The sequence below is a fragment of the Canis lupus genome, chromosome 7 (assembly GCF_048164855.1).
Source record: "Canis lupus baileyi chromosome 7, mCanLup2.hap1, whole genome shotgun sequence".
Taxonomy (NCBI): domain Eukaryota; kingdom Metazoa; phylum Chordata; class Mammalia; order Carnivora; family Canidae; genus Canis; species Canis lupus.
This window is the reverse complement of record NC_132844.1, coordinates 24,158,459-24,302,637: the sequence shown is the minus strand read 5'-3', so window position 1 is coordinate 24,302,637 and position 144,179 is coordinate 24,158,459. Positions and strand designations below refer to the sequence as shown.

General features: G+C 40.4%; 4 protein-coding genes, 2 long non-coding RNA genes and 1 pseudogene across 15 annotated transcripts in view; 3 read left to right on the top strand and 4 right to left on the bottom strand.

Moving 5' to 3' along the window:
• The window catches only part of RNGTT (RNA guanylyltransferase and 5'-phosphatase), a 362,293-nt gene extending 335,779 nt beyond the window's left edge, over positions 1-26,514 (bottom strand). The window contains exon 1 of the mRNA XM_072832087.1: positions 26,313-26,514. The gene's annotated coding sequence lies outside the window, so the exon portion shown is untranslated. The remainder of the gene's footprint in view (positions 1-26,312) is intronic.
• Positions 26,515-44,907: 18,393 nt separating this feature from the next.
• LOC140636654 (phosphatidylethanolamine-binding protein 1 pseudogene) lies at positions 44,908-45,622 on the bottom strand (annotated as a pseudogene).
• Positions 45,623-52,459: 6,837 nt separating this feature from the next.
• LOC140636663 (uncharacterized) lies at positions 52,460-60,690 on the bottom strand. Its single transcript, XR_012033887.1, has 3 exons — positions 60,191-60,690; positions 54,635-54,715; positions 52,460-52,689 (listed from the first exon to the last, which is right to left on the bottom strand). It is a non-coding gene; the product is annotated as an uncharacterized lncRNA (long non-coding RNA).
• PNRC1 (proline rich nuclear receptor coactivator 1) lies at positions 59,386-72,977 on the top strand. 4 transcript variants are annotated; one of them, XR_012033883.1, is made up of 3 exons: positions 61,044-61,285; positions 61,845-62,027; positions 62,821-62,972. XR_012033883.1 is itself a non-coding variant. In XM_072832091.1 (2 exons), the coding sequence occupies exons 1-2, from the start codon at positions 59,962-59,964 to the stop codon at positions 63,262-63,264; spliced, it is 984 nt and encodes a 327-aa protein (XP_072688192.1). In that variant the 5' UTR covers positions 59,386-59,961; the 3' UTR covers positions 63,265-72,977. The 4 variants fall into 4 exon arrangements, 1 of the variants encoding a protein (XP_072688192.1); XM_072832091.1 differs by lacking the exons at positions 61,044-61,285; positions 61,845-62,027 and adding an exon at positions 59,386-60,501 and having other exon boundaries at positions 62,821-72,977; XR_012033882.1 differs by lacking the exon at positions 61,845-62,027.
• Positions 72,978-78,075: 5,098 nt separating this feature from the next.
• Positions 78,076-94,291, bottom strand: SRSF12 (serine and arginine rich splicing factor 12). Of its 7 annotated transcripts, none has more exons than XM_072832093.1 (5): positions 94,131-94,291; positions 84,902-85,006; positions 83,491-83,594; positions 83,198-83,339; positions 78,076-78,530 (listed from the first exon to the last, which is right to left on the bottom strand). In XM_072832093.1, exons 1-5 carry the CDS (start codon positions 94,193-94,195, stop codon positions 78,161-78,163), a joined length of 786 nt encoding a protein of 261 aa, XP_072688194.1. In that variant the 5' UTR covers positions 94,196-94,291; the 3' UTR covers positions 78,076-78,160. The 7 variants fall into 7 exon arrangements, with proteins under 7 accessions (XP_072688194.1, XP_072688196.1, XP_072688199.1 ...); XM_072832095.1 differs by lacking the exon at positions 84,902-85,006 and adding an exon at positions 84,430-84,776 and having other exon boundaries at positions 83,491-83,614; positions 94,131-94,269; XM_072832098.1 differs by lacking the exon at positions 84,902-85,006 and adding an exon at positions 84,430-84,776 and having other exon boundaries at positions 83,491-83,602; positions 94,131-94,269.
• LOC140636664 (uncharacterized) lies at positions 93,144-121,184 on the top strand. The gene is made up of 3 exons (XR_012033888.1): positions 93,144-93,698; positions 120,810-120,867; positions 120,978-121,184. It is a non-coding gene; the product is annotated as an uncharacterized lncRNA (long non-coding RNA).
• Positions 121,185-123,811: 2,627 nt separating this feature from the next.
• On the top strand, positions 123,812-137,343 carry PM20D2 (peptidase M20 domain containing 2). The gene is made up of 8 exons (XM_072832090.1): positions 123,812-124,362; positions 126,655-126,803; positions 130,830-130,972; positions 132,057-132,211; positions 134,355-134,490; positions 135,739-135,846; positions 136,068-136,333; positions 136,549-137,343. Exons 1-7 carry the CDS (start codon positions 123,907-123,909, stop codon positions 136,220-136,222), a joined length of 1,302 nt encoding a protein of 433 aa, XP_072688191.1. The 5' UTR covers positions 123,812-123,906; the 3' UTR covers positions 136,223-136,333; positions 136,549-137,343.
• The last annotated feature ends 6,836 nt before the right edge of the window (positions 137,344-144,179 follow it).

Sequence of the window (144,179 nt, the reverse complement as noted above, 5' to 3'; positions counted from 1 at the left end):
GAGTTAGATATTTCTTCAGGTGGCAAGCATTAATTCAAGTATCTGCCATAGTCCTCACTGCCCAAGGGTTTACTGTTCCTTTTTTTAATTTTTTTAATTTATTTATGATAGTCACACAGAGAGAGAGAGAGAGAGAGAGGCAGAGACATAGGCAGAGAGAGAAGCAGGCTCCATGCACTGGGAGCCCGACGTGGGATTCGATCCCAGGTCTCCAGGATCGCGCCCTGGGCCAAAGGCAGGGGCCAAACTGCTGCACCACCCAATGATCCCTTTTTTTTTTAATTTTTTTTTATTTATTTATGATAGGGGTTTACTGTTCCTGTTGCTGAGGTGAACCACATCTGCAGAAAATGCCCTTAGACCCAAAGGTTCATCTTCCATCAGAGGAAGGCCTCCTCCACTGACAAAAGGCCACAGACTGGGCTTAAAACAACGGAAAAGTATTCTCTCACATTTCTGAAGGCTAGAAGTTCAAAATCAAACATAACAGAGCCACGCTTTTTCCAAAGCCTCCAAAAGATTCTCCTTGCTTCTTCCAGCCACTGGTAGTCCCAGTCATTCCTTGGTCCCAGCCTCTGCCTGTATCTTCACATGGTCCACATCCCCCCATGTCTGTGTCTTCATATGACATTCTCCTGTCTCTATGTGGCTATGTCCTACTTTCCCTCTTCATATGACCCCAGTCATATTGTATTAGGGCTTACCCTATTCTAGTATAACCTCCTTTAAGCTTGATTCTGTCTGCAAAGACCCTATTTCCAGATAAGGTCATGTTCACAAGTACCAGACTTTAGAAGTTCAACGTATCTTTTGAGACTGTTCAACCCCTAACATCCACCCTGACTTCTGTCTGGAAGCATGTCCAGGCTTGCAGAAACAAGCTTTTCTGAGCCCAGGAATTTGGCTGCCATATGTTACAGGGGCCAAGAGCAGGCCACTCCAACATGGGCCACTTTGGCATGAAATTATTCTGAGCTGAAGGCAATTGAGACCCTGCAGACTCTGGAGAAGCGTTTGTCTCTCCCTTAACTGCATGGAAGAACCTAAACTGGGGGGCAGGGGAGTTCCCAGAGCAGGGCAAACATCTAATTGCCTATCATCTGCTCTTCTTCTTATCACCCAAGGAATTGCATTCCTTTCCTCTGAAGTCCCAGGTCCCTACCCCTTTCTCCTTAGTTCAGGATGACATATAGACCCCATTTTGCCTGACAGTCTTTGGAGTTTCCATGTCCCTGTAGATTCCCCACATGTACGCTATTAAATTTTATTTTCTCATTTATCTGTCTCGTGTCAATTTGATTCTTAGTCCAGCTAGAAGGACCTTGAAGGGGACAGGAGTTCTTGCTCCCTAACAATGTCTTCCTCTCTCAGAGGATCATGCAGTTTTTTTTTAGAAAGTCAGAAACTGAGACAGAGGCCTTAAAAATCACCTTCGTGTCCCTCCCTTGTTTTGTATACTGCTAGTAACTGCAGAAAATGAAATATATGAGCAAACCCAAAACTACCCTCTCTTCCAGCTTTCTACCAACAGCACGGAGCCTGCTTGAAGAGTTTCAGGTCTTTAGTGGCATGCTTTCACACCTGTTCTTCTCGGAGGCTCCAGCTAGTCTTGAAACTTCTAAATGTCCAAATTCATGGCTGCACCTTGTTAAAAGATAATCTGAGACATATTAAAAATGTTAAAAGTTTATTTGAGGAAAAACTGTTTTGAATTGGGGCTTACCAAACTGGAAACGGTTTGGAGCACTATGGAGACAAGAGCCAAGGGAAAGACTTTTTCTACAGAGCAGTATAGAAGCAAAGAAAATAAATTATTTGACTGGCTGTAGTTTAAAGCCTAGTTGGCTGTGATTAGTGGTCCTTAGCATTTTGATTTCATGACCCGGAGGCATTTACAGGCTTAGATTTTGGTTTGCTCATGTAGTCCACCATGGGATTAGAGCCACCTCAGTCTAACGGCCTCCTTGTTTAATTCACATAACATCAATTCCCCAACAAGGACTTAACAGGAAATAACTCCAGTTCCGGGGGAACAAATATATACCCAACACTAAACAGGCTCCTACATAGATCTGATTCCCTGGCCACAGACCTGTGTGCAAGGATATTACATCTTTATCTCCTCTAGACCAACTTAATCTTATTCTGAATTCCTTCCTGCTAAATAGGTAGTGTAGGGGTGGAAAAATAATGTTTCCTCTACTCTTCTGAGTTTTGGGATACTATCTCCCATAATAAGAGACAGATTAACAAAAGGGGAAATTGATTAACATGCGTGCCTCAGGTGTAGATGGGGGACACTCAGGGAAACCGAGGGTAACTCCTCCCCCCAGAAATCCCAAGCCACCACCTTAAATACCGTCTTCAGGTAAAGACAAAAGAAAGATGTTGGGGGTTGGATGATGTGCAGTTATGCGGGGGGACCATGGAAAGCAGAGTAAAAGGTAAGCTTTGTTATGCAGATTTAAATGGCTGTCTTCTCTGTTAATGTCTCTTGTGATTTTAGACTTATCTTTCTCTTCCTGATACCAAGAAGGAGTCTGCTCTTCAATGGGGATTTCCTTTCCTCTATGAGTGGTAAATTTCCCTTGCAGAATGGTAACTTCTACTCTGTTTTCAGAATTTCTCCTGTGTCTGCAGTTTCTCAAAAATAACCTGTTCAAAATAATCCTCTGACAAAGAGCTACTCTTCAGTAGGAGATTTTAGCTCTGTCATTCTTGGGGCTTCCCCCACTGCTATACCTAGAATTGTGTCTTGGTTCCAGGAGCTCAGACAACACATCTCCAGGCCAGGATGGCCTTTTGTCACAGACCACCTGACATAGCTTCTTCAGCTCTCTACTGATCATTGGCCACACTGTAGGGAAAGGGCTTTGCTTTTGTGTGGCTGGAAACCCTATTGCTCAGAACTTTTCTCTCTGGGTCCACCTATAGCCATTTTTCTCCCAGGTACTACAAGGGAGCAAAATCTAGAGTCTGAAGGAATACCCAATACCTTCCTTCACTAAGCATACAGTCCAGTCCCACAGGAAGGTTTAAATAAGCACATATGGCTGGATAATGTTTTGAGGAATTAAATGTTTAGGGTTTGATGACAGAATGGACATATCTCATGAGGGAAGCATCAAAGATGACTCCAGTCTTCCTGTTTTAATTACAAAGGTCTCCAACTTTCTGACCAGCTCCAAGAATCCTAAGCCTATTATTTCAAATAAAGAGCATTACAAGTGTGTATATTGGATCATTTCTTCTGAATGATGAGAAGTTGGATGTATTTGAATTATAAACATGAACTACAATTCCCAAGGATTTCTCTACACCTCAAAATTGAGCTGCATCCTGGCCACTAGATGGAGCCAAAAACTAAGTAATCCAGCCTTCTATTTGTTCTGTTGACCCAGAAAGTAGGTCAGTGAGTCAGGTTCTTCAATTACGTATGTGTGGGCCTGTTCCAAGGGCTGAATTTGGCCGTGGTTCACCAAATTCATAATAACAGAGGTCAGTCTAACCTACAAGATGATTAAATAACAGTGACTAGGACAGTGTCTCTGTTGTGCAGTTTATATAACTTCCTTCAATGGAAAATACAAGAGATTAAGAGGAAAAATAAGAAAATGCTTTCTAAACATTACTGCCAAGTCATGATGGTTTTCAGAGATACAAATAGCTATCTGCTTCTGCGTGCCATAAAAAACTTACCCCTGCTTTAAATTATGCTGAACATTGTCTGTGTTTGCATTTGAGAATAATAAAATAAAACTGTGAATTGTGCTTTACCTGGCACAAAGTGTTCAGAGGTTTTCCAATTTGAGTTCATCCTCACCTTTCTGGAAGTAGACATTGCTATCATCTCCATTTTATAGATGAGGGAACAGACTCAGGGAAGTTCAGTAACTTGCCCAAAGCCTCACAGCCAACAAGTCCAGAAACCAGGCTATGAGGTGATGTGCGTGCGATGCTGGAACCTGCCAGCAGTCAGGAAATCATTTTTCATCCAAGCTCTACCTTGAGGAGGGGAAATCACCCTTCAAGACCTGATTTTTTGTTTTTCCATTTGAAAAATGATTAAGTGGTCCTTAAGGCAGAGTGCATTACATTTAAATGCACCCAATCCCTGGGATCTTGTTAAATGCAGATTCTAATTCACTAGGTTTGCGGTAGGGCTGAGATTCTGCATTTCTAACATGCTCCCTGCTCCCCAGTTGATGCTCATGCTGCCCGTTCTGCCGATTGGAGAGCCACACTGTAGAGCCTTTCTATTGTGGAAAGCTAATAACTCTAACATCTGCAAGGGAAAACTAAGAAATGGGCAAACCATATGTCCACAACAGTGCTTGCTGTTTAAAATATTCACTGGTAGCTATCAATTTGAAAGGAACTCAGTTGTTTGGTATTCATCTATATTTCATGCTTTATATTTTAGATTAATTGAAGCCTAGCAGATTTTATGGAGGGATGAAACTTTGTTATTCCAGCCATCAGCTGCTAATATATTGGCTCGTTTCCTTCTTAAGTCAATTGTTTTTAATTCTTGATTAACAGCACACCGTGCATCTCAGACGGAAGTCACCCCAGACTTCCAGCATAGCATCTAGTATGAAGCTGTTCCAATGCAAAATTAATCTTTACCTAATTCCATGCTGAGAAACAGGTACAGCATCCTGTTCCCAAATACATAACTTCTAGATTTCTATACCCTCTCCATACAGGAACACTTTAATCTCTTTGCAGTTTCCTTGCTAGGGAGCTATTAAACTATAGCATGTACTTAAGATCAATTGAGAAATTTTGCTTTTACGTGGTGCAATGCTTTACGATTTACAAGAGCGTTTTCATCTGTGTTAACTCATCTGAGCCTACAAAAACTTGGTGAATTAGATAGGGAAGATATTTTCCCTCATCGCAGATAAAGAGACAAAGTCTCCAGAAAGGTTATGACAGACAGGAACATAGCCAGTGTCTCTTGACTCTAACTGGCAAGCACTTTTCACCTCACCACACTGCCTTCTTACCCTACTTCATGGCTCAATGTGTATATGAATCTGTAAGCAAGAAGTGTGTCTATGCTGTAGATAAAAGAAGAGGAAAGGGGAATCCCTGGGTGGCGCAGCGGTTTGGCGCCTGCCTTTGACCCAGGGCGCGATCCTGGAGACCCGGGATCGAATCCCACGTCGGGCTCCTGGTGCATGGAACCTGCTTCTCTCTCTGCCTGTGTCCCTGCCTCTCTCTCTCTCTCTCTCTCTCTCTCTGATGACTATCATAAATAAATAAAATTAAAAAAAAAAAAAAAAAGAAGAGGAAAGAAGGAAGCGGGATAAGCTTGGGATCACTGTAGTACATTGAGGCAGGTTGATGGTTAGGGAACATCTGAAGTTCCTGGTGACATATTTCAAAACTCCAGATTTGGATTCTACAGAAAGCTAACTTCAGAGGTCATTGACTCACTTCTAGAATGGTTATCTTAAATTGGGCCTTAGGGTATGCTCAGAAAAAGTGCTCTTTAAGTCTACTCCATTCTATTCACATTTCTATTGATTGCTGACTGTGTGTGAGGAAATCCAGAGATTATAAAGATGAAGACACATTGTTGAACCATTAAAAGCTTATTATTTATTAGGAACGACTTTATTACTTTATTATTTATTACTCATGTATTGATTCTTTTTTTTTTTTTTTTTTTTAGCCCCAGTGTGGAGCTTGAACTCACAACCTGAGATCAAGACCTAAGCTGACACCAAGAGTCAGACACTTGGGGCCCCTGGGTGGCTTAGTTCTCAGCAGAGGGTCTGCTTCTCCCTCTCCTTTTGCCCACCCCTCTTGCTCATGTGCTCTCTCTCTCTCAATAAATACAATCTTAAAAAAAAAAAAAAGGTCAGACACTTAACCAACTGAGCCACCCAGGACCCCCCACCTTGATTTATTTAAAAATATGATTTAGCACCTTGCTATGTGCCAAATACCATCCAAGGAGGAGAACAGTAGTAATGAACATGACAATGCCCTGACCTCAATGACTTTACTTGGCCAGTTTAGGATACATAAAAAAAAATCAGTGTAAACACCACAGTGCAGGAGCTGCCCACCCTTCCACAGAATCTGAATCTTGAAAAGTCAGGGGGGCAAGCTTCCAAGAGAAAGGCACATTTAAGCTGAGCCAAGTTAGGGGTGGGTTGGGGGCATAATGGGGGCTGTATGTCCAAAGGCCTAAATGCAATGGTGTAATTTTAATGGAGACAGAAGTCTGATTACAGTATTCTGCAGCGTGAATTAGAAGGGAAGAGGTGGACAGAGTGGAGACTGAGTGCAGCTAATACTTGTACCTGCCTGTGAAGCAAAAGGAGTAAGAGTTAAGGCAGTAATTGTTGGATAACTTGAAGCCAAAGGGTTTGATTCAGGGATTTTTTTTAATATGAAAAGAAAAAAAGATTACATTTCCATGAATACCTCAAAGGGCCAGTAGAGACAGAGAAGAGGGGACAACTGAGGGGAGCGTGCCCTCTGAGGGCAGGGAAGGACGGGTTCCCAAGTTCAGATGACCTATTATAAGGTAGAGTAATAAAAATACCATGAGGGGATGCCTGGGTGCCTCAGTGGTTGGGCAGCTGCCTTAGGCTCAGGTCGCAATCCCGGAATCTGGGATTGAGCCCTTCATCAAGCTCCTGTAAAGAGCCTGCTTCTCACTCTGTCTATGTCTCTCTCTCTCTCTCTCTGTCTCTTGAATAAATAAATAAATCTTTAAAGAAAAAAATACCATGAGATTAAACATTTTATTCATGCTAAAAAAAAATCCAAAGTAACACTTTGAGGGCAAGACCCTTGTCAGTTCTGCTCAGTGCTGTATCCCCAGCACCTAGAACAATGCCTGGAACATGGTAGGTGCTCATCAAGTATTTGCTGAGTGAATTAATTCATGAATGTAAAAAAGTAACCATTAATTAGACACAATTTGTGCCAGGAGGGATCCCTGGGTGGCGCAGCGGTTTGGCGCCTGCCTTTGGCCCAGGGCGCGATCCTGGAGACCCGGGATCGATTCCCACGTCGGGCTCCCGGTGCATGGAGCCTGCTTCTCCCTCTGCCTGTGTCTCTGCCTCTCTGTCTCTCTCTGTGACTATCATAAAATCAATAAAAATTAAAAAAAAAAAAAAATTTGTGCCAGGACTGTGAAAATTATTTTCTTGCATATTCTCTTTAATTCTTACAATTCTTTTTTTTTTCTTAAGATTATTTATTTATTTATTTATTTATTTATTTATTTATTTATTTGAGAGAGACTGAGAGAGAGAGAGCGCACAAGAGAGCAAGTGAGCATGAGCAGGGGGTGGGGGGATGGATCCCAGGACCCTGGGATCATGACCTGAGCCAAAGGCAGACACTTAACGAACTGAGCCACCCAGGTGCCCCTACAACAACGATTCTAAAAGGTAAATAATTATTTCCATTTTACAGATGAGAAAAGAGAAGCGCAGGTTTAGAAATGAAGGCGTTCAGGACATGCCAGCCAAATTATACTGCTTGGGCTATTGATTATTTTGAGCTGAAAGCATTTGAGAAATAGCAGATAAAGGAAGAGCTTCCTGATCTCCCCTTTACTACCTAAAAACCACAAAACCACAAAATTTCCCATAGAAAAAGTACCCTCCCTGTACCAGGAAGAGAGGAACATTCTTATCACCAGAAGACTAGGAGTCAGCTCAGAAACGGGTGTGTACAAACAAAATTAAATAACCCTTATCTTTCACTGGTTTCCTCCCCTTGTATCTCCTAGCCACGTGCTCACAACTCTCGGCCCCCTCACCAAACCCTTTAGTCATGTCACTTCTCCACAAATGTGTGGTATTTATGGCCAAAAAGGTATAAAAACTTCCTGTTCTGGTCACTTCTTCAAGTCTGCATTTTCTTGCAAAAGCTCTCTCGTACATGTGAAGATTTAATAAAATCTGTTTGCTCTTCTCCTGTGAGCCAGTCTTATGTCATTTTAAGTCTTAAGCACAACTGTAGACCCTAATAGGGCAAAGGAGAATTTTTCTTCCCACACAAAAACTTAACCCATAACCCATAACCACACAGCTAATGAGTAGCAGACATGGGATTTAATCCAAGTCAATCTGATTCAAACTATGCTTTTAACAGTGACTATGATTTTAAGTATCTGGATTTTAAATATTCTATAACTTTGCCAGATTACCATACTAGCTAAGTACTGGTGCCTTAACCCACTCCAGACCAATTGAGTCAGAATCCCTGAAAGAGGGACCCAGGTGTCATATTTTAAAACCCCTCTAGGTTACGAAAAATAAAAATAAAAATAAAAATAAATAAAGCCCCTCTAGGTGATTCTACAGTTCAGAGAAGGTTGGTAACTACTTCACTGTATCACTTTCTAATTTGAGGCTATAAACATTTATGTACCTGTCATTTTATTTTGAGGCAAAATCAATGCAAGTACACCAAACCAAAGATTTCATTTTATTTTCCCTGGGTACCAGGCACAGAGTATCTTGTCATTGGAAAGTGTTGGCAAGGGGCAGCCCCAGTGGCTCAGCAGTTTAGTGCCACCTTCAGCCCAGGGCCTGATCCTGGAGACCTGAGATGGAGTCCTATGTCAGGCTCCCTGCATGGAGCCTGCTTCTCCCTCTGCCTGTGTCTCTGCCTCTCTCTCTCTCTGTGCCTCTCATGAATAAATAAATAAAATCCTTTAAAAAAAAAAAAAAAAAGTGTTGGCAATAATACTTATCCAAAGCCTTGTAGAAAAATATTAAATATTTGAAGTAAAAATTTAAAATATTTGAATAAAGAAAAACTTTTGATGCAGCATCTGGGTGGCTCAGTTGGGTAAGTATCTGCCTTTGGCTCAGGTCAAGATCCTGGGGTCCTGGGATCTACTGAGTCCAGCCCTCTGCTCAGCAGGGCATCTGCTTCTCCCTCTCCTTCCCCTTCTGCCCCTCCCTCCCCATTTGTTCTCTCTCTCCCTCTCTGTCTCTCAAATGAATAAATAAAATCTTAGAAAAGAAAAAAAGAAAAAAACCTTTGATTACCTGCATCAGCAGAGTAAGTAGAAATGAGGTGATTATGGAGAAACAGAATGGCATCACAGTTAAGCATACAATCTATAGAGCCACAAATCCCAGCCCCAAGGTTACTAACTGCATGACCTTCACCAAGTCACTGAACTCTGTTCACTGCTTTCTTCCCCTAGGAAATAGAGATGATGATAGTACCTACTTCACAGGATTGCTACCAGAGTGAAATGAGTTAATATGTGTAAACACAGAGAGCCCAGAAGCATTCTGTGCCATCCAGCGTTGTTATTACTTATCTTTCCCTACTAGAGAAAGATTTTGTCTGTTTTCTTCCTAATCATATCTCAAGGCCTAAAACAGAGCCTAGAGCCACAACGTGGCCTCTCCGTAAATGCTGATTATTGTTGTTATTTTTGAAATGAGATAAGCATGTAAAATGAATATTGTGTGTGCACGCCACTTAAAAATATTCATTGAGGGCAGCCCAGGTGGCTCAGCGGTTTAGCGCTGCCTTCAACCCAGGGCGTGACCCTGGAGACCCAGAATCGAGTCCCACATCAGGCTCCCTGAGAGGAGACTGCTTCTCCCTCTGCTTGTGTCTCTGCCTCTCTTTCTCTCTGTGTCTCTCATGAATAAATAAATAAAATCTTTAAATATATATATTCATTGATTCTGAAGATAAAAACATAACATTTGCTCATAAATCATGTTACATCATCATACTTTCAAAGGAACTTGGTAAGCCAGTAAGAATAAAGAAACTGGGGGATCCCTGGGTGGCGCAGCGGTTTGGCGCCTGCCTTTGGCCCAGGGCGCGATCCTGGAGACCCGGGATCGAATCCCACATCGGGCTCCCGGTGCATGGAGCCTGCTTCTCCCTCTGCCTGTGTCTCTGCGCCTCTCTCTCTCTCTGTGACTATCATAAATAAATAAACAAAATTAAAAAAAAAATTAAAAAAAAAAAAAAAAGAATAAAGAAACTGAGAGCACCATTTTAAAAATATGGTGAGACCTAACTGTAGAGAGCAAACTGATGGTTACCAGCAGGGAGGCGAAGGGGTGGGCTAAAGGGGAAGATGGGGATGAAGGAGGGCACCTGTTGTGATGAGCACCAGGTATTGTATGGAAGGGTTAAGTCACTATATTGTACACCTGAAACTAGTATTACACTGTATGTTAACTAACTGGAATTTAAATAAAAACGTAAAAAATATATGGTTAGACAGTTAAACCTTAAATTTTACATACATACATAATCATCCAAATAATATTGACTTTAGGTTAGAATAAAAATATGCAAAAATGAAAATAGTTAAATATTAAGATCATGGCATTATAGTGATTTTTTTTTTTTTACCTTCTCCCTTGGATTTCTTTCACTATTATTGCATCATTTCTTACTCTATCTGTTTTTCCTCCTGATAGTAAACTGAGAGCAGCTTCATCCACTCTTGAGAAAGAGAAGGAAAAGGCAGGAAATAGTCCAACAGTTAAACTGCACTGAATAGTTTAAAGTTGCCCTTTTAACAGCTGGAAATTTCTCATGGAATGGCTCCAGCCACTCAACTTACAAAAAAAATCCTTTAGGAAGCTTCTGCCTTATAAGCAATTCATAACCCTTAGCAAAGTTGGATCAAAAAAATGTACAACATGCCTATGAGTCATCCTTAAAATACTGGTATTTTCTTCAATGAGCCTCTGTAATGGGGAAAAAATTATCATTCCACACAAGCTTCTGAGACCTGTTATCACTTTGCAGATTGAATAACCCTTGGAGACAAGGCAATCTACTGGCTAGACAGCCTGGAAACGGATTCCAGGCCAATCAGCTGCCTAGAATCAGTCTTTGGCCCAATCACCCACCTAGAAACAGTACCTGAACCAATCACTGTCTTCTAAGAACTGTTTTTCCTAAAATCTGCCACTGCTGCCTTGCAAACCAAAATCAGAGAAAGAAAATATACCTGAATTATTTCTACACTGACCTCATGTGTTCCAGCCCATCTGTGGCCTATTTGACAAGTGCTTTGAACTCCATGCCCCTCAGTGGAATTCATTCTGTATCGAGTAATTTTTTAGCCACGTCATACCCTTTGTGGAAAGAGGTAAGGAATAAATACATTTCAGAATATATCATTTTGTACACTGTAGTGGTTTTGATGGGTTTTTTATCTATTTTTCATTAAAACTAGGTGGTTCTCAACCTAGGCTGCACATTAGAATTGCCTGGGGAGTTTTAAAAATTCTGATGCCCAGGCCTCACCCTGGACTGATTAAATCAGAATTTCTGTCCTCGGTGTTTATTAAAGTCCTGCAGATTATTCTAGTGTGTGTCAGGGAGCAAGAACGTCCTGTCCCCTTCAAGGTCCTTCTAGCTGGGCTAAGAATCAAATTGACATGAGACAGATTGACAGATCAAATGTAATAGCATATGTTGGGAATTGCCCATGGCAATTCCAAAGACAGGCAAAAATGAAGTACGTAATGTCATTTTGAATTAAGGAGAAGGGAGTAAAGGGTCTGGGACTTCAAAAGGAAAAAACACAATTCACAGAAAATGAAAAGGAGTAAATGTTTGGTAAACAAATGTGCACTGGGCTGCTCAGAAACAATGGGACACAGAGGACTTTGATCAAATAAGCCTTGTTAGGTTCCTCCCTGTCTAACACCCCTAGTTCATAGTGTAATGTAGTTCTTTATGGTGATAGCTTTCTTCTTGAGCAGTTCCTCTATCTAAATGCTTTCTGGAGAGTTGAAGGGGAAGGTAAAGAGCTTTTCCTAAATCGGTTGGGGTTTATTACTTTTTAACTTAAAATAATCTTCTTGCAGCGGCCAGCCCTTGGCCCCTATATGTGCATCTTAAGTTGATAATACCTGCCTAACTAGATCTTAAGAATTGGCCAAAGGCAAGGCAATGTCTTACAATTTGCATTGTCTTGCCCGGTCCTGCCTAGACCAGGCAAGCAGTTGATAGGAAACACACAGGGAGTTTCAGCAAAGTGCCTAGGATCTGGAGTAAGATCAGGAGTATGTCACCCTTTGAGCTCAGTAAGGGAATATGGAGTAGTTTTAAGAGCTTGTTATTGTGGACTCAGATCTCTGTTTGAGGTCCATCTCTATCATCGCCTAACTCTCTGTCCTGAAGTAAGTTAATTGTAAAAGGAGGAAGTAAACAGATCTGTTCGAGAGGATGTCATAAAGATCACATTAGATAGTATAAGTAAAGCACTTAGCCTAACCCTTAGTACATGCTCCATAAATAGCCAACTAAGAATAAACACAAAATGGTTGAGATGACCCACTTGCAAAAGTAATCCTTCCTAAGAGATGATTTGTAACATTAGCAAGGGCTTAGAAAGTAACCTGCAGTGACTGTTCAAAGTGTATCCTGTTATTTAACTGAACAGAAATGTAATCTAATCAATCCTCTTGTAACTTGAACATTTGAAATGACATGGTAGTAATGGAAGTGTGGTCGCGGAAGTGTCATCACTAACAGTCAATTTAAAAAAAGAAAACACTATAGAGATAAACAGAAAAATACATTGATTTATTATCATTTTTTTAATAAATTTAATTTAAAAAGAGGTACAGAGAGACTGTGATGTGTCTCTAGCACTGTATGGAAGAGAGAAGCTGTCCTCTGTCATGGGAGCATTTTTGTTCCAGGTTTTGGGAGACTTTCCTGGATTATTGATTATGTGATAAGAAAGAAACTGTACTACTACTCCAGCTGCAACTTGACTCTCTAGAATCAATAGGCCCTTTGGGGGCCTCCAGGAACTCCCTGGAGAATATCAGGCCTTACCTAATTACCAAGCTTCCTGAGTCTGGGAGTTAGGACTATACATACAGCAGCAGTCTGATTTTTTGTCCTAGAGAAACCCCTCTCAAAACTCAGGATGTAGGGATCCCTGGGTGGCGCAGCGGTTTGGCGCCTGCCTTTGGCCCAGGGCACGATCCTGGAGACCCGGGATCGAATCCCACATCGGACTCCCGGTGCATGGGAGCCTGCTTCTCCCTCTGCCTATGTCTCTGCCTCTCTCTCTTTCTCTGTGACTATCATAAATAAATTTTAAAAAAATTAAAAAAAGAAAAACTCAGAATGTAGTATGAAAAACTTTTCAAAATCTAATTACATTTATGTTTCAGTTTGTTAGGGCAGGAATTTCTCGTTTTGATTAACCTCTGCTAGTCTCCATCTACGTGAAGGACACAGTGAACCTGATTCTTTCAGTATCTAATTGATGTCTTAGAGAGGCGCCTGGGGGGCTCGGCCGGTTAAGCATCTCACTTTTGATCTTGACTCAGGTCATGATCTCGGGGTCATGAGATGGAGCCTGTGTCCGGCTTCGCTCTGGGCATGGAGCCTGCTTAAGATTCTCTCTGCTGCTCCCTCTGCCTCTCCCCATCTCTAAAAAAATAAATAAATAAAATAAAAGAAGCCTTAGAACTAAATCGATAGTAGACCTATTAATTCTTTCAAGCTATACAGCTTTTGGGTCATGGGATTTCACTTTTGCAAGGTTGTAGCAGCTGCCCCTCCATCACCATCTGGGAGTCACAATGTATTACCACTGGTCATAAATGAATAGAAATTTCTCCTGCTTTGGATACAGAGGAAGGGACTAAATCCACTATAAAAATAGAAGGTCAAAAAAAAAAAATAGAAGGTCATTCTTATATTTCCCAGAAAATAAAATATTATTTAATGATCCAAACTATTTTCTAAATGATACCTTTGTGTCCTCAATGCAATTGCAGTCCTTTAATAAGCTTTACTTAATAAATATGACTCCTGAGGTTTCAGAGAGCTCGTATAGTGGTTGCCTGCATAATTTATTTCCCAGGGTATGGATAACATAGATTTAAAATTGTAACTTGTCATAAATACTACTAGTGTCATAAATACTACAAATATAATATTCAACGATAATTTTTTCATATAGATACCTAGTTGTTTCAGTCACATTTATTTATTTTTTTTTAAGATTTTATTCATTTATTCATGAGAGACAGAGAGACAGAGAGAGAGAGGCAGAGACATAGGCAGAGGGAAAAGCAGGCTCCATGCAAGGAGCCCGACATGGGACTCGATCCTGGGACTCAATCCTGGGACTCCAGGATCATGCCCTGGGCTGAAGGCAGGCGCCAAACCGCTGAGCCACCCAGGGACCCCCTCCAGTCACATTTATTGATATGACTGTCATTTTCCCCATTGAATTTCCCTGGCACCTTTGTTGAAAATCAATTAATTGTAAATGTGTAAGTCTGTCTCTGGATTCTGTTGTGTTCCATTGATCTATTTACACCAATATTACACTGTCTTGATGACTGTGGAGCCTCTTGTAATTCCTGAAATCAAGCAGTGAAGTCCTCCAACATTGTCCTTTTTTCAAGACCATTTTGGCCATTCTTCATCCTTTGCAATTTCACATAAACTTTACAACCAGCTTGTAAATTCTTTTAAAATAATCCTACTGGAATTTTTTTTTTTTTTTTTTTTTTTATTTATGATAGTCACAGAGAGAGAGAGAGAGAGGCAGAGACACAGGCAGAGGGAGAAGCAGGCTCCATGCACCGGGAGCCCGATGTGGGATTCGATCCCGGGTCTCCAGGATCGCGCCCTGGGCCAAAGGCAGGCGCTAAACCGCTGCGCCACCCAGGGATCCCTCCTACTGGAATTTTGACTGGATGGCTGTGGCTCTAGAAATCGGTTTATAAAAGGTAGACATAATAATAATATGGAGGCTTCCAATCTATGAACAATTTATAATCCATTTATTTAGGTATTTAATTTCTTTCTATAATGTTTTGTAGGTTTTTTTTTTTAAGCATTTCCCACACCCTTTCTTTTCTTTTCTTTTCTTTAAGATTTTATTTATTTATTCATGAGAGACACAGAGAGAGAGAGAGAGAGAGGCAGAGGCAGAGACTCAGGTAGAGGGAGAAGCTGGCTCCATGCAGTGAACCTGACACGGGACTCGATCCTGGGTGTCCAGGATCAGGCCCTAGGCTGAAGGCGGCGCTAAACCTCTGAGCCACCTGGGCTGCCCTTGTAGTCTTCATTGTTCAGGTTTTACACACTTTTTGTTAATTCTATTTATTCCTAAGTATTTTGCATTGTTATTTTCTTGTAAATGGTATTATTTCTAAGTTTTATGTATGGCCCAGTAACATAAGATGTATATTGGTGAATGTTCTATGTACATTTGTAAAGAATGTGTACTCTACAATTATTGGATCATCTAAATATGTCAGGCCAAGTTGGTGAGAATGTCACATAAATCTTCCTATCCTTATTGATATTTTGTCATTTATTCTATCACATACTGGCAAAGGGGTACTAAAATCTGATTTTAGTGATTGTGGATGTGTTTTTCTTTTCTTTTTTTTTTTTTTTTTTAAGATTTTATTTATTCATGAGAGACACACAGAGAGAGGCAGAGACACAGGTAGAGGGAGAAGCAGGCTCCATGCAGGGAACCCGATGTGGGACTTGATCCTGGGATTCCAGGATCACTCCCTGGGCTGAAGGCGGGCGCTAAACCACTGAGCCACCCAGGGATCCCTGGATGTGTTTTTCTTGTAGATTTTTGCTTACTTACTTTGAAGCTCTGTTACTAGGTACACACGCACTTAGGAATTTTACATCTTCTTGATCAAATACCCTTTTTTTATCATCACAATATCATTCTCTATCCCCAGAAATACTCATTTTCTTCAAATCTACTTTCTCTGATACATAGAAATACTAGCTTTCTGATGCTTAAGTTTGCATGGTATAGACTTTTTTACTCTGTAATTTTCAGACTGTGCTTTCATATTTAAATGCATCTCTTGGAAACAGTATACAGTTGGGTCTTCCTTTTTATCCATGCTGGCAATTGCTGTCTTTTCATTAGACTGTTCATTCTGCTTGTATTTGGTATAACTGTGTTATAGGTGGATTGAAGTCTACCTCCATGCTATTTGTTTTTTATTCGTCCTCTCTCTTCTTTGTTCCTCCTTTTTGGTCTTGTTTTGGATTGAGTAATTTTTGTATTCCAGCCTATCTCCTACTGGCTTTTTTCTAATATTTTAAAGGGATTGCTAAAGATTACAATATGTATCCTTAATTCATCACAATCTACCTTGAATTGATATTACACCATATCATGTATAATGTAAGAGCCTTGCAACAGTATATGATGATAATTTTTATATGTTATATCTTATTAGAAACTTCAAATTTATATGTAAATATATATATCAAAACTCATCATATAGAACACTTAAGATGTTTGCATTTCACTGTACCATTTAACACACACACACACACACAAACAAAAGAAAACCTAAACAAACCTTAAGTTCCAGTTAACGATATGCATACTAATGTATCCAGGGATGAAGTTTGCTGTACACATCAGAAGATAAGAGGAATTGATGAATGCCAAGAAGAATGGCTAGATAGGTAAATATGTGACAAAACAAATATAATAGAACATTAATTGTAGAAGATAGGGCAATTCTTTCAATTTCTCTTTCTTTGAAAATGTTCTTAATAAAATGTAGGATAAAAAACCACTCTTCAAAAAAAAAAAAAAAAAAAAAAAAAACACTCTTCTGGGCAGCCCCCGTGGCTCAGCGGTTTAGCGCTGCCTTCGGCCTAGGGCCTGATCCTGGAGATCGAGTCCCACGTCGGGCTCCCTGCATGGAGCCTGCTTCTCCCTCTGCCTGTGTCTCTGCCTCTCTCTCTCTCTCTCTGTGTGTGTGTGTGTCTGTCATGAATAAATAAATAAAATCTTTCTCTTTTTTTTTAATTTTTATTTATTTATGATAGTCAGAGAGAGAGCGAGAGAGAGAGAGAGAGACACAGGCAGAGGGAGAAGCAGGCTCCACGCAGGGAGCCCGACGTGGGATTCGATCCCGGGTCTCCAGGATCGCGCCCCGGGCCAAAGGCAGGCGCTAAACCGCTGTGCCACCCAGGGATCCCATAAATAAATAAAATCTTTAAAAAAAAAAAAAAAAAAACACTCTTCTAATTTGACATGAAAATTAAAATTTAATTTATTTTGTAATGTCAGTTAATTGTATAATGACACTTAAGGACAGAAAAAAATTATGCACATAAATGTTGTTGGGGTGATGACTTAAAAGCTCTAGCTTAGTAATGCCTTGATCTTCTGAACTCCAGACCTGGCCTGAATCCTAAATTCACAACACCGTCTGCAAGGCTGCGCAAAATCTCACCCTTGCACACATTTTCAGTCTCCTTGAGCAAGCTTCTTCCCTTTGCTCTCTGCACACCAACCATATGAGACTTTCCCTGAATACCCAGGGTTGCTGGTGCTCGGTGAAGTCCCTGACACCTCTATGTACACAGTCTTCTTGCCTGGAATACTGCCCTCTGGCACCCTCTCCTTTCTTTTCTAAAAGTCATGCTCATCATTTAGGTTTCAACAGAGATATCATTTCCCCAGTGAAACAGTCCCTCATCTCCCAAAGTAGGTCAGGTTCCTATCCTGGAGGAACCATGGGAAAACACCTCACAGGGTGTGAACTGCTCTGAAGCCAGCACAGAACCACGGAATTTCCTTCTTAAAAAAAGCAGATGTCGCTAACAGCCTGTGTGTGACCTTCGTAAATTATCCTTAAGTAAGGCACTTCCCTTCTCAAAAAGAAGGAGTATGTGTTTAGATTTTAACATCTAAAAATCCCTGACTAAAAACCCGTTTTGGTTTAGAAAGAATGCTGGCTTGCTTTTTATGTTATATAATAAGAAGAGCAATGCTTCCCTTCCATGCCCTAAATGAAGTAAGAGAGCTGTGACTATTAGCCATGAACCATAGCTTCTGCCCTAAGGAAGCAATGCAACAGAGTCAGAACAAGCTAGGAGGAAGCTGAGGCTAAAGTCAGGAAAGCCACTTATGAGGCCACTGCAAAAGCTCAAAGGCCTGAATTAGAGCAATGAAAATGGAAAAAGAGAGAAAGTGACAGGTTGGAGAAGAAGAATATTCTGGTCTTGCCACTGGATATGTGGAGGGTGGGTGAGGAACACCTGAGTGAAAGGATGGATTTGGGGACTCATTTATCCCCAGGCACCACAGCTTTGGGATGTCAGTAATGTTAAGTCCTAAACTGCATAACATTTAGGTCTTCACTTCCATCTCCCCACAAGTACCACAACCCCAAATTCCCAATCTGGCAAATGTTTATGATCTATAATAATAAGCACTGAAAATAACACAGAATGAATTCATTAAAAGTTCTGTTTTTGTGGAAATATCCTCTGCAATAAATCTCCCCTGTCAATTTTTTTTTAAATAAGACTGGGAACAATTTCTCAGAAAGCATCATTTTATATTATAGCAGAAATCTATTCTTTTGATAATGTTAGTTGAAGTAGCCACCGAGAAACAATCAATTTTGAAAAGAACATAGAGTACTTCTACAAAGATTTATTACCGATACAGATTTCTTTTTTTAACTTAATGACTCACCAGCAAAATCCTTTAGAATTGGAAGGCTCTGTACTTTGCAAGATTGCCAAATTGTCACTGATTTATTCCCCTAAATGTAATTTGAAAGAACCTGCTGTGTAAATCTGAATACTGGAAACCTGTAAACCAAGAATCTTTTCAAATCTACTTTTCCTATTAATGGTACCTAATGCCTAAGAATAGAATCACAAATTGGGAAGAATGTGGGGCTTTAGGGTGCTAAACTTCTGTGGGAAAACAAACAACAACAACAAAAGAACAAAAAGAAAGGGAAAAGAAAAAAGAAAAGGAGAGAGAATTTATTAGTTCCCGTTCCTGAGTTCCTGAAAAGGCCGGGGCACAGTTCACTTTAAATATGGCTATACCCAGGGCTTCAAATGATAGCACCAGGAATTTGTCTACCTCCACCTCTTAACTCTGCCTTCCTTTTGGTTGGGTTTACTTTCAGACAGCTTCTGAAGCTCTAGGCTTACCTCTTCCCGGATTAAAGTCTTATAGAAAAGAGAGTTCCTTTCTCTCTGAGCACATCACTGAACTATTTACAAAGGTGTAGGAGAGGTGTAAAGACCCTGCAAGGACCCAGAACCAATAATGGCAGAGGTCACAAAGGACAAGTGGAAAGAGATTGCCAGAATCCAGAAGGAGAGGGGTTACCAGTGACCTTTAGTTAAAGAACATAAACAGTCTGAGGGGTATCATAGAAGGAGCTGGAAGATAAATATCGTGACCACTTTCTGCACCAAACTGAGTGACATTGTTTTAGAGAATCTGGAAAGAAAGGGCTAAAATGACATAATCAATTGTTAATTGATATTATGAGGATGTGGAGTATTTAGCTTCCAATTTGCCTAATGCTAGAAAGTCCAGGGCTAGCTTTGGGAAATCCCATGCTTTCCTTGCTGGAAACTCCTGTGGGCAGACAGTTCAGAGAGCTAGTTTCACTCTCCTCACATGGACTTCCTGTATCCACTGGTTTCAGATTCACTTCTACAGACAAGCCTAAGAATTGCTCTTGATATGGGACTTTAGTATATGAAAAAAAGGGTGTTTCAAAACAGCGCAGAAAAGATGGAGTATTCAATAAATACCACTGGGACAATTGTCTAGTCATTTGGAAAATATAACAGTATTAGTTCCTTATCTGGTACCAAGATCATATATTTATGATCTTGGCAGGACAGAAAGCCTTCAAGTACAATACAAAAAGCAAAAACCATAAAGTAATGACTAGGTAAGATATATCTGCATATGTAGATAGATATGGATATAGATAAGTACATAGGTATTTATCATACAGAATGCATATAAAGAACTACTAAAGATAGAAATTAAAAAGGCTGGAGTGCCCACCTGGCTCAGTTGGTAGAGTATGGGACAATTAATCTCAGGGTTGTGAGTTCAAGTCCCACTTTGGATATGGAACCTACTGAAAATAAAATTAAACAAACAAACAAATAAATAAAATAAAAAGGCAAATACTCCAGTAGAAAAAAGTGGGAAAGAATATGAAACGGCAATCCTAAGTCTAGATTTTCAGTTTCATTAGTAATTATGGAAGTAAGAATCCACTTAACACTGATTTGCTTGGCAAAGCTTAAACATTTGTTTTATCAAGCATTTTATCAAATTTACACATACATATATATATGTCAAGGCATAGGAAAATTCTCATGTCTCATTCACTGCCAGAAGGAGTATAAACTGTTATGGCCACCTCAGCCAATGTGACAGTACTTTTGAAATTAAAATGTGTATTATGGGATCCCTGGGTGGCGCAGTGGTTTGGCGCCTGCCTTTGGCCCAGGGCGCGATCCTGGAGACCCGGGATCGAATCCCACGTCGGGCTGCCGGTGCATGGAGCCTGCTTCTCCCTCTGCCTATGTCTCTGCCTCTCTCTCTCTCTCTCTGTGACTATCATAAATAAATAAAAATTTAAAAAATAAAAATAAAAAAAAAAATAAAATGTGTATTATATCTTGGGAAACCTGACTGGCTCAGTCACTAGAGCACGGGACACTTGACTTCAGGGTCATGAGTTCAAGTGGAGCATAGAGCTTACTTTAAAAAGTAATTTAAAAAAATAAATAAATTGTGCAATTCAGTTTTTAGCATATTTATGGAAGTGTGCAACCATCAGCATTATGTAATTTTAGGACATTTTCATCATCCCAAAAAGAAATATCCATCACCCACCCTCCCCCAACATGTCTACTTTCTCTATATAAATTTCCTTTTCCTGGACCCTTCATATAGTATCATACAATATATTTTTTGGTATGTGTGACTGACTTCATTCACTTAGCATAAAATTTTTAAAATATTTTATTTATTTATTCACGAAAGACATAGAGAGAGAGGCAGAGGGAGAAGCAGGCTCCACACAGGGAGCCTGATGTGGGACTTGATCCTGAACTCCCAGGATCATGCCTTGAGCCAAAGGCAGACCTTCAACCATTGAGCCACCCAGGCATCCCTTTAGCATAATGTTTTTAAGGTTCATTTATGTTGTAACGTATATCAGCACTCCTTCCTTTTTATATAATATTTTATTATATGGATATACCACTTTTTAAAAAATTCATTCACAAGTTAATAGACCTTTAGATTATTTCTACCTTTGAACTACTATAAGTAATGCTGCTGTGAATATTTGTGTACAAGTTTTGGTGTGCCTATATGTTTTTGTTTCCCTTGGGCATATACCTAGGAATGAAATTGCTGGGTCATGTGATAACCCTATGTTTAACATTGTGAGAAAGTGACATAATGTTTTTCAAAACAAGTGCACCGTTTTACACTTCCATCACATGATATGTCTTTTGAAAATCGTGCCACAGGATAGGTTATGAGAGGCAATGGTTGTTTCCCTTTATGTAAACTACCTCAAAAAAAGTTTGTGTGTGTTAAAAGCAAAAATGAGTGAGTGAGTGAGTGAGTGAGTGAGTGAGTGAATGAATGAATAAATAGCAAAATCTCAGTTCAGTATCAGGTTGGAAAGTACCCCTGGCTAAGGGTGGGAAGGCAGAGTAACAGCTAGAACCTGGCCGAGCCATTGGCTCGCGCAGTCTGAAAGGGAAAGGGGGGATGACTCAAGACAATCAAGCTTAACACAGGTCCAGCAAGGAGACAAGTTGAAGCCAGGAATCCTATTTCTCTGATTTGGTTGGAACTCTACACGGTATTGAATCGAGACACCCGGAAGCATAAGGAAGATTATTACAAGTTGGGTCGTTTCAGGGCAAAGGGCCTGCTGAGGATTTGAACCAGGTGCGAGGGTTAGTGGAGCAGTTTTGAGAGCCTATCAGTCACAGCTCAAGGCTAGGCTTTAGACTCTGTATTCTGAGCTACAAATACTGAGCAAAGGAGATGTGTCTCTGTGGTAAGCCAGGCATGATGGGAGCTGGGTGGCTCTCAGATACCAGGCATGCTAGTGCTAGAGACCATTTCCTGACTGCCTTGTGGGGAGGGTGACTGTGACCAGGCCACAGCTTTCCTGGGACCTGGACAATATAGCAATATCAGAATTAGCACACATAGGGTAGGAGGGCTACAGCAGGGGGAGGCTGATAGTATACAGCATAGCAGTGACAAGTTCCAAAGAACTTTCTTCACACACTCTAGCTCATTTGTTCCCAACCTGGTGGGCTGGTTTGCCCAAGGACTGTAATTATCCCAAAATATCTCGACACATTGCTAAATTGCCATTTATAACTTCTAAGTTTTTACAACTCTTTCTTAAACGTACAGTTAAAACATAATTGAGAAAGCTCCCCAAAATGGGAGCCCCTCACAATAATATTCTCTAAATAATTGTTTAACATTTCTAAGTGTAAAGTGTTTTAAATGATATTTTATCAGTAAAACTATTTACTTAAGACTGATTTGCTCTTTGAGTTCCACCAACCAATGTAAAGTTAAACGTCCTGGGAAAAATCTGCACAATAATTCCTACTTTTCTGGGTTTCTTGTTTCCTCCGTACTTTCCTTTTGTGATTTTTTTTTTGGGGGGGACCAATAACTTGCTAAGGTATATTAAAGAGATTAAAATCCAGATAAGAAAATAAATCACTTGCTTCTAGTAAATAGCACTAAGGCCTTACATTCTATTCAACCCAGGCGTTTAGTAGATAAGGCCACTTGTCTGCAATTCAAAAGCACAGTTTCAAAGGAGATTAATCTGAATTGAGGGGAGATTTTTGGTTTTCTTCTCTTTAAATTCTGCTCAAGGGCGCTGTGTATTTTAATAGACCAAGAAATTTTTACAGATGTAAAATCGTAAGAAGCTTTCTCTGGAAAACCTGAGTTAACAGACACCACATTCTAACATATTCAGCAATGATTTGTGCCTCTTAGAGGCACCTTGGGCAGCTGGCTTGACCCTTAATCCAGCTCTGCCTGCAGTATTTACATTTTCGGTTGACACAGCCTCTTGGAGTAATAGATCCTGTATTTTAATGCGTGCTATATAAAGAGCTACTTTCTTTTATTTTTGTTGGGAAGACTGTTAGGCTTCAGGAATGTTACCTATTTCCATTTTTTCAGGATTTGAGAAAATAATCCATGATTATTCATCATAAATTTAAGACTTTCACTTTTTTTGGCAAATGGAATCTTTTTCATTTTTACCGCCATACATAATTCTCTCTGCCCTTGATCATTTTTAGTGTCCTCCACTGGATCTTTTCTAGCGCTATTATATCTTTGAAAAGCAGAGACCAGAACCCCATGAAATATTCATCATATAAAGTATTCCAGGGCCGGGTGCTCCTTCAATTACAGTCACCTCTCTTCTCTGCAAAAATCCCCAAACCTATTCTCAATCATTCCCCCTGACACATCTCCCAGACCTGTGCTTGCCAGAGACTGAAGTAATCCATGACTGGTCCCTCCATCTTGACACAAGCTAAATGCAACCAAAACAAAAAAAAAAAACACCCTTGAGACCATAAACTTCCCTTCATTGAATATTTATTGGAGTTTGAGGATGTGCCAGGCACTGTGCAACGTATGTAGAGGCAGTGATAGGAGGTGGTTTCGAATATTAATAAGAAGCAGGAGTACTTAGGAAACATGCAGTCTACTGGAGGAGGCATATGAATTAAAAATTATATATCTCGGGGCACCTGGCTGGCTCAGTTGGTAGACCCTGGGACTCCTAATCTAGGGGTCACAGAGCCCCTCACTGGGCTTTGAGCTTACTTTTAAAAAAATTATGTATCTATATGTAAATGCTGTGGGTCTCAAGCCATCTCTAGGAAGTTGTGCTCCTTTCCTGTTACTGCTAAAACAAATTACCACATACTTAGTGGCTTAATTCAACACAAGGGTATTCTCTTACTGTTTGCGAGATCTGAAGTCAGAAATGAGTCCTAAGGGATAAAATTAAGGTGTTATTTAAGAAACAAAACAGATGAACATATGGAAAGGGGAAAAATGAGAGAGAGAGAGAGAAATCATGAGACTCTTAACAGAGAACAAACTGAGGGTTGATGTAGGGTGGGGATGGGCTGGATGGATGGGTGATGGATATCAAGGAGGGCACTTGTGATGAGCACTGGGTATTGTATGTAAGTGATTAATCACTAAATTCTACTCCTGAAATCCATATTATCCTATATGTTAACCAACTAGAATTTTTTTTTTTTAATGGAAAAACAAAATAAGGTATCGACAAGGTTAGTTCTTCCTCCTGGAGATTCTGGAGGTAATTCCTTATCTCTTCCAGCTTTCAGAGGCTGCTAGCATTCTTTGGCTTGTGGCTGCATCACTCCAATCTCTGCTTCCATTAGCACATTACCCTCTCCTCCTTTCTCTGACTGTCCCACCTTCTTTGTGTAAGGAATCTTGTGATCACACCAGACTCACTTGGATAATCCAGGATACTCCCCCATCTCACGTCACTTAATTTCATCTGCAAAGTCCCTTTACCATGTGAAATCACATATTCATAGGTTCCAGGGATTAGGATGTAGACATCTTTGGGGGGCCACCGTTCAACCTACCACTGAAGGCAAGAGAGCAATGATTGAAAATGACACACTTCAATATTGAGTACTAGTAATAGGTCACTTTTATTTGGCCTTTGTTCTGTGCCAGGCACCTTCCGAAGCACTACTCATGTACTTTTCTCCTTCAGTCATCACACCAGCCCTTGGAGGCAGCGTCTACTCTTTTCCCCACTTTACAGATGAGGCACCTGAAGCTCCAGAATAACTTGCCCTGGACTCCCGCCCCTCCCCCCCCCCCCCCCCCCCCCCCCCGCCGCCAGCAAGCATAGGAGTCAGCATTCAGATGCAGCTGTCTGCCCTACAGTCTTTGCTCCAAAGCACTAATAAAAAGAGAAATGAAGAAGAAGGACATTCCAGGACAAGAATATAGTGTATTGGGCAGCCCGGGTGGCTCAGCGGTTTAGCACTGCCTTCAGCCTGTGAGGGTCTGATCCTGGAGACCCGGGATCGAGTCCCACGTCGGGCTCCCTGCATAGAGCCTGCTTCTCCCTCTGCCTGTGTCTCTGCCTCTCTCTCTGTGTCTCTCATGAATAAATAAATAAAATATTTTTTAAAAAATAGTATATTAAGAGGCCCAGAGCCTGCATCTTATAACTGGAATGAGGATATACAGGGAGGAATGATGGAAGACAGATGGGAAAGGAATAGGGATTGGACAGTGATGGACTCCATTGCGGGGCAGGCCCTCTCACTAATGATCAATTGTTGAAGGATTTTTTTTCCCCCAACCCACATGAAATGATTTTAGAAAGGAGAATAACCTGATCAGATGGTTGTTTGAGAAAGGTAACTATGGCTGCATTTGGGGAGTAAATGATGGAGGTGTGAATCTCACAACAGAGAGACCTGCTATGAAGTTTTTATAAAGATCCAGATAAGAGATGGTGGTAGCCTGAACCAGAACCTGGGGAGTGGGATTGGAAAGGAAGGTCAGAAGAGTCATAGAAGAGTCATAGAAAGGGCAGAATGGACTGGGTCTTGCTGACTACATCAGTGATTGTGAGGGAGGTAAAGAGGGCAGAGTTAAGGATGTCTCAATTCCTGTCATGGGAAACCGGGTGTCAGTAATCGGGATGAGTAATAGAACTTGCACATACTAAGATTGCACAAAAAATTCTCTGCTTAGATTAATATATTTAATTGAGGGCTTCCCACCGTCAGAGACACTGAACATTAATGACACAAGGTACTCGGGTCCAGTAGCCCACAGTGTCCCTAAATCCCAGCCACCTGGTCTGATCCTGTTACCACAACCTAATGGAACTGAAAAAGGTGATGTAACAAACCAAACTGCCCACCACCCATAACATAGTTAAAACTTGGGTAATCTCACTCTGTCACCAAGCACACATTCTAAGAGGACTTCAAAAAAGAATAAAGCATTTTTCTCCCTCCCCAGAGTAGGTTTGGGCAAACTGAGGACAAAAGACAAACATCACATGAAATAATGAGCAAAAGTACAAAAGACTTTATAATCAGGTGCTAAATTATGAAGTACATTCCGTTTAGAGGAAAGCAATGTTGGTTTTTACCCTCCTAGAATAGCCAAGAAAGATACGAATTTTAGTTGAGCATCTACTGCCAAACCACCACCCTAAAATGTATTGTGTCTCCCAGAGAAGGTAAAGGAAGTTCCCTTAGTCACATGGGTGCTTGCGGGCAGAGCCAGGGCATGACCTCGGGAGAGATCATCTCAGAGCTGGCGCTCCCCGGAAGGCACAGCAGAAGCTAAGGCTGTAGGGCCTGTGGGGTCGGCTCTGGACAGGCCCATGGGCGAGGCAGAGAGCAGCGACACTCACGTGAGGAAGAGCACGAAGGCAGGACTTGGCCCAAGCTGTTAATTATTCCAGAGAGGAGACATTCTCACTGGAGACTTTCAGGTCGCCCACCACTGCTGGGTGCTTTAAGCATTTCAGTTTGGCAGTAAACATAAGTAAAAAAAGTTTAGCAGTAAAAAAAAATTTAGTTACAGAGGCGTAAGCCTGGAATACTCAGTGCCGGCTCACGGCCTTGAATAATTGTGACAAAACAACAGCTGATCTGATGGTGAGGCAGCAGGCCCCACCCACCTCAGTACCCATGGGTCCCACCTAAGGGCTTTCCAAAGTCCATGGAAACAACACCAGCTAAGTAGTCAAGTTGCCACTCCCATCACACCAGATATGTATTTTATTGGTGAGAACGATGACTAACTAGTAGGCTGATTTATATGCCAGTTCCCACTTGGCCTTTTGCCTGACAGCAAAATTTACTACTGTCAACTAACACTCTTCCTATTTCAGTATTAAAAATTGTTACACTCTCAGCAGTAAAGCACATCCAGCCAAGTGACAAGCAAAGAACTGTTAGGGAGAAGTACACAGACAATATGGGCTGGACTTTGCCAGGAAGAACAAGAGCACATACGGGCCAAGAAGTGTTGCAAGGAAGGAATTTTCTAGAGTGTTATGCAAACCCCAGTTATTATCCCGGGCAATGTTGCAATTTCACTTCTGGTTTATATTAACTAGTACTAGAAACACAGAAGGGGTGACCTAATTCTTTTCCTGCGGATTTTCCTTTTATTAGAGCTGTACTCTGGTAGGCTGCTTAACTTACTAATTTTTTTCTTTTTTTTTTTATTTATTTATGATAGTCACAGAGAGAGAGAGAGAGAGGTAAAGACACAGGCAGAGGGAAAAGCAGGCTCCATGCACCGGGAGCCCGATGTGGGATTCGATCCCGGGTCTCCAGGATCGCGCCCTGGGCCAAAGGCAGGCGCTAAACCGCTGCGCCACCCAGGGATCCCTTAACTTACTAATTTTTAAAAAATCAACATTACTGACTTAAATTTTCAAATATATCATTACAGTATCTAATAAATGTAAATTCCTTTCTAAAAGTTTTTTGAGGTGTAATTTTACATTCCATGAAATTCACCCATTTTTAGTGTACAATTTAATAGCTTTCAGTATATTGACAGAGTTGTGCAAATACCACCACCATAAGAATTCATTTTTGAGCTTTTTGTTTGTTTGAATTTTTCAATAGATAATTTTCAAGAGTATATAATAAAGGCAACTGGGTGGCTCCATTGGTAGAGCATGCAACTCTTGATCTCAGGATTGTGAGTTCAAGGCCCATGTTGAGTGTAGAGATGATTTTAAAAATAAATAAATAAAAATAAAATAAAATAAAAAGAAATAAAATCTTTAAAATATATATAATTTTCAGGACTAAGTGATAAGTGACAAAAAAAAATCCATAACCTAAGTTGTTAACTAAACTTGAATTCAGTTTTATTTGATTGGTCAGAGGTCTCCCACACCGCTCTTTCAGAAGCCTGTGTTTGAAGAAACAGTATGTCCTGATAATGTGATTTATTGTTCCAGCTCATCCTGTGGTTTGGCTACTACTTGATGACCCTGAAGTAAATGAGCACTGAGTTAAGAAGTAAGGAACATGTGGTAGCCAGTGACCAAGGGACTTCTAAAGTTACGAATGAGTGCTTTGGGAGCCAGAGAATCAGCTACTTTGAATGATTCTTGATATTACACATGGGAAGTCCCTTTGTAGGTCAACAATGTCAGGTATTTCTATTTTGCTTTCAACCCTGATTCTTTTTTTTATTTTTATTTTTTTTTTTAATTTATGATAGTCACACAGAGAGAGAGAGAGAGAGGCAGAGACACAGGCAGAGGGAGAAGCAGGCTCCATGCACTGGGAGCCCGACGTGGGATTCGATCCCGGGTCTCCAGGATCGCGCCCTGGGCCAAAGGCAGGCGCCAAATCGCTGCGCCACCCAGGGATCCCTCAACCCTGATTCTAATTCCCTTCACTCACCCACCTCTGTCCATGTGACCTTAAAGTGTGGAACAAAGCTCTTTCCAGTTTTTCCCTTTTCCAAATGGATCTTCACAACCTGGATTTTTGGCCTTATTTGATTTGCTTTCCCTTCATGCTTGAAATGATTACTTACTCACTTTTCCTGTCAAAAGTCATCTTCACTGCTGCCTCTTCCCCTTTCTTCACAATCTATTATGACAGCAGATATCAAAATTTTTGCTCGTACTCAGAAATTTAAAACATGGTGTGAGGAGTTTCTGAACTCTGTGGTTCTGCAGTTAGCTAGCTCTGTCAGGAGTTGCATTCAAAATCTCAGTCTTAAGCTTTCCACTCTGACCATCACCTCCTGCCTTCTGGGCTGTAACAGACTGGCTCACTCAGGTGCCCCCAAGTCTGCTAGCTTTAACCACAAAATATCTCCAGAGGTCCACCAGTTCTCATCACCATTATCATTATCACTGCGGGCCAGGATTCCAACGCCTCTTGCCTGCACTACAGCTGCCTCCTCCTAACTGATCTTGCTTCCATCCTAGTCTCTCTATAATCTCATCTTAACACAGCAACAGAGAGATCCTTTTTAAATGTAAGTTATATCATGTCCCTCCTCAGCTTAAAATATTCCAAAGCTGCACTGGTTTCCTATCTCAAGCAAAAATCTCTCAAAGTCTTTACATGAACTTCAAAACCTGAATAATCTCATCCCCCTTATCTCTCTGACCTTATCTTCTACGAGTCTCCTCCCTGCTTTGTTCCCGACACATTGGCTTCTTTGCTATTTCTCAAAGAAACCATACTCACCTCTATTTCAAGGCCTTTGCATTTTCTGTTTCTTTTGTTTGGGCCTGTCTTCTCCTAAATAGCCTCATGAGTTGCTTCCTTTAATTCTCAACTGAAACTTTGCCTTTCAGTGAGGCTTTCTCTGACGACCCTATTCAAACTAGCAAAAGCCAAAACCTACAACTCTGCCCCTTTGCACTTTCTATTCCTCTTCTCCTGCTTTATTTTTCCCTGTAGAGCGTATCCTCATCTGGTGCACTACCTATTTATTTGCTTATTTTCCACAGTGCCTCTCTCTCCACTGAAATATAAGTCCCATCAAAGCAATAGATATTTATTGAATGAATTAATGAACTTAATAAATATTTATTGAATATCTACCATGTGCCTATTTTAGACACTAATGACATAACAGTGAACAAAAAAATAACATGCTCCCTGCCCTCATGCAGCTTGTATTTTAGTGATAGAGATGAACCATAAACAAATGAACATAATATATAAGTATAATGGTCAGTAGTGATACATGCTGTGAAGAAAATAAATCATTTAAAGTAATAGAGATAAGTGAATGTCATTTTAGAAGGCACATGAGGAAAAATTCTTTCTGAGGCAGCACTTGACAAGAGCCTTGAATAACAATAAGAGTGAACCCTATAGAGGTTTGAGGTAGAGGTTTGGGAGATAATTTCAGGCAAAGAATCCAGCAAGTAGAGAGCTCCTGAGTCCAGACCAGTTTAGCATGACCAAGGAAAAGCAAAGCCAATGTGTGGGGAGAGAGCAGGAAAGGGTACAAGTGGTAAGACAGGTAGTTGCAGAGGCCACAGTAAGAACTTGGGGTGTTTCTGTGACGATAGGGGAAGCCATTTGAGGGTTTTGAGCAGGGCAGTAACAGGATGTGATTCCCTTTTTTAAAAAAGATTTTATTTTGGGGGTGCCTGCCTTTGGCTCAGGCATGATCCCAGTGTCCTGGGATCAAGGCCCATATTGGGCTCTCTGCTCAATGAGGAGCCTGCTTCTCCCTCTGCGCATCCCCTCTCCCGCCCACTCATGCTCTCTCACTCTCTCTCTCAAATAAGTAAATAAATAAATAAAATCTTTTAAAAGAGGACACCTGGGTGGCTCAGTGGTTGAGCATCTGCCTGCCTTTGGCTCAGGTCATGATCCCGGGGTCCTGGGATCAAGTCCCACATCAGGCTCCCCAGAGGGAGCCTGCTTCTCCGTCTCCCTATGTCTCTGCCTCTCTCTGTGTGTCTCTAATGAGTAAATAAAATCTTCATTTTTTTTAATCTTTAAAAAAAAATACTTTATTTTTAAGTAATCCCTACACCCAATGTGGGGCTCCAATTCCCAACTCTGAGATCAAGAGTCACATGCTCTACAAACTGAGCCAGCCAGGGGCCTCTGATTCACATTTTAAAGGACAGCTTCGGTGCTGTGTAGAGAATGGACCCCCATATGGGTCTTACCCATTCTCCCATGAAGGGTGAGACCAGGCAAAAGGAGACCACTTAAGAGGCCACTGAAGTAGTCAGTGAGTGTTGAAGTTGTAGTAGTAGCAAGGAAGATGGAAAAAACAGATTTAAATAAGTATGTATCACAGATCAGATTTGCTGATGAAATAGATGTGAAATAGGAGGGAAAACGATCAAATGATTATCCAAGGTTTGGCCTGAGCCCCTGGAACATGTCATTCACCAAGGTGGGGAACATTTGGGGGAACAGATTTGAGGAAGATGGTGTTTAAATCAAGATCACCCAGGGAATGGGATATAGATTGAAAAATCCAAGGACTGGAGCCTGGCATGCTAAGGAAAACGAGGAGGATTAGATAAGAGACAAGGAGGGATGCAAGAGACATAGGACACAGTGAGGTACTGGAACCAAATGGGGGATGGGAAGGAGGTATTTCTAGTGAGAGGAAGTGAAGGGGCACCTGGCTGACTCAGTAGGTAAGAGCAGTAAGAGCATGTGACTCTTGATCTTGAGGTTGTGAGTCTGAGCCCTACATTGAGTGTAGAGATTACTTAAAAATACAATCTTTAAGGGAAAGAAAAGTAGGAGGAACTGACCAATTGTGTCAAATGTGGCTGAGGACTGAAAATTGATCATTGGACTTGGCAATGGGGAAGTCATTAAAGAAGTAGTTTCCGTGGAGTGGAGGGTGGGCAGAAAGCCAGATGATGGTGGGTCAAAATGGATCTGATAGACTCAGAATCAAGCAACGCCAATGAGAGGGCTTGGGCAAATAGTTTAACCTTTCTACCTGTCAGCTTTCTCACCTGCCTAAAGGGAATTGTAGCTCCTTGCTCATAAAATGTGGTATAGATTACTAAGGATTCAGAAATTCTTGAACTACAGGCAAAATCAACCTAAATGTTTTAGAATGTTCTCATGTTTAATGATACATGCTTTTAAAAACTGGGGAAAAAATATATATTAAAGCCCTACTATATAAGACAAGCACTTTGCATGATTGGTGGTTTGTTTATTATTATTATTATTATTATTATTATTATTTTATTTTAACTAAGCTCTAGGCCCCGCCTAGGGCTTGAACTCCTGACCTCAAAATCAAGATTCACACGCTCCACTGACTGAGCTAGCCAGGCACCCGGCACTTTGCATGTTTGATCTTAATATTTAATTTTGATTAGCCCAAATATAAATATCCTAAAGTGTTGTCACCATTTCTTTAAAAAGGTAGACTCCAGGGGCACCTGGGTGGCTCAGCTGGTTAAGCGGTTAAGCACGTACCGTCAGCTCAGGTCATGATCTCAGGTTGCAGGATTGAGCTCCAGGTCGCCTACCTGCTCAGGGGAGAGTCTCCCTCTCCCTCTTCCTCTGCCTCTTCCTCTGCCCCTAACCTTGCATGAGCTCACTCACTCTCTGTCAAATAAATAAATAAATAAAATCATTTTTTTAAAGAGTAAGATAAGACCCGGATATAAAAAGATCAAATAGTGCACTCCTCAGGCTCACAAGTCCTATCCTGTCCCTGTGCTTTAATAAAAACACCTTTCTGCATCAGAAATAATAATAAATAACAAACCAAATAGTAACAAAGGAAATGTCTCATTTTATATTCTTTATGTGATCCTGTATATTTCACTTTTATTGTTATTGAAGTGCTAGAGATCTTTCTGAAGGGATTTACATGTGACTGCAATCTAGGCCTTCGATGCCCATTTTAGGAAAAGTAAATACCCACTTAAGAAACATTTTCGGGTAAAATGACCTTGTGGAAGTTTTGCCCTCAAAACAAAACAAACTAGGGGTTTCTTTACAGACATGTTAATCCAGCTGCATACACTTTAATTTGTAGGACTCCATTATTAGTTTCTAGGGTTCTGTTGCATTTTGCCTTGTTACTTTGTAATGCTGTATCTTCTAGTAAAAGTCCTTGAGTTTTCCTCCCTTCTCAGCCTCAGGGTTCTGTCCCCTGCCTTTTCCGAGAGGGAGTGGCCCACTAGCCCCAGGCTCTACCTTCCAAAACCACCCTTTTCCTTTCTCAGGGTTCAGAGAATATGCTTTCTTTTTTTTTTTTTTTTTTTTTTTAAGATTTTATTTATTTATTCATGAGAGACACAGAGAGAAAGGTAGAGACATAGGCAGAGGGAGAAGCAGGCTCTCCCTGGGGAGCCCAATGAGGGATATTTTTGAGCAAAAATACTAAACGTCTACCTTCTGCTGCTTCTGAACCTCTGTCTTCCTTGTCCAAAACCTTTCATCATTTGGCTTCACTCTCCTTGGAGCCACCCTCCCAGATAAAGTGGCTTTAGAGTTGGGAAATTAGGCAAGCTGAGGGCAGACTGAGTACAACCCTGCACCGCGCTGCCGTGTGGTGGGAAGTGCACTGGCCTGGACACCAAGTGATCCGGCTTCTAATTCCTATCCCACTGGGAGATCTTCAGCAAGTCACATGTTCATCCAGGGCATCAGTGGCTCACGTTCTCTACGTGGAGAACACGGACCAGGAGTGCTGTCAGGTTCTTGCTATCCCTTTGAGGAGGAGGAGGACACTAAGGCATGGAGATGGAAAAAGTATCACAATAGATTCCTCTGAAGTGACGGAGGAGAAAAGAGTGGCACCGAGGATTAATTCATTGTTTGATTTCTCTTGGCAAAGAAAGTAATACATGGTGACTAAAGATGTGTCTACTCATATTCAAATTCACACTAAAGCAGTGTAGGGAAGACAAGTAGCACCTTGGTACAAATGAGGTTTTTCTTTTCATAAAACCAAATATGATGGCTCTCGATTGGCAATGGTTCAACTTAAATTTTTCAACTTCATGATAGTACCAAAGGGATACGCATTTGGTAGAAACTGTACTTTGCATTTGGATCTTTTTCCGAGCCAGCGATGTGAGGTATAATCCTCTGTCAAGATGGTGAGCAAAGGTGACCATTAGCTCCCAATCAGCCACGCTATCACGGGGGTGAACAACCAACACGCTTAACTTCTTGTGTATCCACACAACCATTCTGGTTTTACATTCAGTACAGTATTCAGTAAATTACACAAATATCCAACACTTTTGATGAAACAGGCTTTGTGTTAGATGATTTTGCCCAGCTGTAGGCTAGTGAGTGTTTGGGCAAATTTAAGGTAGCTAAGCTATGATGTTCGGTATGTTAGGAGTATTCAATGACTTTTCAATTTACGATATTGCCAACTTATGAGGGGTTTATTAGGACGCAAACCATTGTAAGTTGAGGAAGCTCTGTAATGGAAATTTCAGACATTTCTTAGAAATGCTAGTAAATAGATTTCTTGAGAGTCATTTTCAAAGTGGTTCTATCTCTTGGGCCTGGGATTAATGGGTAATTTCTATTTCCTTTTTATCTTTTTATATGTTCTCTGAATCTTTTACTAATATATATTAGTTCTGTAATCAGAATGGATACCTTTTTAAAAGAAAGAAAGAAAATGACTTTAACCATATAAATGGAAGAGAACAGGAAAGAAACTTAAAAACTAATAATGATGAAACTGACATTTATTGCATATCATTTATTATCCACTGGACAGTAACTGGCTCATTTACTCTCTCAACTCTGGATAAGAAGCTATTTGTTATTACTGCCATTTTACATATAAGAAAAACGAAGCAGAGAGGGGTCAAATAACTCTTTTAAAGTCACAGAGCTAGTAAATTCAGTTGCTGGGACTTCACTTGGATGGTCTAACATCAGGGCCTCTTCTATTTATCATCTGCCTCATAAATGATGCATAAAAATTAGGCATAGTTTTGTATAATTTCAGGGAAGATTTTTCATACTAATTACATTTTATTTAGGTTAATATTCCCTGAATGACACATTAACAAAACGCTGGAGGAACGTGGTTTGAAATTATGGTAGATCTGTGATTTAAATCTTGCTGTGGATAAGCCAGCTCTGTGCTAGAGTTAATGGCACAAACAACCTTCCGTCTATGCTGTGTTGATTCAACAAGGAGGCGGTTCTAATGCCTTAGAGGCTTACACAAAACAAACCTGTAAAAACCTCAATGCTGAGAAATCAAAGTTGGAGAACACCAATCACAAACAGCCAATGGGACTTTCTTGGAATGAGGCAAACGCTTAAGCTACAGCCAATTGCATAATTTCCTTGCTTTGTTTCTGCCTTTTCTTTATAAGTTTTTCCCTTCACTTCTGCTGGCAGAGTTCTCCTAACTACTTCTGATTTGGCACTGCCTGATTCCCACTGATTTTTGCTGAAATAAACTTTAAAAAATTTTAATATGCCTCAATTTGTCTTTTTTTTTTTAAAGTTTCTTTTTTAAATTTTTATTTATTTATGATAGTCACACACAGAGAGAGAGAGAGAGGCAGAGACACAGGCAGAGGGAGAAGCAGGCTCCATGCACCGGGAGCCCGACGTGGGATTCGATCCCGGGTCCCCAGGATCGGCCCTGGGCCAAAGGCAGGCGCCAAACCGCTGAGCCACCCAGGGATCCCTCAATTTGTCTTTTAACAGCTCTGACATTTGGGTCGTTTCATGTAGGCACCCCAAAGAAAGTTAAATGAAGGTGATTCAAGCTGCTAGAAAGAATCTGGGAACATCGGAATTGCCAATCAGTTTTTTTAGAATAAGTTTTTTTAAAAGGCATAATCTATCCATGGTACAAGATTGCATCTGCTCTGCAAACAGTCAAGGAGAAATCGCACCCAGGAAGAGAATGCTCATCACTGCTACCTATTTTGTGTGCACAAGACGGTCCCTGTCTCAACCAGAAACTTCAGCCACTTTAGGGCTTTTGAATGTTAGTCTTATTTCTCCTGTTATCTTTTTTTTTTTTTTAAAGATTTTGTTTATTTATTCATGGGAGACGGGGGGCGGGGGGGTGCAGAGACATAGGCAGAAGGAGAAGCAGGCTCCATGCCGGGAGCCTGACATGGGACTCGATCCTGGGACTCCAGGATCATGCCCTGGGCCGAAGGCAGGTGCTAAACCTCTGAGCCACCCAGGGATCACCTCAACTTTTTTTTTTTTTTTAAGATTTTTATTTATTTGACAGAGAGAAAGGGAGAGAGAGAGCACAAGCAGGGGGAGCCACAGGCAGAGGGAAACAGAGAAGCAGGCTCTCTGTTGAGCAGGGGGCCCTATGCAGGGCTTGATCCCAAGACCCTGAGATCATGACCTGAGCCAAAGGCAGCTGCTTAACCAACTGAGCCACCCAGGGGCCCCTCTCCTGTCATCTTCTACCTCCTAACTTTTCAATCAACTCTCCGGTGGCTAGATCCATTTCACTGCGAATCACTTCTCAGGAGACTGGATCACAGAAGTCATTTCAGGACTCATAACTGAGCAAAGACCTCAAGCTCAATAAATATTAGCTGGATGAACAAATCATTTCTGGACAAGCAATTTTTCACCTAATATCTCAGGGCAGGAAAGGACACAGAACTGCAAGATGTAAGAAAGATTACCTAGGGGTGCCTGAGTGGCTCAGTGGGTTAAGCAGCTACCTTTGGCTGGGGTCATGATCCAGGGGTCCTGGCATAGAGCCCCCTATCAGGCTCCCTGCTCAGTGGGAGTCTGCTTCTCCGTCTCCCTCTGCCCCTCCTCTTGCTCATGTTCTCTCTCTCTCACTTTTCCTCAAATAAATACATAAAAACAAAAAAAGAAAGATTATCTATACCAACCAAATCTGACTGGGGAGGGTAGGGGAGTTTGACAGAGTGAAAGACAACTTCAACTACCTTCATTTTGACCTCACTCTGTACTTTCTAAGTGATTAAGTTCTTTCCAGCTCATCTCTTAAATCAGGCAAGACCCACAGGGCAAAGCATCCCCAGATGGGAACCAAAATTACCCCCGAAGCAGTAAGGACTGCCCTGAGCCAGCAAGACCCCATGTGACTGGCCCCAAGATAAGTATCACTTTGACCTTCACTGCCCCCTGCACTTTCCCACCCACCTTTGTCCCACATTTTCCTTATGTAAACCTGGAAGTATTTTCAGCACTTTGGCGACAGTCTGAGACTCTAGTCGGCTGTCCTCGGGGTGTCGGCCTCACTGAAATAACCTCCTTTCTTGTTTCACTGCCACTCATTTGTCTGCCTTTGAATTTTGTCAGTAGTCAGTGGCCCAACCTGCTCTGTGTGGGACCCCCCTCTGTTTGCTCTTGTACCCCTGTATTCCAGCTACAAGAACAACAGCATGTAGAAACTGGTTTGCAATATACTGATGGGTCATTTCTGGACAGTCAATTGGGCCACATGAGATTGGGGCTCTCTTTCTTTCTTATCCTGTCTGAAAGCCAGAACTTTTCCAGGATGAAGATCCCCCTCTTTCCCCTATCATTATTTTCCTTTATAGACCTCTCTCTCTCTCTCTCTTTTTTTTTTTTTTTTGATTTTATTTATTTATTTGAGAGAGACAGAGCGTGAGCTGGGTGGGTGGAAGGGCAGAGAGAGAGGGAGAAGCAGACTCCCCCCTGAGCAGGGCTTGATCCCTGGACTCTGAAATCATGACTGAGCTGAAGGCAGATGTTTAACTGACTGAGCTATTCAGGAGCTCCTCTCTTTTCTTAAAGATATTTTTATTTTTAAGTAATCTCTACATCCAGTGTGGGGCCCGAACTCAACCCCAAGATCAAGAGTCTCATACTCCACTGACTGAGCCAGCCAGGCACCTCAGCCCTCTCCTTCTTGCATTAATGTTGTACGTGTAAGTGCAGATCTCTGCTTTTCCCTTCCAGGTGACCTAAGTGGCAAAGAAGGTGGGAACCAATTCCTCTTGGAGAAAAGACCTGTCTATCCTGTTCTCTTTTCTCTCTGGTATCTCCTTCTCTTCATCTTACTGTCTTCCATGTGACTAGTTGGTAATAATATTTGGGTTTAGGGTTAAGGAGAAGGGTCTAATTGAGTCATTCTTGCCAGAATTCCCTGCCTCAGGGTTTCATACACAAGCTCAGCAACAATAGAATAAAGTATTCTACTCTTCTAACTTAACATAGTCTCATCCCAGGTAATAACTCCCGCTTAGAGCTGTTTCTCTCCTTTTTCTTCCTTCAGAAGTTGTCTGGAAGGCGGTGCTTAGGTGACCTCATGATTTCTCAGAGCCCATGTTCCCTGGATCATCACTACCTTGTCCTGCCAGGATGCTAGTCTGGTCTTGTTCCTGAGCTGCCAGTCATAAGGTCTGCTTTCCTGGTTCTTCTCCTGCCCCAACTGTGGCTGGCAAGAACTTTTCTTGCATCATATCTCCCTCCTTACCAGGATGGAATGTGTCAACACCTACTTTCCAGAGGCCTACTAGCAGAATGGCTTACCTGGAAACATATATCACTTTTGGTAACCCTGCTGGGGAAAGAACCTAGAATTTGGGATTACCCCCAGTACTTCAAAAAGTCAAGCCCTTACAGGGCTTTCTTTCTCGCTATACTCTTATATTCTCCTCATATATCCCAGTAATATGTTCAGGGATTTTCTGTTTTGCTTACCGTTGGAACCCCAATGTCTAAATAGTACATGGCACATAGTAGGTACTCAATAAGTATCTGTGGAATGAGTGAATGGTTGATCACATCTTCCATGTATGGATTTATCCAGGTCGGCTGTCAGAGGCAATCTTACTTCCCTTGCCTACAGATGGTCACAGAGCAGCACATGGAAGCTCAAGTGTTGCCAACAGCACGCACTAGCTCAGAGGTGGAAGCTGAGGCAGGAGGGCTTGGTGAGGTCTCTCAAAGAACAAGAATAAGAAGAAACAGGGGCCAAGAGTAGCCATAAAGGAGCAATTCTCAAACTTTTACTTCTCAGGACCAGGACCGCTCTATAATAAGCTTTAAAAATTATTAAGGGGGATCCCTGGGTGGCGCAGCGGTTTGGCGCCTGCCTTTGGCCCAGGGCGCGATCCTGGAGACCCGGGATCGAATCCCACGTCGGGCTCCCGGTGCATGGAGCCTGCTTCTCCCTCCTCCTGTGTCTCTGCCTCTTTCTCTCTCTCTATGTCTATCATGAATAAATAAATAAATCTTTAAAAAAAAAAAAAAAGAAAAGAGAAAAAAAATAAAAATAAAAATAAAAATTATTAAGGGCTCTCAGAAGCTCTCTTACAGGGACTAAATCAATATGAAAATTGAAACAAAATTTAAAAAATATTATTTCGTTAAAAACTTAACAAAAAAACACATTACATGTTAGCATAAATAACATTTCCATCTGGGGCACCTGGTTGGCTCAGTGAGTGGAGTGTGTGACTCTTGATCTCCAGGTTGTAAGTTCGAGCTCCACGTGGGATGTAAAGATTACTTAAAATTTTTTTTGAAAGGGTGGGGGTGCCCAGGTGGCTCAGTCAATTGAGTGACCGACTCTTGATTGGGGCTCAAGTCAGGATCTTAGGGTTGTGAGATTGAGCTCTGTTGGACTCTGTGAAGCAGGGAGTCTGCTTGAGATTCTCTCCTTTTCCGTCTGCTCCTCCCTCCTGTGCTTGCTCACTCTCTCTCAAACAAAATAAATAAATAAAATCTTTAAAAATAAATAAACAATAAAAGATTTTTAAAAATTAAAAATTAGAAGAAAAAAAACCCAGCTATCTTTCCAAAACAAAAGTCACTGACAGGAGGGGTATTTACTTTTTGGCAAATTGCCTACATCTTCCTTAATAGAAGGCAGCTGCATTCTCATATCTGCCTCTGCATTCAGTCCGCTGTGATGTTTTAGTTGGAATTTGGCTTCATACAGACACAGAACGGGAAAAGGGAGGATCTTTGGGGCTCTGGGGGTTCTCTGACCACATTCTGAAAACTGCTGTCCTCAAGTGAAAGTCGCTGCAGCAATAATAATGATCTTCTCTGTTACAGAGCCCCCAGCCCTCCCGGGAATCTGGACCCTGGTATGAGAACAGAATCCCTATTTCTCACCCTCCCTCCCTCCGACCTCTTTGCTTAGGATTGCACAATTCTTTAATAATGTATAAAACAGCTGACAGCCTTGAGCAGGAAAATTAGATAAGATGTAAGTTCTTTGGGGAGTATGCTGGTCTTGGGTAGAAGGGAGTGTAATAAGAATCTCAGGAAGGGGATGAGGGAAAGAACATATGCATTTTCAGTCACGAGAAAAAAGGTTATAAAGTGCAGGCACATTCGTGAGCAAATATGTCTCGGTGCCTGGGCTGAAAAAAGGAAACAGTGACGTTCAGCCTGCTGGGTGTGCGTGGAAGGAGCTGGTATATGCAGTTACATCCTACCTCTGAATCTTCTTGGGCCTTGCTGGAGGCCCCAGCTCTATTCCCATTAGTTGAGGATCTGATGGAAAGAGAGCAGTCTACCAGGGACAGCTCTAAGCCTAGTCAGTTCTCAACACCGTGGAGTGGCCTTGCTACCGTGGTGGGAAGGCTTCAGGTAACACGTTCTGATTACAAACCCTCATAGGCTAATCCCACCATCACCACCACCTTCCCTGTGTAACTGGCAAATCTGCTTTTATAGAAGGAAGGCACAGCCAACAGCGATCCAGCACTAGCCCTTGCAGGCCGCAGATACCACAAGCGGCCCAGCTCTACCTGGAAGGATGTATGTGTGGATATGAGTGACTCCATACAGCTGTAGCTAGAGGCAGGAGCCACACCTTAGAGTATTTTCATAAATAGATGACAAGTCCAAACTTCATACCTGGAACTTTCCAAGGATTTTTTTTTTTAAACACTAACGAATAAACTTGCCATCTCTGCTATGCTCCTATCCCAACTTGTGACTTCTTTTGCATTACTGCTCTACCTTGCTGTTTAGGTGGCCCAGGATCATGACAGGCCTGTTTAGCACAGTAATTCCCAAGTCTCATACAGTGTTTGGTAGTAGAAAGCACTTATAAAGTTTTTAGTGAATGAAAGGTAAGTAAAGGAATTCTGGTGGTCTTGTTATAATGTGTACCAAAAGTGTGTGCTTTTCATACATTATGCCATTTCATTAAATTGTTCATGTAAAGTTTATCTTCCCAAGAAGATATAAGTTCTTTGAAAGAAGGAAATGTATATTTATGATTTTTTTCTAGATGTTCTGCACAGCAACCTATATCTACCCATCTTATGAGAGTGCTCCCTAGATCATTCTAAAGGACACATCTTCTCTTTTATAGTGTTAAATGCTATATTTATTTATTGTTTTACTAAAGAGCAGGAGCTGTTTATTTTTTTAAAGTCCCACTAATGGTTTTAGATAGAGAAAGTTATTAGTATATGGTCTAATATTATTCTTCATTATTCAGAAAAAGTCCTGGCTAAAAGACTTGCTTTACTACCTACTGTGTAACAAAATCAGACTATACATGAAAGCATATATTTAACTACCAGGTCTCCCACATCATTTCCAACCAAAGAAGCTCTGCTTTTATCTGTTTAAAATGGGAAAGTTTCCACAGATTTTTTTTAACCTAAATCAGGGCAGCAGTGCCTGAAAAGGAATATATAGTATTTCAGTGGAAAACTTGACAGACATTAAAATAACAAGATGAATAAAGTAATAGGCCAGACAGAGAAGTTTCCCAAACAGAAAGAGAAGATTTCTGTTTCTCCAGAAACTCACTTTACCTATTAGCTCAATGAAGAAGTATAAACAAGGATTGGAGGTTTTGTTGTTGTTTGTTTAATATTAACAGCTTTATTAAGATAAATTCACCTACCATAAAATTAACACTTTCAAAGTTTACAATTCAATGGATTTTAGCATATTTATAAAATGGCACAACCATCACTCCTATCCAATTTTAAGTCTTTTTAAAAATATTTATTTATTCATTTTAGAGAGTGATAGAGAAAGTGTGAGAGGGAGGAAGAGCAGAAGGAGAGGGGGAGAGAGAATCCTCAAGCAGACTCCTTGGTGAGCACAGACACCAACATGGGGCTTGATCGCAGGACCCTAAGATCATGCCCTAAGCCTAAACCAAGAGATGGCCAATTAACCAACTGAGCCACCCAAGCACTCTAATTTTAAAATAATATTTTTATTAAAACAAAAATTTCGTTTTGTTTCCAAAAGAAACCCCATAGCCATTAGCCATTCCTCCCTATTCCCTCTTCCCCAGCTCTTGGCAACTACTAATCTACTTTTTGTCTCTTATGTATTTGCCTTTTATGGACATTTCATATAAAAGGAATATTATACTATGAGATCTTTTGTGGCTGGCTTCTTCCACTGAGCTTGTTTTCAAAGTTTGTCCATGTTACAGTGTTTATCGGTACTTCATTCTCTTTTATGGCTGAATACTATTTCATTGTATGGACAGACCACCAAATTCTAGTGTATCCATTAATTGACAAACATTTGGGTTATTTTCACTTTTGGGCTATTACAAATAATGCTTCTATTTTATGTACAACTTTGTGTGTGTGTGTGTGAATATAAACATGTATTTTGCTTCAATTCTCTTGGGTATATACTTAAGAGTGAAATTGCTGGGTTGTATATAAGTATGGTAAACATTTTGAGAGATTAACAAGCTGTTTTCCAAAGCAGCGGAACCACTTGACAATCCTACCAGCAATGTATGAGAGTTTTAATTTCTCCATATCCTTACCAACGTCTGTCTTTTTTTTTTTTTTTTTGTAATAAGCCTAGTGGATGTAAAGTGGTATCTCATTGTGGTTTTTTATTTGCATTTCACTAATAATTAATGATGTTGAGCATCTTTTCATGTGTTTTGGGGCCACTTACATATTTTCTTTGGAGAAATGTCTAGGCAAATCCTTTGCCCATTTTTATTATTGAGTTTTAAGAGTTCTTCACGTATTCTGGATACAAGTCCCTTATCAGATATTTGATTAGCAAATAGTTTCTCCCATTCTGCTCATTCAGTTCCATGCTTAACTCTAAACTTTGGGCAAATTACTTAACTTTCCTCATCTGGAATGTAAATGGATTCAAAAGACTCACTTTTGAATTAGGATGCATATCACTGGGAGCAGGTGCCAGTGACCCAGAAGTATAAGTCATCAAGGGATTCCATGTGATTCTTCTTCTGAAATGCCAATGTTATTCAAAAATTTGGGGTAAGCAGAATCTTAAAAGTCTGGAGGAAAGAAAAACTGTATGTGCTGAGTAAATGGGAATTTTGACACTTGAGAACCTGGTGACAGTTGTGTCAAAGTAATCAAGGTGAGTGGACTTTAGAGATATAAATTATGCCTGACCATTGGAACCAGTTGGAAGAGCATGTGATTCTTGTTCTCAGGGTCATGAGTTTGCCCCCAGCAATAGGTGTAGAAATTACTAAAAATAAATACATAAACTTAAAAAACAAACCATGAGATACCACTTCATATCTACTAGGATGGCTATAATCACAAAAACAAACAAACAAAAAACAACCAGTAAACAAGTTTTGATGATGATGAAGAGAAAATGGAAGCCTCATACATTACCAGTGGGAATGTAGGATGGTGCATTCACTCTGGAAAAGTCTGGCGGTTCTCCACAATAAACATCTGATCACCATGTGACTCAGCAATCCCACTCCTAGGTATATACCCCAAAGAACAAAAACTTGTGCACTAAGGTTCACAGCAGCACTATTCATAATAGCCAAACGGTGGAAATAATCCAAATGTCCATCAATTAATGGATGGACCAACAAGATATGGTATATCCATGCAATGGAATAGCATTTGGCCACAAAAAGGAATGAAGTACTGATACACGCTATGATGTAGATGAACTTTGAAAACATGCTTAGTATAAGGAGTCAGCCATGAAAAACCACATATTATGTGATTACATTTATTTTATTTTATTTTTTTAAAATTTTTATTTATTTATGATAGTCACAGAGAGAGAGAGAGGCAGAGACACAGGCAGAGGGAGAAGCAGGCTCCATGCACCGGGAGCCCGATGTGGGATTCGATCCTGGGTCTCCAGGATCACGCCCTAGGCCAAAGGCAGGCGCCAAACCGCTGCGCCACCCAGGGATCCCATGTGATTACATTTAAATGCAATGTCCAGAAAAGGCAAATCAATAAATACAGAAAGCATTTCAGTGGTTACCAGAAGCTATGGAAGGGGGGAAATGGAGAGTGACTACTTATGGATGAGGATTTTTTTTCAGAGTGATAAAAATGTTCCAGAACTAGGTAATGATAATGGTTGCACAAGATTGTGAATATACTATTACTGAATTGTACACTCTAACTTGGTTAACATGACAAATTTTATGTTATGTGTACTTTACCACAATTTAGAAAATAATTCAGGGACAGGGAAAGGAATAAATAAATAAAAATTTAAAAGAATGCAAACTTCCAAGGATAGGCAAACTAATATCCTGTGACTTAAAAGAAAATCCATAGTAGAGACCTATTGAGTTGAAAGCACAAACAGGCAAGTTACAAATTGCTTGAAGCTTCGCTCACAATTGAATGGGCCAAGAGTGGTTACCAAATACAAGCTGGGTCACTCAGAGCCTTTTCTGGGAATTTAGAAGACGGATTCCCATTGTGGACTTGGCCATGGGACAGGAAAGAAGCCACACCCTAAGAATTACTAACTAAGATGTGTTGATGTTCCAGAGCTCATGTCTCCACTTATGCTTGGTTAGTGTTCCAATGGAAAGAATGAGCTTGACATTGTTACAATAAATCCCTTCTAAAAAATAAATAAATAAATCCCATTTTGCTTGAGTTCGTTTCATGGTCTCTTTTCCTTGAAACCAAACATCTAATCCCCATACCTAAGATACTTAGGTATTTTAGGACATTTAGGTAATATAATATCACCAATTGTATTAGGTTCCTTTTGCTGCTATAACAAATTACCATAAATTTAGTGACTTAAAACAACAGAAATTTATTTTCTCACAGTTCTGGAGGCTAGAAGCTCAAAAGGTAGGGTCACCACACTCCCTTTGAAAGCTCTTGGAGAGAATATCAGTTCCTTGTCTCTTCTAGCTTCTGGTGTTTCCGAGTATTCCTTGACTTGTTGCCATATCATAATCTCTGCCTCTCTGGTCATGTTGCCTCTTCCTCTTCTGTGTGTCCCTCTTACCAGACGCAGGGCTCCATCCTAGGACCCTGAGATCATGACCTGAGCTGAAGGCAGACGCTTAACCTACTGAGCCACCCAGATGCTCCAGCCTTCCAGCTTTGAGTGTCAGTCCTCTTTCTATCCCTTCCAAAGTACACCTGCCTTCAGGTGCTGTGCCTACTCATCAGCTTCTGGGGTTCCCACAGCACAAACAGGATTTTCTAAATTGCTCAGCAGGGTCCTAGTGCCCCTCTCAGTATGACTTCTGCCTAATATCAACCTTCTTCGTATTATTTTGTTTCCTTCCTATGCCTTCCTTGCACACCCATGTCTTTATGCCTTCATTTTCACTTTAAAATCCTGTCACTTGGGCAGCAAGTGGATGCATCTACATGCATCACTGAACTTGAGAACACTGCTTGAGACTTCTGGGACAGCTACTGTCTCCCAGCACTGCCCAACTTCCCAGACAGCTGCTCATAGAGTTTGGGCACATAGTCATCCCCTTCCACCTGGTAACACGTGCCAGCCACCGGGGGCCCAAGCTCGTACCTTTTGCGAAAAGATGCCACTTTGAATTTGCCACGGTGGTCTCCAGATGGGTTGCTGAGAATGGGCTCATCACACTTCAGTGGCCCACTCTGCTCGTATACCAGCCAGATGTATCAATGAAGGCCTGTGCCCTTGGGAGGCCCAGAGCCGACATAATCGGAAAGGACTGTGCCACTGCTAATGTCGTTGGTCTTCATGTTGACCACCAGAAAATGGTGCCATTCCCTGTATTTGGGGTCCTTCCTGATGGGAGCATCTGGATCTGTCAGGACCAAGGTGTGGAGTTTACCTGGATCAAGACCATCCCATGCAATACTGGTGGGCCGGTTCTTAACCTGGGCGGGCATCAGCACTTTGCCCAGCTCGTCGACCTCCATCCCGGTGTGTTTGACATGCAGCGCATGCTGCGGCTGCTCCTCCACTTCTTGCAGGCTCAAAGGCCTGGACCACTTGCCGAGGTCCACCGACATCACGGACCTGAGCAGAGGGAAGAGTTTCTGCAGACAGGACACAGGCCCACAGCACCGACTTCCAGCAGTCAGCAAACTGGCCAGAGAAGGCGTGGGCCCAGCGCCTGGGGAAGTGCAGGCCAACTTTCATATCTTAAAATAAAACACTATGGGGATCCCTGGGTGGCTCAGTGGTTTAGCGCCTGCCTTTGGCCGAGGGCGCGATCCTGGAGACCCGGGATCGAGTCCCACGTCAGGCTCCTGGCATGGAGCCTGCTTCTCCCTCCTCCTGTGTCTCTGCCTCTCTCTCTTTCTAGGTCTATCATAAATAAATAAATAAATAAATATTAAAAAAAAAATAAAGCACTAATAGTGCTAAGATATAAACCAATGACTTTCTACTCTGAAGATGAGGTTTTAGCTGTATTATTATCCATACCTCCCCATAAACATATATATACACAAATATTATATACATATATTGGCCTTCCCTATCCTCTTAATGTAGTTATAAGTTTGGATTCTATTGATATTTGGTGATTTGCATGTAATCACTTGTACTATGAATATATTTTTTCTTGTACTTTTGCTCTTCTTTGGAATTAATAATTGCCTTGCTCTTTCCTTGACTTCATTTTCTTTGCTTCATTTTCCATTTACCCAGCATTTATTCATCCCCAAGCTCTCTGACAGAAGCGCATCTCTTCTCAATTCTTTTGAACATATCGAGGATTCTATTGATTTTGTCTTTTTCTTGACAATCTTCCACTCCTCCCCAGAATCTTCTGTCTTCCTACTGCAGTCTGGGCTACTACACTCCTTAGGTTACCTGTATAGCTGTCACCCTGAGCTCATTTCTTACCCTTATCCTGGAAATTCCCTTCACCCCTCTCTTGTGTGGGAGGAGTTTCCTAGATCTCATGTCTTATTCTTTCTTGGTTTACTCACTTCAACGAAATGACCCTTGTAGTAGCTTCCTGAGAAAAACTGCATATAGAGTAAATGTCTTGAGCTGTTATGTATTTGAAAGATATTAAAAAAAAAAAAAAAGAAAGATATTTATTCTACCCTTATCCTTGACTGAGGCTGCTAGAACAAAGTACCATAGATTGGGGTCCCTGGGTGGCTCAACGGTTTAGCATCTGCCTTTGGCCCAGGGCATGATCCTGAGTCCCCGGATCAAGTCCCACTTCCAGCTCCCTGCATGGAGCCTGCTTCTCCCTCTGCCTGTGTCTCTGCCTCTCTCTCTCTCTCTGTGTCTCTCATGAATAAATAAAATCTTTAAAAAAAAAAAACAAAAAAAGAGAAAGTATCATAGATTGGGTGGCTTCTAAACAACAGACATTTATTTTTAAGTTATTTGCTACCATTTATTTCTTCCTGGACGGTAGAAGTCCAAGACCAGGGTGCCAGCCTATTTGGGTTCTGATGAGAACTCTCTTCTGAGTTCCAGACTACAGACTTCTCGTTGTATCTTCACATGGTAAAGAGCAGAGAGAGGATGCAAGCTCTCTCACGACTATTTGAGCGGCACTCATCCCATTTATGAGGGCTTTACTCTCATGACCTATTGCCTCCCAAAGCCTCCATCTCCTGATACCATCTCATTAGGAAGCAGAGATTCAACATAGGCATTTTGGAGGGACACACACATTGAGTACATAACAGGAGGAGACAGATTTCCTTTTTTTTTTATTAAAATATTTTATTTATTTATTCATGAGAGATACACACACACATGCAGAAGAACAGACACAGGCAGAGGGAGAAGCAGGCTCCATGCAGGGAGCCCGACATGGGACTCAATCCCAGGTCTCCAGGATCACATCCTGGGTTGAAGGCGGCACCAAACCACTGAGCCACCTGGGCTGCCCATGGAGACAGATTTCTAAGTTGGAATTCATTTATCCGTGATTCTTGAAGTCATTGCTCCATTGTCTTCTAGCTTCAAGCTGATATTTCAGATACTATTCCATTTCGGCTGTTTTGTATATGACCTATTTCTCCCATAAAATGATTGTTTCAAAATTTTTTTTAAAATTTTTATTTATTTATGATAGTCACACACACAGAGAGAGAGAGGCAGAGACATAGGCAGAGGGAGAAGCAGGCTCCATGCACGGGAGCCCAACGTGGGATTCGATCCCGGGTCTCCAGGATCGCGCCCTGAGCCAAAGGCAGGCGCTAAACCGCTGCGCCACCCAGGGATCCCCCATAAAAGGATTTTAATAATCAAGTCTTTTTTAAAAATTATTTTTGTTACCTTATTACCTTTCTTGGTGTAGGCCGATTTTCATCCATTATGTTGAGCACTCAGTGGGCCATTTCAATCTGCAGACTCATGTTCTTCACTTCTAGGCAACTTGTATGATTTATTTCTTTTTAAACTTCCTCCCCTCCACTTACTTTGTTTTCTTTTTCTCAAATTCTTATTTGGTATATTGCATCTCTTGAACAGATCCTCTCTTTTATTTCTTATTTTTCAAACTCTTCATCTATATTATTTATTTATTTGTTTGTTTGTTTGTTTATTTAAACTCTTCATCTTTAAATTTTACTTTCTAGGAGATTGCCTCAAATTTATCTTTTATTTTTTTCAACTGGAATTTGTATTTCTGCCATGATATTTTTAATTTTCAGGAGCTCTTTCTTCCCTTTTTTTTTTTTAACTGTTTCTTTTTTATACCATCTTGTTTGTGTTCTATAGATGTAATAGACTCCTAACACTCTGAGGCTATTAATTAGAGGGGCTTTTTACTCATGCTTGTTTTCCTTTTATTCCTGCTTGTTTCTTTGCTTAGCTCCTCAAAAACTCTGGTGATCCTTGCCTGACTTCTTATATTTTAGAGTATCGCAATAAGAAGTTGATTATAGGGCAGCCCAGGTGGCTCAGCGGTTTGATGCTGCCTTCAGCCCAGGGCGTGATCCTGGAGTCCTGGGATCAAGTCCCACATCAGGCTCCCTGCATGGAGCCTGCTTCTCCCTCTGCCTGTGTCTCTGCCTCTCTCTCTCTCTCTCTCTCTCATGAATAAATACATAAAATCTAAAAAAAAAAAATCTTGAAAGACTGCTTCAAGGGATGCCTGGGTGGCTCAGCGATTGAGCATCTGCCTTCAGCCTAGGGCATGATCCTGGAGTCCCGGGATCAAGTCTCACATCAGGCTCCCTGCATGGAGCCTGCTTCTCTCTCTGCTTATGTCTCTGCCTCTCTTTCTCTCTCTGTGTCTCTCATGAATAAATAAATGCAGTCTTAAAAAAAAGAAAAAGAAGTTGATTGTAAACTCTGTGTGCACGGTATACATTATTGGCTAGTGGACACCACTACAGGATGATGTGACTGGGCTGCATCTTAAAGAACCTCTAATGTTAGTGTTTAACCTAGTCACATATATATGCAAAATAACTATAAGTGGTAACTTACTGGTTAGGCCACAAAATCACACTCTTCTCTCCTCTGAAGCTCAAAAAGCTGGTGACATCATTTTAGATACGGCATTTATAGCAATGAGTCATATCTGGCTGTGAGTCATAATCAATATCTCGGAGAAAACTTGGCAAAACATCAACATCCCCACTTCATTCTGAGCTCCTCTGTGAAGTTAGTTCTGCTTGTTCTTCAGCTCTGCAATCCAAACATTCTTTTGGTCTTTGTATGTTCAGGAATTTTTAAAATGATATAACCCAGGGAATGTTAGTTTTCTTTTCTTGTACAAACCTTAAATTTTCAAGGATAAAATAAAGACATGGTAAAGATAATTCAAGCAATGTTGATCTGATCATTTTGTACAAACCTTGTTTCTGGATGTTATAAGGACATGAAATGTTCTTTCTTATGAAGAGTTAACAGAAACTCATTGGCCAAATCTCATTTTTCTTTTTATGTTCCGAGGTTACAAACTACAGGAAAAAACTATACAATCTCACTTTGGCTTGAAAATAACAAGCATTTCTCTAAGACAAATACTCATTTTGTAGCCTTTTATAGAGCCCTAGTGTCTGAAATTCTACTGTATCATATCACCTTAAGTTCAAAGTCTATAAAAATTGGAGTACTGGAATATTTTGTAAAAATGAAATATGCTCTTTTCCTCATGGACTCTTAGTTATTTAAAAGGATAGGATTGAATTGATTACTGTGGGACCTGAAGAATAAAGATTTGGTAGATTATGTTTTAACCCATTTTCAATTTATCTTAAATTTTTTGGGAGGAGTTTTCTATCTTCTGGAAATGTCAAATGAAATAATCAAAGATAACCAGACCAATTAGACAAACAGACTTTCATGTTTTTGCACTGAACAAGAGTAAGGATACTTTTTCTATTAGGGCTTCATAGGCAAATAAAAAACAACTTAACTATTTTAGAGTTCTTTCATTTTTGAGAGACAAACCAAAATTTTAATTCACTTGACTTTATTTTTTATTTTATTTTATTTTATTTTATTTTATTTTTTTAAGATTTTATTTATTCATGAGAGACACAGAGCGAGCGAGCGAGGCAGAGACACAGGCAGAAGAAGCAGGCTCCATGCAGGGAGCCCGACATGGGACTCGATCCCGGGTCTCCAGGATCACACCCCGGGCTGCAGGCGGAGCTAAACCGCTGTGCCACCGGGGCTGCCCTCACTTGACTTTAAAGTGAAGACCAGGGATGCCTGGGTGGCTCAGCGGTTGAGCGTCTGCCTTTGGCCTAGGACATGAACCTGGAGACCCAGGATTGAGTCCCAACTGGGCTCCCTGCATGGAGCCTGCTTCTCCCTCTGCCTGTGTCTCTGCCTCTTTCTCTCTCTGTCCTTCATGAATGAATAAATAAAATCTTTAAAAAAAAAAAAAAGTGAAGACCATCAAAAATAAAATCTTACTTAAAAAACGAAAAAAGAACACCTAATTCAGGATCCCTGGGTGGCGCAGCGGTTTAGTGCCTGCCTTTGGCCCAGGGTGCGAACGTGGAAACCCGGGATCAAATCCCACGTTGGGCTCCCGGTGCATGGAGCCTGCTTCTCCCTCTGCCTATGTCTCTGCCTCTCTCTCTCTCTCTCTCTCTGTGACTGTCATAAATAAATAAAAATTAAAAAAAAAAAGCACACCTAATTAAATCACAGCAATTTTATTTTCTCCCCAGATTGCTCCCTCCAGATTTTCATGTTCCTGTCAAGGCTATCATTTCTCTCCAAATCAATCAGATTTGAAAGTTCAGGAGCCATCTATTTTATTCTGCTTTCTCTATACCTTTTCTTACCCTCTCACACCCCAAGGCCAGCCTGGTCTCTGCTGGACTCATCTTGTCAGCCACCAAATCTCAGGCCTTTACCTCCATGTTCACCTTTCCATGTTCTTGGACCCTGTTAGCCTGAGTCCTCAGGTGCCTCAGAGCTGTTCTGGCCATTTGTCTCACTGCCTTCAACCTATTTTTATTTTTTAAAAAATATTTTATTTATTTATCCAACCTATTTTTAGAGGAGTTTTCTGCTTATTTGCCTAGAGAGTCAGGTAAGTAAAGGAATGAAATGAGCTGGCTGAGCACAGGTCTTATTTGAAAGGACAGCCTCCACTCAGCTTCAGCTAATTGTTGCTTCACCAGGGATGATGGGACAGTGTCACTAGAAATCCAGCTTCCCAAGAATGGTCAGAGATCCCTCATTTCCATAGGTTATCTCACTTCCTTTGGATTCCTGGGAATTGTAGGTACCAGAAAAGAGAGATATTTAGTTTTTTAAAAAAATTTAATTCTTTAAAATTAATTTCAATTTGCCAACATATAGTAAAATATGCAGTGCTCATCACATCACCTGCCCTCCTTCATGCCCATCACCCAGTTACCCTATCCCCATCCACTTCTACTTCAGCAACCCTCAGTCCATATGATAATTGGCTTTCTTCAACTGACTTATTTCACTTAGCATTTTATCCTCCAGTTCCATCCATGTTGATGTATCCTTTTTAAAAAAAATTTATTTATTATTTATGATAGTCACAGAGAGAGAGAGAGAGAGAGAGAGAGAGAGAGAGAGAGAGGCGGAGACATAGGCAGAGGGAGAAGCAGGCTCCAGGCACCGGGAGCCCGACGTGGGATTCGATCCCAGGTCTCCAGGATCGCGCCCTGGGCCAAAAGCAGGCGCTAAACTGCTGCGCCACCCAGGGATCCCCCATCCATGTTGATGTAAAATGGTAGGTACTCATCCTTTCTGTGACTGAGTAATACTCCATTCTATATATACATCACATAGGAAGAGAGATATTTTGGACCTGAAAGGTAGGTTATGAAATGTACTGGGCTGGCCAGACTTCTCAATGTTTGTCATGTCCACAGTCCCTGAAGTGGCCCTAAGTGGTTCCTTATTCACAGATGCCTCATCATCCTGGTTCGTCATCCTCGCCAAGAGCCACCAAGAGGAGGTCAAGTAAGAAAGTTCTGTTGAACCAAGATGATGATAATGAATCATACAATCTAGACCAATCCAAACTATACTAATCAGTCCTCTTTCTCTGGAATTTGAGCCTTAGATAAACAGTGAGTTAATTGGTAGTGCTAGTGGACGTGGAAATATATAAGAAACACAAACAGAAAGAGTAGTTGAATCACGGGAATGCCAGAACATTTAGAGTAAGGATCAACGAACATCTGCTAGGGGGTGACAAAATAACCTCCTAGTAATTAAGGTGCACGGCATCCTGAATAAATTTTGAGTTTCCAAACTTCATTCCAAGTCTGGTAGGCACTATACTGTCATTCCTGTGTCTCTCTTGAGTTCTGAGCATGAAGGTTTTCATTGCTCCTCTGAGGCCTGGTATGTATCTTGTCTTCCTTATGTCTATGTGGGCATACCCTTAAAACAAATACACCATTACATTAGGAACCTGAGTAAATTTTTGCAATGATAAAAACCTAACAATGTATGCAATGTTCTTTATTTTTTTTAAATATTTTTTAAATTTATTTATGACAGTCACACACAGAGAGAGAGAGGGGCAGAGACACAGGCAGGGGGAGAAGCAGGCTCCATGCACCGGGAGCCTGATGTGGGATTCGATCCTGGGTCTCCAGGATCGCGCCCTGGGCCAAAGGCAGGTGCCAAACCGCTGCGCCACCCAGAGATCCCTGCAATGTTCTTTAAAACAAGGCAGAGGGTGGTAATTTTAGTCAAACCTTGGTAAGTTAGAAAATGCTTGTTCTAACTGCTTCTCTTCTGTGGTCCTCTCTGCCTTCTCCATTTGTTTTGATGTAGAAAGTCATTCTGGAATACTTATAAGAACACTACCTAACTAAAAATACATCAATAAGTCAATAAAAATGTGCCAATATTGTAAGAGTACATTATGTCACACACACAAAACTGGCATTAAGGTATTTTTTTTAAGATTTTATTTATTTATTCATGAGAATCACACACACACAGAGAGGTAGAGACATAGGCAGAGGGAGAAGCAGGCTCCTCACAGGGAGCCTGATGTGGGACTCGATCCTCAAACCGGGATCATGGCCTGAGCTGAAGGCACTCACCGCTGAGCCACCCAGGTGTCCCTGGCATTAAGTTTTTGATGACTTGATCAAGAGTATTTGCAAGTAGGGATGGATCTGGATGTTCCAAGTTTTACAAGGAGCTTAAATCATGAAAAAGATAGTAACTCTGCAGAGTTACAAAACACTCTAGAGCAGGAATTATACTCCAGTTCCATGGTTTCAATATTTAAGGAAGGGGAGATAAAGTCAGAGTGATAATGAGAATAATAGGAAAAAATTAAAAGATAAAAAAAGGGAGAAAGGCGTAAGAGACAAAGAGGGACTAAAGAGATCAAGGTTAATGAAGTGATTATACACTTAATAACTGAGAAGACATATAAGGATTATACACAAGGGCACAATTGCAGTCCCAGTGAGGGGGTTAAAATTTCAAGATTATGAGACGGTTGGATGACTCAGTGGTTAAGCCTCTGCCTTTGATCAGGGCGTGATCCTGGAGTCCTGGGATTGAGTCCCACATCGGGATCCCTGCATGGAGCCTGCTTCTCCCTCTGCCTATATGTCTCTGCCTCTCTCTCTCTCTGTGTCTCTCATGAATAAATAAATAAAATCTAACAGATAAATAAATAAATGTTAAGTTGGGAAGACTACATTTATTTAGTGATGGGATAAATGTTTTAAAAGATTTCATAGTGATAGAATTAGAATTTTTAAAAAATCAATATAGACTCATGACTTTGAAATGCCTTCCAATTTTGTCCAAAAAAATGGCCTAGCAGTGATGTTATTCTAATCCCAATCTGCACTCCTGCAAAACAATCTCATATTCATCTTTGATGCCCAGACTTTTCCACTACTATTTTCTTCACTTAAAGGAACTAAGGTTGTTTGTAAAATAGCTCATTTTGTGTTTTGGTTAGAGAAAGATGGAGATCTTGTGTATTTAAAGCAAGAATGTTTTCAAAAATGTTTGGGAGAAGGGCTGAAGAAACCATAGAACCATCTTAAAAGGATTTTTATTGGCCAAGATCTAAAGATTTAATCAAAAAAGGGAAAATGATTATAGATGATTGCAACTTTGTTAATCTATGAAAGTCCATAATGATTCTCCAAAGGAAAAAAGTTTACAATTTAATGCCAGGTAATTTAGCTATAAAAGATAGGGTGGGGATCCCTGGGTGGCGCAGCGGTTTAGCGCCTGCCTTTGGCCCAGGGCGCGATCCTGGAGACCCGGGATCCAATCCCACGTCAGGCTCCCGGTGCATGGAGCCTGCTTCTCCCTCTGCCTATGTCTCTGCCTCTCTCTCTCTCTCTCTCTCTGTGACTATCATAAATAAATAAAAATTAAAAAAAAAAAAAGATAGTGTGGGGGACGCCTGCCTGGGTGGCTCAGCGGTTGAGCATCTGCCTTCAGCCTAGGGCGTGATTCTGGAGTCCCAAGATCAAGTCCCGAATCGCTCCCTGCATGGAGCCTACTTCTCCCTCTTGCCTGTATCTCTCTCTCTCTGTGTCCCTCATGAATAAATAAATAAAATCTAAATAATAAATAAATAAATAGTCTTTAAGAAAAAAGAAAAAAGAGTGTGGGGTACCTGGTTGGCTCAGTTGGTGGAAGGTGCAGCTCTTGATCTCAGAGTTGTGAATTTGAGTCCCATGTTGGGTGTAGAGATAGCCTGAAAAAAAAAAAAAAAACCTGGGATGCCTGGGTGGCTCAGCGGTTGAGCATCATGTCTTTGGCTCAGGGCATGATCCCGTGGTCCTGGGATCGATTCCCACATCGGGCTCCTGCATTGAGCCTGCTTCTTCCTCTGCCTCTCTGTGTCTCTCGTGAATAAATAAAATCTTAAAAAAAAAAAATCTTTTAAAAAAAGAAGATAGTGTCTGTGATTATACAGATATATTCGTATTTTTAAAAATTTTGTTTATTTATTTGAGAGAGAGGGAAAGGCATGCAAGAGAGAGCACAAGCAGTGGAGAGGAAGAAGAAGACTGCCCATGGAGTGGGGATCTTGATGCAAGGTCCATCCCAGGACCCTGGGATCACGACCTGAGTTGAGGGCAGACACTTAACTGACTGAGCCACCCAGGCGCCCCTAGATATGTTATTTTTTTTTTAAGTTGAATAAATATAGAGTTATATGTATGAGGTTTTTTTTTAAAATCTAAAACATATATTAGTTTACAAAGTATAGGCATGCCTTTTCTCTAATTGCAACAGTAGGGAAGGATGAGTAGAAGAAATTGGAAATCAGCCAAGCAGTCCTGGAAGAAAATATTAACTATACCAAGAACAGAAAGAACTGCTCCACATCATTTGTCACACATAACAATTGGGTAGAAAGGAGATCCAACATTTAATCAGGAGTGGGGCAAAATGATCAAGTAGAAAAATAATTCCATAATGTGTTTCACAATGAGAATATGCTAAATGTCCTGAAGATAGCTAATTTCCCCTCCCTATCTCATGAAAGGTGAAAACTTTCAATGATCCTATTAATTGTAACAAATGAATGAGACCAAATCTGATTGCAAAAAATGAACAACCTAGCTGAATATGTAATGATAAGAAACTGGATTCTGTAAGGTGGCCAAATGAAACCTAAAAACTATATCATTTCAGGAAAGGCATTAAGTTGCATTCTGTGAATGGCAAGGATTTAAAAGGTTTTATCAGCGTATGAAAGGAGAGCCAGCCAGGAGGCACAACCAAGCCTATGACCCAACTAAGATTTAAATTGGTTGAAACCCCAGCTGGTCTAAATAACATGCTTTTTCTTTTGGTTTTATATCTAGGACAAAATAGAATCAAGTCTCTATAATATTACTGTACCCCAGGGCTGCCACTGCTCCTTTGACACCGTGTACCAATAAGAAAAAGACATCTCTTCCTCCAGGTAGCCCCTGGAAAGATAGCTTTTAAAAGCAGAGTGAGAACTGTAGTTCAGGCCTCCCTCCCCCCTTTGGCCAGGCGCCCTCGTGCAAAGCACAGCCTGCATAGGTCTGCTGTTCCTTTTAGGAAGTTTTAAGAAATAAATGTGGTAAAATTACTGCCACCCCAGAAAGGTATAAGGATAAGAATCACAGAGACATTAACTTCAACCTGTGGTAATGGTATGTTAGTAGCAATTTAAATACCAATTTTGTCATTATTGTGAAATTTTGTGCATATTGTTTGCTTCTAAACATAAATCTAATAATTTCAATTAATATTGTCAGACTATGTTGATAAAATAAGGTTTGTGATCGATGCTTAAATGTCTGGGAAAGTTGCAGTTGTTAAGTTTAAACATTTTGATTTCCTAGTTGTGTTCAGTGTTTACAGGAATTTTATTTCATAGACATGAAAGATTAAAAATTTGGGCATCAAGGTAAGTATAAATTGGAGTGTTCCTCTTTTCACACGTGTCCCTTAGAGTGTGGACATTTAAGATCTAAGTAGTAATAGGTAGAGGAAATGGAAATAAAGTCACAATGAGGGGGGGAGAAAAATATTAAGAAAAGGAGGACAGAAGGATGATATTAAAGGCAGAGAAAGGGAGAGGACAGAAGTAAAATGTAAGACAAAAGCAATAGGAGAGCAGAGGAATTCAGAGAGCTCTAAAGGGTTATTGTAGGTCAACTGCTTATTTCATACACGGTTTTTACCTCTTTGTTCTTTAATATCTGGTTTACTTTTCAAGTGTTTATTAAAAAAAAAGGTGTGGGGGGGGCAGCCCAGGTGGCTCAGCGGTTTAGCGCTGCCTTCAGCCCAGGGCCTGATCCTGGAGACCCGGGATGGAGTCCCTCGTTGGGCTCCCTGCATGGAGCCTGCTTCTCTCTCTGCCTCTGTCTCTCTGTGTGTCTTAGGAATAAATAAATAAAATCTTAAAAAAAAAAAAAAAAAAAAAAAGCTTCCTCTAAAGAAACTGTTGACTTAGAAATAAAATCAAGATATGCACTGGGACAAAAGTCCTTTAAGAACCCTGAGAGTCAGGGGATCCCTGTGTGGCTCAGTGGTTTGGCACCTGCCTTAGGCCCAGGGTGTGGTCCTGGGGTCCAGGATCAGGATTGAGTTCCGGGATCGAGTTCCGCATCAGGCTCCCTGTGTGGAGCCTGCTTCTCCCTCTGCCTGTGTCTCTGCCTCTCTCTCTCCCTCTGTCTCATGAATAAATGAATAAAATCTTAAAAAACAAAACAAACAAACAAAAAAAAAAAAACAAAAAAAAAACCTGAGAGTCCTCCCAAAACTTTCTTTATACTTGGAATGTCTTGGTACCTCCATGATTAGCCCTCTGGGCCCAGACAAGAGCATCTGACCTTTTCCTTTATATCGTATAGCACAGATGAAACCAGGTTTGCCTATCAAAATTAGGCTTTCCTAAAGACTAGGATCTATAGGGACTATACCTGAAAAATAACATGAAATCCAATTATCTGGTTTATAAAACCTGGATTATTCTCTTCTGGTGATCCATTCCTACTCCCTGTCTCTTCATGGTGGGCACCATCTTAGTGCCCATCACCCAGGTGATCACAGCTCCAAGGCTACCTTTCTCAACATACAGGATCCAGGGTCTTACATGATGCCTACCCTTCAGGCCTATAAACTACATACATATCTAATAACTCTAACATTCACCCAAGAGATACACACAGATAATAATAGATCTCTTCCATCAAGGGCCCCTCTGAACTACCAGTAGAGAGTAGATTATTCTCCAGGACAGTGTGATATTAATCCCAGATAAAGCCAAACCCTAGTGTGGGATATGATGAAAAGAGAAGTAAGCATTGGGAGTTCAAGGGACTTTAGTCCTTGACCCATTCTGTGACCTTTAGATAACTTTTTAAAAAGATTTTATTTATTTATTCATGAGAGACAGAGAGAGGGGCAGAGACACAGGCAGAGGGAGAAGCAGACTCCCTGCAAGGAGCCCAATGTGGGACTCAATTCCGGACCCTGGGATCACGCCCTAAACCAAAGGCAGATGCTCAGCTGCAGAGCTACCCAGCTCAGCTACACCTCAGCTGCAGGTGTTCCTAGATAAATTATCTTATCTTTAGAGGCTTTATTTGTATGATAGGGAAAATAGAACTCATCTCTAAAGGATTAGGATTAGAATAAAATGAATTAGCTGAAGTGCTCTGAAAAAGTATAAACCCTTAAAAAACAATTCTTTAAAAAAATTTTTTTTAAACTCTTACAAAAACAAAAGAGCTACATTATTCCAGAGTCTCCATAATCTTTTCCACCAACTGTTGCCAGGCCATTCTCTTCACCTGATCTTTAACCCACTTCAATTTGCAGACTAGAGGATTTGAATTAAAGGCCCTCTAAAATCTTTTAAAGCCCTGGAAGTATATAGGTATCCCACTGGATACACAAAACTGAGTAAAATCCAGCAAAAATGATAAAACTCGGCAATGATGGAATGTCATATGACAAGTTTATACAGATCTTCCTCAACTTCCATCTGCATAAAGTTTTGGAAGCATTATTCCGGGTATCCCGTCTGTCCAACTTTGTTACCAATCATAAAACATTTATCGAGCACTACAAAGCGGAAAAATATTGGCTAGAGGCTACGATACAGCTAAGGATACAGAGAAGGGTAAGATTATTGTGGTGGTCTCCAAACTAAAGTGGCAGGTAGTTTGGATGATGTTAAAACTTGGGTCCTTGCCATCCCTGGACTGGAGTTCAAATTCTATTAACTTGCTGTATGATAGCCTGACAAGTACTTTTTGCTTTTCGAAGCCGGTTTCCTCTCTGATAAAGTGGGGACAAAATAGAGTACCTATTCCTTAGGGTCGAGTTCAAATGACATAATTTATGCAAAGCACAGTTTCTGCCACAAAAGTACTTGATAAAAGAGCCATGGTTTGTGTGTGTGAGCGCAGTGCGGAGAGACGATGAGCGTGGGATTTCCAGAACACCCCAGCTAGCAAGATACACTGCAGGTTGCAGAGCTGTTTCACTTTCTCCCTTTGAGACGCAAACCTCCCCCTTTGCTTCCTCAGTGCCAGGCACCGTTTCGTGATCCCAAAGTCTCAGAGTCCTTCAAGTATAAAGACAGTAACATTCCCACTGCTCAATCACGGATTTACGGGGAACGCTGTATTTGCTAAGGGGCCCCTTTCAATCAGTCACTCCCCTTAATTCTCACTCTTTTTACCGCGTTTAAGGAACAGCGCTTGGTGACCCGAGTAAATGAAGACAACAACGCAAGCCACACTTTGCCAAACAGAACTTAAATGTGGACTGATCTCCTTGCAATTGCTAAGAATGAAACCCCTATAACGTACTTTGAAACCTTTTTAAAAAATCCTAATGTTATTATTCTGCTGGGCTTGAAATAAGAGAGACTCCCCCCCCCCCCCCCCAACCAAGGTCAGTGGCTGAGGAGGCATCCGTGGCCTTGAGGTTTCCAGGTTTCTTTCTCCCGCCCCCATCCCCTTTTCCAAATTCGGCCTCGATCTAGCACTAGGACCCCTGCCTTCAGGGCAAGGTGCGGAGGCGAGAAGGGAGCAGGGTGGGGGAGGTCGGGCTGAAACGGAACTTCATTGTTCGCGGGACCGACTCTTCCCGAAAGAGCCCGTTGGCAGCGCCTGCGCAGTGCACGCTCTTTGTGCGGGGCTGCAGCAAGCTGGTTGTTTGTGTGTGTCTCTTGGAGGCGGGGGAGGGAGCGCCGGAGGGGGCGTGGCCTGCGCCGCCGCATCCTGATTGGGCTCTCGGGAGGAGGTGGGCGGGCGAAGGGCGGGGCTTCGGATAACAACACTCGGCGCTGAGGCTGAGGCTATTTGTTGCTGCGCCGCCACCGCCCGAACCATGGTCCGCGCTCCACTCGGGCTCTCTTAGCAGCAGCCGCCGCCGCCGCCCTGCAATCGCTGGCTTCTCTTCCTCCTTTTCTTCTCGCTGAGCCACTTTCCTCCTAGAGCTATGACCGTCGTCTCCGTCCCGCAGCGGGAGCCCCTTGTCCTGGGCGGCCGCCTTGCGCCCCTGGGCTTTTCCGCCCGCGGTTACTTCGGAGCTCTCCCGATGGTGACCACGGCCCCGCCGCCTTTACCCCGAATCCCGGACCCCCGGGCACTGCCCCCCACCCTCTTCCTCCCTCACTTCCTTGGGGGAGACGGTCCCTGCCTGACCCCGCAGCCTCGCGCCCCAGCACCTCTGTCCAACTGCGGTCTGGCTCCGGCGGGAGGCGCCTCTCGGGCAGCGCCAAAGAAGCGGCGCAAGAAGAGGGTGCGGGCCAGCCCGGCGGGGCAGCTGCCCAGCCGCTTCCATCAGTACCAGCAGCACCGGCCGAGCCTCGAGGGCGGGCGGGGCCCCGCGACGGGCCCGAGCGGAGCGCAGGAAGTCCCGGACCGGGCCTCCAGTTTGGCCCCGGGTCCTGCGGCCGCAGCCCAAACTGAGGAAGCGAGCCCGTTCCCTGGCCCGCTGCCGCCCCCGGCGCCCGGCCAGCCCTCGTTCAGAAGAGAGGTAAGGGCCGCGAAGGGGTCATGGGGGCTGCTGGGGGAGTTCTGGCCCTTAGGCAGCCCCCGCCGGGCTCTGGGATTCGGGGCCCCGCACGGAGGGGTCGGCAAGGGGGGGCCGGGGTGAGGGGCGGCTGTTTACTCGGGAGGGAAGTTTCCGTGACGCCCGCTCGGTTCCAGCCCGGGGAGCGGGGGAGGGGGAGGCATGCGCTGGCGCCGCTGATTGGCTCCCGGGACTCAGCCAATGGGAGCCGCGGCTGCGCCCCAGCAACAGCCCCGATTTAGAAGGCTGGCGGCGTTCCAGGGGGTTTCGGCGCTCGGGCGCGCGGCGGGGGGGAGGGGGCCCGCGGGAGGCTGACGTCAGCGCGCTACGTGCGCCGCGCTCCGGCGCTCATGAAGGAGGCGAGGCCGGGGAAGGGGCGGGCGACCGCTCTGGGCTCCCCGACGGCGGCGCGCGTGCACGGCCTCGGCCGTGTTGTGGGTCTGGAGCGGGCCGCGAGCGGCTGCAGTCGGGTTGGCCTTCCGCCGAGCAGCGGTGCCCGGGTGCGGCTCTGCCCCCGCCGCCACCCTTCTCAGCTGTACCTTTTTTTTTAATTTTTTTTTTTTTAACTCTTAAGAAGTTGGCAGGGACGGCTGCACCTGCAGTTCCTGCCTCTCTGGGACGAGAGCTTTTGCGTGCTCGCCTGGCAGATGAATACGGAGTTGCTGACCTTTTCAGTCTACTGTCCTGGGTTTTACTGATGGGAGGTAGTTTTCTTGAGTCCAGAACGATGAAACTTTTCTCTAAAGTTGTAAGTTGCGGTTGACGTTGAAGCCTCTCCATTGCCGCGCCGTTAGGTTAGGGTGAGACTAGCACTCCGGCGAGATTAAGTCGCTAACGAGCTTTTGAAATTGATCTGGGTAGCAAAGTAAAACCTGCCAATTTCAAAGACTTAACGGCCTCAAGAGATGAAAGTAAGTGGCAGCCACTCGTCGTTGGACGAGTATAGAGATTGGCAGCTTCTCGCTAGATTTGATCGCCGTGATTACCGAAATAATAGTACAGTTTTAAGATTCCAGGGCTCTGAAACCGTATCTGATATGCCGTCTCCTTTTGGAGACTTCTTGGTTCCTGGTTAAAAGTAATCTTTTTTCCGGCACTTACTGACCTGGAATGTTAGGGTGGGCGCCCGGGCATTTGTATTCTTGTCCAGCTTCCCTTCCACAGTACAAGTGTGAGAAGGGCGGTGAGCGAATGAAGCACTCTACTCCTCCATCCGGTCATGGCTTCCTGTAAGGATCACTAGTTAGGGAAAGCAGTTAGAATTGGTGCGGCAAGGTTGTTTTTTTAAGGTTTTATTTATTCATGAGACACACAGAGAGACAGGCAGAGACCCAGGCAGAGGGAGAAGCAGGCTCCATGCAGGGAGCCCCACGTGGGACTCGACCCCGGGTCTCCAGGATCACGCCCTGGGCTGAAGGTGGTGCTAAACCGCTGACCCACTCGGGCGTCCTGAGCGGCAAAGTTCTTAAAGGCAATTGTTAAAACAAGAGGTAGGGACAGGTGGAAACAACTTTTTAAAAAAGATTTTATTTATTCATGAGAGACACAAGAGGCAGAGACCTAGGCAGAGGGGGAAGCAGGCTCCACACGGGGAGCCCCATGTGGGACTCCATCCTGGGATTCCAGGATCACGCCCTGGGTCAAAGGCCCAACCGCGAGCCACCCAGGTGTCCCGGAAAGTTTCAGTTTTAAAGTTGCTGCTATATGTGTAGCTGGAAAAGATGATAAAAAATGATTAGTACTTAAATTTATGAAATTTTGTTTTCAGAAGCCGGGAGATAATTTTTCTGTGTACTTAATAACCATTATCAAAACACTTAAAATCTAGTTCCTGCTAACCAAATTTTTATTCTAGAATAATTTTGTTTTTTAAATTTTCTTTCCTGGATAATTTTAAAAGGACTTGACTAAAAGATATATAGTAATCTATGAACATAGGTTTTATTTTTAACCAGACCCAGTCAATCAGAATGAAAGTATGTGAACATCCTCTTGGCCACATCTTACTGTTTGGAAAGTAGCTTGTTACTCTTCCTTACAGTTATAGAAAGATGAACTTGGGTTACTTTGGGTTTCTTTCCCTGTGACACTTCTCCCTACATTACTTATTGGTGGTGGTAGTAAACTTAGATGTGTGCTTATTTGGTAAGTGCAGTGAGCCCACGTTGAAGCAAGGCAGTAAACTGAAGTCCAGAAGAAGAAAACATTAGGTATATGGTGTGAAGTTTGTGACTAATTTTTATCATGAGACTGTATTCACTTTTATGTTCCTTGTCTTTGTAGGTTTTAAAATCAAAGATGGGAAAATCGGAGAAAATTGCCATTCCCCACGGCCAGCTTGTTCATGGTATACACTTGTGTGAACAACCAAAGATAAACAGACAGAAAAGCAAATATAACTTACCACTAACCAAGATCACCTCTGCAAAAAGAAATGAAAATAACTTTTGGCAGGATTCTGTTTCATCCGCTTTAATTCAGAAGCAGGAAAAAAAGCCTTTTAAAAACACTGAGAATATTAAAAATATGCATTTGAAGAAATCAGCATTTCTAACTGAAGTGAACCAAAAGGAAAATTATGCTGGGGCAAAGTTTAGCGATCCACCTTCTCCTAGTGTTCTTCCAAAGCCTCCTAGTCACTGGATGGGAAGCACTATTGAAAATTCCAACCAAAATAGGGAGTTGATGGCAGTACACTTAAAAACTCTCCTAAAAGTTCAAACTTAGATCTCAGATTGCAATGTCTGTCGGTTTTCAAAATCTCTGGACTCTTGAAAAGAAAATTGGTACAGAAATGAAAATTTGCCTTGTAACTTACAAGTGCAAAAGATGAGTTGAAAAAATTACAACCAACAACTTGTATTATATTTTATATTTTGTAAATACTGTATACCATGTATTATGTGTATATTGTTCATACTTGAGAGGTACATTATAGTTTTGTTATGAAAGTATGTATTTTGCCCTGCCAAACGGTAGGTGTTTTGTATATATACAATGGAGAAATTTTAAGTGTGCTAAGGCACATGGAAGACCGATTTATTTGCACAAGGTACTGAGATTTTTTTTAAAGAAACAGTTATCTCAAGGTGAAGATCTAAATGTGAACAGTTTACTAATGCACTACTGAAGTTTAAATCTGTGGCACAATCATTGTAAACATGGGGTTTGTCTATGTTTCTCTAAATTGATTTCTGCGTTCTAATCTGTAATTACTGGAAAACTATTCCCATTTTTACCAAACTTAATTTCTGGTTTTTTGGTTTATCCATTCAAATTTAAGATACTTCTAATTTTAATGCCAACAAAATTGGTTGTACTCAAATTTTTAAATAATAATATAATTTGGCCCCCCCTTTTATACTAGTCTTGGCTCTTTGTGTGTGACTTGTTTGTGTGTCTAGGAGATGGATTTTAACTTAACATTTTACTGGCTTAATGTCTTAGTATTATACTAATTGTCTTTCTCTGAAATTTAAAGGGTCCAATAATTTAATGCTATTACCTCTAAGGGGAGGAATTCCCCATTTTACAATGGAAATGGTTGTGGTCAAAAGTACAGCTGATTTAGTTTATAACCATGTATTTTTATATAAACTTTCATAAATACTATTTGACTTACCCTACAAGTTCAGTGAAAGAAAACACTTGGTTTGGTTTACTAAATTTATATTTATTTTGAATGGTGGTTCTTGAACCAAAGCAAGCATAATTTACATTAAAATAGTAGATGGAAGATTTGGAACCTCCTGATGTTGGCTAAAAGATACAGTAGCTTATGTATTGTTACTTTAAAATTCAAACTTTGTTCTAAAATTCTAAAATCCTAATTTACCCTCTATAGTTTTTAGTTGTACAAAGCTAAAGTTGATCTTGAAACAAAAGGAAAAGATTTTTTAGTAATCAGGCATTACTTAGACATGAAAAGGGTGTTAACAGGGTATATATGATTTTCTTAAGGTGGAATATGAGAAAGGTGCTACTGTTCTTGCAAGAAAAGATATAGAAGAGACTCCTGTCTTGCACATTTGGTTCATAGGAGGGGAGACTTTCAGGCTGTACAAAGGTGATTTTGTGGGCACAATGTTAGAATCGTTATTGATGAGCTGTTATTGAAGCTAGGAGGGTATGAAAACTAGAATAGATACAAAATCTAAGCTAGTTAACAGAACTGGCTGTAGTCTTGTTTACACAGCTCATTCATAACCCAGCCAACTATTCTTGGCCCTGGCTATAAAAAGTTTCATTTCTTTGTAGAGAAAGCTATACTTTTAATAATATTACAATAAAGTTACATATAGCTAGCTTTAAAAATTAGAGAAGCTTTAACAAAATACAGTAAGCTTTCAACCTTGCAAAATTTTGTAAGATTTTTTTTTTTTTCAAGATTTATTTATCTATGATAGGCAGAGACCCAGGAGGAGGGAGAAGCAGGCCCCATCCCAGGAGCCCGAGATGGGACTCGATCCCGGGACTCCAGGATTGCGCCCTGGGCCAAAGGCAGGCGCCAAACCGCTGAGCCACCCAGGGATCCCCTTGTAAGATTTTCTAAGTAAAAAGTAGTTAAATTTTATAAAGGAAATAGATGTTCATAAAGAGGTTTTATGATTTTTTTGAGTGAACAAAATTGGCTAAATTACAGTATAGATGATACAGTGAAAAGGTTAATTAGAAAAGCTGAATAGTTTTGGTGTTAAAAGATTTAGCAGCCTTAATCTCTTTGGACTACTGTAACAGTACTAAAGACTGGATAGCTTATAAATTTGTTTCATTGGTCAGGAAGTCCCAGGATCAACGCACCTGCTGATGTAGTGTCTCCATTTCATGGCTCAGACATGGGGAGTCCTCATCGAGTCACATAGCAGGAAGGTCGGGAGCTTTTTTTTTTTTTTTAAAGATTTTATTCATGAGAGACAGGCAGAGAAGCAGGCTCCATGCTGGGGGCCCAATGTGGGACTCCATCCTGGGACTCTGGGATCACACAAACCTGGGCCGAAGGCAAATGCTTAACCCCTGAGCCACCCAGGCCTCCCTTGAGGGGGCTTTCTTGATCCCCTTTTGTAAGCACATTAACCCATTCATGAGGGTTCTGCCCTTATGTCCTAATTCTACTTCCCAAGGGTTCCACCTTACAATCCCATTAATTGTAGGGTAGGTTTCAACATTATTCACACTTAGTGCTGGCCAATCTATTTAACTACTTTAATTTTTTTTCTACAAGTCTTGAAACATTTCCTCCAATGTTCATTTAACTGGTTCTGTGGGTTTATAAAGCAATTTTGCAGTCACCAGCTTCAGGTGTAAATTTTAACTCCTGGTAGAGGGGGCTCCTAATTGCAAAGGGGCGAAAAGTTAATATGTGAGTGAATTACATGCAATGGCACTTCATTATGGAACATCAGTATGTGGGGTATTCACTGGAATTTTAGTATATTTATTTAAGATTTTATTTATTCATAGAGACAGAGGGAGAGGCAGAGACACAGGCAGAGGGAGAAGCAGGCATCATACAGAGAGCCTGACATGGGACTTGATCCAGGGTCTCCACGATCACGCCCTGGGCTGCAGGCGGCGCTAAACCGCTGCGCCACCGGGGCTGCTCTGAAATTACTTTTAGATAAATGTACAAATACCTCAACTAGCACTGATAAAGTGAAATACTAAGTAACACCACAGAACTTTTATTTGCATTAATGCTTGGTGTACTAAGTATTTTAGTGTACCTGTAGGCAGATCAAGGAAAAGTAATAAAACATCAAATCACACTAAGATTGACAGGAACAGCTCTTTTCAAACTCGTTAAAATACAAATTTTAAGGTGGTTTATGTAATTAGTTAAAAGACTAGATAATGTATTAGGCAAGTAATTACATTTTCAGGACCAGCATTCAGGTTTTTAGGCATACCATTGACCTTTGAATCACATGGGTTCAAAACTGCTGGTCCACTTAGATGTGGATTTTTATAGTATAGTACTGTATTTTCATGAGTTTTCTCTAGCTCACTTTATTGTAAGAATACAGTATCTAATAGAAAATATGCTAGGTGACTTACAGGCTTCTGGTCAACAGACTATTAATAGTTGGGGAAACAAGTTATATGTGGATTTTTGACAGCACAGGAATTAGTACACCTAAACCCCATGTTATTCAGGGGTCTACTGAGCTATGTAATCACCCCTTCACAATAATTGGTATATTTTAGTATAAAGCCATACAAATGTGGGACTTAAATGGGATCCAGTCATGCCACACTTGGGGAAAACCATTTGTATTTCTCTTCAAACTATCTAAAAAACCCACGTTACTTTTGTCTTTACCTGCCCTCTTATAAAAACCCTAAGTCAACTTTCAGCATTGAGAAGGAACAAAACCTAGGCTCTATTGCAGTGCTTCTGCCTTTCAGCACTAGGCCCCAGAATGGACCTGGGGCAGGGGGACATGTGGCAACCCACCCAGGATGGTGAAATTAAGATTGTGAGGAGCTGTGGTAGGCTAGACTCTGCATGCCCCCAGCTTATTCTCAAAAGTATGTATGTATGTATGTATGTATGTATGTATTTATTTATTTATTTATTTATTTATGATAGTCACAGAGAGAGGCAGAGACACAGGCAGAGGGAGAAGCAGGCTCCATGCACCAGGAGCCCGATGTGGGATTCGATCCCAGGTCTCCAGGATCGCGCCCTGGGCCAAAGGCAGGCGCCAAACCACTGCGCCACCCAGGGATCCCTCAAAAGTATTTAGATGTCAGGGAGAGGGTTTGGGTTGTCCTGGCTCAAAGCCACCCACCTCTGCCCTATCCCTGGTTCTAGAAATGTTGGGAAGAACCGTATTAATGGCTTGAAATTACAAAAACGAGGGCTGCTTTTGAGACTAAAGCCTTCAAGAAGTATAAAGACAAATTTTGAGTGGGGACACCAGTTCTAGAAAGAAAGGGAAAGTTTAAAGAGGCAAAGGAACTTTTTTATGCTCATTTTGTATGAAGTTCCATTCCTGCATGTAGATGCAGATACCTTCTCAAATAGTTGGGAAACCCATTTTAGCAGTTCAGACCATAATTTGAAAATTCCCTCAATATTTAGTCACCAATTTTTAGTTTTTTTTTTCTAGTAATGTGTTGTAAATATTAAACTAATGGGTTGCCTTAGAGCTGACCTCTTTCCCAGTCTGATTCCAGAAAATAGTTCATTCTTGCACAGGTTGGATAACATTTCTATATAAGATTCAAAAAGTTCTAAAAAAGAGTTCCTGTCTTTTGGAAAATAAAACTCAATAAAACTGTCTCAGCCACTCCTCCACAACCCTCCCCCCTTGTTTGACATTTCTCAGCTCCTTTGTGACATTTTGAGCAGCATGTCCATAATTTAATGTGTGGGGTTTATGTGTGAGGTATGCTCAGGAAATACAAAGATAATGGCAGAGCTGAAAGTAGTAGCACAAGTGGGGAAGAAATTACATGTGTAACTAAAATACAAGCTGCATTCCCCTTCCCTACAACAAATGCCTGAAGAGGTGAAAAAAGTAGTCACTGTTTCCCCCAGAAAGTAGTGACATTCGTGTGAGTAGGGGTTGTCTAGCACCTTAGAAGTAGTACTGAGTTGGGCCTTAAGATTTTTGACATGTAAAGAAAAGGAAAATAATTGTCAGAGGTAAAAGTGCATAGACAGTCGTGTAAGATAGATGTGGAGTATCCAGTAGTTGAAGACAAGTACAAAGAAAGAACATAAAATATATTGAAAGGTGTACTGTGTTAATAACCTGGGGGCGAGTGTCCTAATAAGAGTTGCAACTTTATTCTGCAAGCATGGCAGCCATCCAAGGTTCATGAGCAAAGGAAAGAGATCCCAGCTTCAAAAAGAAAACAGGTGAAAATATGGAAAACAGCTTGGAAAGGAAAAACTGGAGGAAAAAGGATTTGTCAGTTAATGAGATGAGCCTAAGGATTCCCTCTATAGGCAAGGACTTACTTAAAGGTTTCGAAGGTAGAATGAATTGAGCAACTGCATGGAGGGTAAGAAAGAGTTTTTAAATTGGGCAATTAGGGAAACAAATTAACAATGAGGGAACTCTGGAGCGGGATCTGAATTATAGATGCCTTTTGGATTTGCATGTAGAATGTGGAGGGGTGTGTAGGACATCTACGTGGAAATACACAGCAAGTAGAAGATAGGTCAGCGCTAGAAGTAGTTTGGTAATAGTGCACAGAAGCACTATTTACAACTTGAAAATGGAGCTGAAATATTTTGTCTTCCTGTAGCCTCTCTTCTCTCACAAGGCTTAACATCTTTACCAGTACTCTTGAGCTCATCCTGTCTCCTGGGGACTCTGAACTTCACCTATGACAGCAAATTAGTTGAATTAGTATTTCCTCAGGAGGCGCCTACCTGGCACAGATGGGTTAAGTGTTGGCTCTTGATTTGGGCTGAGCTCTTGATTGCCTGGAGCCCCACGTCTCGACTCAGTGCAGAGCCTACGTGAGATTCGCTCTCCTCCCTCTGTCCCTTCTGTTCATGCTCTCAAATAAATCTTAAAAAAAAAAAAGAAAGGATTTCCTCTCAAACTGTTAAATGGTGATTGGTTACCTACCTGTAAAAGCCTGTTAGGAGAGAGTTCCAATTCAAGTTCTGAATTGATAGCAGGGGAGCCCATTTGGTGAAGGGAGTAAAAAAGTTCACCTCCTCTTTGTTAGTCCAAGGTTTCAAACCAGGTAAAACTGACCTTTAATAACTTTTTTTATTTTTATTTTTTATTTTTATTTATTTATGATAGTCACACACAGAGAGAGAGAGGCAGAGACACAGGCAGAGGGAGAAGCAGGCTCCATGCACGGGGAGCCCAACGTGGGATTCAATCCTGGGTCTCAGGATCGCGCCCTGGGCCAAAGGCAGGCGCCAAACCGCTGCGCCACCCAGGGATCCCTAATAACTTTTTTTAAAGTAGTTTCTACACCCAGTGTGGGACTCAAACTCACAACCCTAAGATCAAGACTTGCATACCCTACTAAGCCAGGGTGCCCCCAACCTTTTATACTTCTCTATTTTTTGTGTGTGCAATCTCGTATCTCCTAATGACTCTCCATCATATTGCGGAATACATTATCCTTTATTCATAGGTTGGAAGGCCCCCCCAATTCCCATGCCTGTAGGCAATTGATACCTGCTTCAGGTATCAAAGGGAATCAAACATATTTACTTACACTTGTGTGTGGAAAGGCTGATAGTCCCATCATCCATATATATTTAAGTTTTTGAAAGGCATTGCTGAACTAAATGCATTTTAAAAATCTCAGGCCTAAAAATAATAAAAATAAAAAATCTCAGGCCTGCCTTGCTGAGCATCTGATTCCCGAGCTAACTCCTTTAGATTTCTTTGTATTTCCTTTTCTCCTAAATCCATAAATCTTTCAAGAACCCCAAAACGCAAGTTTTCAAATGGAAAGAGGATGTCTGTGTTGTGACATGAGATAGCCGAAGTGTGTAAAAAACATTTTAAAAAGGCATGTGTAATTCAGGAACTACTTGTTTCTAAATTAGGAAATTTGAGAGTACATTTTATAGAATGCTATTTATCAACACATTAACATTTTATCTTTGAAAGAAACCTTGAAAGTTACAGGATTCTCTGAAAGTATGGGGTAGACGGAGGTTTTTTTTTTTTTTTTTTTAAGATTTTATTTATTTATTCATCAGAGACAGAGAGAGAGAGAGAGATAGGCAGAGACACAGGCAGAGGGAGAAGCAGGCTCCATGCAGGGAGCCCGACATGGGACTCGATCCCAAGTCTCCAGGATGAGGCCTGGGCCGAAGGCAGGTGCCAAACCACTGAGTCACTCAGGGATCCCCTAATTTTTTAAGTTAGGGATCATCTATTTTATGCTTGAACTAAATCTCTTTTCTTTAAATCTCTTAGATTGTCTTGAATTATTCTCTGACAGTTTTTGGATTGCTTTTCATATCCTTTGCAATTATCTTGGAATTCTAAATTAAATATACTGAAATGTATAAGTAATGTTCCCAACACCCAGGAATTGTATTTGTCAAACTTAAGCTCGTGCTATAATCCCAAATAGAATTACAATTTAAGCTTTATAAAAGGTGTTGCATTTACTGAGGGTTCGTTGTTGAGATCTTGGAGTTCATTTTCTAAAGCATAGTTTATAGTAATGTTCCCTTAGTATAGAAATGGTAACACAAATTTAAAGTGTCTTGAGGAATAGTTTATCATAGACTACGGTGATATTAATTACAGTCTGAATTAAGTAATGGTAGAAAAGATGGGAGGACAGCAGAAGCTACCTACATAGAAAATCATATGCACATCTGTCAAAGGAGGCTACATGTTCTAGTCAAGCTCCATTAGATCATGTATTATGAATGTAGAATAGCTTAAAAGATACTGATAAAAAATAATGACAAATACTTCACTTCTCTAGCAATTTACTTAAGAATTTCTTAAGAAAGGATTCAGGAAAGTAATTTTTCCTAATTTAATAAAGTGGCAGAAAATGTGGTAAATCTGGTTGTAAAGATAATAGATACTAATCAAATTCCTTCAAAGCTGGTCATATATACATAGCTACCCCTAAATTATTACAGATAGTTCTTTTATTCTAATATTAGAAATTAACCTGATTAGTTGTCAAAACCAAATTACAAATGTATTCTCGGCAATCTAGAATCTTGAGCAGGGGATGGCAGGTAAAAGACATTTTGACTTTTGATTACTTCCAACATGCAAATGTTTGATTTAAATTGAACTCAAAATTGCCTTCTAATATTAAGATCTTTATTTTTTAAAGACTTTATTTATTCATTAGAGAGAGAGAGGCAGAGACACAGGCGGAGGGAGAAGCAGGCTCCATACAGGGAGCCTGATGTGGGACTCGATCCTGGGACTCCAGGGTCATGCCCTGGGCCAAAGGCAGATGCTCAACCGCTGAACCACCCAGGCGTCCCAGAAAAATCTTTAAATAAGATTATTATACTGTACTTAGCAACATCAAATCATAGAGAGCTTTGGTTCTTCCTATCAAAACCTTAGAGAGCTGTAATTCTGGGGATCATCCTATGAAATAAAGGCTGTCAGTGGTTGAAATTACCCTTACTCTTCAAGTGATCAGGCATTTATTGCTCTCAAATTTTAGAATGATTAAAGGGTTAATATCAAAGATCAGATAGCCCTTTTCCATTAGCTTTCCAAAGGTCCTACTCACTGTACATTCCTTAACCACCTGTGTCTATTAAGCTCCTATAATCTGATGCTTGAGACCAGACCCTAAATTTCGAAAGAGAAGAGAATTAGGTTTGTGAAAGGTATTCAGCTAAGGTTTTCTGATCACTCTTTAGCTAACTGGAGTATCCTATTTATTAACACTCTGGTTTTCAAATTTTTACTGTTAAATTCAAAATAATTGGAAAATACATGGATATAAATGTAACAGAGCAAGTAAAATTTACTGTTAATTGTAGAATTTAGGTAGTGGGGTATATGGGTGTTCACTGTAAAATTAATTTCTTTACTGAGGAGTTTTGTAACAGTCTTAATAGAATTTGGGAAGATTAAGGCTGCTTTACTATTCACTCCAACATTATATGTAAGTTGAGTACATGCCAATAATTCTAAATTCAATAATTCTAAAAGCTTATATGTAGCATACAAGCATAAAGTTTCTCTTGAAGTTGTAACTGTTAATCTCCTGTTTTTCTTTACAATTTCAAGTCTGGTTAGTTGGTTATCACACTTATAATAGAACGACTCTAGTTAACGACTGAAACACCAAAGCCATTGTAAACAAGAACTGAAAGATTAGAGAGAGGATAATGTATTTAAGCATTCAAGAAATGTATTTGGCTTATTCGGGAAATGTGACAGTCAACATTTAATATTAATGTTGACATAAATGCTGATTGCAGAAGCTTTAATCAGGGAGGATGAAGAGACAGATGGAAGCTTACAAAGATTCTGAAGGGGATTTATAATAACTGCCCATGGTGTGAAAGTTAAAGAAATTATCTAAAGTGGAACAACTTGAACTTCAAGCAGTGAAAAGAAATAGGTATGTATGACTCCCAAAAGAGAAGAAAGGGGATGGCTGAAGGGCTTGGTTAGCATTGAGGTGGTTAGGAAGTAGGAGGGCATGGGGATGTAAAACTCTTAACTCTTCATTGGTTCCTACTCTTTAAAGCCTTTAATGTTGAATTAATACCAATGGTGCTAACGGGAAGCTAAAAGTGTTTAAAATTACTCTGTAAAAGATGTAGTTCCACTTTCCATGATAGACTAAGTCATATAAAAACCATAACCTTTTAGTGAAAATAGAGGAAAGACAAAGTATGGTCAACGAAACCTTTTAGGAATATTTGACTACTAACCAGCAGGCCAGAACTCTGTATAAAGTGCTTTCATATGAGATATTTTAAAATAAAAGTTTTTCATCCATGTTTTTAAGTGTTATTTGAAAAAAAAACAAAACACCTCATTTAGTAGATTCTATGGTAAGAGGGAATAACAAAGTACAAAACAGTACCAAAAATGGTTCAACTTATATATCCATTAAAAATTTAAAGGACTATCTTAACAAAACTAGAACATTAATATTTTTCAATTCAGCTACATTTAATACATTAAGGCCAAAATCTGAAGATTTACTGACAATGATGAATATCAATGCTTTTCTATAAAATTCTTATGAAATCATTTATTTCACAATTCCTTCATTTTTAAAATACAAAATTTCCCAGAAGAGACTGACCAGTTGTATAGCTTATGTCAACTTTGAAAAGGTTTTCAACAGAATACTTTTCTCAAGTTGTGAAGTATTATTTTCACAAAGCAAATACTACCTTACCAATGTAACAGTTATGATTCCTAATCCACCCCGCCCAAGCCATTAAAATTCAATTCACTATTAAAGAAACAGGCTATTCCTTGGGGGTTGGAAGGCTTTTTTTTTTTTTTTTTTTTCTTTTAAAGACTTGATTGGTTGATTTAGGGAGAGCGAGCATGAGCAGGGAGGGGGCAGAGGGAGAGGGAGGGGGAGAGAGAGAGAGAGAGAGAGAGAGAGATTGAGAGAGACGGAGTGCACATGCACCCATGAGAGAGCCCAAGGCTGGTCTTGATCCCACAACCCCTGATATATAACTGACTGAGCACCCAGGCACCCTTGGAAGACTTACACTGAGATTTTTCTTGAGACTGAAGTCAACTTAACAGTATTTTAAATCTATACTATTAGGAAAAGCTAGGCAAACTAGAATGTAATTATTTATACTTTAGAAAACAGGTGGTCATAGCAATGAATTCTGTTTTCCTCAACCTACCTCTTTGAAGATATTTATAAAAAGTGTATACAGTACTTAGCCATTTAGTTCATATAATTATGAACTAGAGAAGTAGTAATTTCACTTCATGTTTCAATTACACTTTTTCTGAGAAACCACTCATACTACACATAAGATCAAACAGTAATGGACATTCAATCAACCCATTTCTATGACCAAGTGCTAATTATTGGCCAGGCATTCTCTCATCTAAAGAGACTGACCCTTTAAATTTTTTGTCAGTGTTCTGAAAGTACCTGAAATCTGACAAACAGTAAGATATTCTTGATTTCAATTTGTAATCTATTTACTATAAACATGTAGGTTGAATATAGTGTTTTGAATTACATGAAAGATATACTTAAAATCACTTACTTTTAAAAAACAGTAACGATCAATCTACTCAACATCCATCTACCACAAGTTGATACAATTTCTTTTCATAAGTTCAGAAATGCAGTGTATTCCTATAATCTAAGATTCATATAGCCCTTTCCCCCAAACAGGATAAAAACATTTTAATTTTGGGGAGAAAATAGTAATGTTGGGACATAATAATCTATATTTTTTAATTTCAATTTTTCATGATTCCTTTAAGCAAAAAGAAAAAGGGGTCATTATTGTATTAATTTGAAAGAACTAAATCAACCTGCTATGTCTAACACTTGTATCAGAGAATATATTTCTAAAAAAGTTTATTGACTCAATTATATTTAATTTGCTTTATTTTATAAACATCTTTTAAAGGCAAACAAGACGTAAATTTTCCAGAGAGCCTAAACTGATCTTGTAAACCAATGCCAGAGTTCATATGATCCTAAATATACTATTCATCACGGGAGGGATTTAAATGCTAAGGTGCATAATCTTCATTTAATACTTGGAAATGTATTCTAGTCAAATATAGGTAAGTTCGGACTCCAAAACTCACTAAACCACTGATCCTTAAACTCTTGCAAGTCATGGACTTGTTTGAAAATCTACAGGGCCTAGAAGTAAAGTTTTAGTTCCATGATGCCAAGTTAACATGTCTGCACCAAACCATACTAAGTAGCGTGTGTGTGTGTGTGTGTGTGTGTAATACACACACACACACATATATGATTTTTTTTTTCATATATATGATTTTATTTACTTTTTAGACACACAGAGATTGTGGTACACAAACAGGTAGAGGGAGAAGCAGACTCCCTGCTGAGCAGGGGGCCTGATGCAGGGCTTGATCCCAGGACCCCAGGATCATGACCTGAGCTGAAGGCTGGACTAAGCCACCCAGGCACTCCATTTTATATATATATATGTATATATATATATATGTATATGTATATATATATATATATATATTTTTTTTTTTTTTTTAAATAAACTACCCTCTACCCTCAATGTGGGACTCAAACTCCCCACCCCAAGATGGAGTCACATGCGCGACCAGCTGAGCCAGCCAAGTGCCCCTAGGTAGCATATATTTATCTACATATAAATACTTTAAATATTTCACCACTCTGTTTAGGAAACAAATTTTAATTTTTAATTCTAAGAACTTACAATTTTAATTTAGTTTAGAGGACTGTAAATGTATTTCTAAATACTTCACATTTTAACTAATTTTGCTTGCCTCTTGCAATGGGACGATAATAAGGCAGACATTATGTGTAATATAACAGTTGCATCTCAAGTAAACACTACAAATAACATATAAAGTCCCCAAATTAGTTCTTTTCATTTAAAAATAAGTTAGGATTAAATCCTAGCCTCCAAATAAAAAATCTGGCATATTCCACTGTTTGCAACTGCAAAGTATCAGCTGCTATACAGAAATTATTTGTGTAGTATTCATGGGGAAAAAGAAAACAAACAGTTGTAGTGGCCATTTTTATTTTCTTTGACATTAACTTATCCTCTGATCCTGAACAAATATACACAGGCAGCTCTCCTACACTAAGCTCGGGAGGTACCTGAATAAATACATTATCTTTAAAGGAAATGATCACAGATGTATAAAACATTTGCTTTATTTATTAACAATCTTATCCTAAGTATCTTCTCCTAAATGATCCAAGAAACAATTCTATAACAAAAGTGAATCCTAGAATAGAGATATACCTAGAAGACAATTTCTCAAGCAACCAGCACAACTGTCAATTTCCACTTAGTCACAGAACCCATTTATACTGAAAACTTATAATAATTTATTTTCCTAATTCTATTTTCTCCTTTCACTCTAAACATTATCTTAGTTTAGCATATATCTGTCACAGATTTCTCTTCCAAAAAGTATAACAATCAGGGAGGGGTAGTTTGGAGCCCAGCCACTGCCCACTCCCAAGTCTAATAGTGTGTGACCTGGTGGGTATCACTGAACCTCTCTGCATCTCATTTTCTTTATCTGCAGTGGTTTTTATCTCATACAGTTGTTGTAATGATGAGTGAATAATGCAAAACTTATAGAGCAGTGCCAAGTAAATGCTCAAAGAAGTCTGAACTATTATCATTTGAGTTTTTCCGTCAAATCAAATAGTATCTTCCTAAGCAGTCTAAAGATTATAATGGAAAACCAAATCAGGAGTAAGTCAAAGGAAAAGCAATTTCAGAAATATCGCTGTATTAATTTTTCACTAAGATGTAATTAAATGCAAAGTAAAGACACTATAAATCAATTTCTACTTAGTATTTCAAATTACTGCATATATACGTGGATAAACCCAAACATTTATTTAGAAAATATAAAACATTACTATTAATACTTATCTGTTCTTTCTTTGGACTATCCTTTAAATTTTTAACAATGCCACATAATTTTATGACTAAATTTTATTACAGCTGAACACTTCAAAGAGCTGTAGTTTTGAAATAAATTGTTCTTATGATTAAATAAAGAAAATGTATTCAGAAAGTACTGTACAGTTTACATTAACTTATGGTACTTGTCTAAATATCACCAGCATATAAATTATTCTGTAAAGTTGTTTCTTACATAGGGTCTAAAATGCAAAGAAAAGTAGAATTTGTATTTAAAAAAGAAAATAGAAGCAACACTGGCTCCTATATGCCAAAAATATAAGACAGATTTTTTTCTTAAGCACTCTAGATACAAATATTAACTGTATGGGCTGAGAACTTTTAATTTTCAATATAATTCAACAAAGTACACAAGTAGAACTCTATAAATATATCCCCTATAATAATCATATGCAAAACCATTTTATCACAAATACTACCAAAACCCTCTGAAAAACGTAAACTACAAACACATTTTTAAAGAAATTCTCAGGTTTAACAACTACAAAAGCAATATCAATAAAGTTATTTGGTTTATAAAAATGAAGGACAGTGTAAAGTAAATCTGAATACCACAAAGCTTATTGAGGATGCAGTCTTGAATTCCTTAATACAAGATACTCAACACTTTCAAAAATAATAGGACTTATTCTATACAATTTAAAGTCTTGAGCTGGAACTCTAAAAAGAAAAAATTAAGTAGTAGATGAAAAGTAGGTATGTAGAAATAATGTTATAAAATATGATTTTTATACAAAATGTACCACTCTTCAAATGTATAAGGCTTAGTATGAGTATTTTTGGATTATGAGTGCTGCACACAATTTTTAGAGAAGTAGTCTCCAACTATTCAAAACTCAATATATTTCAAACGTTTTGATATTTCTGAAGTGAATGAACACAGTACAGGATGCAACTTAATGTCAACTTATCTATACTGTTCCACATAGTAAAAATAAAAGCTTTTTTGAGCTTAGGAGAGAATGTATCTTTTGAATGCTTGATCTCTATATAAATTCTATTTTTAGAAATGTCAGATTTTATAATATGAACTAATATCCACTAAGAATTGGCCCAAGTCTAAACAGAAGATACAACAGAGACGTAAGGTGTTAAGCAGTTTAAGTCTGCCCTATGTAATTATACAGTCATAATTACTTTTTACATGAAAGTAAAAGTGCTTTAAAGTAAAAAATATTTTTGTAAAAGGTATCATTAATATTACTAATACTTAATATCCAAGTATAATTTTCTATATTAGTTCCATTTTACCCATCTCCTTTGAAAAGTATCCTGCCATAATGTAAACAAAAAATGGTCCATAAAATGGTGACATCAGACACATAATTTGTGGTATGGGCCCTTTAAATTGAGACTTTATTAACCCAAAACTAGAGAGATTTTATTTGTTGCACATGCCCAAAGTAACTCACAATTACTATGAGCCTTGAAGAATTTTTATTTAACATAATGAGAGGTTTGATAACTTATATTCGAAACTATGTTGCGCTCTTCTGTGGCTGTTTACCAGCTGTTTTTATGACGATAACTCCGAGATCTGGAATGTGATCGAAAATGAGAGTGTTTTGCTGTTTGTGCTTTAGCTTCGGAATTGGTATAGCCCTTGGGAGATTTACAAGGGGATCTTGCTATGGAGTCAGAATGTCTTCCATGTGATCTTGATTTTGTTCCTGAGCTAGTTTGCTTCTGAGGTGAACTTGATTGTGATTTTCCTATTGACTTGGACCTTTTTGGTAAGGACTTGGACCTTGACCGTCCTCTAGAACCAGAATTCCTTCTTGGAGTTCTTGACTGCCTTGCTGAGGTAGACCGCCTTGGTAGTGATTTGGAGCGAGATTTAGACTGGCTATAAGAAAATCGCCTGTGTCGAGACCTGCAAACATTCATAATGTTAACAGTATATATTTCACACAAAAACATTTAATGAAAGGTCAGGAAACAGCAGTTTCAGGAATTTATACACTTTAAATAGTATTAGTTATGTTTTTCCTGGATAGCCTAAGAAAAAATTTTAATTTTATTATGCATGCTTTTTAGTTCAAATATAAGTAACAAGTTTGTAAAATTTGTTATATCAGAATCTATGACCAAAAGATTTTTACTTTGCTAGATTTATCTTATAACATGGGTCAGTTCTGAAAAATGCCTTGCATGTTTAATCTAGATTATACAACTTCAATGAATGAGAATCTGAAGGGAAAAAAAAGATAAAGAAAAAAAGAAAGTAATTACTTAAAGTTTGTCAAACAGTACTTATAAAAAGAAAAACAAAAACCTAGATGCAGGACTTTTGAATCCTACCATGATACAACAACTTGCATTAGACTAACCTTCCCATGGAAAACAGCTATATAAAGAAGCTAAACATTATAAAACAACTATTTAAAGGCATTGGAGAATAATCAACCCTAGGAGAACTTGAGGGGTTACAAGCTATGACTCTTTTACTAAGAACATTTTCCTTTTTTTTTTTTTTTTTTCTAAGAACATTTTCCAAATGCTGGCATGGAGAAGTTGAACCCAACCAGAAAATGGCTATTTGACTAAGCTGGAAGACAAGTTAGGATTCACATTTACCAAAAACGGTTGGAACTAAGGAGCCAAAATTTTAGCAATGAGGGAGTGGCAGACAAAAAAAATCTCCTAAAATTTGCCTATAAATTCTCCTTAAGTCACTGTATAAGTACAGGATGAGACTGTATAAACTGTGTAAGTACAGGATGAGACTCCAAGAGGTCAGCAAACACAGCAGTTGGAAGATGCAAGAATTAAGCTGAAATTCTATCAGACACAAAGTGCTGGGGAAAAAGGCTGGAGTTCAAGCTCCGCAAAGGTCAAGGACCCTTGAGTAACAACCCAGGCTTTCAATTAAAAACCCAGAAGGACCATATCCTTATAGGTAAGGACTATGTCCTAAGAATCAGTGTAAAGCTAAAATATATTAGCTTTAACAATGCCTCAAACCAAGCCTTGACAGGATCAAGGTGATTTGCGAATATTTCACCTGCTAGAAGAGAACAACTTTCTTTGGAGGATATCATCCAAAGTCTTATAAGTTTTCATTGGCAATGTCCAAAATCCAATTAAGAAATTATGAGGTATTTGAAAAATAGATAAAAATGACTAAAAGCTAAGGAAATAAAAGACAAAAGAAACAGACAGAAGGGACACTGACATTATTCATACGGGAATTTTAAAAAATTACTATGACTAATACATTCAAGAAAATAAGAAGAAAAGACGGGCAAAACAAATATACAAGTGGAGAATTTTAACAAAATATTGGAATCTACAGAAAGAAACAAATGGACATTTTAGAACTGAGAATACGTTTCTGAAATTTAAAAAGTCATTAGATTGATATAATAGCAATCTAGATACAACAGAAGAAAAAGTGACCTGAACTGTAAAACAGATTATTAGAAAAACATATATACTGAAACACAAGAAAAGGAATTTTAGGAAATCTAGAACAGAGCATAAGAGATATATAGTACATAGTCACACAGCCAAAAAGAAAAACTGAATGAGGCAGAAGCAATATTTGAAGAGATAAGGGCCTAGAATTTTCCCAAATTAATGAAAGGTATCAACTCACTATTTCTTTTGTTTTTTATTTTATTTATTTATTCATGTGAGAGACAGAGAGAGGCAGAGATTTAGGCAGAGGGAGGAGTAGGCTCCATGCAGAGAGCCCGATGTGGGACTCGATCCCAGGACCCCGGGAGCACACCCTAAGCCAAAGGCAGATGCTCAACCACTGATCCCTCAACTCACTGTTTCAAGAAGCTCAGTAAACCCTGAAGAATAAGACACGTTATCGTTAATTATTTAATTTCTTTATAGCCCTGTAAAAACAAGGCTTTAAAAAGTTGGTTTAAGACCCAGAGTTGTTCCTCTCCATGCAAATCTTTTAAAGTTCTTATTTTTTAAAGATTTTATTATTTTTTTTCCATGCACATGCACAGAGGGGAGGAGCAGAGGGAGAGGGAGAAACAGACTCCCTGCTGAGCAGGGAGTCCAATGATGCCAAAAGCAGATGTTTAACTGACTGAGCCACCCAGGTGCCCCCTCCATCCCTCTCTTAAAGAAAAAAAAGAAAGAAATTATTAAATTTCATTCCTGTTGTAGAAAACCAAATGGGAAAACTGTCCTTGAGAAAAAAATCCAACATAGGGGAAAAAATAAGGGGGATGCTGTATTTGGACTAAAGAAGGCTAAAGGGCAATTCTTCAGGAATATATATATATATACTCACTGATGTATGAATTCACAAAAATTTATGGAATATCTAATATGAGCTAGGGACTACTGCTAAGCCCAGGGGAGATAAGCATGAATAAGACAAAAGTCCTTGCTCCTCAAAGAGTTCATCATAATCTAGTGGATAGCAACAAACTAGTTTGTTTTTTAATCCATATCCACTAAAAACCAAATCAGAGACTCCTTTTTAGTAAGATAATATCACATATAGTATTTACTTATCATATGTTAGGCTTATACATATTCTGATTATTTACATATACTCACATACACATATGCATACACAAAATCTGATCCTTATAAATATAATGAGAGTTAGGTTTGCATTCTCAATAATACAATTTACAAATGAAAAAACCTGAGGTCAGGGAGGTTAAGCAATGATCTTATAATGAGTACAAAGCAAAACAATATTGCTTTACAAGATGTGGTTCTTTCTGTTCTTGACACTCCATGATGATTTGGGACAACTGATAGACATTTTTTATTTTTCCCCAGCTAAGCGTATTACTCACGGAAAGAGAAGATTAGTGTAAATGCTGATCATTCTTTTTCTTTTTTTTTAAAGTAAACTCTACAACACCTAATATGGAGCTCAAACTCATGACCCCAAGATCAAGAGTGGCATGCTCCACCAACTGAGCCAGCCAGGAGCCCCAGTGCTAATTATTCTTTAAGAATAGAATTTACGGGAAAAAAAAAAAATAGAATTTACGTTAAAATACTACATGCCTATGAAAAAATTCTAACCCTAAACTCGAGATAAATACAATAATTATTTAAGAATTTAAGGCTGCTAATACAATTTCAGTTATCATTTAAATAGCTTCACCAAATAATTAATTTCCATTATGATTTACTATTATTCTAACAGAAACAAACTCCTGGCCAGCAAAATTAGATAACCTGCAAACATCTTTTTCTGAAAAACTTACTATTTTCATGTCTTCTTATAATACCATTAGAAATTTATTTTTTAAAAATAATTTATCTTAAAAAAAAGAAAATAATTTATCTTTTATAAATATATTGATTATATTAATTTTAGGTTCAATCTCCTTTCACAAGCGATTAAATTTCTTATGAGCTTTTATTTTTACTTATTTATTTTTTAAAAGATTTTATTTATTTATTCATGAGAGACAGAGAGAGAGAGAGAGAGAGGCAGAGACACAGGAGAGGGAGAAGCAGGCTCCATACAGGGAGCCCGACGTGGGACTCGATCCCAGGTCTCCAGGATCACACCCTGGGCTGAAAGCAGTGCTAAACCGCTGAGCTACCCTGGTTGCTTTCTTATGAGCTTTTAATCATCAGAACATAACATTCTTAAATTTTGGGTTCAGTTAGAAAATACAAAAATTTTATTTATTAAAAATTCTTTGATTTTCCATCGTACATATTATTTTTCTATTAAAAAGGTCTAAAGTCTGTCATGAAATAAGAACACTAGAAGATATTCAACAAACTCAAGTAATCATACATTTATACATTTCAAATAGAAAAGACCATATCCTTTATTTTATTTTATTTTTAAAGATTTTATTTATTTATTCGTGAGAGACACACAGGGAGAGAAGAGAGAGAGAGAGAGAGGCAGAGACACAGGCAGAGGGAGAAACAGGCTCCATGCAGGGAAGCCCAACGTGGGACTCGATCCTGGGTCTCCAGGATCACACGCTGGGTTGAAGCACTGAGCCACCCAGGCTGCCCTTTTTTTTTTTTTTTACTTTAAAGAGAGAGAGATGGAGTGGAGGGGAGGGGAAGAGAGAAGGAGAGAGAGAATCTTTTTTTTTTTTTTTTTTAAAGGTGGAACTTTCTTTTTTTTTTTAATTTTTTATTTATTTATGATAGTCACAGAGAGAGAGAGAGAGAGGCAGAGACATAGGCAGAGGGAGAAGCAGGCTCCATGCACCGGGAGCCCGATGTGGGATTCGATCCCCGGTCTCCAGGATCGCGCCCTGGGCCAAGGGCAGGCGCCAAACCGCTGCGCCACCCAGGGATCCCTGAGAGAGAGAATCTTAAGCGCACTCCACACTCAGCATGGAGCTGGATGCAGGACTGGATCTCACAACCCTGAGATCATGACCTGAGCTGAAATCAAAGTCAGATGTTTAACTGACTGAGCCACACAGGTGCCCTAAGAGCATATCTAACAAAAGTTGATCTTTTTGCATATTAAACAAAATTATTCTGGTGACCTGTTTTTGAAACTCTTTAAAATGTCTTCCAGAAAAAGTAGAAAATTAAGTTTTCAATCCTCTTGTATTTCGTACTTACTCTTTAAGGCTATCAGACCGTCTCCTATTTCTTCCCCACGAAGAACTTCTACTTCGAGTTCTCCTTTGGCTGGGGCTTCTTGATCTCCTATGATCACTTGGAGAACAAGGGTGACGTTCTTTTGATTTCATTTGGCCTGGTGCTAGAATATGAAACAATTTATCACCTGAAAACCTCAATAACAGTTACTCTAGTAGTATTATTTCCTGAAAGAATTTGACATTAAAAAAAATCTGTCATAGCTAAAACTCATTCTGCTGAATAAACAAGATCTAATGTTTAGCCATACTTACTTTTTCGATCACCTTGTGCAAACTGTATTTCAATTTGACGGCCACATACCCATTTTCTATTGAGGTTATAAAGAGCATCTTCAGCATCACGAACATCTTCAAATATGACTAGCTGTTAAGGATACTTTGAACATCAGATATCAAGTAAAAATGTTATTTTTAAATAATTATTTACATGTGACATGAAATTAATAGGAAAAACAACTCCAAATTATTAAGCTTACATCTCCTATATATATGTGAAATCAAAAAAGAATTTCACTTTTATCATGAAAACAAATGCCCCCTTATGATTTAGGAGAATCTAAAAGTAAGAAGAACAAATGTGTAATTACACTTTTAATGTACACATTAGTGCAACTGCAGTATGCATTTATAATGTGAAACAGGTTATGAAAAAAAAATTAGTCCAACCCTGGCTAGTATTATAAAAAGAACTGTTTAGGATTCATTCCCTTCTTTCAGGTAAAAGATTCATCAGGTTTTTCACTGAGAAAAATCAGCATGCAAAAGCCTTTACTCTGAAATTACAAATTATTCTTTCACTGACAGACGTTTTAATTATGACATTTAGGAGAAATTACTAATTATACACAAAACTGCACAGACACACGTAACCTAAAACATTATACCTTTAAAAATGATATTTACTTTTGAACCTATTACTTTAAAATACTTTTATGTTCTTATTACTTGGGATATAATTATAAAAGAAACACAAAGGCAATCTGTGAACATCTGGAATTACATATACTGGTTTATAATATCCCACTAAACTTCCTTATCTACATATATATTAAACCTAACTAAAATGGAAATAAACTATATAAAATGACTAAATAGCTGTCTTCCAGGAGGTTATTCACTGGTTTAATTTTTTTTTAAATAGAAAACAGAAAAAGCTCAAGAAATGCAATACAAAATGAGACTGGCAATTACCTCAATGTCACTTGATCTTGAACCTTGACCTTTACTCTTTAAGGCTTGCAAGATGGACTTTATAAGAGACGAAGAACCAACAAAATCAGACTTGGCTTTGACTCTGGAACTCTGAATAAATGTAGGAAAGCCGAAGTCTCAACCTGGTGTTGGCTTTGTCTTTTGCTTGATAAAGACTTCCCCTCTTCCAGGTCTTTATATCTGTGTCCACCCTCCCTCTTTACTCCTTGATGCTTGAACTTTAGGTGCCTTTTTTCTCGCCTGCTCGGTTTATGCTTGGATTCTAGCTAACAGGTTGGTTCAAACTGGGGGGTGCTTGCCAGCTACTGTGGACTGCTTTAGATTTTCTGAGATAAAGAAATAAACACATTTAATTAGGCAATATTAATCTCATAACATATGCTCCTGAATACACATGCGTATCTGCACACGTATCCAGTAATTTGACATGCACACAGAAAACAAAGGATATTGAACATAAGCAAATCCTCTTGGGCGGCGGGTGTAGAAGTCAAGTGGAATGTAAACGTCTACTATAGGGCCATATCGACCAAACTCACGGCGCAAGTCCTCAGGCCTGAAGTGTTTTAGAAATAAGGCAAAGAAATATGAATAGCCGGATTAAAATGTTTTGCCTATGGAAATCCAGTTGAAACCTTCAAAAGAAAGTATATTATCTAGACTAGTATTATCTAAAATTGCCTGTCGGAAGAATCACCCAGGGTTTAGAAAGAAGGAAAAAAGAAAACAAATCCTCAGGCCTCACTTTTAGAGGTTCTGGTTTAAAAGATACAGACTAGGGGCTGGAAATCTGTATTTTTATAAGCACTCCAGGTGGCTGTTAAGTTTAATCAGATTGGGGAAACAATGACCCAGGAAAGTTATCCATCTTTGAAAGTTATTTCTATTACAAGATATTTCAATTGTCAACATAAAGAGTTCTAACAACCCTATTTCATTGAGAACACATTCATTTGCCTCACTATAATTTCATGTTTATGTTAATTTTGTTTTCAGATCACAAGAATTAGGTTCTAAAGAAGTCCTAAAATTATTTCTCAGGCTTTAAAGAAAAATGGATGTTTTACTACTAAACATAAAGCAAAATACCTACTGTATTCTTAAATTTGACAACTATATTTAAACCTCCTATATGTGATAGGAACTAACGAGGGGAGACTAAAGGAATATTTAGCATATTTGTTTTCATGGAGGAACAATCTAACTCAAGAGGCAAAATGCTTAGCATTTATAGCTGACAATTACAGTACATTTGTAATCAAATCTCTGTTCAAAAAAAAAAAAAAAGTCTCTGTTCAAAAAAAAAAAAAAAAAAAAGTCTCTGTTCACCTTAAGACCGCTTAATTCTCACGATGACCCTATGGTTATTTACAGATGAGCACACAGACAGATCAATTTACTTAAGGTCACCAAGCCAGCAAATGACAGAACTAGAATCAAACTCCCACAGCCTGATGCTAGTCTATTCTTAACCATTATACCCTACTGCTTCCTGGAGATCTTAGAGGTTCAACATTAGGCTCTGGGCACAAAACATGGCTCAGAAGAAGAAAGAGTACTTCAAAACATATTATGCAGAAAGACGACTCGAAAACGACTGGAAAGCTGCTAGCCTGGGCAAATGGAAGAAAGATGGTGTCGGTGACAAAAATTAGATAGCTGGAAAAGAGATGAAGAGGGAGGGTGGAGGCAAAAGAAATGCTGGATTTGAGGTGATGGTAGATCATCTCTAAGAGTTCTGTAGATAAGGGGTGCCTGGGTGGCTCAGTCGGTTAAGCTCTGCCTTTGACTTGGGTCCTGATCCCAGGGTCCTAGGATCGAGTTCCAGGCTCCTTAAGCTGGGCTCCCTGCTCAGCAGGAGGTCTCCTTCTTCTCCACCACCCACCCCCTCCCCAGCTTGTTCTCTTAAAAAAAAAGTTCTGTAGACAGGGGCACTGGGCTGTCTCAGTAGGCAGAGCATTTGACTCAGTCTCAGGGTTGTAAGTTCGAACCCTATATTGGGAATAGAGATTACTTAAAAAATAAAATAAAAATTTCAACAGACTCCTGTAAACTGAAAATTCTGATTATACAAATTAATTATATTTTCCTTTCAAGACCAGAAGTCAGTGATTAAAGCTAGGGATGTGAATTCAACTATGATTAAATGTCCACTATACACCAGGCAGTGCAGTTGACATATTTATTATATTTTTATTATTTACTATTTTTTTCATTTAATACTTACTATAAAACATTTGTCTGCCTTCCCTGAAACTATTATCTTTAGAGGATAGTGACAATGTCTTCTTTCATTTATTCATTCAACAAATAATTTTTGAGCACCTACGTGGCCAGACTCTAGGGATATGATGGAGAACAAGGAAAATACAATCCTTCCTACCACAGAACACAGACAACAGAGTACAGATTCTCAACTATTCCTGAATATTGGAATCATTTGTGAAGCAGATGTTACAGAAACAGGTACTCCAGCCTGATGCATTAACTCTGGACTCAATTAGTGCTTCCCATGGTGGGGCCTGGTTAGGTTTAATTTTTTTTTTTTTTTAAGATTTTATTTATTCATGAGAGAGAGAGACACAGGCAGAGACATAGGCATTAGGAGAACCAGGCTCCATGCAGGGAGCCCATTGCGGGCCCCCGGCCCACCAGGGATCATACTCTGAGCCAAAGGCAGACGCCCAACCACTGAGCCACCCAGGCATCCTGGTCTAATTTTTTTATGGGGATTCTGAGAATCAGTGTTGAGGATCACTTTTAAAAGGGGTGTCTTTACCAGTATACCTAGCACAGTCGATTGGACACAACAGGCACTCAAAATACTGAGTTACCATTTAATGTTATTGTTATCCATTTCATAGTCAAGGATACCAAGAATGAGAGAAATTACCCTGCCCAGAGGTACATACAACCAGCAGTAAAGCTGGAATTCAAATGAATATTTTCTAAGGCAATCAATCCCATCAACCTACTGTGTGTGGCTGATAGGAAAAGGATCCTAGATAGTACAAAAGGACGTTGAAGCACTGTTTATCATGGTGGCTTGGAATCCCAGAAGCCAAAGGTGACAGGAGTCTGAAGGAGACAAACTTCTAAAAAGAGCTGGGTCCCATTCACTGTCACCACTCCCACACCTATTAGCTGTTTTTTGTTCTCATTTTTGCATTTTTGGGGTCTGTTTGGACATTCAGAAAATAGGGCATTAATACCTATATATCTACCAACAGTATTATATTTCAATACTTGTCATCATTTTCAGTAATTTTAAGAAATGAGACACTTGGGCAGCCTGGGTGGCTCAGTGTTTTAGCGCCACCTTCAGCCCAAGGTGTGATCCTGGAGACCCAGGATTGAGTCCCACGTCGGGCTCCCTGCATGGAGCCTGCTTCTCCCTCCGCCTGTGTTTCTGCCTCTCTCTCTCATGAATAAACAAAATCTTAAAAAAAAAGAAAAAGAAATGAGACACTTATATTTACATTCTTCTTCTAGAAACAATCATTATTCCTCCCTATAACTTTGTCCTTTTTTTTTTTTTTTTGTCCTTTTTTTTAAAAGACTTTATTTTTTTAAAGTAATATCTATACCTAACTAACATGGGGCTTGAACTCACAACCCTAAGAGCAAGAGTCACACACTATACCAACTAAGCTAGCCAGGTGCCCCTCCATAACTCAGTATTTTTACTGCAAGTGAATATATCCCTAATTATGTGTTTTTATACAAAAATAAAATTCTATTTAAATAGTATCTGACAATTTGTGTAATTTTGCTCCTTCTCCACCCTTGAGATTTCTCTATGTAGTTCTAGATCACTCAATTTAACTCTGTATTGGTATTATCAATAAACCACAATTTACTCATCCCTTTCTATGGATAAGCACTTAAGATGCTGCCTTTTTTTTTTTTAATTGCAAAGGGTGCTACAGTGTACATTATGATACATGTGCTACATACAGTAGAGCTCTGCTAGATCCCTGGAATATATCACAATGCAATTGGTGGGTTAGACAGTATGCTTATCTTCAGCTGCCCTACATGTTCTCTAGAGTGACCGAATCAACTTATACTCAAAACAGCCATAAGAATTCCTATTGCTCCACCACCTCATTGACATTTTCAATTCCTGATGGTTGTAAAGTGAATGGGAATCTTATTGTTTTAATTTTAATTTACCTAATGACCACTTAGATGCAACATCTTTTCATGTGTATGGGCCAATTATTTCCTGTTAGTACCTACTAGCTGTATTTCTGGGTTAAAGAGGATATGTATGTATATATATAATTTTTATGAAATTGCCAAACAGTTCTGCAAAGTGGTTGTACCATTTTATACTCCCACCAACAATATAGGAGTTTCAGTTGTGCCAGTCTTTGTAAGCACTTTAAAAAAAAATTTTTTTTTAGCCATTCAAGGGGATATTAAGTGGAATCTCACCGTGGTTTTATTTTGCACTTTCCAAATGAAAATGATGTTGAGCACTTTTTATGTGCTAGTTTTCCTTGTGAAGTCTGTTGGAGCTTTCTACCCATTTTTGATGTCTGTCTTTTTATTATCGAGTTGTAAAAGTTATGTATTATGAAAAAAAGCTGTATTTGTATTGCTTTGTGTATATATTCTGTGAATATTTTCTCTCATCTGTAGCTTGACTATTTAATAGTATTTTTTAATGAACAGAAATTTTCATTTTAGAGAAATCTAATTTATCAATATTCTTTTTTTCTTTTATGGTAATTGTTTTCTTTGTCCTGTAAGAAATCTTTGCTTATCCCCAGGTCATGAAGATATTCTATGTGTTCTTCTAAAAACTTTATTTATATTGTTATCTTTTCCATTTCAATTGATGATCCAGCTCAAAATATGATGTGAGGTAGAGGCTGCAGTTCATTATTTTCCAGTATGAATAATCCAGTTGTTGCAGCATCATTTGTTGATAAGATTTTCCTTTCTCTACTGGACTGCTATGGCACCTTGTCAAAAATCATTTGACTCTGTAAGTGTGGATTATTTATGGACTCTCTATTTTATTGACTTACTTGTCTATCCTTAGGCCAGTATCACACTGTCTTGATTACTATTTTTAGTAAGTCTTAATGTCAAGTACTGTAAGTCTTCCATTCTACAAGGCTATACTAGATCCTTTGTATATCAATATATTGATGTATTTTTAAATTTTATTTACTTCAGAGAGAGAGCATAAACATGAGTAGTGCGAGGGGCAGAGAGAGAGGCAGACTCCCTGCTGAGCAGAGGCCAATACAGGGCTCTATCCCAGGACCCAGAGATCATGACCTGAGCTGAAAACAGATGCTTAACTGGACTGAGCCACTCAGGTGCACCATATGCCAATATATTTTAGAATTAGCTTGTCAGTTCCTCCCTCCCGCCCTCCCTCCCTCCTTCCCTCCTTCCTTCCTTCCTTCCCTTTGTTTCTCTTTCTTTTTTTTTTTTTTTAAAGTAATCTCTACCCCCCAGTAAGGGGCTCAAACTCAGGATCCCAAGGTCAAGAGTTGCACTCTTCTGACTGAACCAGCCAGGCACTCCCAGTTCCTATTTTTAAAATAGCCTTTGATTAGTAATGCCTTGAATCTATAATAAAATCAATTTGGGAAAAGAAGTGATAACGTAATATTTTCTCTTCCAATCCAAGAACGTGGTATATCTATCATTTTATGTTGTCTTCTTTAATTTCTCTTGGTACTGTAGTTTTTAGTGCAAAGGTTTTTATTACATGTTTTATTGTTGTTGTTGTGAAACTTATTCCTAAATCTGTTTGATACTAAGGCAAATGAAATTGTCTTAAAAATTTCATTATTTTCAACTGTTTGCTGCTAATATATAGATTTTTCATAAGTTCATCTATATACTTGATAACTTACTAAAATTCACTAGTTACTGTAGTTTTATGTCACTTAAGAATAGGTGCAACTTTTGCTTCTATCTTTACAATTTTTTATGACTCTTATTTTTCTTGCCTTGTTACACTGGTTAGGACCTGCAATAAAATGATGAATGAGGATGTGTGAGTGGCATCCTTGGCTTGTTCTTTTTTTTTTTTTTTTTTTTTAAGATTTACTTATTTTAGAAAGAGAGCGCAAGTAGGGGCAGAGGGAAGAGGGAATCTCAAGCCGACTCTGCACTAAGCTCAAGGCTCCACACAGGGCTTGATCTCACCACCCCAAGACCGTGGTAACTTGAACCAAAACCAAGAGTTGGACACTTACCAACTAAGCCACGCAGGCTTAGCTTGGTCTGATCTTAGGGGGAAAGCATTCAGTTTTTAACCATTAAGAATCTTGTTAGCTGTAGGGTTTTCATAGATGCCCGTTACTGGGCTGGGGAAATTTCCTTCTATTTGAGTTTGCTGACACTTTTTCTCATGAATCTTGCTGAATTCTAATACTTCTTCTGTAGCACTGTCAGTATCAACATAGTCTCATATACACAGTAACCAAAGAATGCTAAGGATATCCAAAAGAGGGGACTTGATGGCTGTTCCCAAACCTGATGTGCTGTTATGCAGCAAAATGAGAGTTATGTTTGGGATTTGGACATTACTTTGTTCCATTAGAAAACTATACCTGACATTAAAAAAAAAATCACTCTTCTACATGGCAAAAAAAAAAAAAAAAAAAAAAGATATTAAAATCAATATTCCTTTTTTTTTTTTTTAATTCATGAGAGACACAGAGACAGAGAGAGATGCAGAGACACAGGCAGAGAAGCAGGCTCCATGCAGGGAGCCTGACGTGGGACTTGATCCCGGGTCTCCAGGATCACACCCTGGGCTGAAGGCGGCACTAGACCGCTGAGCCACTGGACTGCCCTAAAATGTATTTTAAATCTTTCTTTGGTTCTTGTACTCAATTTCGTTCCTAACAAATTTTATGCTAAGCCATAATAATATCTTTTAATGTCTTATGCTTTATGGCATATATTAAAATGGCTACTGCAAAATAACATTTGAGATAAAATTTGGCTTTGTTATAAAACTCACATTTTATTACATGAAATTTGAAAACAGGATAAAGAAAATTACACAAGTGGACTTCTTTCCAGGCTCATTTTCTATAGTTTTCCTTTCTTCATTTTTTAATATAATTGAAATCACACAAAATATATAATTTTATGTCATTTAATATTTATCCCAATAATTTTCTTTATAAGCATACTAAACATAAAATGAATTCAAAACGTAAAGCATACTAAACATAAAATTAATTTAAAACATAAAATTAATTTATCTGCTGCTTCATACAAAAAAGCTTTCAATATAGGTTATATGTAATTATATTACCTTCACAAAACTACTCAGTAGCTATGCAATTTTAGGTAAGAAACTTAATTTCTCAAACCGCAATTTCTAATCTGTAAAATGGGATTAACGAAGAACATACCTTACAGGGTTATTCTGAAAATTTACTGATATACACAAAATGTGTAGTATAGTGCTTAGCACACAGTGAATACTCAATAAATGTTACCAATTACTATTCCATTAATACAAACCCCCTAGACAACTGCCCCCAGTGGCAGTGCTAAAAAGTGAAAAATTTTTAAAAGGAAATCAATAAATCTCAATTTTTAGTTTTGCTTACTTATGGTAGATTATCTAGATCAGAGATCATGTGTCACTTGCTGATGTGTTTTAGTTGGCTAGTACAATGTTTAAGAAATGTTAAAGGGGGGGAGGGGACACCTGGGTGGCTCAGTTGACTGTTTGCCTTCCACTCAGGGAGTGATCCTGGAGTCTCAGATGGAGTCCCACATCGGGTTCCCCAGAGGGAGCCTGCTTCTCCCTGTCTGTCTCTGCCTCTATGTTTCTGTCATGAATAAATAAACAAAAAATAATAATAAAAAAATGTTAAAGGTTGGGACGCCTGGGTGGTTTAGTGGTTATGTCTGCCTTTGGCTCGGGGCGTGATCCCAGGGTTCTGGGATCGAGTCTCACATCCGGCTCCCTGAATGGAGCCTGCTTCTCATTCTGCCTAAGTCTTTGCCTCTCTCTCTGTGTCTCTCACGAACAAATTAAAACAAACAAAACAAACAAACAAACAAACAAAAAAACGATTAAAGGTGTGCTGAAACATGAAACTGCCAATATTTTACGGCTTTTAAATCTACAAAAATGGGAATCTCATGATTCAACTCCATAAATGCCAACATTTTGAAACAGTTTACACACACGAACACAGTTTTCTGACTTTAGAAAATTAGGATGATGTGGCAACAAGTCCAAACGTCTCCACAGTGGTTATTAGCCGGAGCTAGTAGTACCAACTTGCTGTCCTCTTGGATGGCACTTTGCTACTACAGTCCACACTATCCCATTGTGCCTTAATCTCACAACTTCACTCCTATTACTCTGGCTGGCCCCTGTGGGGGCGAATTCCAATCAGAACTGGAAACCTCTCTCTCTCTCTCTCTTTTTTTTTTTTTTTTTTTTGTAGACACACTGGAGCGGCTTGATGCTTATTTAAGCATTCAAGTGGTTTGTTTAACTGTGGGAATTTTTACTCTACCCAAATTATAAATTCTGTTTTCTACATCATGTATGGGTAAACAGGTTGAGAGAAGAACAAATATAAACAGAGGCATCTTTCAGATGTCAATTAAGGTATTATTAATCCACAATCTATAACTGTGACCTATATAATAGTCGAGATCAAATTAAAAAAAAACAAAAAAAACAAACTTAACATTTACTCCCCTAAGGTAAATTATAATTACTCCATTATGGCTCTGGCGTGAAGGGCTCCCATGTATCTGTAGCCATGAAGCCCCACGTAAGTCATCAGAACTCTGGGCTTCTGCGCTTCCTTATGCACAATAAAAGATAATATTGCCTACCTAAAAAAAGGCTGAGCGGGGAGCAAATTAAGTAAACCCGGCGGAACGGAAACGTCTCTGGAGGCCCCTATCCCACCGTCCGTCGGCCCCTCGGGCGCCGGGGAGGGCAGACTCCGCTTTGTGCAGAATCCTTCCTCCACAGTAAGGGGCAGGCACCACGCAAACATCCCCGGGCGCAAGAGAAGGCGCGCACCCGGGCATCCCAGTCCATCGGGCAAGTCCGTGCAAACCGTCATCCTGCGTGTTTATGTTGTCGCGCCCTGAACTTCACAGGAAAACACCTGGACCTCCTCCCCCGAACCCATCCTTCCTACTGGGCAACAGAATCAAATCCGGCCGGCGTCGCCCGCTGAGCAGAGCAGACCGGGGAACCGGAACCGTGAGGCCCAAGGCAGGTGCGCGTTATCTTACACCTTCGTCGCCATCCCCGAGTCTCGTCCATCCGGGACGCGGGCCGCGCAGCTCGGCCGGGGCCCGGCGACAAAGGGCCCGAGCGAAAGCGCCCTCGACCCCGGCGGCCGGGAGGGAGCGGCGGGCGGGCTCCAGCCTCGGGCCCCGCGGCGGGGGCGCGCCGAGCCGGGGCGGAGCGGAGCGGAGCGGCGGCCCGAGGCCCGAGGCGCGCGTCCCGCCCCGAGGAGCCGGAGGAGCCCGAGGAGCCCGCGGAGCCCGCGGAGCCCGAGGCTCGCAGCGCCCGCGGGGAAGGCGCCCCCCGCCCCCGCCCCGGCCCCCCGAGGCCCCGGCCCGGCCCGGCCCCGCCGCGCCGCGCGCCGCCGCCGTTACCCCGCCCCTCCCCCGCGCGCCAACCTGCGGCGGCGGCCGCCGCTCACCTGGTGGCGTCCGCGACGTTCCTGACGAACAGGGAGGTGTTGGGGGGCCTCGTGTAGCGCGACATGACCGCTGCCTCCGCCGCCTCCGGGCCTGCCCGCGGCCGCCGGGCTCGCTCCGCGTCTCGCCGCCGCCGCTGCCGCCCCAGCAGCTCCGCCGGCCCCTCCGCGACCCCCTCCCCTCGGCCTCGGCCCCGCGAGCGCGCAGCCGCAGAGGCGGGCGGGGGGCGGGGGGCGCTGCGCGGCGCGAGCCCGTCCGTGCGGACCGCGCGGGGGCGGGGCCGGGCCGGGCCGACCGCGGGGGGGCGGCGGGGGGGCTCGGGGGACGCGGCGGCGCCGGGTCCGGGGGGCCGAGGGGGTGCGAGGAGGGCCTCGGGCAGGGGGCGGGGCCGCGGGACCCGGGAGGCGGGAGGCGGGCTGCGCGCGGGAGTCCCGGGGCGCGAGAGATCCGGGAGAGGACGCGGCGGGGCCCCGCGGGCCCAGGGGTCGGGGACGCGGCCGGGCGGGGCCTGGAGGCTGGAGCCCGGGGGCCTCGGGGAGGGGGCGGCCGGGGTCACTGCCAGGGTCCCGGGGCTGACGCTGAGCTGGGGGCCCCGGAGCCGCAGACGGGGGGTCGGGCATCGTCGGAGTCGGTGGGGATGACGACTGACTTCGACTGCCCGACAGCCCATCGGGCTGGGGCCTTCATCCCTACATCCTCGGATAGCCTCAGCCCCAGACTTTGGGAATTGTTCCGTCGCCTGCCCCTTGAGGCCTGAGCCTTCGAGGGTTTTCAGATTGCGAGGATTCGGGGTTTTGTTGGTTTATTAGTGTCTTGATTCTTCATCCATTATTCCTTTAGGGCCTACTATTCAGCGGTGGGTCCATTCATTAAGATATTCATTGAGTGCCTACTATGCCCCAGGAAGTGTGCCAGCCGTGGGATACAGCAATGAACACTGCAGGCCCAGTCCCAACCCCCCACAGCTTGCATTGTAGAGAGGGGGGGTCCAACGGTACACGAAAGAACAAATGAATGTGTGATGTAGAAGAAAGCAATGAAAATGCAGTGGCAATTGAGCAAATTTTTTTTTAAGATTTTATTTATTTATTCATGATAGACAGAGAGAGAAAGAGAGAGAGGCAGAGACACAGGCAGAGCGAGAAGCAGGCTCCATGCTGGGAACCCGACGTGGGACTGATCCCGGTTCTCCAGGATCCCACCCTGGGCCAAAGGCGGGCAGGCAGGCGCTAAACCCTAAACCGCTGAGCCACCCAGGGATCCCCTAGGCAAATTTAAAGTACCCTCTTTTCCTTGCTCCAAAAAGTAGCCCAGCCCTTTCTAGTTATCCTCTGCCTTCAGGTTTGCTCTTGTGGTTGGAACAACCTATTACCCAGAACTGTAACCAGGTTAATAGCACTCCTTTTTATTCTCAAAAGCACTTGATTTTGGTGGGTAAACAATAAGGTCTCCCTACGCAGCTCACAGCTGTCTTAAAGGCTGGGAGAGTTTCCCAAGGTCTAGAAACGCTTCTGGAACAGTGGCCATTCATTCAAAGAGGAGTTGCTTTGGCACAGCAGGCACAGGGCTAGACAGGGGATATAGCCGGGGTAGGGGGTGAGCAGGGTTCCTAGTCTCATGGAGCTTACAGTTTGGTAGGGAGGTGGAGTCTAACAACTACACTAATAAACGCATAAACTATACAATAAAGGCTGTGGTAAGAGCTGTATGCTGCTGAAAGTGTCCCTACTGTGGTTGATAAACAGGGCTAGAGGATCACTGACCTTTTCCTGAAGTCTTGGGGAGGTATTTGAAGAATGAAGAAGAGAAATCCACATACTGGAACAGCATGTGCAAAGACTTTGACACAATTTGGGACTGAAAGGAGGCAAACGAGTAAAAAGCAGAACAGGAAAATAAGGCTGAAAAGCAGGCTGGGTATATAGTAGGAAAGTTTGGAATGCCGACTATTGGTTTGCTAGGGCCATCGTAACAAATTAAACCTCGAATTCAGTGGTTTAAAACAAGAAAAATTAAAAAAAATAAAAATAAAACAAAAATTTATGAGGTGCCTGGCTGGTTGGGTCAGTCAGTGAAGCATGAGACTCTTGACCTCAGGGTTGTGAGCTTGAGCCCCACCCTGAGTATAAAGATGCCTTATAAAGAAAATCTTTTTTTAAAAAGTTAAAAAGTTTATTTATTCATGAAAGACACAGAGAGGGACTGAGGCAGACAGGCAGAGGGAGAAGCAGGCCGCATGCAGGAAGCCTGATGTGGGACTCGATACTGGGACCCCAGGATCACGCCCTGAGTCAAAGGCAGATGCTTAACTGCTGAGCCACCCACGAGTCCCATAAAATCTTTTTTTAAAAAGAAATAAATTCATTCTCTCACAGTTTTGGAGGTCAGAAGTCTAAAATCATCGTGTTGGTACACACTTTCTCTGAAGGTTCTAGAGGAGAATCCTTCCTTGCTTCTTCCAGTCCCTGGTGCCCTTAGACGTTCCTTGGCTTGAGGCTGCATATCTCTGGTCTCTGCCTCCATCTTCACAGGTCCATCTCCTCTTCTGTCTTATAAGAATACCTGTCATTGCATTTAGGGCCCACCCACATAATACAGGCTGCTCTCATGTCAAGATCCTTAATTGTAGCTGCAAAGACCCTTTTTTCTGAATAAGGTCATATTTGGGGGTTAGGACTTGGACATACCTTTTTTGGGGCCACCATTCAATCCACTATAATGACCTTGTGAAGATAAGAGACTTGATTTGGTGGGAAATGAGTTATTAATAAATCTATTCCCTAGCATATTAAGTAGAATAAAAACTCCATGTAAACTATGAACTTATTTAGTTAAAAATATATGTATGTCTATATGTAAATTGGATTTTTTTTTCTACGTGATTTTTACTTTTCTCTTCTTACCTCTGGTACTGTCAGATTATTTTTGAAACCCTCCTTAAAACTGGAAAAATTTTACAAAGCTCTTTACAGTTTGAAGAAAAGCTTTTGTAGGAGTATGTGAGAAGATTTAACAGTACATGAGGAGTGGGTTTTTTTTTTTTTTTCCCTGTTCCTATTGATGGAAGTATCTGAGGAAAGGGTTTTAAACTGTGAAAGGAGGTTCGGTTAGAAATTTGAACTTTAAAAGTAGCTGGAATTGGGGGCACCTGGGTGGCTCAGTTGGCTAAGCATCTGACTCTTGATTTCAGCTCAGGTCATGATCTCAGGGTCGTGGGGTTGAGAGTCTGCTTAAAATTATCTGCCCCTCCCTCTTCCTCTGCTTGCATGCTCTCTCCCACTCTGTGTCTCTGAAATAAATTTTTAAAAATATTTTTTAAAGTAGCTGGAATTGATTTAAAGTCGGTTGTGGAAATGGTAACTGCGAGAAGATGGACATGTGAATTATCTTGACTAGTGATCATTTCACTGCATATATATATATCTCCATTATATTGTATACCTTAAGTGTGTACATTTTTTAAAATTTTTATTTATTTATGATAGGCACACAGTGAGAGAGAGAGGCAGAGACATAGGCAGAGGGAGAAGCAGGCTCCATGCACCAGGAGCCTGACGTGGGATTCGATCCCGGGTCTCCAGGATCGCGCCCTGGGCCAAAGGCAGGCGCTAAACCGCTGCACCACCCAGGGATCCCAAGTGTGTACATTTTTATTTAATAATTTAGCTATGGACCCATAATTATTTATATTACATAAAAACATATGCTCTTCCTGTTTCTAAAGAAGTGTAAGTAACCTGCTTTCTATTTGGAAGGCCTGAGGAGGGACATGGTCAGGCATGCATAATGAAAGAACATTATAGAATGCTCTGCTTGGCCAGTGTCTTGGCCAGGTCATCAAACCAGTTGAGATGAGTGATGAAATTGTACTTTATCTTTTCCTTGGCATTTTGGAGTACACTTAGAGAAGTAGGGAAAAGGCTTAGGTCAAGACTAAATACCTTGCCTGGCACCATACTCACAAATAATATTTACCCTAAGTCCTAAAATTTAGCTAGGTGCCATTTAGTAAATCAGTCCTTGCTTTGAGGCACAAAATGGTATCCTACCAGCTTGGGAGAGTTAATTTTTCTTTCTAAATCTCCAGGGAATTCCAAGGAGTATACCACTGGCAAAATCTGACAATTGTTTAATAACTATAGCCCCTATTCTATGGCAGACTTTAATATATTCTATGTAGCAGCTGCTTCCTTTCTACTTAATACATTTAAAAAATTATGGTCTGTCCTCACTATGAAAAAGAAATAGTAATTATGTGACATGATAGAGGTGTTAGTGAATGACACAGTGGTAATCATGTTGCAATATATAAATATCAAATCAACACTGTTGTATACCTTAAACTCAATGTTATATATCAATTATATCTCCATAAAAATAAAGTTACAATCTGATCCTTCTTGATTTTTTTCCCAATAATATTTTCAATTGGAAAATATTTCAGGAAAATGGATAAGGTTATTTCCAGTTTAGATACAATCATTTATCTCACTTTTCAAAAGTAAACAGATTTTTTTAAGTAAACGGATTTTAAACTTTTCATTGAAATCACACTTTTGTAAAGAAAATAGCAAGAAAAAATTTCAACTTGTTAAAATTTGTCTTAGTGGACAAGTCTTTAAAAATCAGTAATCTAGGGCAGCCCTGGTGGGGGTGAGGCAGCCCCACGTCGGGCTAGATTACTGATTTTATTTATTTAAAAATATGTTATTTATTTATTCATGAGAGACACAGAGAGAGAGTAGCAGAGACACAGGCAGAGGGAGAAGCAGGCTCCATTCAGGGAGCCCGACGTGGGACTCCATCCTGGGTCTCCAGGGCTGAAGGCGGTGCTAAACCGCTGAGCCACCAGGGCTGCCCTATAAGTTATGTTTAAAATAAAGGCACATATGAATTTATTTCTAATTTTGAACCTTTACTCCTGAGCCCTGTCTTTGGGGGAGAATGCCGATAGCTAACTTGTTATTTAGAATCTAAGCACCTAGGGCTTGCCTTCATGTTCCACCTGCCCTCCCACTCTAAACTGGCTATCTCTTCTACTCTTTTTGTGACTTTGGAGCATCTATTACAAATGGTAGACAGGAGAAACACAACCCTTTCAATCTTAACAGATTTGGGGGGAAAGTTTGAAAGTACAAATACACTGTTTCTGAGTTATTCGTAAAGTTTGAAATTCAAGGCTATCCCTATTTCTAATTACTACAGATATGCCAAGGCTGGTTTATAAGACCAAGAAACATGTATTTGTTCTTTTAAAGTAATCCTGTAGTGTATGTGGCTATATAGTTATCTTTTCTTCCATTTCTTAAATCGATCAAAGCAGGTTAATTATTAGGTCTGTAATTAAGGCGTCAAATCATGAAAGATGAATATATCTTAGATCAATGAACTAGTTTTGTTTTTGACTGTCAAAATGGAGAACTAGAACTTAGTGAAAATTATATTGTACTTGGGTGTGTGTGAGTGTCTTGAAATCAGTGTGATGAAAGTATTTTGAAGAAACAAATTCAGAATTAGTAAATCACCTGATAGTGAACGTTTCTTATGCTGGGAACTCACTCCCCAACAGATGGTGCTAGCTCTCCTCTAGTTAGAGCTGCTCTGGTCTACCCTTTCTTAAAACGTTCCATGCATGACCTTGAAAGTGAAGAGTGATGTCGTGATTTGGTTTTTTGTTTTGTTTTGTTTTGTTTTTTCCCTGTCTGTCCCAGCTGATGTGACCACCATCCTGAATCTTTTTTTTTTTTTTTATTGGAGTTCAATTTGCCAACATATAGCATAACACCCAGTGCTCATCACATCAAGTGCCCCCCTCAGTGCCTGTCATCCAGTCACCCCCACCCCCCGCCCTGATGTGGTAATTTGTATAGAATGTATTGTAAACTTTCTTCTATTGCACCCAAACTTTGGTTTATGGGTTATTATTCCACACAACCCAGTTGAAAAATCTATGATTGTATCCTCTTATGAAGTTGATTTCTTCCACAGCAGCTATAGGAAATAATTTAAAAGGTCATTTATGTGGTAACAGTGGATGGTGTTTAACTTTTTCTGAAACACTGGATTACAGAAGGCCTGTCACTCTACCTGCATGTCCCCCAAAATGACACTTGGTTTTGAAAATGTTAGAGCTGTGTGCTTCTTCCTAACCTAATTAACTTGGCAAATGTTTAGTGATAATCTGCTTGTATGTTATCCACAGTACTAGGAACCGGGGATGAAAATAGAAGTTATGCTTTATAGTTCTGAAAGACCCAGGCCAGTGTTTCCCAGAATTAAGTCATTTTCATATAGCCTACGAGATTTTTTGCCATGGTGCACTTCTTTACTGTAGTAGGCTTTTCTTTAAATTGGCTTACTTTTATTTTTAAAAAACACTCTATCACCAATATTAAGTTTTAAAGTTTCACAGAGAGAGGGTAATCATTACAAAATATCATTTTATTAAAAAAATGTAAATTCTAGATAATTACTTTTATCTATAAAGGGTCCAAGACTGAGGTCTGCACTCTTTTAAAAGCAGAAATTAATCATTACACAACAGAAAGATGCTAAAGCCACCCTAGCACCAAAATAAAATGTTTTCCCTGATGTAGATTATTAAAAGGGGACCAACTCTCACTCTATGCAATAAATAAAACCATCTGTAGTACCACCAATGGTGAGTGTCCTACAATTTGGGAGACATTCTAGCTAGAGGGAGATACACATGTAAACAAATCATTACAATACAGTTTCATTAGTGGTACATAAAGATCTCAGAGTACTATGTAGAACATGATGGAAACAGATTAGCTCTCTGTGGGGGAAGGGAGGCTGCAAGTTATCGTAAAGAAAAGTGATGTTTGAGCTATTTATTGAAGGGTGAATATAAATTCACCGAGGAATGGTAAAAACAGAGCATTTCAGAGAAAGTGAAGTAGCTGAGCAAATGCATAGTGTGGTTGGAGTAGTGTGGTGTGCTGACCTAAGGGGAGAAGGAAGAAGGAATGCTAAAGAGGTTGGCATGGAGATTAGGAGCTAAGTTTTGAGAGGTTCAGTGTGTGTACTCATACACACACACCAGGGAGCTTTCTTAATTCTTTTGGTAATGGGACTCCATCAAAAGTTTTTAAACAAGGGATTAAGAAAATTAGATCTACATTTTATAGGATGATTCTGACAGATTCATAGGATGAATTGCAGGGAGTAGTGGTAGAACCTGGTACAAGCAGATCAGTTAAAAGTCTCTTGCATGCAACGTATTTACTCCTTAAAAATTTTTTTTCTTAAATCAGAGAAAGACAAATAATCTATGATCTCACTTATATGTAGAATCTAAAAATAAACTAGAGCTCATAGATACAGAGAACAGACTGGTGTTTCCAGGGGCAGGGGATGGTGGTTGGGCAAAATGGGTGAAGAGGGTCAAAAGGTACAAACTGCCAGTTGTAAGAAAATAAGTGCTGGGGATGTAATGTATAGTATGGTGACAATAATTAACTATACTCTATTGTATATTGAGAATTGCTAAGAGAGTAGACCTTAAAAGTTCTCATCATAAGGAAACAAATCCATCCAACATGTGTGTGGTGATGGATTTTTTTTTTAATTTAATTTTTTTGTGGTAATGGATATTAACTAACTTATTGTGGTCATCCTTTCATCATTTATACACATATCAAATCATTATGTTACTTTATATACCTAAAACTAACACAATGTTGTATGTCAATTATATCTCAGTTAAAAACAGATATTTCTTAGCTTTGTCCACTGAAAATACTTAGAAACAATGACTAGCCCCGCAGCATTCAGCATCCCTAGAGCCAGACTATAGTCTCTATTATTTTTTCCTAAAAGGAACCATGACTTTGGAAGAGTGGCTAATGCCAGGTCTAGGGCAGGAAATGTACAAGATAAGCCTGGGATATCTGGTCATTTCAGAAAGAAAGAAGCCTTCAAGGTCTTCGGGTGTCATATTAAAAGGATTCAAAAGACAACACTGGCTAAAGTGGGGACAATCTGAATATCAATAAGAATAGTAACTGCAATGAATTAAAACATACCAAATATTTTTAAGCAAGCGTACAAGTTCCTAATTATACTAAAAAACACCAGCCTAATTGATCACCTTTTGTTTTTTCTTAGAGAGGAAGGGGAGCCGTGGAAGGAGGAAAAGGAGAGGGAGAGACAGAATCTTAAGCACGCAACATGCCCAGCACAGAGCCCAATGTGGGGCTCGATCTCACCACCCTGAGATCATGACTTGAGCAGAAATCAAGAGTCAGACAGTTAGCTGACTGAGCCACCCAGATGCCCTAATAAGAAGTTTTTTAAAAATTGAATCTATCCTTCCTCTGGATTAGCTCCACTGGTAGACCGCTCAGATTGCCAGTAAGAAATGTTTACAGGTATTACTTGAGGCGGTTTGTTATGGAGCTGGTGGGAGGGCTGGTGGAGGCATGATTACACAGCAGAACTCTGTTCTAGGCTTTCAGTGCCATAGAAGGGCCTCAAGCTACTGTAGAACTTGGCTTCAGGTGTCCTTGGGAAACCACAAGTGGTGGTGGTGGAGCTGTGGCTGGATGATGGGGATCTGGACCCCACCCTCTGTGGTCTTCAGCTGGAGTCAGTGGTGTGTACATCTGCCATTGGCCTTTTGGTGGATCTCATATTTGTTTAGACTTGTCCTGTTGGCTGGAAGCTGACTTTATGTGCAATGGAGAATGCTGTTTTCACAAACACTGGCTCAAAATGTCAAAAACACCAGCTGCAGTAATTCAAGATAGTGTCAACTCCCTGACAAGCCTGGCTTTGTTCAAAAGGGGAGTGCAGGGGTTGAGTCATCTTTGGAAGATACTAGCCTAAAGAAAGAGTCATCAAAAATTCAGAGCCTGGGGATCCCTGGGTGGCGCAGCGGTTTGGCGCCTGCCTTTGGCCCAGGGCGCGATCCTGGAGACCCGGGATCGAATCCCACATCAGGCTCCCGGTGCATGGAGCCTGCTTCTCCCTCTGCCTATGTCTCTGCCTCTCTCTCTCTCTCTCTCTCTCTGTGACTATCATAAATAAATAAAAATTAAAAAAAAAATTCAGAGCCTGGTGGACACGTGCAGAAAGTTGAAGAGGACAAACTTTAACCTGAAGGAGGAAATAATTTCCGTAATAGAAGAACTTAATGAAGAAAGATCCAGACACACAAGGCAAGAAGAGATGATGGCTAAAGTTATAAGAATGATATGGTCACTGAGCTAGGAGTCACCACATCTCAATAAGCTTTACCAGCCAACAGCTCCCTCATTATCCCTCAAAAGGGTGGACATGATCTGAAAGCAGAGCTGCTTTTTCCCTCTGTTCAGGCTCCTGTGCTGCCAAGCCACATTCACCCACCTATGCTCCAATATGAGGTTCATTACTACCCCACCCCCATCCAAGGAAATAGTTCCTGTGGAGACTTCCTTTTCCTTCTCATCTCCTGGGAAGCACTTATGGGGAGCTCTCTTCTTGGGCTGGAGTTTCTCTTCCACTTTCAAATCCTAAAAACAGGCATTCTTTTGGGGTTGATTCAAATATCAAATGAACCAACTATTGGAACCAACATCCAAAAACTAGAGACCTCTAAAATTATGTCTCTTCAAAAAGAATTTAATCTCATTCATCAGCATTTTAAATGTTACTTAAATGACCATACTTGTGCTCAAAGTAACATCCAATAGAACTTCAGTTCTCAGAATAATGGTTTTTGTTTTGTTTCATTTTAAGATTTATTTATTTGAGGAGAGGGGCCGAGGGAGAGGGAAAGACAGGAGAGAGAATCTCAAGCAGACTCCCCACTAAGTGCAGAGCAAAACATGGGGCTTGATCCCAGGTCCCTGAGATCATGACCTGAGCCAAAATCAGGAGTCAGACACTTAACCGACTGAGCTACTCAGGTGCTCCCTCAGAATTCTGTTTTATAAATATTATTTTCATATGATTTCATAAAGCTTTTTTTACTTTATTTTTCTCTATACATAGTATAGATACAGTGTTGTATTTGATTATGTGGGCAGTTTGTCAATAGTGTACAATTCCTTTTTTTTTTAAATTTTTTATTGGTGTTCAATTTACTAACATACAGAATAACCCCCAGTGCCCGTCATCCATTCACTCCCACCCCCCCGCCCTCCTCCCCTTCTACCACCCCTAGTTCGTTTCCCAGAGTTAGCAGTCTTTACGTTCTGTGTCCCTTTCTGATATTTCCCACACATTTCTTCTCCCTTCCCTTATTTTCCCTTTCACTATTATTTATATTCCCCAAATGAATGAGAACATATAATGTTTGTCCTTCTCCGACTGACTTACCTCACTGAGCATAATACCCTCCAGTTCCATCCACGTTGAAGCAAATGGTGGGTATTTGTCATTTCTAATAGCTGAGTAATATTCCATTGTATACATAGACCACATCTTCTTTATCCATTCATCTTTCGTTGGACACCGAGGCTCCTTCCACAGTTTGGCTATCGTGGACATTGCTGCTAGAAACATCGGGGTGCAGGTGTCCCGGCGTTTCATTGCCTTTGTATCTTTGGGGTAGATCCCCAACAGTGCAATTGCTGGGTCGTAGGGCAGGTATATTTTTAACTGTTTGAGGAACCTCCACACAGTTTTCCAGAGTGGCTGCACCAGTTCACATTCCCACCAACAGTGTAAGAGGGTTCCCTTTTCTCCGCATCCTCTCCAACATTTGTTGTTTCCTGCCTTGTTAATTTGCCCCATTCTCACCGGTGTGAGGTGGTATCTCATTGTGGTTTTGATTTGTATTTCCCTGATGGCAAGTGATGCAGAGCATTTTCTCATATGCATGTTGGCCATGTCTATGTCTTTCTCTGTGAGATTTCTGTTCATGTCTTTTGCCCATTTCATGATTGGATTGTTTGTTTCTTTGGTGTTGAGTTTAATAAGTTCTTTATAGATCTTGGAAACTAGCCCTTTATCTGATATGTCATTTGCAAATATCTTCTCCCATTCTGTAGGTTGTCTTTTAGTTTTGTTGACTGTATCCTTTGCTGTGCAAAAGCTTCTTATCTTGATGAAGTCCCAATAGTTCATTTTTGCTTTTGTTTCTTTTGCCTTCGTGGATGTATCTTGCAAGAAGTTACTGTGGCCGAGTTCAAAAAGGGTGTTGCCTGTGTTCTCCTCTAGGGTTTTGATGCAATCTTGTCTCATATTTAGATCTTTCATCCATTTTGAGTTTATCTTTGTGTATGGTGAAAGAGAGTGGTCTAGTTTCATTCTTCTGCATGTGGATGTCCAATTTTCCCTGCACCACTTATTGAAGAGACTGTCTTTCTTCCAATGGATAGTCTTTCCTCCTTTATTGAATATTAGTTGACCATAAAGTTGAGGGTCCACTTCTGGGTTCTCTATTCTGTTCCACTGATCTATGCGTCTGTTTTTGTGCCAGTACCACACTGTCTTGATGACCACAGCTTTGTAGTACAACCTGAAATCTGGCATTGTGATGCCCCCAGATATGGTTTTCTTTTTAAAAATTCCCCTGGCTATTCGGGGTCTTTTCTGATTCCACACAAATCTTAAAATAATTTGTTCTAACTCTCTGAAGAAAGTCCATGGTATTTTGATAGGGATTGCATTAAACGTGTATATTGCCCTGGGTAACATTGACATTTTCACAATATTAATTCTGCCAATCCATGAGCATGGAATATTTTTCCATCTCTTTGTGTCTTCCTCAATTTCTTTCAGAAGTGTTCTATAGTTTTGAGGGTATAGATCCTTTACATCTTTGGTGAAGTTTATTCCTAGGTATCTTATGCTTTTGGGTGCAATTGTAAATGGGATTGACTCCTTAATTTCTCTTTCTTCAGTCTCATTGTTAGTGTATAGAAATGCCACTGATTTCTGGGCATTGATTTTGTATCCTGCCACGCTACCGAATTGCTGTATGAGTTCTAGCAATCTTGGGGTGGAGACTTTTGGGTTTTCTATGTAGAGTATCATGTCATCGGCGAAGAGGGAGAGTTTGACTTCTTCTTTGCCAATTTGAATGCCTTTAATGTCTTTTTGTTGTCTGATTGCTGAGGCTAGGACTTCCAGTACTATGTTGAATAGCAGTGGTGAGAGTGGACATCCCTGTCTTGTTCCTGATTTTAGGGGAAAGGCTCCCAGTGCTTCCCCATTGAGAATGATATTTGCTGTGGGTAGTGTACAATTCCAAGTGGATTCCATAGAATTCTTCAGAAGGTCCCAGGCAGGATTGATCCCTAGCTGTGTCTAGTGATTCAGTAATACACATTGTATTGGCTTTCTCTTTTTGCCTGTATCTCTCCCCTGTTTTCTGGGATTATCTTGTAAATAAGTCACCTGTATTTATGAGTCCCTAGCTCTGCTTTTAGGGGAAACTAAACAAAGACATTGGAATGTACATCCAGCCATACTATATATAACTAGACTCACCTTCTATTGCTAGGGTTGTAGTTAATGTGGACGTTGCCGTCTATAAATGAAGCTTAGTCACATCTCTCTGGACTTCAGTCCTTGTCAGAGAGTGAGAGAGAAGCATGCAATGGGGACAATGTCATCCCCAGATGGTGGATGCCTCTGGCCCATGAATTCTCTAGAGCTCTCCCATGCTGTGCCTTCTCACATGTTCTTGAATGTATCGATCACATTAAATCAATGAGATTGACTGAACTTCTCCTTGCTTATTCCAATGTTTCTCTGTATCACCCAGAAAAGTACTGGAATCTTTCGTCATAGGTGTCCATTAATAGTGGTGCAATCTCAACCAGTGTCTGGCAACAAGGTAGTAATTCATTTTCATTAGAAAAGTGGTGAGCGGCTGTATTGGGGTAATTTTAGGAGCTGAGAGACTGGAGAAGCTCAGCACTTAGGCCAATCCTGATAAGTGTCAGAGAGCATCTCATTAGAACTAGGTGCATCTCATTAATCTTGGGGTGTATGATAAACGAGATAGAGCATTCTCCAACACAGAACACCCACCACCGACAGTCTTTTTCTTTTCTTTTAATCATCACCTGCAGCCAATATATGCCCCTGAACTGAGAGCTTCAGAATCAGAACAGGTGTCTGTTACCGGGATCTCAAGGATTGATGCTCACTGGCCCTTAGACTGGGTCAATCTGGCAGAGACATTCTGCAACAGTCTAGTGACTCTTGGTTCTCTGTCCTTATCTAAGAGAAAAACACCAAAAAATAAAAAATAAAAAATAAAAAAATGGATTGGAAGCTTGGCTAGGGTGTGCTAACTGTGGCTTCACTATACTATACTTACACTTAGGTCTTACTTTGTAGACACCAAAATATTAGTATCTGTAGGTTTTTCCTCCTGGGCTAGTTTTTTGTTTGTTTTGTTGTTGTTATTGTTCTGTTTTTCAGGAGAGAGATCCCTTCTATCCTCCCGCAGAAGGTACAAACCTGGCTACTATTATTCTAAGAGCTGAGTAGAGGCAGGCAGGGCATTAAAGGTTCTCACAACTCAATACATAGAATTTAACCTAACCTCCCTATTTTACCATTTGTCTTACTTCTCTGAGATATTCCTGAGGTTAGAACTCTGTTTTAACTTTCACAGTGAGAATACTTGTCTTCTTCTGTTGAAATGGGAAAGGTTTAGGTGCCTGGCTATGCAATGTTAGAGCTGGCATCTGGAGATCTAGTTGTTCCTTATATGGGCTTACAACTAATCTTGTCACTTCAAAATGACAGGTGCCACAGCTGTCTTGTGTTTTCTGACTTTTCTAATTGTAGGTGCTGAAATTTCAGCTTTCTCTGCTTTGTTAAGTCCCCACACCTCCACCTGTTTGCCATATTCCATGTTGTATACTAGCAGCAAATCATCCCTCTGAGAAAGTATTTCTCAGCTTCCCTTGCTTCTAGTTGTGGCAACATGACCAAGTTTTAGCCAAAGACATACAGGAAGAAATGCTGTGAGAGACACCCAGAATGACCCCTTAATGGGATCCAATTCAGGTGAGGGATATTTCTTTTATCCTTCTCCCTTTTTCTTATTGCCTGGAATGTGGACATGAGAGCTGGAGTGCCAGGGATTATCTTGAGCTCATAAGGAAACCTTGAGGAAGAGAGCCACATAGGATGGCAGAGCAGAGATATGGAAACCTTGGTCTCTGGTGGCTAGAGAGTTGTCCTGAACTCATAGCAGACTTCTTTTAAAACAGAGAAGTGAAATTCTCTAAGTTGGGTTATGGGGTTAAGTAGTGCTGTATCTAATCTTAGCTGATTCATCTTTTATCCTATCCCTTTAACCAAATCTTTGGTGGTGACAAGAGGCAGGGAGAACAATCACCAAAGTGGCTAAAATGGTGAGGAAGTCAGCCTTGTTCCTCGAACCACTTTGAATGAGATCCCCATCTCCCAGCTCAGAGTGTCTTCTGTTTGGCAATGCCCGTAAGGAGGACCAGGAATAAATCTAGACTTTGGGGGACTTACTGCTTCTCCAGTTTAGGGCATTTATCTGAGAATCAGAATACAAAATTAGATATGCTTTCAGGTGGGGTTCCATAGAAGCAGAGCCTGAGACTGGGATTCTTGAGTAAGTGATTAATTAAGGCCTCACTCTCAGGAAATCATTGGGGAGTGAGGATGCAGGAGAAAGCCAGAGAAGCTAGGCAAGGGTGTGGTTTCAGAAGATACCTAGTCTTGGCCTCATCTCCTGGGGAGCTCTGGAAAGTATGTTACCCTGTGATAAGGCAGGGACTTTTATGGCTCAGCATCAGACAGTCACGGAGGTAGTCTAGCATCCTAGTCGTCTACGAGGGAAGGTGGCTCCCCGAAGCTGTGGACAATCAGTCTGCTGCAGCAGGGTACAGATGTGAGTCCTTAGTAATCAACACTTGCAGCAACTGGGATGTGTGCACTTTCTTGCCAAAGGGAATGAGGTCAGGAGACCAATAGCTATTACTACAGGTACAAAAGTAAAGAATAGAAATAGTCATTTAAAATTTTTTAAAGTTGGGGTGCCTGGCTGGCTCAGTTCATAGACCATATGACTTTTTTTTTTTTTTTTGACCATATGACTTTTGATCTCAGGGTTGTGAGTTTGAGCCCCATGTTGGGCATGGAGATTACTTAATAAAAGAAAATTAAAATTTTTTAAGTTGATAAATATAGTAAATATCAGAAAATCCAGAAAAAAATTATATTGCAGGTGCCTAGAACCTCTCTATAATACTATTTCTCCTTTTCTTGTTTTTCTCCATAGACTTTGATTTCTCTCTCTCTCTCTCTCAAGTAGGCTCCATGTCCAGCATGGAACCCAACATGGGGTGGGGCTTGAACTCATAACCCTAAGATTAAGACCTGGGCTGAAAAGTTAGATGTATAATATACTGAGCCACCTAGGCACACCTTTCTCTCTCTCTCTCTCTCTCTCTCTCTTTCTCTCTCTCCCTTTTTTTTTTTTAAAGTAATCTCTATGCCCAATGTGGGGCTTGAACTCACAACCCTGAGATCAAGAGTCACATTGCTCTACTGACTTAGTCAGGACCCCTGATCTCTTCCTCATAGGACAATGGTTTGTAATACTTTCTATAAGCAGTATAGAAGGATGATTTAGTTTAGCATGATTGTTTAAATTTTTTTTTATTATTGATAATTTGGAAAAGTTTTTTTAGCTTCATAACTCATGACTAGTAAGGTCATGTTTATTTTTAGAATTATCATCAAGTATAGTAAAGCCTCTGTCACATACAAGCTGTAAATTAAAAAAAAAGATTTTATTTATTTATTCATGAAAGACAGAGAGAGAGAGAGAGAGAGAGAGAGAGGCAGAGACACAGGCAGAGGGAGAAGCAGGATCCATGCAGGGAGCCTGACGTGGGACTCGATCCTGGGTCTCCAGGATCACGCCCTGGGCTGAAGGTGGCGCTAAACCGCTGAGCCACCCGGGCTGCCCAAGCTGTAAAATTCAGACATTTCAAGTTTTCTTGGGCAATGATAAACTTTAACTCTCAAGTCATCAACGATTTTGTCTGCCATGTCTTGTCTCAGTGGAACATAATGAACTTTATATTATCCTTGTTGATGCAAGTATTTTGCATTAAATCAAGAGTCAATTAAGTCTTCTCCCAATGAGTGACATGTCATCAGCCTTTATCAAGACACAATCCAGTGCTTTGCAATGTATATATAACATATGACTTCATAGACAGATGTGCTCATTGTGTATACAGTCCTGCTAAGTTTGTAAACTACAAACACAGTAATTCTGTTAAATTCTATTACGTAAAAGAAAAAAAAATCTATTATGTACAATCTCCATCAAAAGAGGGGGAGAAACCATGATGCATTTGTAATTATATACATTGCATTGTTGAGCATATCACTGACAGGATAGAACTTCCTTTTTATATATCTATAAAAGGAATCTATATATCTAGTGTTTATATCTAGTGTTTGGAAGAATTTCCAATAAACTGACTTCCAGTGAACTCCATTCATTTCAAACCTTGTTTCTTCCCTTCTACCCATGTACTTACAGTGCTGTGCTTTGGAGGATAGGGTCACATTGCAATATGACCTCTGTCCCTGTATCTTGATGTGACAGGATGCTAGGGGAGTCAGCATAGCAGACAGTAGGAATATTCCTGGAAGCCATTTCTACACCTGGACAACGGGCAATACTTTCCTATGCACATAAATAACTGCTATACCCATAATTATATTCTACTAAACCCAAACCAAATGTATGCTTAGTTCATCTTCCCATTAAAATGGATCCCAGAGGGATACTCAGCCTCTGCCTCTGGCTCAGGGGTCCCAGGGTCAGGTCTCACGTCGGGCACTTGTGGGGAGCCTGCTTCTCCCTCTGCCTATGTCTCTGCCTCTCTCTATATGTCTTTCATGAATGAATAAATAAAATATTTTTAAAAAATAAAAAATAAATGGATCCCAGAATGCTTATGGCCATTTCAGTGTGACATGACTGAGGAATTGAAATATCTTCTTCAAATTTTACTCAAATTTATGACCATGTGAAACCATTCTAAGCCCTTTTTGGGCCTTGAAGCTTAGGCTTCATGAAGCTGTGAGGTATATCTGTCTGTGGTAGGACAAATAGAATGACATGTAGCCAGGAACATTGTCGTTTATTTATGCTGTTGTAACCACAGCACCAGGAAAAACCACCACCGCAATGACCCAAATGTTCTTGAGATCCAGGAACATCCTTTTATCCACAAATCCAACCCTTCTTAATCTTACTGGTTTTGGCATGAATTACCCCCCAGATTTCACTTCTCTTTCTTCCTCTTTTTTTTTTTTTTTTTGTGGTTACAGGAATTTCAAACTGTGATATCTCCTTTTTGTTAAACCTGTGTTTCCAAGAATCTTGCTGATGAAGACACATCCTTACCAGATGAGTCATGTTCACCTAACTCTGCTAATTCAGTGCAATTTACTTCTAGCACATTTATACACAAAGTATTTTTCAAACGTATATATCTGCATGATGCTTTAATCATTTATATAATTTCTAACCATATATATATATACACACTTTCATACTCAGAAAAAAATCAGTGTTTTGTATACTTATTAATCTTATAAATTTCCTCAGAATAGATTTCTCTTTTGATCAATTCTATAGTTCACCATAAGTTAAAAAAAAAAGTGGCAGTATAGTAAGGTATGGTGGCCAATTTCTCTGGTATGAGTAGCAGAAGCTAAAAGTGAAATCCATTGCTACAATATTTTTACCTTACAAGCCAATTGATACTTTTCAGAAGATGTTTCTATTAGCTTTTAAGGTTTTTCCACTTCCATAGGTTTGCTTCCTGTCAGAATGGTGGCTTGGTTAAGCTGATTATCTGTAGAACGATGTAATTTCCTTGCATACACCAGCCTCAATACTACTGAAGCTTTACTAATTATTGCTGCTTCAGATACCAAGTCAACCAAAATTGACTAACAAGCACTTGCTGAGTTTCTATATTGATTTAAAAATATACAATGAAGCTAAGGGAATATTAGTACTCAAAAGTCAAAGAGGGACATTGGAAGCACTTCATAGAATGTGGGGTTTGAAACTGGAATCTAGGGTAAAGTGTGTGGAGTTTGTTTTTTTCACAGCCTTGGGTATTTGAAGATCAAATTCTCTTAGATTAGCAGCTATGATAGATGATCCTATTGTGCAATGTAGAAACTCAGGTTTAATATGATCTTGCATCAAACTTATTTAGCCATTAATTGAAAGCAGACGAATAGTCTGGTTAGGTCATGAATTGGCAACTTTGGCCATTCTATTTATTTATTTAAGCTTAGTTTGTTTTCTTTAACTTCACCTTCACTTTGTGATCCATGGGCTAAAAATGTATGTTTTTGTGTATATTTTATTACACTTATCACAGACTTAATTTTTTTAATATTTATTTATTTTAAAAGATTTTATTTATTTATCTGACAGAGAGAGAAAGCACAAGCAAGGGGGGAGCAGCAGAGGGAGAGGGAGAAGCAGGCTCCCCACTGAGCAAGGCGCCTGACATGGGGCTCTATCCCAGGACTCTGGGATCAGGACCTGAGCCAAAGGCAAATGCTCAATTGACTGAGCCACTCAGGTGCCCCAATTTTTAAAAACATTTCCATAAGACTACAACAATGTAAAAATTTCACTGCTGCATAGTTTGCTTATTTCCCTTCTTCCCCCCCTTCAAATACATTGCATTATTGTTTTTTTTTTCATAGTTTTTCTAGTATTTTAAAATTATGTGGTATAGGGTCTGTTTCAGTTTATGATGACTATAAATCATTGGACATTCCAGTGTAATAGCTTTAAGCCTTTTATTCCCATCTCAAATATAATGGTGTACACTGTTACACAATTAATTTGGTTTTGTGCTAAATTCTTTAAAAAAATTTTTTTTTAATTATTTAATTTTTTTTGAGAGAGTGTGTGCTGGGGTGGGGGGTAGAGGGGAAGAGAGAGAGGAAAGAGAAAATCCCAAGCAGTTTCATGCCCAGTGTGGAGCCCAAAATGCAGCTCGTTCCCACAACCCTGAGATCATGACTAGCCTAAATCAAGAGTTGGTGACCCAACCAACTGAGCCACCCAGGTGCCCTGGTTCTGTACTAAATTCTGATGTTGAATGTTATAGTCAAATATGGGCTTTCAAGCTTTCAAAGCAACATGATAGATCCCCATTACATGTCCTCATAATTTGCAGATCTCTGATCCAACATTCCCAGAGAAAGAAACTAATATCTGGGTAACAATAGCATTTTGATAAAAATCATAAACTAATCTTCGATAAGAAAAAACAGGAGAGCATCACTTGTTGCCATTTGATATAAATTAGACAATGAATAAAGTGTTTGCTTTTCTAAAATAATAATATAAATTATATTCTCTATATTTAAAAATTGGCCAGCTATCATATTTGCCTGAAAAATTAAGATATTGAATTAAATATCTCTTCTTTAATAATTCAGTTTGAATGAACTTTTCTCATAAGCCAAATTCATTTGTAACTAAGGAAGATAGTTTTAGTGAAGTCAAGCAACGTATAACAATAATTAAAATTTTGTTAATTGGCACAAAAAACTTAGAGCAAATAGAACTGTAAAATATAGCTTTTGAGGAACACTTTAATCTGATTTACATTTATTACTAAGAAAAAACATGGAATTTCAAGGAACACTCTCTTGAAAGGAAATGAACACTTTAAATTCTAATGCTATAAGTGTATGTTAAGAATTTTTAATTTCTCAAGGAAAATACTTGGAAAGCCTTTCTGAAGAATTTGTCTAAATCTGTGTATATATTTACTACAGATGTCTTTTTTTTTAGAAATATGTAATATTATAGCTTATAATCTTTATTCAAAACAAATCCTCTGCTTTGCTGCTATATATTTAGCTTGGACTGCTGATGTTTGGTAGTTGTTATGAACTAAACTGTGCTTCCTTCCTTCCAAAGAAAATTAATAGGTTGAAACCCTAACCCCCCCATGTGACTGTATTTGGAGATGGGACCTTTAGAGAAGTAATTGAGTTTAAGTGAAGTCATAAGACTGAGGCCCTAATCTATAAGATTGGTGTCCTTATAAAAAGAAGCAGCACCAGAGGTCTCCCCCATTCCCCCTCTTCCCTGCCCTCTCCCCATCCCTGTACAATCACAGGGGAAAGGCCATTTGAGGACACAGCAAGAAAATGGCTATAGCAATCATGGTGGCCATTTGATCTCAGACTTCTAGTCCCCAGAACTGTGAGAAAATAAATTTCTTTTGTTCAAGCTACCTAGTCTCTGGTCTTTTGTCGTGGCAGCCTGAGCGGACAAAAATAGTAGATATATGTACAGTATAGATATAAAAAGTCAACACCTTATATAAGATTCTGGGTCAGTAGATGGGCAAGGTCTGATGTCGTAGCACCTGGGAGCATCAAAATATCACTTTTGAACAGAGGTGATATTTCCAAATGATAGTCTTTTTTTTTTTTAATTTTTATTTATTTATGATAGTAACAGAGAGACAGAGAGAGAGAGAGAGAGAGAGGCAGAGACACAGGCAGAGGGAGAAGCAGGCTCCATGCACCGGGAGCCCGACGTGGGATTCGATCCCGGGTCTCCAGGATCGCGCCCTGGGCCAAAGGCAGGCGCCAAACCGCTGCGCCACCCAGGGTTCCCAGAGGTGATATTTCCAGTTAAAATATCACAACCTAAGTAATTGAATGGTGGTGATACATCTGCTTTGTCTAGCTTGTCACAAAAATATAGATGCTAACAGTATTTCAAGAACCACAGAAGAGATTGGGGACTTGTAATATCTATTTTTTTTTTTTTTCATTTAAAGCACATCATATACCTGAACTTTTGTAAATGGAAAGATGGAGGTGGAGGACTTTTCCTGGGTTAAGATATCCAAACTACATGTTGAAGGGACCAGGGTGCCATCAAGGTCATCCTGGGACCCTCGTCCCAGAATTCTTGGGGTATGCTTTGCTGAGCTGATGGTGACCAAGCAGACCACTTTGGGGGGGGGGGCGTCAGTCAGTGTGTGGAGGCCCGCTGCTTGGATTTGCCAGGTTCTTTTTCTTTTCTCTCTCCTGACTTGAAAGATAATTATTAAACTTAGAGTCATCCTTTCCCACTGGCGTGTGTCAAAGTATATGTCCACAGCTGAACTGACTCACTCTGGTACAGTCAACAGGTGGTTGTGGTTTGTCCAAAAGAGCCCTGGTTTGAGGGTTCTGCTGAACAAAGTCTGCATGCTTTGGGGAGTGTTGTAAGGGGGGGAACCCAAGGCAGCTGGAGTGGCTGTGGAGGATGTGGTGTGCGGGAGGGGACACAGGAGGCACTGCCAGAGGGAGAGGGACTTGGAGAGAAAGAGAAATGCTGAAACATTCTAAGGAAATTTTGCACTGTAGGGCTTGATATAATGCTGTCTTCATCTCCTTTCAAAGGGTTCAGTTCAGTAAAAACTGTAAGCATCATCAGTAGTTTGCCCTTGAATTTAATGTACCAGTCTGGCCTAAAGATGAAAAAGGAACACACATTGGAGCCAAAAAGGGGGCCCAGTCACAAACAGGTTACATTTGTAACACACACATGAACCTATGTACATACAGAGAGGAGAGAGAGAGGAGTGTGAAAATACATGTACCACCATATTAATTGTTACTATTTGGCAACAATAATCATATAGATGGGATCATAAATTATAAATAATTTTTTATTATTTTGTGTTTTGCTGACTTTTCTGATTTTTATGGTCAACATGTAAAAAACAAAACAATGCTAATAATCCCAGTGTTATCAGCTAGCGTTTTTGAGTACCCACAGGACTATATGCCAGGCACTGTGCCAGTGTTTACATGTACGGAGTTCATTTAATTTGCTTATAGCCTACCTGTGAGATGGCTGTAGAGGTAACATTGTTTCCATTTTCCAGATCAGTCAACTTTTATGAAATATTACATTTAAAAATCAGAAATAAAGAAAATGGGCACCTGGGTGGCTCAGTTGATTAAGCGTCTGCCTTCAGTTCAAGTCATGATCCCAAGGTCCCCAGATGGAGCCCCATGCTGGGTTCCCTGCTCAGTGGGGAGTCTGCTCTTCCCTCTTCCTTTGTCCCTTTCTCCTTCTCATGCTCTCTCTTTTTCTCTCTCTCTTGAAAATAAATAAAATCTTTAAAAAAATGAAATAAGGAAAATGACATTTAAAAAGAAAATAAAAGAGCAAAAGGAAAATGGGGCTAGGAAGAAACAACCAGAACCTAGAGAGTACTATGTCCTTTCTTCTCTCCCTCTGTGATCAACTAAATCAAAGTGGAAAGATTCATACTACCAAATCATGCTTTAAAAATGAAGTATTTTATTGAAGCAGATAAGCAGGATGATTAAAAGATGGGATCCTTGGGCAGAGATGGGGGGTATCTTTATTCTAAAATGGGTCTTACACATAACTGAATCTAAATTTCATTTCATAGGTGAGAACCTGAGTCACCCGAGGAGACACAGATAAAGTATTGGGGCTGGGATGAGATCCCCATTCCTTGTCATTACATTAATACAGGATACACAATTTAGGGGCATGTATTAAAAATGTAAAATTAACAGTACTTTGTTGCCGTAACCACTAATATTTAAATGTTCTCAGCCATTACTTAAGCTAAGCTAGGAATTATTCCTAGAGTTGATTAGCTCCCCAAAACCTTTAGCTTGGAACTCATCGGGCTATGGGAGAAATCTGTAAAACCCTTTGACGGTTTTCAGGTTCTTGCAAGCACTTTTTTTTTCTTTTTAGTAAATCACTCTATCGAGGTATGGTTGACATACAAAATGCTGTACATATTTAATGTATATAACCTGATGATTTTGGACGTAAGTATATACTCATGAAACCATCAACACAATCTATGGCATAAACATATCCATCACCTCCCAAAGTTTTCTTCTGTCCTCTTTATTATTTACATGTATGTGATAAGAGCAATCAACATGAGATCTATTCTCTTAGCAAAGTTTTAATATTGTCAACTATTGGCACTATGATATACAGTAGATCTCTAGGATTTAATAATCTTGTATAATTGAAACTACCCTTTACATAACTTTGTATTTTGACCACTTCCCTGGAGCCACTCAACCTTCTAGTTTTGCTCTAGCTTCAATTTAACCGATTGTCAGAGGCTTATTAACACACAGTAAATATTTTGCAATATTAACTAGTAAGAAAGACTTGATTTGGCTTTCCTAAACTGGTCAGCCAGTTTCCCATGAGGGTCTCTTCTTTCCTTATTTTGGTCTCATACCTTGTAGCAAAACAGAAGGGGAAAGACATTTTATGCAGAAGACCTTCGGGAACACCATAATTGTTTTTTCTTAATCGGTTTTATTGGAAATGTTTAGTTGACTGCCTATTTCATCTACCAGAATGCCTCTAATTGCTAGATGTTATTTATTAATTTTTAGGCTACACATTTTTTAAAATTAATAACTCTTCATTACCACATCTTTTATAAAACATTTTGAGTATTTTAAGCACTCTGTGACCATCTTCACCATCCATTCCTGCTAGCAACTTTAAAATAATAAGCACCAGGAGCACCTGGGTGGCTCAGTCAGTTAAGCATGTGCTATCGGCTCAGGTCATAATCCTGGAGTCTTGGGAATCAGCCCCATACTCCCAGACCTGGGATCCTGGCTCAGTAGGGAGCCTGCTTCTCCCTCTCCCCCTTATCATGCTCTCTCTTGCTATCTCTGTCTCAAATAAACAGAATTAAATATATATATATACACACACACACAACAATAAGCACCAAAATAACCAAGAATTTTGAGAAGTGAATCTTTAGTATAGATAATTACTAACCATAGTATGCATATGGACAACCTGTACACACATGGCTTGAGAGAGGAATCTCATGAAGGACCCTCAAGCCCTGCGTTGGGTCCAAGTTCTAAATGTTTTATCAATGAAGGTAGAGGAGCAATAAAAATTCTCTCCATTTTTCTGAACCATACATAACCTTAGGAGAGAAGTGTTCTCATCCAGCTCAAGTCAGGCCATGTCTCCCAGTGTTGGAGTACATAAGCCCTAAGGAATCGGGGCAAAGGAGAAGCCTCCTCTGGGAACATCACTGTCCTCATTTCCAGGAACGGTTATGGTCAGCAGAGCAGCTAATCTCACTGCCAGGAGAGATGGAAGCCAAAGGGAGCCTCAAATATCTGTGTGTACCATGACGTCCTAGGCTCTGAAATAGCTGCCTTTACCTCATGGGCCATTTGAAGCAATCTATACAGAACTTAAAAACAAGTTGTACTAGAGCCTTATCCAACAGAAACAAGATTCCGCCAGAGAGTTTTTGCTTCTTCCCTTTGTTTTGTTTTCCAAGGTGTCTTCCTCAGCTTAATTTTTTCCCTCCCTAGTCACTCACTCCCTGGATAGTTTAATTCTCCCCTGGATATAACCATTATGCAGAGTAGATATGCAGAAATGCACTTTCCTTAGTTCTTCCACTTTCCTTACTGGTCTCTTGAGTGGGGGCCTCCACTTCCTCTTGACATGTCTAACACACAACCATCAGCTCGACCCCATGCTCACATTGCCCCTATTTGTTTAATGACTTTACCATCCACATACCTGTTCACCCTGTTCATACTATGGACCTTGGTCATCTCTTCCTTCTCTCCATCATGTTCCCCTGCCCCCCAAACGCATTCTGTTAGGCACCAAGTCCTGTCACTTCTGCCCTTGGAACGTTTCTGGAATCCTGGGACATTCTGGGAACCAATTAATCTGTTTCCAGTTAATCTTCCACGTAGTCATTAATTATTCTTCCAGAACAAAAATCCAGTTTTACCTCCCCCCACCCTTTAATAACATCCAGTAGTTACCCATTGCCTGGATAAAGGTTTATTTTTTAACAATGTGTACAAAGTTCCTCCATTTTCCTTAACCTTCAATCCAAATTCACCTTTCTGCCAAATTCTTAGCTCACTGCTTTCTGCCAGAATGACAGCTAGTTTTTCCAACATCTTAGCCCAGGAGTGATTTATTAATATGTTGTCTAGTTCGAGTTGCATGTTTATATCAACTAGAGAATTATTTGGGGATAATCATAAGTACTGGAGGTGGGGGCACCAGGGGAGGTGGTTAGGGCGATGTCGTGAACAACCAATATCCTAGAGCGGCACTGTAGTTTGCTTGCTGGGAGTGGTAGCCCCAAATCGCCCAGGGCCACAGTTTATTTCTGGAGAAAAATATTCAGATTCCAAATATTGTTAAAATGGAAAGGTAGTCAGTAAGACTCCTTTGTACATTTGGAACTGATTCCTTTTTTCTATATTCTTTAAGGTTTTACTCTAAATTTTATTTATTTTCTGGTGATATATCTGCACTCTCTCTATGGATGAAATAATTTTAGCACCTTTTATTCCTCTCCCTCTCCCCTACATTTCTGGGGAAGATACACATCCAACAAATTATTGTAATTTATTAAATAAAAGGGTACAAAGCACCACGAGCAAGAAATATACAGTCCCCACAATGGAAACCAAACATATACAGCATGTGTGTGCATAAACAGAACAGAACTTGAAATGAATCCATCTTTTCTCTACCTCAAGTGACAGCTTTGTTAACTCATGACAAGCAATATAAATAGCTTCTGTATAGAATTGATGTGTATGCCTTTTCTGTTGTTTACATGTGTCCTACTTATGTCAACAGGCAGAGTTGCTACAATATATTTATTCAAAATAAGTGATTGCTACGGGTTCTGATGTAAATAGATAAGCTACAGATGCATTTATGGATTTGGATGTCTGCTTACGTAAGCAATAAAGCATGGTGGCTAAAAGCAGGCCACAGGGAGCCAGACTGGCTTCTGTCCCATCCTGGGTCCACTATTGATTAGCTGTGTAATCTAGGACACTGCATCTATAAAGATAAATAATTACATTAACAACCTCATAGGCTGTTATGAGGATTAAATAAGTCAATACACATAAAGCACCTGGCACATGTTAGGTGCTTGCCGCAGGGTAGGTGCTCTACAAATGCTCCCATTGGTTTTGCTCACATAAAGCAATAATATTGTATTTCATAGATAAAGGTAGGATTTTTGTCAAAAGTATACCAGGGTATGATTTGTTAAGTATAAATAAGGGGGTCCAGAAATTTAATACCACATTGATACCTTCGGGGCTGAGAAGGCTGTGTTAATGAGAATGACAGTGTTTTTCAAGTTCAAATATGACATGTACTCTGGTATTGTTAACATATGAAATAGTTAAAACAGGGGCAGCCCTGGTGGCCCAGTGGTTTGGCGCCGCCTTCAGCCCAGGCTGTGATCCTGGAGACCTCCCTGCATGGAGGCTGCTTCTCCCTCTGCCTGTGTCTCTGCCCCTCTCTCTGTGTCTCTCATGAATAAATAAACAAAATCTTAAAAAAAAAGAAAAGAAATAGTTAAAACAGAAGTAGAGAATCTTCATGTACTATGCAGCTTCCATTAGACTTATTTTCAAAAAATACTTTTCTCTAAAATAAATAGGTGAAACCTTTAAAAAATACATTTCTCTAATTATCTGAATATGTTGTATCCCAGTTAACCTAATTGTGACAAATTAAGGGAGAGAGGGTAGAGTATGAAAAGCCAATCGAAACTTTCAATATGTGGAACACCTTAGAATATCAACAGTTTTTTTTTTTTTTTCTTCAGATTTTGTGCTTCATTCTGGAGGAAAACAAGACTATGGCATCTTGAATTTCTTCACTGGGTAATTTAAAACCCGGTTATTTTGTGCACAGCAGCTGCACACATCATGTTACTTGAGTTCAGCATCAATTACAGTTACAAATTAAACGGGTCATATGTTTTCTTTCGTAGCTGTTACTATGCAAATCAAATTTCGGGCAGCCCTGGTGGCCCAGCAGTTTGGCGCCGCCTTCGTCCTGGGGTGTGATCCTGGATACCGGGATAGAGTCCGACGTCAGGCTCCCTGCATGGAGCCTGTTTCCCTCTCCCTCTGCCTGTGTCTCTGCCTCTCTGTGTGTCATGAATAAATAAATGAACAAATAAATAAATAAAATAAAATTTCAAGTGAACAAAATGGCATGAATATTTACAACCATAAATCTTTTTATTAACTCTTTAGTTTGAGCTTAAAAAAAAACTCATTTTAAGTTCTTAGTTCTACTCTACTCCAATAAGACTATAGTAGCTCATACATATCCAGTCCTTACTATATTCCAGGTGCTGTTCTAGACACTAGCATCATTCTTACAAGAAAACTATATAGAGTAGTTGCAGCTTTTAGATAATACAGCAACCTCCAGAGAAGAAAGTCAGGGCAGTATTGAACACTTGAGAATATAGTCTATAGACCAGTGTTCTTTGTATAGCATTTATTTTGGCATCTGGTTTTATGAACTAAAAATCTTGTATAATTTTTTTTATCACTGTTCTAGAAAGGAAAGTGGCCTTTTTCAAGGACCATGTTCCACTTGGTCTGTGTCTGATGGCAATGAGCCAATAAAACCGTCTTCGTTCTGCTGCCGTGGGAAATAAGCCACAGCAGAAAAGTAATAATGACTTTAAAGCATAATTCAGTTGTAAGCACAGCCAAGGAGATGGAAGAGAGAGGTGTCCCTCGACACCGCGACTTCCCAGCGCTCCCGGCTGGGAGCAGTTACCAGCTCCCCACCTGCTCCCCGGGGCGGAGCACTCGCGGGTGGAGGGAGGACCAGACAGGTTTCGGGCGAGGCGCTGGAGGCGGGGCCTCGGGCTCGGGGGCGGTGCTCCCGGGAGCGGCGGAGGCGGGGCCTCGGGCTCGGGGGGCGGTGCTCCTGGGCGGAGGCGGGGCCTCGGGCTCGGGGGCGGAGCTCCCGGGAGCGGCGGAGGCGGGGCCTCGGGCTCGGGGGGCGGTGCTCCTGGGCGGAGGCGGGGCCTCGGGCTTGGGGGCGGAGCTCCCGGGAGCGACGGAGGCGGGGCCTCGGGCTCGGGGGGCGGTGCTCCCGGGAGCGACGGAGGCGGGGCCTCGGGCTCGGGGGGCGGTGCTCCCGGGAGCGGCAGAGGCGGGGCCTCGGGCTCGGGGGCGGTGCTCCCGGGAGCGGCGGAGGCGGGGCCTCGGGCTCGGGGGGCGGTGCTCCTGGGCGGAGGCGGGGCCTCGGGCTCGGGGGCGGTGCTCCCGGGAGCGGCGGAGGCGGGGCCTCGGGCTCGGGGGCGGTGCTCCCGGGAGCGGCGGAGGCGGGGCCTCGGGCTCGGGGGCGGAGCTCCTGGGCGGAGGCGGGGCCTCGGGCTCGGGGGGCGGTGCTCCCGGGAGCGGCGGAGGCGGGGCCTCGGGCTCGGGGGCGGTGCTCCCGGGAGCGGCGGAGGCGGGGCCTCGGGCTCGGGGGGCGGTGCTCCTGGGCGGAGGCGGGGCCTCGGGCTCGGGGGCGGAGCTCCCGGGAGCGGCGGAGGCGGGGCCTCGGGCTCGGGGGGCGGTGCTCCTGGGCGGAGGCGGGGCCTCGGGCTTGGGGGCGGAGCTCCCGGGAGCGACGGAGGCGGGGCCTCGGGCTCGGGGGGCGGTGCTCCCGGGAGCGACGGAGGCGGGGCCTCGGGCTCGGGGGGCGGTGCTCCCGGGAGCGGCGGAGGCGGGGCCTCGGGCTCGGGGGCGGAGCTCCTGGGCGGAGGCGGGGCCTCGGGCTCGGGGGGCGGTGCTCCCGGGAGCGGCGGAGGCGGGGCCTCGGGCTCGGGGGCGGTGCTCCCGGGAGCGGCGGAGGCGGGGCCTCGGGCTCGGGGGCGGAGCTCCTGGGCGGAGGCGGGGCCTCGGGCTCGGGGGGCGGTGCTCCCGGGAGCGGCGGAGGCGGGGCCTCGGGCTCGGGGGCGGAGCTCCTGGGCGGAGGCGGGGCCTCGGGCTCGGGGGGCGGTGCTCCCGGGAGCGGCGGAGGCGGGGCCTCGGGCTCGGGGGCGGTGCTCCCGGGAGCGGCGGAGGCGGGGCCTCGGGCTCGGGGGCGGAGCTCCTGGGCGGAGGCGGGGCCTCGGGCTCGGGGGCGGTGCTCCCGGGAGCGGCGGAGGCGGGGCCTCGGGCTCGGGGGCGGAGCTCCTGGGCGGAGGCGGGGCCTCGGGCTCGGGGGGCGGTGCTCCCGGGAGCGACGGAGGCGGGGCCTCGGGGGGCGGTGCTCCTGGGCGGAGGCGGGGCCTCGGGCTCGGGGGGCGGTGCTCCTGGGCGGAGGCGGGGCCTCGGGCTCGGGGGCGGTGCTCCCGGGAGCGGCGGAGGCGGGGCCTCGGGCTCGGGGGGCGGGGCTCCTGGGCGGAGGCGGGGCCTCGGGCTCGTGGGGCGGTGCTCCCGGGAGCGGCGGAGGCGGGGCCTCGGGCTCGGGGGGCGGGGCTCCCGGGCGGAGGCGGGGCCTCGGGCTCGGGGGGCGGGGCTCCTGGGCGGAGGCGGGGCCTCGGGCTCGGGGGGCGGTGCTCCCGGGAGCGGCGGAGGCGGGGCCTCGGGCTCGGGGGGCGGTGCTCCCGGGAGCGGCGGAGGCGGGGCCTCGGGCTCGGGGGCGGTGCTCCCGGGAGCGGCGGAGGCGGGGCCTCGGGCTCGGGGGGCGGTGCTCCTGGGCGGAGGCGGGGCCTCGGGCTCGGGGGGCGGTGCTCCCGGGAGCGACGGAGGCGGGGCCTCGGGCTCGGGGGGCGGAGCTCCCGGGAGCAGCGGCGCTGACTTGGGCGCCGCTCCCGGATTCCACCGACGCCGCAGCGTGCGCTGAAGCGGTAGGCGGGCACCTCGGAGGGAGCCAGCGGACGCGCAGTCGAGCGGGGCGCCGGCAGGTCACCGGCTGTGGTCGCGATGAGACCCGGGGAGGAGCGGCCGGTGGACGGGGGCGCCTGCGGCGGCGTCCCGGCGCTGGAGCTGCTGAAGCTGCGCGCCGCCGAGCGCATTGACGAGGCGGCCGAGCGCCTGGGGGCCCTGAGCCGCGCGATCTGGAGCGAGCCCGAGCTGGCCTACGAGGAGCACCGGGCCCACGACGTGCTGACCCGCTTCTTCGAGCGCGAGCCTCCGGCCGCCTCGTGGACGGTGCAGCCGCACTACCAGCTGGCCACCGCCTTCCGCGCCGAGTGGGAGCCGCCGGGGGGCCGCGCCACGCCGCGCCCGCTGCAGCTGGGCTTCCTCTGCGAGTACGACGCGCTGCCGGGCCTCGGGCACGCCTGCGGCCACAACCTGATCGCCGAGGTCGGGGCGGCGGCCGCGCTGGGCGTGAAGGGGGCCCTGGAGGGCCGCCCCGGGCCGCCTCCGCCTGTGAAGGTGAGGTGGGGCCCTGGCTCGGGACCTGCACCGCCTGCGCTTCCCGAGCGCAGCCGCCCCCTCGGGGTCCCCGCCCGGCCTGGGCGCGGGGGAGGGGCTCCTGGGTACGAGTCTGCAGCTCGGGAGCTGCCCGCACGGCGACGTTTGACAGATTTTGGGTTTCTCTTACGTAGTTGTCAACGATTGAGTAGACTCTCCCAAGGGGAAGAACTTAGAACCGAGCCTGGTTTTCGTTGTGATTTATTTTTGGTAACAGAGGCTACCGCAATTCGCCGACAGGGTTGTGCAATCTCTGGAAGAAAGTCGTCATGGTAGGGAAACCCAAGGCCCCCTCTCAGGCTGCAGAGCATCTTTTGTGTGTGGCAGTCAGAGGAGCTGTTGTGACTCGAATCATTGGTATTTTGGACGGGAAATATTCATTAGAACAACCAAAGCGCCCGCACGAAAAGTAGGGAAGGGAATGAATATTTGCTACATAAGTGAGTTCATCCTTAAATTTTAATATTTCATGGTTTTAAGAAATGTCTTCTTCAAGTGGAGTAATGCCGTTTATGTTTGTTACAGGGCATACTGTGTTTTTCTTTCTTTCTTTTTTTTTTTTTTTTTCAGATGGTCTGTCCTCATTTTGTGAGCTAAGATGCAATCATCACCATTTGGCTTAAGGGCAAGAGCGAGGTTTTATTTTCATATTCTGTAGCCCCCCCCCCCTTTTTTTTTCAAATGTCAGTAACTTTTCTCTTTTATCTTAACAGTTTCATCTTTTGTGGCTTATTCTCTTTAGCTGCCCTTCTCTTTACTGCTTCTGGGTAGGTTTTTGTTTTGTTGGGGGGGAGGAGTGTCCTTTGCCATTGCATGAAACACTGGAGAGATTTAACTTTAATCAGGTTTATGAAAGATTCAGAGAAGTCAGCAAGATGTAACTTGTGAAGTCATCAAATTTAAAAAGCCCAGGGTTCAGTAAAAAGCAGGTTAATTTGAGAGTTTGAGAGTTTTGTAACTTCCAGAGAAGGCTCAACTTTGGGAAATGTACACATTTGAAGGGTAATGCACTGTTTTGTAGCAAGGTTATCTGTCCTCTCTGGAAATGGAGTTTATGTTGATTCCCTAAACAAAACAAGACTTTTTCCAGCTTGTTTCATTGTAGTCCTGTACCTGATCTCGAAAGTATTTTAGTTGCTTCTAGATAATTTTTCTTTGCTTTTAAAAATTGTTTGAAGAAGTTAAGCTTAAATATCAAAGTAAAATGTTCTGTAAAGTTCTCTTTTGTTTAATTAGGTGTTTGGTGACCAATAAATCTGCCTGGTTGAACTGGTGGAATCGAATTAGTAAGTTTGTGTCATAGTTGGCTGTTTTTTTTTTTTTAAATTTTTATTTATTTATGATACTCACACAGAGAGAGAGAGAGAGAGAGAGAGAGAGAGGCAGAGACACAGGCAGAGGGAGAAGCAGGCCCCATGCACTGGGAGCCCGACGTGGGATTCGATCCCGGGTCTCCAGGATCGCGCCCTGGGCCAAAGGCAGGCGCCAAACCGCTGCGCCACCCAGGGATCCCTAGTTGGCTGTTTTTAAATGTGGTTTTAAGGTTTATTTAATGCTCTTCAAAAAAATTTTGAGTTAAGACCTTTTAATGAGGTAGCTCAGTAAGGAATCAGAGTTCAGGACTGAGGATCAGGGCAACTAATCCCTGCTCTACCTGGAGACTTGCTCTGTGTCATGGGGCCAAACACTTCACTCCTGGCCTCAAACTACCATCCCTGAAATGATGACACACATCGCTCGCCTACCTCACAGGGTTGTTGTGAGGATAACCAGTAAGTAACTGGAAAGTTCTTTACTAGTAAAGTGTTTACGAATAATTATATACATTACTAAAAGACTTAGTCAAGAAGAAGCTTTAAGAAATAGGTCCCTAAAAAAAAAAAAAAAAAAAAAAGAAAGAAAGAAATAGGTCCCTAGAGAATTTTGAGGAACTCAGTATATATAGTATTTATCTTTTTTTCATCTTTGCCATTAGTTTTATAAAATTGAGTTATAAAATTTGGAAGAGTTTCCTGCTGTAGCTTTAGTGCACACTTTGCCCTAAATTGGTATAATAATATAAGTTAAGATTTGTGGTTAATTTAGCACCTTAGATTTATGCCCACTGCATTATTTGTCAGAGAATAAAACCTCGCTCCATAGTTTAAGGACTTTAATGTAGGTTGTGAATACATGTGCAAGGGAACCTGTTTGCTATTTTCCTCCGAGGATTTTTTGTGGTTGTTTTGCTCTGACACAGGTATTTCCTTCTAGGTAATTGTCCTGGGAACCCCTGCCGAAGAAGAAGGTGGTGGCAAAATTGATTTAATGGAAGCAGGGGCTTTTAAAAATCTTGATGTTGTTTTTATGGCTCACCCATCCCAAGAGGATGCTGCTTATCTACCTGATGTGGCGGAACATGAGTAAGTAGTCAAGTTGAAATAAGCCCCTTTGTGGAAAACAGACTATTAAAATATTTGCATGTCCTAACTGAGGAGTAAAACTCCCATATTTACACATTTAAAAAGTGAATTGAAAAATGATGATGTAATACCTTACTTGATTCCCTTTGAATAACATTTGGTAAGCCTCTTCTAAATTGAGATTTAATGTGGTGTTCATCATTGGACTATTAAGGTAGTGCCTAAAAAGCATAAGAGTAGCAAACAGAATATGTTGACACATATTCAATTTTTAAAAATTATTTATTTATTAGAAAGAGCATGAGTGGGGAGGGGCAGAGGAAGGAAGAATCCAAAGTAGACTGTGCATGCACTGAGTGCAAAATCCAACTTGAGGCTTGATCGATCCCACAACCACAAGATCATGCCCTGAGCCAAAACCAAGAGTCGGATGCTTAACAGACCGAGCCACCCAGACACCCCAACACATATTCTAGTTTAAACTGAGAGCAATCTATTTTCTTGAAAATACCTATCCTTGGGGATCCCTGGGTGGCGCAGCGGTTTGGCGCCTGCCTTTGGCCCAGGGCGCGATCCTGGAGACCTGGGATCGAATCCCACGTCGGGCTTCCGGTGCATGGAGCCTGCTTCTCCCTCTGCCTATGTCTCTGCCTCTCTCTCTCTCTGTGACTATCATAAATAAATAAAAATTTAAAAAAAAAAAAAAAAAAAAAAAGAAAATACCTATCCTTTAATATGGGATTGTCTTTGCAACTGAATAGATTTGTAAGAGGCAGCTTTATTAGACTTGGGAAGAAAATACACTTTTCTAGTTTATTGTCATTTGAGTTCTTTGCACAGAGGGTGAATTATATTTTTGAGAGAGAATAGAGAAACTAGCTCTGGATTTTAGTGGAATTTGCCAGTGTATACTTTTCTGATTTGTCTGGTGCTGACCTTTAATTTTTTTGGTACTTAGGAACATGGATCATTGAAGTGGTTTGAATTCTGTACACCAGAACTTTCGATCCTAGTAGTTAGTGGTCAAGAGGTTAGTGGGCCAGTGTAAAGGAGCCACTGCTCAGCTGCTGGAAAAAAACCACATACTCTCCTCTGCGGTAGCTAGGGATTAATAGCAGAACCATTCCAGCGAGCTTCTAGATTATACTGTTATTTTACATTTAAGCATCTCATGAGGCCTTGTTTTCAGATGATTAACTGTTCTGGTATCTTCCTTCTTATCATTAGGAGTTGGTGCTGTCTCAGTAACAAGAATTTTTTAACCTTGATTTCAGGGGTAGTATATATTAGAACATCTCTGGAGAACCTTGGAGGTTAGAAATCTCTGCCAGTGCCTCTGGCTAGAAGGGACTTGCAGCTGTAGGCAGGCTTCCCAGCCCATTAGCCTTCTAGGACTAATGAGTTAGGCTTCTTGGCCTTGATCCTGATCAACCCAGTTGACCTCAAGCCTTTTTTTAGTGTCTGGCTTCCTAGATTTTTCGTTGGCCATCTTTTAAGACAGAAAAGAGAACCAAGAACTAAAATGAAATTTTAAAAATAGTTATCCCACCTTTCCCACATCCTCTCCCTCCTGAAGAGACATATATCCTCCCAGGACTTTTTGAGTATATTTATAAACATAAATAGGTACACATATAAATTGAATTTTATTTGTTTAAATATTTTATTTATTTGAGGGAGAGCATGAGTAAGGGGGTGGGGGCAGAGAGACAAGCAGACTCCGTGTTGAGCTGGGGCAAGGTGGGGTGGGGAGGTAGGTTACCCCAAGGGAGGACCCTGAGATTTCGACCTGAGCCAAAGGCAGATGCTTAACCTGATGAGCCACCCAGGTGCCCCAAAAATTGAATTTATTTTATTTATTTTATTTTTTTTAATTTATTTTATTTTTCAAAAATTGAATTTTAAAGGAGGATTTTCCCCTTTAAATATTCTGCTAAATATATTGTTGGTCTGGCTCTTCTTGCCAGAAAATGAAAGAATATGTCTTAAAAATTACTCCGTATCAGTTTGTATAAAATATATTTTTTAAAATCTGTTTTAAAATATGCTAAAATATTAATGTGGGTATAAAATAATCATGAACATTTCTTTTCCTATGGTTTATTGTGTTTTAATTGTACATGGATTTGATCCCTGGGAGAAATGGTACTAGAGCCATTTTCATAAAGGCCATCCTTTTCAGTTTTGTTAAAATTTCAATTTCAATATAATGTGACAAAATATATGTCAAGGAAGTAGCAAGTATCCAATAAAGTCTTAATAATATATTTGGATGCTGGGATCCCTGGGTGGCGCAGCGGTTTGGCGCCTGCCTTTGGCCCAGGGCGCGATCCTGGAGACCCGGGATGGAATCCCACATCGGGCTCCCAGTGCATGGAGCCTGCTTCTCCCTCTGCCTGTGTCTCTGCCTCTCTCTCTCTGTGTGTGACTATCATAAATAAATTTTAAAAAAATTAAAAAAAAAATATATTTGGATGCTTTTATTTGTCTTTGCTAACAAATTGTTTTGAATTCGTCAAGAAATATGAGCATACCAAGGACTCTTGAATCTAGTCCATTAAAAAAATAAATCTACAGTAACTTTTTAATAATTTAAATATGGATACTGTTAGGCTTAAAAAGTGTCTAAGCAAGTCATGTTATAAACGACTATTTCTTATGCAATCCTTCCTTTATTTATTTTTTTTTAATTTTTTTTAATTTTCATTTTCTTTTAATTCCACCCCACCCCCACCCGCCACCCAATCCTTCCTTTAAACCTTTTTTTTTTTTTAAAACATTTTATTTATTTATTCGTAGAGACAGAGAGAGAGAGAGAGAGAGAGAGAGGCAGAGACACAGGCAGAGGGAGAAGCAGGCTCCATGCAGGGAGCCTGATGTGGGACTCGATCCCGGATCTCCAGGATCACGCCCTGGGCTGGAGGCGGCGCTAAACCCACTGAGCCACCAGGGCTGCCCTAAACCTTTTTTTTTTTTTTATTATTGGAGTAGTTAAGATTGGTATGAGAACGATTTGAAAGTGGAATAACAGTAATTGATAAAATTTTAAGCTATTAGTGATACAAGTATTTTGGAACACTAATAAAATACTGGTCAAGAACAACTGACAATGCTACAGTATCTTATAATATTGTGAGTATAATCTGCTATTGTCGTAACTCATTTCAAATTGTCAGCTCTTTCTAAATTAAAAATCTTAAAAGAAAAAGGGGGGTGACACCTGGGTGGCTCAGTAGTTGAGTGACTGCCTTTAGCTCAGGGTGTGATCCCTGGGTCCTAGGATCCAGTCCCACATCAGACTCCTTGCAGGGAGCCTGCTTCTCCCTCTGCCTATGTATCTGCCTCTCTCTCTCTCTCTCTCTCTCTCTCTCGAATAAATAAATAAATCTGTAAAAAAAAACAAATTGGGAGATCCCTGGGTGGCTCAGCGGCTTAGTGCCTGCCTTTGGCCCAGGGTGCAATCCTGGAGTCCCGGGATTGAGTCTCACTTTGGGCTCCCGGCATGGAGCCTGCTTCTCCCTCTGCCTGTGTCTCTGCCTCTCTCTCTCTCTCTCTATCATGAATAAATAAAATCTTTAAAAAAATAAAAAAATAAAAAGACCAAATTGTCACTTATTTCTGTTTTACTTCATCTTCGGTTAACCTTAAGACGGAATTATCTGAGTTATGCAGATCTTTGATACAGAGTTATCACAGTGGAGCATAGAAGGAGACAGGAACCATCTTTTTTTGTAATTCTAGCACCTAATACAGAATTGCATGTTTGTTTGACTTGAATTGCATACAGATTTAATTTATACAGGAAGTTGGTTGAGCAAAGTTCTTCTTTGGAATGAGATCTTTGTGTCAGTCACTATATTATATAATAGTTATCTCTCAGGTAACTTATTTCTACAAATGATTTGCAAATAAAAATTCTGGCAGTCTGAATTAATTCTAAATACTTGTTGGGTAATTCTAATGACAGTACCTAGATTTTCTTTAGTGATTTTGAAGAGTAATTCTGAATGATATTTTGTTTCCTAGTGTGACTGTGAAATACTATGGCAAAGCATGTCATGCTGCTGCATATCCCTGGGAAGGAGTAAATGCATTAGATGCTGCTGTTCTTGCCTACAACAATCTGTCTGTCTTGAGACAGCAAATGAAACCATCCTGGAGAGTTCATGGTACGAATGTCAAGTATTTTGTGTAATAGATGGTGTTTAATGTGTTTCAGTGCAATGTAATTAGTATTTGAGTTTTAAAAATTGGAGACATTTTATGTACTTCATAAGAATATTCCAAAAATTTTTAAACGTTTTCAGAAATTCATGTGAGAGAACACTAGGAGGTTTATATTTATTGGGAAAGAAGGCAGTTAAGAGTATTTATGTATAAATGGGGAATGGTCATTTTGAGTATTAGAGATAATGATTTTATGTAAGGACATACATGCTTTCTGTAGGTATTTGAAAGTTGAATCTTGATTTTTCCAGTTATCCTCACTGTTCTTTAATGGTAATAAATCATTTGCTCAATTTTTAAAAAGTTACGGTTACTGGTTTTATTTTTTCAAGTGCCATTAATCCTGAGTAACATCTTTTTAAATTATGCATATCACCTTAAGGTAACTAAGGTAATAAAGTACTATCTTGAAGGTACAAATTTATTTTTAAATTTATTTTCTTATGATTTGAGATATTGTTATACTTTAATATCTGTTCTTTCTGATTTTGTTGTAGGCTGAAATTAATTTGTAATTGTACTTTTTACCAGTTTTCTTAGTTTTTTTTAAAGAGAAATATGTAGAAATTATATTTTGAGAGCAGGTCATATAAATTTTATTTCTACATCTATTTTAGTTATTACTTTGAATGGATAAATCTTCATTCTCAGTGTAGTTCCAAATAAATGCATTTGTTTTGGCAGCAATAGTGCTTAGTGATCTTTGACCTACTTTGGTTTCTTACTGGCATAAAAATTATGTCCCTAGAATCCAATGACATTTAAAATATTCATAGGATTCTGGTAGTACAAGGGTAGTTATATAACCTTATACCATTTTTATCCCTTAGGTCAAAAGTTTATCAAAATGTACAACACAATGGTAATGAAACCTACTGAAATAAAAGTCTCTTTGGCATATCTGTGAAGCTAATAAATTTAAATTGTTTTTCTTCATGTACATACTGGCTGAAAACTTTATGGGTGTATTTTAACTTAAAGAAATGGTCTCCAAACTCAATTTCAGTAATTTGGTTCTTTTTATAGGCATAATAAAAAGTGGTGGTGTAAAACCCAATATCATTCCCTCTTATTCTGAATTAATCTATTACTTCCGTGCACCCTCAATGAAAGAACTTCCAGTTTTGACCAAAAAGGCAGAAGACTGCTTCAGAGCTGCAGCTTTGGCTACTGGTTGTACAGTAAGACCTTTTAAGAGTTAATCTAAGTTAAAATTAGAGGTATATATATGGGCTGGGGTTATTAAATTAGATTATTGAGATTATTGTTAAGTTAGATTAGAACCTGGGGTGCCTGGGTGGACGTCTTGATCAAGCATTGGACGTCTTGATTTTAGCTCAGGTCATGATCTCAGGGTGGTGAGATTGAGCCCCATTGGGCTCCACACTTAGCGCAGAGTCCGCTTGAGATTCTTTCCGCCCCTCCCCACACACTACACAGGTGCATGACTGCACTCTCTCTAAAGTAAGTAAATAAATCTTTTTTTTTTTTTTAAAGTTCGATGAGAACCTACCTTGCCTCTTTTTCATTTGGCAATGATTTGAATATGTAAAATCAAGTGACTGAATAGGTGATATGAAAGTCTTTAATTCTTATTTATTTTGCTCAGTGCCCACATACAGTCATCTTATTACACTGTTAATGGAATAGCTCTTGATAGTGCTGCACTAGAATCCCTCTTTTTTTTGCAAGTTACAGCCTTCCTTCTTAGCAGTTATGTTTTCAGAATTGCTCTGTACAGTACCCAAAAAGGTACTTTCTGGCAAAATCAGCAAAAGCTAATTTTGGTGGAGTTACAGATTTGTGCAGTAATGTTATAAATACTGATGTCTTGCTGGAAAGTTAAAATAGATGCAGAAATTAGTGAAGCAAGTTTGTTCATTTGAACCATAAAGTCAGTGACATTTATGTATCAATCATATAGGGCATACATAAGATGACATGTTTCAGAATGACCTAAATCTTGCCCTGGAAGGAGTTTATAGTCTAGTTGGAGAGCCAAGATCTGGATCTTACCTCTCAGTCTACTGACTTTGTAACTTTGGAAACATTTTTACTGTCTTATTTCATATCTTTAGGCCTCTATTTTCTCTTCAAAAATAGAGATAAAAAAAATAGAGATCATATAATTCATCTTTGGATTCTTGTGGGAAATGAGATATTTTTTAAGAATTAGGGTCTAGCCATCATCCTTATTACTACCTTATTTGTTTCTACTCTTGTTAGACTAGAGATGTTTGATTTATTCTGATAGTAATGGTGTCTCATAGTAGCAGTGATTCTCAGGCAGTTTATGTTAAGTGCCCAAGAGTAAAAAATTAATCATTCATCCCTTATTTATTTATAATTCTAAATATAAATACTTATAGAATAAATACATGAACTATTATTAGCTAGTATCCTAAGGTATAATATTCCTTTAGGATAAGGTTCATTGTTATTAGATTTTAATCTAGATTTTAAATAGTCTCTTTAATTTTTTATATTTTGGCTGACTTATATGGTGAGGTTGTCATTATTTCTAACTTAGATATTGCTAAGACTAGAAGAAATGTCAATTCTACCATTTTAAAATTGGCTTTTACTAATTATATTACCTTTAGTTTGAGGAACTTTTGGACTTAATCAAAACAAAATCTGTGAATCCTCTTAACTGGCCACCTGTAAACTACTTGTAAATCTTCATATACTGAAATACAGAGATTAATAAATGAGGATCGGGCACCTGGCTGGCTCAGTTGGTAGAACATGCAACTCTTGATCTCAGGGTTATGAGTTCAAGCCCCACATTGAGTGTAGAGAGTACTTTAAAAAATAAATAGCAAATGAGTCATATCCTTCTTCATTGTAAACCTCTCTTTCTCTTAGGGTACCAGGCAGTGGTGTCAGTGTCAGCTTGTATTTTGGATATGAGCAAAGCTTAATTTTTTTCTTCTAGAGGCTACAGCCTAGAGCAGTGTTCCTCAGTGGCTGGTTTTTGGACTGCTTGCATCAGAATTACTTGGAGGTGCTGGCTAAAATGGAGATTCCTGGGCTCCTTCCATACCCTATTGAAGTTACTAAGGTTGAGAATCACTGATTAGTAGAGCAAGATGACATTGTGTGATTTGGTGTATATATAACATAAAGGAGATAGGGTCCTAGCGAAGTCTCATTATACAAAATACATAATTTTTAAACGTAAAGTATTTGAGAGAGTTTGTATCTGAAAGGGAAAGTGAAAAAAACGAAAGGGAAAGTGTGCTCTCTTAAACTTCTTGCTGGTTTGAAAATTAGAGAGTGAATGAGTTTTTTATTTCAAAATTTGTTTTATAATTTTATTAGGTAGAAATTAAAGGTGGAGCACGTGATTATTACAATGTTCTTCCCAATAAGAGCCTATGGAAAGCTTATGTTGAAAATGGAAAAAAACTGGGAATAGAATTTATTTCAGAAGATGCAATGTTGAATGGCTTTTCAGGTAACTAGATTCTTTCATATATGCTATATTGTGCTATTTGAGGAAGGAAAATATCATCTTTAGTTAAATGGTTTTGTTTAGCAGCTTTGGAGGTAGGGAGGTATAGCTCTTGTTTTTAACAATATATTTCAAAAACTTAATGGTTAGGGGAAAGAAACTAATGAACTCTTCAGTGAATGTAAAGTGTTAAATGAGCAGATTTACTTTTAGAAATAGCCAATATACTTTTTCCTTTGTATTCTAAATATTTCTAGTATTTAAATTTGCTTAGTTTTGGGGCACCTGGGTAGCTCAGGGGTTGAGATCTGTCTTTGGCTCAGGTTGTGGTCCTGGGCTGTTGAGATCAAGTCCTGTATCAGACTCCTCGAAGGGAGCCTGCCTCTCCCTCTGCGTATATCTCTGCCCCTCTCTCTGTGTCTTTCATGAATAAATAAATACAATCTTTTAAAAAAATTTTTGCTTAATTTGAATTTTTAAGTGAGCTACTTAAGAAATAAAATTTTAATTTATTCTCAGTCATCAGTAGGCAGGCTAGCAAGTACTTATAAGAGGGGCATTCCAGTTTCTGAGGATAACTATTGTGGTCGTTTACTAACAATTTAGTAAGCAATGATTAGAATTTAAATAGTTACAAGTGTTTTGGGGATTATTTTAGATTTTTTCTTTTTAAAAGCATCACTAATATGTTTGCATGTTAGCAATATATCTCCTAAAATATAATAGTAGCTGTTGATGAAGTGGACTCAAAAGGACTTGACCATAGAAATGGGTGTTGATGTCATTTATTGAGATAAGGAGTTCAGGAGAAAACAGGTTGGGGTATGGTATGTTGGTATATATTATTAATATGTTAAGTTTGAAGTGCTTATAGAACTTTTAAGGGGAATTGTTCTGGACTATTGAATCTGGACCTCCCAAAGATGTCTAGATTGCAGATAGAGAAGTTGTCAGTATCTGAAAGGTAATTGAAAACAAAGGAGTTTTTGAGATCACCTAAGTACACAGAGAAGAAGCCCAAAGATGACACCCTAGGGATTACCAGCACTTAGGAGACAGGCAATGGAAGCAATTTAGAGGAAACAGAGAGCTAGACAGGAGAGAGTCAAGTCATGGAAGCCAAAGGAATAGAGAATTTCTAGAAGGAAAGGAGTGGTAAATCATGTCAGATCCTATAGAAATTGGATAAGTGCAGTCTGGTGTTTATTGGACTAGCAATTAGAAATTCATGGATTGTCTTACCTTTCAAAGGATCTACTGATTTTGGAAATGTTACTTTTGTGGTTCCTGGGATTCATCCATATTTTTACATTGGATCTGATGCCTTGAACCATACAGAACAATATACTGAAGCTGCAGGTAAGTGTTTTTAGAATTGAATGTGTCGGCATATGCTTTTTGTGGTAATAGCTGCTCATTTAGTTTAGCCTATTGTTACTTCATTTTCTGACATGATCAGAAAATATTGAGGTGTGGGCATTTGAAGAGGCAGTTTCAATATCGAGTACTAACCTGCAAACCAGTACAGTAATTTGTAATAAATATGGAGGCTTATTCATTTATTTTTCTCTACCTTTTAGGATCACAAGAAGCTCAGTTCTACACTTTACGTACTGCCAAAGCTCTGGCAATGACAGCATTGGATGTTATTTTTAAACCAGAGTTGCTAGAGAGAATCAAAGAAGACTTTAAATTGAAACTTCAAGAAGAAGAGTTTTTAAATACGGTAGAATAAAAGGAAGATCTAGGAGCCACTTACGGATCATTAAGTAATGATTTTTTTCTTTAATCTTTTTTAATGATGGAGGAGAACATCCTTAATTTTTGGTCTTAAAGGAGTCAGATTGGGGGATCCCTGAGTGGCTCAGCGGTTTGGCACCTGCCTTCGGCCCAGGACACCATCTTGGAGTCCCGGGATCGAGTCCCACATCAGGCTCCTGGCATGAGCCTGCTTCTCCCTCTGCCTGTGTCTCTGCCTCTCTCTCTCTCTCTTTCTCTCTCTATGTCTATCATGAGTAAATAAATAAAATCTTTAAAAAAAAAAAATAAAGGAGTCAGATTCCTCTTACCTGAAAAATGAGGCCATGACGTGGAGAAAACCCATGACTTCATTATCTAAAATGAAATTTTTCAGGGGCACTTGGCTGGCTCAGTCAGTAGAGCATGTTACTCTTGATCTCAGGGTCATGAGTTTGAGCCCCTCATTGGGCATAGAATTTACCTAAAAATATTAATTTAGATACTTAAAATGAAAATTTTCACAAGTCTGATGAAATTGTGATCTTTTAGAAGCTGATATGTGATGGCATTTCTTTTTTTTTTTTTTTTTTTTGGTAAAGATTTTATTTTTAAGTAATCTCTATACTCAGTCTGAGGCTTGAACTCACAACCCTGCAAGATTAAAAGTCACGTGCTCCACTGACTGAGCCAGCCAGGCAACCCTGTGATGGCATTTCTTCAAACAGTATGGATGCTACATGGCTTATCAGTGATAATATTTCATAAATTCAGTTGTTGTATAAGTGTATTTTAAAAGATTCAAGGAATTTCAAACTTTATATTTGGAGTTGATCCATGAAAGATTTTTTTTCCTTTTTGGTATAGGGCAATGAAATTGTTTTAAAATTCATGTACTAAAAAAAAAATAAAATAAAATAAAATAAAATTCATGTACTAAATTTAGGGAAAATCTGATTATGAAAAAAAAATTTGATTATGTCTGTTTTGATTTAGAGAATCTTTTCATTGATAATAAAGAGAGGTTTTGAAAATCTGATTATGAAAAAAAATCTGATTATGTCTGTTTTGGTTTAGAGAATCTTTTCATTGATAATAAAGAGAGGTTTTTGACCAGAAGTGCTGTGGGAAACAACTAGAAACTCAGGTACAAAGCATAAGCTTCAGTTTTACCATTGGAAGGAAAATGAAAAAATTTTTTAATATAATTAACTCTGAGAAGTGGCATTAAAATGCTATTCCTAATTCCACATATCCGTAATAGGAAAAAATATAGACGGATAGGGTTAGACTCTTTCTGTGAAGTGTTTGTGTGGTATCCCAGTGTCTTCTGGGGGACTTAATGAGAAAGGAGTAATGTCTATTTGCTTTGAATATTAATGTCATAGACCTAGCAGCCCTATTCAGGCTTCTACTCAGAAGCCAGCCTGTCCAGCTTACCGAGTTTAGGGGACAGAATTCTAAGCCTCCTTAAGCTGCACGCTATCTCCATACTATTTTGAAAGTATTTTTAAGATTTTCTTTTCTTTAAAAAAAAAAATATATATATATATATATTTTTTTTCTTTTCTTAGTGTGAATTTCTTGATAAAAGAATGTGAAAAATATCTGGTAAAGCAAATACTTTAAGCTGTGAATACAGTAAAGCTGTAGTATACTTTATTTTAAAGGGAGTCCTCAAATTTGAGTATATTCCAAAAATAGAAGGTGAAAGACCAGTGTTTGGCCTCTCTGTTACTAGCGAGTCATGTGGGACTCCTGGGCCTTGAGCTCCCCGTTTGGAAAGTTAGATCACTTATCCTTATAGTCCTTTGAACCTCTAATTCCTGTCCTATCTGAAATTATTTAAAGTTGAAAAAAAGGGTAGAGAGTTAGTAGCTGAGGATTGCTTTTCTTCTATATCAAGGAACTACAAGCTGTGGCCTCACTTGGCAAGCACCCGATTTTATGTGGCTAGCAGGTACAAAATAATCTTTACATTTTTAAAGAATTGTAGAAAAAAATAGAAACCAAGACCAGATCATGCGACCAGTAAAACTTAAAATATTTACTATCTGGCCCTTTATTTAAAAAAAATTTTTTTTCCCATCTCTGTCCTATATTACAGTAAAATAGGGCCTCTGTATCGAAAACACAGAAAAGGGATTACATGGCAGTGCCCTGGTGTTGACTGTTATAATGCATCAGCAGTTTGTCCTCATTTGGAGTTCCGGCGTCTTCAGAAGTTTGTTTCTTTTAGTATTTGTATTTACCTCACTGAGATCTAGCTCCCCTGATGCTTTAAGACTCTCCTCTATGCAAGCCAGTCTTCAATTCCTCACATCAGCTTTTAGAACTCCATCTTTAATGACACGCTTTGTCTGATTATTTGTAATCTCAAAGAGTCATGGTTGGTATGTATTTTACAAATGGGAGAGGGATCAGCAGAAGCTTCAGGCTGAGAATTGGATATGTCCAAGATCACTGATTTATAGAAATGGAATTAGTTTCCTTGTTATCAGGTTAATTAAATTTCTCAACTATAGGCTTTAAATTCCTTATGTAAGTCCTATACTCTAAGGAACATTTATTTTCTAAAGTCTCAATAATGTTCTAGAAGAGTGATTGTTTACAGGTAACCCAACATACTAATATTCTGTTTTTTTTGTGAAGTGTCATGAGTTCGTTGTTCTTCATACAAAGCCTTTGTGTTTTGTTTGTGGTTGATTTACTTTTAAAAAATAATTCAGAGAAAATTTCAGGTTAGCATTCCATTGTTACAGATTCTTTAGCACTCTGCTAAGCATTCTTGCGTGATAGAACAAGGTGTGGAATTAGGGCTGGTGTGCAAGTGTAATCTGCACCATCATTATCTGCCATAACCCAGAGTGTGGAACTAATATTGGTCTGCCACTAATATTTGCATCCCAGTTCAGTTTCTGTAATATATTTTTTTGGTTTCCAGTTTTTTAAAAATGTGGCCAGAACACGAGTATATTCATTGGAATATGTCATGGATTTATCATGTCAGAGAAGAGGTTGAGAACTGATGCTCTAGAGTCTATGTAGAGGTACATGTTTTTTTTAGTACTGGATCTTACTTTGATATTTTACATTATTTTTACCTTAATAGCATTTAATATAATTCATATTTTTAATCCCTTTTTATTTTTTATATACCAGTGAGTTAATTGAGCCACATCACAGTAAAAAATATCATTAAACACATACAATAAATGCTGGAATAAAAAATCTCATTCCAGAGGAATCAATTATCACTGATCTTCATGATGCCATTTGAATTTAAGAGACTACTTCCATTGTAATAAGCGATTTTCCTTTTAGAACTAAGCTCTTTTTATACTCTCATACTTCAGTGGCACTAAGTAACGGTGTTGGATTTCCATAAATGTTTATACTGGGATTAAATTACCATTGTTGGTTGATCCTCACAGGGTATAGTAAATCTCCAAAGATTTGGAAGATAAAGCACTAAATTACAGGTGACCAGTGTCACTCTTAGACAAGGAAGGGCTGTATTTAGCTCTTTATACCTAAAAGGTAATTGCTTATTTTTAGGATGTTAACAAATAGGACTTTGCAGAATTTATAATTTTGTATCCTGTTTTTGAGGAAAATTGTATCTTTGCTTTGAGGAAAGCTGACAGCCAAGTTTTTCTCCTAGAAATGGTTTGAAGGATGACACCTAATCCACTAGGTTATATATCTAGATATTGATGCAATATATCAATATGTCTGTATATTATTTGAAGCCAGTATCTTTTCAGTATGCTTTAATTTCCTTCAGGTACACTAAGACCTGACTCATGAGGGGAAGAAGGCCAACGTGACTTAGTGCAAAGTTAAAGATTATATGATTTTTTTTTAAGATTGACTTCATTTCTGACCTAAACTAGAGGTATAGGTGGACCTGCTTGAGGTGTCTTTGTTTTTACAGAAAATGCTTTTATTACATGCTTTTTAAAATGATCTTTTATCGTTTATACCCTGAACTGAAAGTCTTTTCCTCAAATATCAACTTTTGGCTATCTTTGTTAAATTAATAGACTTTAAAAAGCACAAGTCAAATTGATGATTTAAATATAATTACAGACTGAAAATATTTTCTTTTTAGTGACTTAATTTTAAAAGCAGGCCTGACAAACAGAACCTGAATAAAACAATTATGTGGTACTATTAATTACTGGATTGCACTATGCCATATAGTAAGACTGAGTATAGCTAATATTTAGCTTACCCTTTTCACACTGCTTTTCATTTTTAAATACTATCCATATTTTATGAACTACTCAGGAAATGTATCCTTTTAATTAGTGTAGCATTCAAAAGGGCTGAGGCATTTAGGATAAACTAGAACATTTTCACATGTTTATGAATACTTGTATAAACTGACAGTGTTTTGATTTCCCACAGTCTTTCAAAAGCCTGTTTATTGATATGTTGGTATTTTAGCTGTTATAATTTCAGTACTTGGGTTCAATGAACTTTTGTTGAGGACTGCCTGCTTCTAAGCTCAGGGTGGTAAGAAGAGTAAACTTATGCCTGAAAATGCTTGTGGTTGGTGGTGAGTTCTCATAAGATTTGCTTGTGGTTGGTGGTGAGTTCTCATAAGATTTACTTCATCGGAACAACCCTGGTATTGGGGGAACATCTGAAAGCTGCTGTCTTGGAAATTTTTGAGGAAGTGTTTCTAAAATATTTTTAAATACCTGAGTCACGTCAGTTTGTTTGGATAGAATAAATTGATATTAAAAGTCTTTGTTAGGGCAGCCTGGGTGGCTCAGTGGTTTAGCGCTGCCTTCAGCCCAGAGCATGATCCTGGAGACCCAGGATCGAGTCCCACGTCGGGCTCCCTGCGTGGAGCCTGCTTCTCCCTCTGCCTGTGTCTCTGCCTCTCTCTCTCCTCTCTGTATATTCTCATGAATAAATAAATGAAATCCTAAAAAAAAAAAAACAAAAGTCTTTGTTAAAAGAGTGATTGTCGGGCATCCTGGGTGGCTTGGCAGTTTAGCACCGCCTTCCACCCAGGGCCTGATCCTGGAGACCGGGGATCGAGTCCCACGTCGGGCTCCCTGCGTAGAGCCTGCTTCTCCCTCTGCCTGTGTCTCTACCTCTCTTTCTCTCTGTCTCTCATGAATAAATAAATAAAATCTTAAAAAAAAAATGATTGTCTAATACTCTTTTTTAAAAAAAACATTCTGATAGTTGTGTTTTATACATTTCTTTCTTTTTATCTAAAGCGTCTTTTTAGTCTTCTGGGAAATGCCCTACATAGCATATAAACCTTCAAACTATCAAAAAACATTTTCATTTTAAAATAAGTCAGTTATTCTTGTGCTGACTGGCAACTCTTTATAATGCTATAAGGTATGATAAACTACTTCTTTATCTTTTTAACATACTTCAGGCATTGAACCTCAGTTCAATGATAGAACTGAGGATGATGCATTTTGATATGTATGAAGTTAATATTTTCAAGTAAGCAATCTCTACCACCATCAGGTGATAGTAGTTTTTGTAATGTTTTAATATGTACATATTAAAATGTATATGAGGGTAGCCCAGGTGGCTCAGTGGTTTAGCGCCATCTTCAGCCCAGGGCGTTATCCTGGAGACCTGGGATCGAGTCCCACTTCAGGTTCCCTGCATGGAGCCTGCTTCTTCCTCTGCCTGTGTCTGTGCCTCTGTGTGTGTCTGTGTCTCTCTCTCTCTCTCTGTGTCTCTCATGAATAAATAAATAAAATCTTAAAAAAAATGTATATGAAAACCTGAAATGGTAATAAATGTTTAATAGTTGTCTTGGGGTTTTTTTCAATGTATACACAGAGCTAGAAAAATACATGAAGCTAAAGTTTCTCAAATATGTTGATATATTATTCTCTTATTAATTCATCAATTTTACAGATGATGGTGTGCTTTTAAACTATAAATGTCGGAGCACCTGGCAGACTCAGTCAGTAGAGCATGGGGCTCTTAATCTCGGGGCTGTGAGTTCAAGCCCCATGTGTGGTGTGGAGTTTACCTAAAAAACTAAAGAAAAATAAGTCATATTATTCATATAATGAAGGATTTTTTTAAGTTGTGTTGTTTAAAAATGAATGTTTTACTAGTCTCCAAAGCTGAAAAATGCCAATGTAATTTGTACATGGTAAGAGATACATAATTATAATATTGAATTTTCTATAAAAAGGATTTTCAACTTTAATACAGAATAATTCGATGTAATTACTAAAATGCAGTGGAACAGGTTTTTAGTTTCTTATCAATGACTGAAGAATAAGTGCCTCATACAAAAGAAAAATTACTAGTGTCTTCATCTGAGAAAAATTCAAACTGGCTTTCAAAATAAGAGTCCAATCCTTTTTCCTAGTGATGGAAATGTAAGACTAGCTTTTGTTAGTTCAGTGGATCAAAGTATCCAATCACCTTAAAAAATAAACCTCAGAAATATAAAATAGAATAATAAGGCCCAGGTCTTAAATATACAAGAATCTTGTTTAGGTCAAAGCCTAAGTAGACCTTGCGCCAGGGAGTGAACAGTAACATTAGAATTTGAACATCTATCATTTGTCTAATGCAGTATTTTGTTGAGCTCTAGAGAATGGAAAGTGGTTCAAAAACTTCATGTTTTCCCATTTGAGCTTAGTTTATTCGAGAAATAACAAACCTTCTAAATCCAAACATTGTTAACTGCCTGTAAATGGTACAGGTTCAGGATTAATGATGACTTCATTGCGTGCCCTGTCATCTCACTTGACACATTTCTCACAGGAAGGTCATGTGTTGTGGGAGGAGAATCATACGTCCCTAGTCACAAAAACCTATCTAGGTGGGTTGCGTGTTAAGAGAAGGTTCCATGTTAAAAAAAAATGTATATATACATATATGTATATGAAAAGCTTGTGATAGAAAATCCCAGGCAGAGAGAGATTGCAACCATGGTTCTCTTAGGTTTTTATCAGATTTTAGTCTGTGTTCTAGTCTCTGATGTTGCCATTACCATGAGTATACTATGAGGGCACACACATGAATTGTGACTTTGCACAATGTCAGCTTTATATAATCATAAAGCAAAGTTAATCATAATTCTAAAGCAGATTCAGGACTCCAAACTCAATGACCTTTTACCATGTGACTAACTTGACTTCTTACATGGCACACAGCAGAATGTAAGACAAGACACACAACAAACAAGATAACAGAAGAGGGTAGGAAACAAGTCAGTCTGTGGGTGCAGTTGAGGTTGAGAATAAGATCTCCCTCTGGTCGGGGTCAGCTTGGCACATACTGCTTATTAAGCTCAAGCAGTAAAGTCTCTCAGTTCTGTTTAGAGATAAATCTGGCAGAGCCTTCAGTGGCAGCTGCCTTTTAGAAGACCTAGAAAGGTCATGTCTGAAGAGTGACAGTTTGTTGAAAAAATCCTTTCCTTTTCCAAAGAACTTTAATTGGTCTTGGGCCCCTGCTTCTGTTACTAGTCCTGGGGTGTTAGCTGATGCTGGTCCTGACTATATCCAGTGGCTCTAATACCCCCCGACCTTTCTTTGTAGGCTCCACTCTCAGCTTGGAGCCCAACGTAGGGCTTGAACTCATGACCCCGAGATCAAGGCCTGAGCTAAGATCTAGAGCCGGAAACTTAATCCAACTGAGCCACCCAGGCACCCCACTATAGTACCCTTAACTGCTTGCATCATTGCTTAACACAGGCCCCTATTTGAAACAGGCTCCAGCTTGACCTGAGTGACTCCATCTTTCTCTCTACATATACCCTTCTACCCTCTGCCACTTATTAAGTTCTCCTCGCCTTAAAAAAGAAATGATTTCTTTTTTCCATTGATCCAAGATTGGACAAAAATTTGGGGAATCAAAAGGAAAAATAAAAGCTTAGAAATGAATTAATTCACAAAGCACAAATTTTTTATTAGATGACAAGAACATAATTTCACTAACAAGACTTG

Coding starts and splice junctions, on each gene's coding strand:
- PNRC1 (XM_072832091.1), top strand. CDS start 59,962: ATGACCGTCGTCTCCGTCCCGCAGCGGGAGCCCCTTGTCCTGGGCGGC. Junction 60,502..62,820: donor AGCCCTCGTTCAGAAGAGAG/GTAAGGGCCGCG, acceptor TTGTCTTTGTAG/GTTTTAAAATCAAAGATGGG.
- SRSF12 (XM_072832092.1), bottom strand. CDS start 93,539: ATGACGGTTTGCACGGACTTGCCCGATGGACTGGGATGCCCGGGTGCG. Junction 83,595..84,901: donor AGAGGATTTGCTTATGTTCA/ATATCCTTTGTT, acceptor ACAGCTAGTCAT/ATTTGAAGATGTTCGTGATG. Junction 78,531..83,197: donor CGGTCTGATAGCCTTAAAGA/GTAAGTACGAAA, acceptor GAATGTTTGCAG/GTCTCGACACAGGCGATTTT.
- PM20D2 (XM_072832090.1), top strand. CDS start 123,907: ATGAGACCCGGGGAGGAGCGGCCGGTGGACGGGGGCGCCTGCGGCGGC. Junction 124,363..126,654: donor GGCCGCCTCCGCCTGTGAAG/GTGAGGTGGGGC, acceptor ATTTCCTTCTAG/GTAATTGTCCTGGGAACCCC. Junction 126,804..130,829: donor CCTGATGTGGCGGAACATGA/GTAAGTAGTCAA, acceptor TTTGTTTCCTAG/TGTGACTGTGAAATACTATG.